The 121,720-nt window shown below is 39.4% G+C and overlaps 2 protein-coding genes and 1 pseudogene across 2 annotated transcripts; 1 reads left to right on the top strand and 2 right to left on the bottom strand.

The window, feature by feature from the left end:
- The first annotated feature begins 1,778 nt into the window (after positions 1 to 1,778).
- LOC149282169 (guanine nucleotide exchange factor DBS-like) lies at positions 1,779 to 94,535 on the top strand. Its single transcript, XM_089498509.1, has 33 exons — positions 1,779 to 1,923; positions 5,110 to 5,193; positions 8,276 to 8,390; positions 9,644 to 9,734; positions 9,956 to 10,075; positions 10,913 to 11,029; positions 11,613 to 11,762; positions 12,535 to 12,659; positions 13,635 to 13,749; positions 15,847 to 15,966; positions 17,129 to 17,320; positions 17,796 to 17,987; positions 18,401 to 18,578; positions 24,511 to 24,617; positions 27,720 to 27,808; positions 61,790 to 61,856; positions 62,569 to 62,684; positions 63,120 to 63,189; positions 64,858 to 64,950; positions 65,417 to 65,509; positions 74,949 to 75,074; positions 77,218 to 77,439; positions 78,007 to 78,099; positions 79,269 to 79,347; positions 79,853 to 79,905; positions 80,789 to 80,915; positions 84,401 to 84,496; positions 86,081 to 86,173; positions 87,660 to 87,731; positions 90,358 to 90,470; positions 91,273 to 91,385; positions 91,684 to 91,790; positions 94,432 to 94,535. The coding sequence occupies exons 1-33, from the start codon at positions 1,779 to 1,781 to the stop codon at positions 94,533 to 94,535; spliced, it is 3,777 nt and encodes a 1,258-aa protein (XP_089354635.1).
- LOC149282171 (lactosylceramide 1,3-N-acetyl-beta-D-glucosaminyltransferase-like) lies at positions 30,413 to 31,549 on the bottom strand. The gene has a single exon (XM_089498542.1). The coding sequence runs from the start codon at positions 31,547 to 31,549 to the stop codon at positions 30,413 to 30,415; it is 1,137 nt and encodes a 378-aa protein (XP_089354668.1).
- LOC149282170 (5S ribosomal RNA) lies at positions 50,775 to 50,893 on the bottom strand (annotated as a pseudogene).
- Positions 94,536 to 121,720: the final 27,185 nt, after the last annotated feature.

The raw sequence follows: 121,720 nt of genomic DNA, 5'->3' as shown, positions 1-121,720 counted from the left end.
TTATAAGACGACCCAAATACATTGTCCCAGGATGAGAAGTCTGAGTAAAGGAGCTCTCAGCCAATCAGGAGAGACTTCTCACCTCTCTTGATTGCCTGAGAATTGAGAATTGTATTGAGAGCAATTCAATAAATTGTCCTGCCTCCATAAATATAATCTACAGGAATTGTGCATTTGGCAAATGAATACAAATGAATGGCAAATGAATACAGTTAATTGCAGGGTGCTTTCGCATGGACAAGGCAGTGCACGATGATTGCAAGATGAGTCAAGCTTTTACAATACCTTGTCTTGTGACCTTCAATTTCGATGTATTTATAGCAGTAGTAATAGTTTCAGTTAAGGTGCAAATCGTAGTTCAATACAGTTCTCTGTAGCAATACATCTGTTTGTTTTGGGTAGATCCCAGCAGATATCTTTGTGGGGTCTGAGCCCTTGAGTATTTACAGTATTTTTGAGATTTGACATATTAAAACCAAAGATGATTTGTTATGAAGCTCAGGACCTGAAGTGTGGCAGTCATCTTGGGTGTTCCTGACACTGCTACTACATAAAATGTGGACCATTATATTTACAGAAGATGTTCACCCTACATCCTTTTCCTAGAGACCCGCTCCTCCTCAACTGCTATTGCAACAAGCAAGACACATCACAAGAAAAAATGAGGTGGCCATTCACCTTATGTACCAGGTGCACAGCTCTAGAACACCTTCCACCACCCATCAGGGCTACAGAAGACCACTCTATATTCATTTGGCTCTTCGGCAAGGCATTCCCAACCATCACCCCCCAATCTCTCTTACCTTTTATAGACACCCCCCATTACTTTCCCTTTTCTGGCATAGAAGCGGGGTTTGCCACGCAAAGTATAGCATTCATTGAGGTCTTCAGACTTACTGTCTAGTAGACTCTGCTTTTGTCAACATTGTTTTGGTATTTGGTGCCTCAGAACCTCGGTTTCATTTTTTAAACTCTCCTTATTCTTGTTCTTATGTCACATGATAATTAAGTGCTCCCGGAAAAAAATCTGAATGAGGCAAAATGTTACATGATAAAAAAGTATAGGTAAAGTATAGGTGTTCACCACAAGTGGTAAATCCAGCAGAGTAAATTGAACAGCACCTGTAAGTCGTACTGGCTTTCCGTAAGGGTCTTAATCGCTTTTCAACCACATGGGGGGAAAACAATAAAACTATTTCCCCCTCCCATAATCTTACCCCGTACAGCAATATTTAAAGGCTAAATAATAATATAAATATAATATAATTGGGTAGTTCCTTAGTAATTAGCATTTTACAGGTTGCTGAACTGTATAGGTGTATTTGCTTGTCACCTTTCATGTGTATATTTGCAAAACACAGGAAGGATCGGCATGATGTCATACACGTGTCTCGTGTATTTACCGGTACTTTTATCCTGTGTTTCCACCAGTCCTAATAGTACAAGTCTGGTTGTATCGATTGTTTCTTTTCTCTTCGGTTTATTCTTAATGTATATATAAATGGCCTGTAATTTTTGATCCCAGGTTATTTCGATGCTAGTTTTTAACCTATCTCAGGGACTTGTTGAGGTTTTACAGCCAGTGACTTCACGTGTGCAGATCAGCCCACCGTTAAAATAAGTAATGGCATCTCAGGAGATCCTGGCACTAATAGGGTATTAACCAATTGCATCAGTGATCTGCCTGTAAAGAAAACATCCTCCAGGAGTCTTAAGAAGGATAAGTGCGTGGCCTGCAAATAAGGCTGTGTGTGTGACAGTGTCTTACTTCTCTACTAATGGCGTCCTGGTGTTCAAGATGTGGTCAGCAGATGCCAAGCGATTTAAAACTATTTACCCTCGTACGAATAACAGAAGGGGAAATGGCATCATATCACCGCTTCCTTGGAAAGTGCCTTAATCTACGGAATGCTGCAAATAAATGTATGTACAGACACACGTATATGCAGGCTTAATATAAAATACATTATTCAGATTTACTGAAATATCAAATATTACAATGGGTGAAGGGCTATTATAAAATGTATAAAATGTATGCGTTACCCTTAAGGGAATAATGATAGATAGATAGATAGATAAATTAGGTTAGGTTTTTTTGTTAATCTTCCCCCTATCTACCACTCTTTTAAGAATAGATGTCTTTGCTGTGAGTGCCCTAAAATCCTTGCCTTTCACTCCCCATGTTTTTCTCTATTCGCCTATTTTAATGAATATTTCACGCATTTTCTGGTGTAGTGTTGAGTCATACATCCACACTCTCCAGGTCTGTGCGAAGCAGAAAGCTGAGACATGATGTCATATCCCACGCTGATGAGGAGCAGGAGCGCTACTTGCCCCTTCCTATTGGAGCCCCACAGGAACCCGACAAATCATGACGGCAGCCCTACATGTCAGCTCCAGACCCTAAAAGCTTACTGAAGACACAATGAGATTGAAGTGAAAACTCTGGGGCTCATGATAAAAACCTGAGAGTTTCCAAGTATGTAAACATAGAGTGAGGACCCAAAACACTTTGTCAACGTATAAAACAAATATTTTGAGGGCCATCCCAGTACAATACCAGTGTATAGGACAGGGAATGCCTGCCACACCAGTTGCAGTAGAATGCAACCCTCATTCCCCAGCTAGCTTACTAGGATTTATAGTTCACAGAGAGACTTTGCCTGTCTCTGCCAACAGGGTTAAACAAGACTTTGACTGCAAAGCTCTTAAAATATTTGTGTCAGCCAAATTCTCTCCATGTTCAGCTACTCGGTGGCAGATGGAAACTGTGGCAGCACACAGCTGGAAATGCAGTGTGTGGCTTGGTCAAAGTTCCAATGCTGCGCCCATCTGCTCTGAATTTTCTTTTGCGTCAGAGTCTGTGCCAAACAAACTTAGGAACTCGGCAAAGAGCCTAACAGAGCTCTCGTCCCTGCTTGCTGTGGTCTTCTGGCCACAAAGTGCCTGAAGGATCCAAGCAGACCCACAGCCATGTGCGAGCATTTCCTGGATAAGCTCATTATTAAAGATGGGATTTCGGGGCAGTAGAAAGCACTTTGCTGTCTGCCATTTGGCTGTTGAGAATCCTGAAGGAGTTTTGGACGTTTCAGATGCAAACAGGTCTGTGATTTTACTTTCCTCCATTCTTCGTTTTACAATCACCAGAAGATGTTGTGCAAATAGAAAGGAGCTTTGGGCAGGGAAAAGGATGGCGAAGGGGATTTTACGTTTTTACAACAACAAAAAACTATTTTGTATCATTGTATCATAATATTGGTTTATGTAGGACTGTAAAAGGTATGATGTTGCCACCTTTAGGTTTAGGGGAATGCTTGTTTAATGAAGCTACACATGCCACAATGTCCACCTATACTGTGAAAAACGCTGGTGCAATAATAAAATTGTGTAACAGGGTAAAGAATTTTCACACGTCATATACACTACGTAGATCATGAGAGAAGTCAGTCGTACGTTAATAGAGATCAGACTGAAAAATAAAAAGCATTTAGAGATTAGGGAAGCGAAATGCTTTTTGAGAATGAAGTAAATGGCTTAAAATGAAAAGCATTGAAATGGAAAAAATGACTTTAAAGCATTCATGTTCCAGCAGTGGAGAGAAGCTATGAGCCAAAGTATTTTTCCAGCTGGTGAAACCAAAAAGCATGAGATGAACTGCAATTATGACAGCAAGCTAGTCTACATGTGTAAGGATTTAGGACTGGCCTGGCTAGCTACTTAGGTGCCAAGTTTGACGGGGCACTGTGTTGAGCTCAGTAATGGCGTATCAATTGGAATAAAAAAATTAAGAACTATTTGGGGAATTTCAGCTGTAGATGTGATAATCATCATTCATGGTCATCTAACCAGTGTCCATTATCTCCATTCCCATTTATTTTTCCAGTACTGGCAGGTAATGTTTTAATGGTTCCTTTGTAGGAATTTGCTTGGTTCTGTGTAGTAGATTTTAGTCTTCTGATACTTAGCATAACTATATGTTAACACAAATCCTGTGTGAGCATATTTAACGGTGTTCCTTACTTTGGGCATAACTAAACCCATTGCTTATATATTGATCTCCCTAAAAGCTCCAAGGACCAAGAGCTGGCCAAGGAAATCTTTACATAGCTGTCTCTGTGTGAGACTAAATGAAGACCATTGCTCTTTGCTTGAGACCTCTGTATGTTATGGCTTTGATACATCCGGTGGCCCCAAATATCTAGTACACAACCATATGCACTGTATATACAGGATTATTTTTTTTTGCATCTGCCCTGAGCTCCTTGGCAAGCAGGAGATACATTGCCTGCTTACCAGTGTGCATGCGCTGTATACTCACCACCAGCCAGGGCCAGCACTGGCTCTTACAAGTATTCCAAGGGGTCTAATAAGACCCTGCATGGCCAGTGAATAGTTGCTTCAAGCAGCCAAATCAGACAGGAGAGGTGATGATAATCTGGAGCTGCATCGTTTTCACCAGGTAGGTCAGACAAGTGTTTTTTTCTTAGAGATAAAGAATTAATTTACAAAGTGCTGTAATATAAATTTTTTTGTTGGTGAGAATAATATTCAGAATAACATGCAGATTCAGAGTTCAATGACTGAAGTGTCTAACAAAGAAACCCCAGTATTACTATAACGGCCTCATGGGGCATGCGGTTCTGCTGATTGCCAGGCAGACAGGGAGCCCATTCACCGGGGAACCTTGCCTTCTGACTCTGCTTTATTTTGGTACTTGAGGGCACATAAAGGTCACAGTGACGTGTCTGCAAATTAAATCCAGATTAACAAAATCTAAAAAACAATATCTATTTTATTAATCTGATCCGATGATATATATATATATATATATATATATCATCGGATATATATATATTTTTATATATATATATATATATATATATATATATACAAACACACATCCATAAAGCTAAATATTTAGTTATATGTTCCCATTTGAAATGTCATCATACATTCATACAAAAGGGGCAGCAGGGAGGCTGTTTTCAGAAGCATATTCAGGGGATTTTGTTCAATGTGGAAGTTATAGAAATCACATGCAGTATCTGTATTTTTTTATTATTATTTGCTAGTGTTTTGACTTGAGTGTTTCTCCCTTTCTTTTTCCAGATGAAATCATGCAGCAGGAGATACGGCCACTTCTTGCTGTAGATATCATAGAACAGCTCCATAGACAGTTTGCAACATTGACAGGTAAGGTTAACATTTATGGATTGTTATCCATTCAGACATAATCATTTCACACTGTAATGTGATAACTACTTATACCTAACTGTGTTTATGTAGTAGTGTTCTAAAGTTTATGATAAGCTGGAGATTATTTACGCATATCAAGAATTCCTTATGGCTCGTGTAATTAGAGGTGCTGTTCTACCTGCTTGCTTTGTAACTGAGTGCATCACATCACTCTAGACAGTTCATTTGAGATAATAAGGCCATAGAAAGGTTGCCATTTAATAATTGTATGGAAATAGAAAGATATAATTTGACGGCAGATAAGAACCACTCAGCCCTTATGTTTTTTTCTAATGTCATGACTCAGCCTATAATCAGTTCTTGATTCAGGATTGTTTAAACCACAATCTCCTCAAACCAGATCAAAATAGTTAAGAAAGGGCCTATCTGACCTGGACTGTGGGCAGGAATGTCTACATATAAGTCTATGTGAGCATGAATGTCTATAAATAAGAGTATTTGAGCATGGACGTCTATGTATAAGTGTATGTGAGCATGGATGTCTATGTATAAGTGTGTGAGAGTGTGCATGCCTATGAATAAGTGTGTGCGAGCATGGGTGTTTATGTATAAGAGTGTTTGAGCATGGATGTCTATATATAAGCGTGTGTGAGCATGTATATGTAAGTGGTGTGGAATGACGTGTGTGTTAGAATGAATGGGTAAATGTGTGTTAGTGAGTATGAGTAAATGTGTGTGTTAGCATGAGTAATCTGCGTGTTTACATATGTGTAAATGTTGGAGAGGGCAAGGGGCAAAGAAGGCACAGACAAGTTGTTTGGGGGAAAAGATGGTACAGACAAGCTGAGGGCAATGATGGCACAGACAAGCAAAGGTGGCACTTACAAGCTGTTTAGAACATAGGTGGCACTGTGGGACATGTTGCTTGGTGACATTGTGGAGCCCCATAGCAATTTCCTCACCAGGGCGGGGTGGTTTCTAGTCACACCCCTGGCCTCTACCACTTCTGCTTGGAGGCAGTTTCACTTATATAGTACCCACTTGGTAAATGAGCTTGAAATGCAGTGTGTTACAGGATCCTATATCGTGCCAGAGGTTATAATTACTCTCAGATTGACTTGCTTTTGACTGTAAGTGGTCATTAGATAATTAGCCACCCATACCAGTCAAGCAATACCAGTTTTTTGTCCTACAGAAACAGGAAGTGTGTAAACATGTAGGGCTGTATAAAATCTACTTTATTTGATCTATTTTCTACTGCTGTTGCTGTTCTCAATGTATTTACTAATAATAATCATTAAAAGTGCATTTACTTGGCAAACTGAAACATACGTTTTAGATGCACTGAAATGCAAGATAATTAACACAGAAGTGAGAATATGAGTCATCAGGTCTTCCAATCTTACCAAACCTAAAACAAACACATATGTCTCAATGTGGCAGAAGGGAGTTGTTAGTTGAACTTGATAGCATTTATATTGTCCCACCAGCGAAAATGATGAAGTTACATAAACATTTGGTACCTCAGAGTAGAGCCCTGTTTTTTTAATCCCGCTGAATTTCTGAACATTCCCACCCGCAACACCTGAAAAAACCGCCCGCACCCGCAAGTTGACGGGCCCCGCGGGACCCGCATCCCAATGCAGTCCTGTACCTCAGAGGTATCTTCTTCAGATGGAATCTAAACCAGCCCGTGGTACCCACTGCTCACAAGACAGTGCCCCAAAATCACGACTGTCCTGTGAAAACAGGGAGGCTACTAAACTTTCAACTTACTAGAAAGTCCAAATTAAATCAGAAGAGACCTGAGGTCTCAAAAAATTAGATAGATATTTTTCTATGTTGGCGCAATAAAAGGTATCATCTTCAGATGAAGAATCTTGTTTTCTCTTGGGCTAACATGGCTATATGCATTTTTCTTATCCTTGCCCTGCAGATTTTATGGTGCACTTGGATTTTAGTACCACTAGGTGGCAGTGTGGACTCATTACTTCATTTCACATACAGATCTCATTCCAGCAATGCAGAGGTCACTAAGTGATGTTCTGTGTTTCAGGTTTTGCCAGATCAAATCCTGACTCTACTCATGGCCTTAGCAACCAGTATTACTTTTAACAGACTGCACATATTGTAAAAAGATATAGAGCCCAACTGTGGTCTTAAAGAGCTACTGAGGTCACAAGACCACAAAGTTTACATGATCATGCATGCTGATACAGGGAAAGTTGTTTACACTACCTCCTTTGTCATTTAGTTTTTAATCCTCAGAAGAACAGGTGACATTTACATTTCCTGATACTTAATATTTACCTGATCACTGTTAGCCGCATTCTATTATATAACATGCCAAAACCAAGCAACGCACTATTGACCTGTCTTACTTCAACTAGCGATGTAACATAAAATAAATTGAAACACAAAAACGACCTGCTTTGATGTTTTGTATTAAAAACAAAAAAAAATCAGGTTTAAATATATATTTTTCCATAATTTTCAACCTACCTGCCATGCATCGTAAATGCAACAATGTATTTTGAGCACATATACAATATAACATCTTAATCTTTCCCGATTTCTAAACGGCTATGCAGCATGTGTAATGGAAATTGGTTTTAAAATGTTAATACATGGATCGAACATCATGCTGTAAGGATTTTCAGGTCACAGGCCAGCTTTTAATATTTAAATGTCATCAGAGCATTCATTTCACTGGAAAGACTCAGGATATTTCTAGTGGGAAAAATATGTTGTGTACATTTAGAAAGATAACTACTTGCAGTTATGTTATTTCAGATAATAGTTTAATCTAAAAAAAACAAACAAGTGTATGGATACTCTCTCCTTCTACTTCACAATCTCTTTATCGGCTCTCCAATCCCATCTGTGATTCTCTTGCACCTTTTCTTTCTCTCTCATTTTCTTCCTTTTATCCCTCATCCATTTTCTCACTCACTTTGTACACATTTTCATATTTTTAATCCAGCTCTACCCCCCACACACATAAAAATAATAAATAATAAAAGTACATACTCTTTGGCCCTGTGAAGATGCCGTTCATCATATTGTCTTGCGCTTTTAGGAGGAAGAGGAAAAGATGGAGCACCAATTATCACCTTCCCGGAGTATCCCAGCTTTACTGAGATTCCCGACGATGATTTTCTGAATGTTGTAACATATTTAACCAGCATCCCCAGGTAAGGACCGGCTCTGCAAAATGTGCAGCAGGTAACCCTTGCAACATAGACACAATACATGCTACTGCACACCATCCATTTGAGTCCAATTAAATCAGGTACGGGGCCAGGTTTACCATTAGGTATATAATGGCTCATTTAGTGGAGATGCAGCAGAAACTAAGGGTCTCTCCACTAAGTAAGGGAATACGTGACTATACATACAGATCAAGCTTGCGTAATAGAACTGTAACGTAAAGGTGCATTGGAAAACTCTCTGTAATGCAGAGAAAAGTGCAAATTGTTATATAGTAGTTTATGTATTATTTTAAAATGCCACTATCCTGGCCATAGTACAGAGAATAGTAAACCTCAAACACTTAAAACAACAACGAAACAGAACGAGAAACATTGTAACAGGAAATACTCCAATACTCATTACAGATTTGGTTTCATAAGCAATGCATATCAGCAGGGAAAAGAGGCTTGCATATGTAGAACCTGTCAGACAAGTCCTGTTTCTCCACTACAGGCAGGGAGGGGTACCTTTATTATATGTCTCCTCCATGAGCCGCATTTTATTGCTAAATGTAACTTTTTAACGTTATTGTATATAAATGAAACATGAAACCAATTTTTTTTTAAAAAGGCTGTTTTTTTCCTGTGTGTCTTTTCCTTAACCCCAGGCCGTTTGGTCTGTGATACTGTTCTGTTTTAATTATTATTTTGGTGGTTATGACACCATATAACTCTGTTTGTCACATAGTGCTGATTTACTGTATTTGATTACCGTATTCGATTATAAGATGACCCTGATTATAAGACGACCCCCCCCAATCTGAATGTTAATTAATAATAAAAGGCATATTATGGGGCAGAGTGGCATATAGGGAGGTATAAGGCATTTCAGGAGGCAGAGTGGCGTATAGAGGGTTAAAAACCTACTTTGCAAAAACAAAAAATATAAATAAATAAAAAATGCAGTTACCTGCAGAGCTACAACACATGCAAATGACTAGGGTGTAGCTGCCTGTAATAAAAATGAAAACATTGCTTACAATCATTTTTGGAATGTTTTTTAAATCTAATTGTAGAAATAAAAACATTTGGTGGGAATTCTTCCTTACGCTGCTCTTGTCTTGGTATTGTTCTGTCTTAAATGCTGTTAGCGTGCTCTGTGATATTTTTCTTTTTTGGGTCTTCTATAAAGGGACATCAGCCAAGGCAACATGTTTATTCCAGTTATTTATAATTGTCTTTGTCCTGTTTTGTAGTCTTGATGCTGCCAGTATCGGGTTCGTCATTGTTATAGACAGACGCAGCGATAAATGGAGCTCAGTGAAGGCATCTCTGACTCGCATTGCAGTAAGTACACAACTCCCACATTTCTAAATGAACCCCCTGAAACACATGTAGACCATCCTGTCACAAGGCTTGTGGAGGTCATTGATGTCATTCAGTCAAATGGCCATCACAAATCCTCAAGATGAGAACCCATGACCAAGAAACAGTCTCCATTAGTCATGGCCATAGGAAACACATTCAGAATTCCTGCTATTAAGACAGTGTTTCTCAATCCTCAATAGGGGGCGTTTCCAGGAAACTTGCAGCTTGTTCTTGTCCTGCGACCATCCCGATTTATACAAAGGGCTATAGCTGATATTGGCATCAAACTATACCGAGATGATTTTAAAATGAAGGTACCGGTAAGCGTGTGCTTTCATCTCACCTTCACACCTGTTACATACTTCATACCATCACATCACAGCTAGGAGGATGTCAGGACATGCGGTTCTATTTGTAATGTCCTATTATTCATTTTTTTTTTTCCAATACAACATGTGGGAAGGGGGGATAAAACATTATTTTATATTACATTGTTGCTAAACAATTACAAAATGTCACTTTTCTAATCTGCTTTTAAAGGGATCTATGATACCATTGTCATGGAAGCATGGATTACACAATCAGGACATCGCTAACAACAAGAAATGTCATAGCAAAGAAAAGAATTGTTAAAGGGAAGGTGTGATGCCCCAGGCAACCTCATCTGACAATGAATGCATATTAAAGTACATGGAAAAGTATTTTTAATATGCATTTTTCTCTGTGGAATCTATCTCCTGATAGCAAATAGCAAGGGTCAAATGAGAGAATTCCGATAATAAGATAATTAACTGGCGAGTAACACTTGGCTACCTAATGCAATAAAATGCTTATAATGGCTGAAGTGTATCTTTAACATTTATCATGCAGAAGTCCAAAGGTCTGACAGTCAGCAATTTCCATAGAATGAATAAAAGTGTCTAATCTCCCTAAATATGAAAATAAATTATAATCATAAAAAATATGAATGAAACATAAATATATATCCCCAGTAATTAATATACCTGATGTACCAGAGGCACAGTATTCATTAGGTGACCATAGTTCACCTTCAGTTTCACAACATTTCCACCTCCATAACCTGTTGCATGTGATTGCATGTGATATCTGTCCGTATGTCTTAAGTATTAGATAACTATCTTGATTATTATTTGCAGATTATAATGCTAAACTCCGTTTCTGATCTTCATGGGTACATTGACAAAAGTCAGTTAACCAATGAGTTGGGAGGCTTCTTGGAATATAATCACGGTCAATGGCTTCACCATCGAACAGTAAGTAAATACTCAGTACAGTATTGGAATTTCCATGTACAGTTTGAAAGCTGGTAATGTAGGACACGTAGAAAGTCCACCCAAAGTGGCCCAGTAATCAGTGACAGCTCAGCCTCCAGCCACACTCCCAACACTGTGTCCCAGTTTGGACACCCGAAATGCCTGGGGGGCAGCAGGAGATGGACGTGTGACAAGGACCCACAATCTATTTTATTTAATATTGCCTAAATATCTGTCTGTAATTTATGTAGGTTCCACTAGTAGGTCTTGCATGATGCTTAATTTGAATAAGCCGTAACTAATAACTAATCAGTAGAAATCTTGATATTATGCTGCGAGCACGCCTCGTGTATTTATTATAGGTTAAATATATTATCACTTAATAGCCACAATAAGAGTCACAATGATTTCCTGTAGGGACTCAGCTGTCACATACTTAGTAGTAAGCAAAACCCTAACGGTAAGGCTCACATATCATCAAATCTGTAAAGAATCTGAATATTCATTTGTCCAAGGATCACCGTAAAAGAAAAATATTTAACCTTTATTATTGTTATAATATATATATATTCTGTTGCTACAGGCCATAGAAAGCTTTGCTCAGGTCGTCAAGACAACAGCTCAGAATCTGCAGACTTTTGGAACGAGCCTCGCTGAAACCGAATTACCCAATGATGTTCTATGCACAGAGGAACTGCTTTTATCTCATACAGAGCAGCAGAACAGGCTCAAAGTAGGTGTCAATACCACAACTGACTGTCCAAACACGCAAGCAGAAGTACTCTTCTATTCCAGCTAAAATAAATCGCTAACATAGAAGCATAGCATTTACCAACAGATTAGAACCGCACGACCTATCTAGTCTGCCTTTTTTTCCTGATGTAAAGGCTTAAACCTGTACTGCTTCTGCTGAGAGGCTGTTCCACGTATCTACCACCCTCTCTGTAAAGTAAAACTTCCTTAGATTACAGCAAAGCCCTCTAGTTTTAGATTATGACTTCTCGTTCAAACATTTCTCCTATATTGTAGAGTCAGCGCTCTTTGGATATATGAAAGTAGCTTAGAACATAGAGCATGAAGAATGCAATGATAATTGGAAGGCCCTCACTTATTATCAAATAGTGGATTTCATTTAAACACCCTTGATATATATTGACTTCAAGGGCCACTTTAATATTCTCTACCCTTTAAATTGAAAAGATATATAAACACAATGATGGTATCAAGCCCTTGTATTACTCTAAAACCAATTTGTGTTTTGTGGACCATCGGTGATCCAAAGACCATGGCTTACTACTACAAAGCGCAGTAGTACTGACTACTAGTTCATTTTAAGAATACTTACAGTAATACTGCGTTATTATTTTAGGAGCACCATAGCTTCTTCCATTACCAAATTAATTATCATTATCAGAAGCACCTCGAACACCCAGTTGTGAATGATTTCACTGGATATTATTTCTTTTTTGCAAATGTCATGTTTGTCTGCTTGTTCTATCACACAGGACGATTTGAAATTAGCATTGCAGCAAGGAGGCACTCTGTTGTCTTGTATTAAAGAGCCTACGACCAAAGATCCAAATTGCAGACTAAACCCTGATGAGGTTGAAAACATGGCTACAGTTGAAAGGTTTGTTAAATATTCACTGTTTAACCATGCACATGATTGAGAACAGTATAACTGTGCCAATACCCAAGGAAGAGTAGCTAAGGAAATAGTTTGCGTCGCTGTCAAAGGAAGAAGGAGGTTCTGTGCAAGGAACCGAAAAAATGACGTTGTCAATGATATTTTCTATCTATACCTCAAATCATGAAACAATGATGATGTGCCCTAGACTATTAGAGAAGTTCTGTATATTACGTATTTATTTGTATGCAGAGTATGCAAAGTAAGTAGAAATGCTGGCCTGTATACCTAAGGCGCTTACTTGGCCAGCACTAAAAAAACCTTTGAGTAATATGCAAAGTATAGGCTTACCATTGTGATAACATTAAGTAAAAGTACTCAAAAAGTCAGTCTACTATGTCGGTGCATTACAGTAATGCAGAGCAATTATTTAACTCTGTGAGGCCTCAGTCTGTCTTCAGTGCAGCTTAACCCAGGCTGCTACTTGAAATTAGGGAGATAAAGAGGTAAGTCCAGTACTTGGGAATTACCTTCTTACCCCTACTCCCAGACAACACAACCTCTTGTTTTCGTGGCACCCGGGTGAAGTGTACCTGTCTTAGTGGTTAGCGCACCCTTGATTATGACGGGCAAACCTTGGTGGGTTTCCGCTGCAAGAATTCAGCCTTGTATAATGCATAGATAAATCTTCAATATCACATTCAAAAAATATCTCAAACTATATTTTTAATCCTGCATAACCCATGTTATCGATAGGTCCTTCATAATACGTAGCTGGTCATTGAAAATCTTCCCTCAACTTCCATAAAGATTTACAGATTAGTGAATAAACCCAAAGCGATCAGGAAACTGTTACCCCTGCAAGTGTATGAAGTTCCATTTCTATATATATATATATATATATATGAAAATCCACTCACTGAACACGAGCATTGGACAAAGCACGAGTACTAAGAAGTTCTCTGCTGTTTCCCGTAGGTTACTCGCTCAGTTGGACGAAACAGAAAAGGCATTTGATCAGTTTTGGAGCCGGCATCATCTCAAGTTGGAACAGTGCTTACAGCTGAGGCATTTTGAACATGACTTCAAGGAGGTATGAACGCAAATATGAGCCTTTCCTTTTTATAGAGAGGGATGGTGCAATCCATCAGAAATTCCGATAGTTTAGACATGTTTACCTGAAATACGGTAAAATTAAAGAACACCTCAGGCTGGCTATTAAATAGCCGTGTGTATTTGTTAACTGTACTTGAAATCTAAATGTAAAGATCTCATGACATGCAAATAGTAGAACATGGGAATAGCATGCAAATTCCCCTAGAAAAATTAAATGACAGTGCGTAAGCTAGAAGCAAACATGTCTCATTTGGGCAGTGCCTTTATTGTAGACATATAATAATGCACCAGGCACTGCCCAGGGAAGCAGCCGATAGTGCTGAAGAAAGACCAGGCAATTACATAGTTTGTAATGCCGTAAACAGTTAAAGGAAGCTATATTATTCTATATTATACCAACAGTATAGGTAAAAATTAACTGATTCACTAAACATGTACTCATCTACTTGGAATCTCTGTGTTACACCCAAGAGAATGGAATTATGTTCAACCAGACAAACAATGATCTTTTTTTGCGAAAGGATAATTGTAATCCAAGAACAGCAGGACTCCAATGGGTGTATGTCTTTATGTTAGACTGTACGCCGTAGATAAATATTTTACAACGCTTCCAAGCTCACCGGTGACAGATGCCTTATGTAAATGTTGACAATACATTAGAAACATAGAAAGTGACGGCAGATAAGAACCATTCGGCCCATCCAGTCTGCCCAAAACAATGATAGATCAGAAACGATAATCAAAAGCAATTTGGAATAACATAATATTTCTGCTCGGGTTTCTTTTGTCTACTTTGTTTATAGTTCACAAGAGCTGCTAATTTTTTGGTCTATAGTCTTAACAACTAATTTAAGCTTCACCTCCATATCCATGTCATCTATTCCCTTTATTAACAGTAATGGGTGTGGAATTACAGGCTGATCTACAAGAAACAACGCAACTCCCTTATTGTGTTTACGTTGATATTCACTTATATATTTCAGAGCAATCGACATTGCTCAATGTAATTTGGAGATGTGAAATAGGAATCCTCAATTAGTGGGGCGAGGGTTAAATTATGCTTTACATTTGATGCTCAGGAGGAGAAGTTCATATAGAAAATAAACAAAATAAAACAGTCCAATCTATTATGTTGGTTGAATTAATGGTTGAATTCTCCTCAGAAAGATTTCTTTATTTAGATCCTTATCTTGATAACTAATGCAGATCTGTTACCAAAACACCTTTTATTATTTAAATGGGGCTGTAGTAGCTTAAGTATTTATCTTTGCACTTCAACCTTTATTCATGTGGAATAACAGTACTGCATTCGCATACCCCTAATATTTCAGGTGTCCAAATTGGGACACTTTTTTTTGGGAGTGGTATTAGGGACATGGTTAGACGTGACCCCCACCTACCTTTATGTCAGGCCACCTTCTGGGGGATCAGCTTCAATGCATTATGATGTGACCATGGGGGAGCTAAGATAGAGGTCTGTGCTGCAGACATGGCATAGTGGGCCAGAGAGTGGAGATCAAAAGATCTCCTGACCCATCCCATGCGCGTAAGACCAGAACAGTGCCCAAAAATTACAGTCTTGTGAAAAACAATACCTTTAGGCGGTATGTACTTGTTCAAAAACAGATTCTGAAGACTTAAATACATATGATAAGAAAGAGACAGCTGCCAAAGTATCTAGCTTTATTTTGGATCTACATCTTCAATGTTCCTTAGCCAGCCCTGTCCAAAATATAGATACAGAGAGGAAGTGCATTGAAAAGGAGCACAGTAAGGATCTAGTCACCACACTACCTAAGTTCCCAGTTACTCTGGTGGCAAAACTTTAGCTAATGGCCTAAAAAGTCTTTAGCTAAAAGGAGCCCCAGCGAGGGAGGGGGGGATTCCTTGCCAGCCTTCCTCTGGTAATGAATAAATGATTGGGAAGTATATATCAGATGTATGTGGGTTCTAAGCACAAAAGATAGGTAAGTGAAAATACTAATTAGTAATCATTGACATTTTAACAGCAAAGTTTTGGGAATTGTATTGATTCTTTGTTGCCTTGCTTGTTGATGATTTGTGTTATTTGTAGCTGAAGTTGGCTCTGGATGCATTAATGGAGATTCAAGCTGCTTTTACTGACATTGGAGACAGCGTCTCACGTGTGGAACAACTGCTGAAGGATCTAAAGCAGCTAGAGGAAAAAGGCCAGGTAATCACACACGGAATTAAACATCCCCTAAACATAACAAGTAATTTTAAGTTGGGGCTATGTAGGTTCACATAATAGAATGAAAATACCATAGGTCATTCATAAGACTCACCACAAAGTTATCTACAGACCACCGCCCTACTGTATTATTCCTGTACTACACGGGATATGGCCAAGTCCAGATGGCTAGGGTAATAAAATAGTAATAGAATAAATGAATACATTTAAAAATGAAACGTTAAATAAAGGTAATAACAACACAAGTGATAGATGGTTTTCAGTACTAGATTTATGGATTTATCTCAGTTGTGGCATCTCACCTTTAAACAAATAAATGTCTAAGCGGTACATTAAACGTATGGTCTACTGCCCCAAACAGCCTCACTAATGACAAGTACCACGTTTTCAACTCTCAGACATGTGTGCAAGTTCGCTGGCAGGAAAGTATTTCATGCATAAAATGTAAATTAATCAGCTATCATATACATTCAAGCGCATTTGGTTGCTGGAACTGTGTATGTTGGCAACAAAAAAGCTTTATTATTGGTGGTTAGAATTGTCTTGCAGGTAGCTAAGATACAGTTTTGTTAATTATACAGTACAATGGCAACAAGGACACTGTTTCCAAACACAAGCCTTGCAATTAGCATACCAGAGTAACCGGTTTGCTTTTTTTTTTCTTTTAGAAGACTAAATGTGGTCTTTAGACACTTAGCCATACAGTGGTTGTTACTCTGCAGAAGAAATAGTGTATATAATTGCATCTATATTAAAAAGTACATTGTCAGATGTACGTACGTTGTATTTATAGTTCAAAGAAACTATTGACACCACACAAACACTGCTATACAAATAATTCTTAGATATGTTAGTTTCCATTTAACTGTAAGGTGAAGCTCAAATGGGTTAGTTGTTTCCCATATTCCTTCATGAACACACGTATATGCCATTATACAATTAAATAACATTGGTAATAGGGACAATGGTCAGGAGAACATGGATATTTGTCATTGGAAACCATGGAGTGTTTTTTTCAAGACTACGCCCTATTATTGTTTTGTATTTGGCGAAACAGCACCACATTGGGGTGTAACTGCATTTATCCAGAGGGATATAAATCTGACAGGGTGGACGTCATGTTCTGCTGTTGCTTATTATCCAGGGATGTTTGGAAAAAGCCCAGCTACATGCCCTCCACGGGGACCAGCTCATCCAAAATAACCACTATGCGGTTGATTCCATCAGACCAAAGTGTGTAGAACTGAGGCGTATTTGTGATGATTTCACCAACGAGACCAAGAAGAAATATGACATCCTGGGCAAGTCACTGGAGCTACACCTGCAACTTGATAAGGTGAATAACCCGAAAAGCAGACAAGACAATTACTCCACGTTAGAAGGAATTATTCTGGAAGGCAAACTAAAGGCGTAGAAACCTGATCTGCAACTATGAGAAACAATAGCCATTTAGGCATACATGTGAAGAAAACACAAACAATTTAGTGCGCTTATTAAGGGATATTCTTTAATGTCTGATTATAAAGAAGCCCTACATTTTTTAACATTTGTTTTTAATATTTGGTGACACATGTGGCCTCTGCAGATATACACATTTGCAATGCCAAACCAACCCTAATTACAGATAGTGGTCACCTTGCTTTTCTGGAAACCTTCTGAACACTTCATTACTGTGATAGCATTGTTTGTACTATTATGAGCCACTTCAATGTCATCTTAAAAAAATAGCCTTTTGCACCAATCTTTTTCCAACTTGACACGTTAAATATCTCATCTACAAACCCAATATTATTGAAATGAATTTGTTTTAGGCTAACCATTGGTGTGAAGATGGAATCTACCTCTTGGCCTCTCAAGCTGTGGACAAGTGTCAGTCCCAGGATGGCGCAGAGTCAGCACTACAGGATATTGAGAAATTTCTTGGAAGCTCAAGAGGACACCAGCTATCCAATCCTACAGACTTTTACAACAAATATGACATGATCCTTTCTCCCGAAATAAAGGTATGAATTAGGATACCACAAAACTTTTGACTTTCATATTAAATTACGAAGGCTCTTTCAGGACTTGACATATGTGAACAATAGACAAACAATATGATAGTATAAGGGTGTTCAAAACAAAGCTAGTTTGATGAAAAGTCTGAAGTCTTAACTCTAAGTGGCATAGGTAAAAAATTGTATTTATTATTTGTCGACGTAGTATTTTTGTATTTATAGAAAAAAGAAACAATGATTTTATTTGTTTTCAGTTGAATTGTTTTTATGTGGGTCCCCTTTTTTTTTTTCTTTTTCAGTTTTCAGTATTTCAACTGGTGATCAACACCAAATTGACTATTTCTATTAGTGCATTATACTGGTACTTTATGTTGTAAATGGTGAATTAATTTCAGAAATGTATTGTTTTCAAATTGCAGTCTGTTGTGCAGAGAGTACTACAAAAGTTGGTTGATGTCCAGGAAATGTTTGACAAAAGACAAGCAAGTTTGAAGAAGCTGGCAGCAAAGCAGACGAGGCCAGTGCAGCCAGTAGCTCCACATCCTGAGTCCTCACCAAAAAGAGCATCGCCAAAGACCGTTAGGCCATCTTCCTTGGGTAAAAGTTCATTCTTGATGCTGCATTCCAGTATTGCACTGCTTAATAAATAAAAGATAATAATAATAGTAATAATAAAATAATCCATGTACACAACATTATCTAGGATAAGTGACCTGATGTGTTATAGAACAATGGGTCATGGTTATCAAACATGAACACATTAGTACTGTCCCAGCTTTAAGATTCCTGTAATTGTCCTAAGGTATACAATATAGTTTCTCTCTACAACCCTCCAACCTTCCCTATTTTCCCCTCAATAACCACTTAAAATACCCAAATAAAGGAAATAAAACATCCTCATGTTATCATGTGATCCCTGTGTCTAGATAATCAGGGAAATTAGTGTCCTCGTGAGAAAACCAACCTTTTGGCTTTGTTTACCTTTCCATAAAAGTGTGTGCCTTTTCTTGTATAACGCTTGAACCACACCTAATGCTGTTTGTTTGACTGGGCAGTTCTAACCTAGCTGTCTGCAAACACTTGCTTTTGTGAAAGATGCAATTTATTATAATGTACAGTTGAATGCACACAGCGTCTCTAAGCAAGGTTTGGGGAATGTCCATGTAACAAAACATAAGATAGTTTGGTTGTTGCAGACAATACAATTCTCAAATTATATAGTACGGAGCAGGTTTATTAAGCTCTGATCATCAGAGTTTGTTCACAGGTCAGGTTTGAGATCATATAACACATAAACAGTTTCTACTGATTCACCTAGCAAATTTCATTGGTCGGTTACAAGTGACTTTTGTCACTGTTTAGTATGTAAATGTGCCCTAATCCTCTCTTGGGCTTGTTTTTTTCCAGTTTATCTGTAAATGAATTAGGTAACTTCTACCTTGTACAAACTGTAGATGCTCAATCATGTAAGCCAACAAAGTACGACAAAGCATATTGGCTTGAATATGATTTTTTTCTGAAAAATATATTAATATTTTGAAATGCCCATCTATGTTGTCAAATGTTAATGGTAACCACATCCTCACAACATACCGTATTTGCTCGATTATAAGACGAGGTTTTTTTCAGAGCAAATGCTCTGAAAAATACCCCTCGTCTTCTAATCGGGGTCGTCTTCTAATCAGACCTCAAATAGAGTCTGATTAGGAGACTAAGATCCAGATCCCCCGCACCGCTGCAGGGGACCTGGATCCTCCTGTCTCACCCCCCCCCCCATCATACACACTTACCGGTGCTTCCTGCTGTATTGCCGGGGCAGCGGGTTGACGTCTACGCGATCCGCGTAGACAACGTCCGCTGCAGCCGGAAGGAGGTGTGGCTAGCAGCGGGGGTTGTCTGCGTCCGTCGCGTAGACCTTCCCCGACTGTCAGAGATCTCTGATCTCTGACAGCCGGGGAAAGTATACGCGACGGACGCATACAAACCCCCGCTGCCAACTCCACCTCCTTCCGGCTGCAGCAGAAGGCGACGTCAACCCGCTGCCCCGGCTGGAAGCACCGGTAAGAGAGGGCTGAGAGGGGAGAGAGGAGAGAGGAGAGGAGAGGGGAGGGGAGGGGGGGGAGAGAGTGTGTGTGTGTGTGTTAGTTAAATGGGGGCATAGGGCATTTCTGGAGTGGCGTTAAGGGGGCATTTAATAGAGCACTCTGCCTCCTGAAATGCCTTATACCTCCCTATATGCCACTCTGCCCCATAATATGCCTTTTAACCCCCTAAATGCCAGAGTGGCATATAGGGGTATAAGGCATTTCTGGAGGCAGAGTGCTCTATACAATGCCTTTTAACTCCCTTAATGCCACTCTGCCTCCTGAAATGCCTTATACCTCCCTATATGCCACTCTGCCCCATAATATGCATTTTAACCCCCTAAATGCCAGAATGGGATATAGGGGTATAAGGCATTTCTGGAGGCAGAGTGGCATATAGGGGGTCAAAAGGCATACCATGGGGCACAGTGGCATATAGAGGGTTAAAAGGCATATCATGGGCCACAGTGCCATATTGGTGTGGCAAGCCTGGGGGCAGATGTGTGTAACTGGGGGACAGGCTGGAAAATACAAGAAATAAAAACAAAAAAAATATTTTTCTCAATCATAGCTTTTATTAAAAAAAATAGTTTACATGAATTAACATTTACTGGTAAAACTTTTTTCCTTTAGGGTCGTCTTATATTCAGGCTTTTTCTTTTTTCCTAAGTTAATATTCAGATTTTGGGGGGTCGTCTTATAATCGAGCAAATACGGTAATTGTAACAACCTTGCGTGTCTGGGCATGGTCATGTGTTGCATTCCCTTGGTTTTTCTTGATTACCCTTGAGAAACCTGCTCTCAAGCCCTATGAACCAGATACATTTTAAGATCTATTTGCTTGAACATAACTTAGGGAATGTTGGACCTGTTAAAATGCTCCTATAAATACATTACTGTAAATTCGCCTGGGCTGGTTTTCAGCAGGGTCATTGTCATACCCAGGCCAGGACTGGGACAAAAAATAGACCCGGGCATTTCAGACTGAGCAACCCATTTTTATTAAAAAACATATATGTACATACATATACATAATACTTGGTCATTCAACATGGGAAGCCTGAAGCCACAATTCAGTGCGACTAATCCTTGAAATAAATATTATAGAGCAAATAACACAATACCTTATCTTTTCCACTAAATGATTTCAGGGCCTTGAATGTTTTGTCCCCTGAAGTCACTACAAATTCAGGAGGGCGTTTTATCTCTGGATAAGTAAAAATGAAATAGTTCCTACTGTAAATTAAGGAAACAGATAACCAAACACACGCACCAGGACAGGTTTTTCCACACCGACACCCAGACACACACACCAGGACAGGCTCTGCCACACCGACACCCAAACACACACCAGGACAGGCTCTGCCACACCGACATCCAAACACACACACACACACACACACACCAGAATAGGCTCTGCCACACCGACACACACCAGGACATTTAAAAAAAGAAGAAATGGTTCAGCACTCAACTCAGGAAGCTGGGAGCTAGCAGGAAAAAAGGGCACACCAAAAAAGAAAGCATAACAAAAATAGCAATGTTTCGGCCAAACAGAGCCTTTTGAGCTTGACAAAGGCCCTGGCCGAAACGTTGCTTTTTTGTTTTGCTTTCTTTGAATAAAGTAATCTAAGGATTGGAAGCTGATTGGAGTGCTGGGTTCTTTTCTGTGTTCGTACGCACACCAGGACAGGCTCTGCCACACCAACACCCAAACACACACCCCAGGACAGGCTCTGCCACACTGACACCCGAACACACACACTAGGACAGGCTCTGCCACACTGACACCCAGACAAACACATCAGGACAGGCTCTGGACAGGCACACCGACACCCAAACACACACACACCAGGACAGGCTCTGTCACACCGACACCCAAACACACACACACACACACACACCAGGACAGGCTCTGTCAAACGAACACCCATACACGCACACCAGGGCAGGGCCTCCATTTGAGCAGGCCTTTAGGCACTAGTCTACATTATCTTAAGGGCAATCATTTGTTTCTCGCCCCAAAAGCCATATATGTCCACAAAGCAGATGTAGTGAGGACATTTATGTCACTCTGTTTATATATAATTAAATCACAAAGCAGTTACACACTGCAGCCAAGTGTCTGGTTATTGTGGAAACAAATAGAAGTAGAGCCGGTACACAGTACAGTCTTCACGTATTTTCACGTATTGCTCCATAAGATGCCCATTAAGATGTTTTCTGTCTGGACCTCAGTACCACATCATGTTAATCTGATGACTCATCTATTTACGGATCAAGTATAGTGAGATACAAAACATAGCCATATTGAAAGGATAAATACCGTATTGGCTCGGATATAGGCCGCACCCGAATATAGGCTGCACCCTAAAGGTTTGGTGCTTTTTTAAAGAAAAAGTTTTGTAATAGATATGCTGCCACTCTGTCCCCCCCGATATGCTGCCACTCGGTCCCCCCCCCCGAGATATGCTGCCACTCTGTCCCCCCCCCGAGATATGCTGCCACTCTGTCCTCCCCCCTCGAGATATGCTGCCACTCTGTCCTCCCCCCCTCGAGATATGCTGCCACTCTGTCCTCCCCCCCCCCCCGACTTACCAGAGCAGACTCCCGGGTGTCTTTCGGGGCCTGAGGGGGACATCTACGCAATACGCGTATACAACTCTCGATGCCGGCACTCAGCGGAAGTGCTGGCACCGGAAGCTGTATACGCGTATTGGGTAGATGTCCCCCGCCGGCCCCGCAAGACACCTGGGAGTCTGCTCTGGTAAGTCTTGGGGGCAGAGGTAAAACGCATCGTGCGGACGTTCACAGGCTGCGGCGATGAGCGTAAACAACCTCCGCTGCCAGCACGTCTGCACGATGTGCTTTAACAATCTCCCTTGCCGGGACTCCCCCCGTGGAAAGTGCCGGCAGGGGAGGCTGTCAGAGCGTATCAGAGAGTAGGATACGGGTCCCCTGTACCGCTGCGGGGAATCTGTATCCTAACCCTGCTGCCTGCCCGGCGCCCGGAACTGCATGTCCCGGGCATTGGGCGCTAGACCCCGAATATAGGCCGCACCCCCACTGGGGGGGGAAAGTGCGGCCTATATTCGGGCCAATACGGTATTAAGTGCTTAACTATGTATTTAACTTAGGGGTGATGAAGCAGTTGATGTGTACTGTGTACTAGACAAGATTAATCCAAGAAAACTAATAAGATACATGTTAAGGGGAGGGGGGAGATGTGTCTTGATTGAGAGCCACTCCCAAAGCAAACTTATTTTTTCCATATTATATGTTATTAAAGTAATTTTGTGCCTGGTGGTTATTCCTCTTTTTTTAGTTAGCAATCCACCCAACAACTCTCTCCACCCTTAAGCCCACAATCGCTAACTTTACCCCAGTCTATGCCCATAAATCTATTTTCTTCTCCCACACACCCTAGATAACGCACCTTTCATTTGTTCTTTTGCCAACCACTCAATCTATCATGCCACCTTATTACATTGCAGGACAGCGAGGGCCTCTTGGAAGCCAGTCCCTTGAAAGCCAGGCACAGCTCTGCAATCGGAGTCAAAATTAGTATGTGTCTAAGGTGACACTTCTTGTATACTATTTTTTAATAAGACACGCTGTCATGATGTTCCTAATTCTGCCCTTACAGTGTGGAGTCTCATTTCCTTATTTGAAACAATTTTCACAATTCACTGCTTTGTTGTGTTCAGAGACACTTTTGCGTGTGGGGAGTATATGTCATGGCAGACCTTGAAGAAGGGCGAAAGGAAGCCCGCCTTATACAATAGTGTAAGCTGACATGAAAATAGCTTTAGTGAACTAGTTTAGATCCCGAAATAACATAACGCCAGACACATTTTCATGCAATTAAAAGTGATTTATTATGCCTAAAGATATTAAAATAACGTACTTAGCTTCAGTTAGCGCAAGAAGCGTTGGGGAAGCCCCTTGTCCTTGTCACCCAACACCCATATGGAGAGTGCAGAATGGCTGGATACTAATATAGAGGCAGACATTCCAGTAGATTTGAATTAATAACTGGGCAATATGTCTTTTTATACATTCTGGATAGGGCGGTGATGGCGCAGCCTTTTCTTTGTGGACAGTGTGTCCAAGATCCAACAAGCGCTGTGCACAAACACTATGCAGATACTATATCCTTGCTAGATTCTAAGCTGGTTTGAGACGTCCTTACCTGTTGTTTCTGTAATGCGGTACTTGTGCAGTACTTGTCAGGTCTTGTTTATCCATTGTGCAGTGCTGTGGAATATGATACTATATAAATCATAATTATAATAATAAATAATATTTATATATTCACGTTAAAATTGTGGTAAAAAATAGTCTGTGAGCTTTTACTTTTGCGTCAATATACAAACAAAGAAGATTGTTTATGTTTTCGATAATGTCTGGAAAAAAACAAAACACATTACTGTTTTTAATTTTAGCCACAACTCGACGTGTACCTGATGTTCCTTCTACACCGCCAAAATCCCTCTCTGAAGCTGATCTGTCTCGAAAAAGAAATACCAAGAAGACAAAAGGAGGAATTAAGGTACTTTCATCCAGCATGCAAATTAAAGGATAATGGAGGTTATGTTGAAAACGTGAGGCTGATGCAAATTTTTTTTTAAATTGTCTTATCACCATAGCAACCAATTAAATGCTCCTGTTGACTGGACTATTCCATTGGTTGCTATGGTGAAAAGATCAGTTTACAAACTTTGCACCAGAATAACCTCTTCAATATAACCTTGTTTAATATTAAAACAAAGTTTGCTATTTCAAACTACATTTGTATTCTCAATACATTGTAAAGGATACATTGTAAAGGATACATTGTAAAGGAAAGCAGTTATCCTTCCCTATGTTATGAATCACTCAAGAGAGTCCAAACAGAAGGGAGTTCATAATTAGCTGGTATAATGTTAGTAAACCCAAACAGACATTTATAAGCATACTTAGAAACCAGTGCTAGATTAAGACCCTCCGGGGCAGAGTGTGAGTGTGATCTGTGCTGGAGATTAAACATACTGACCCGGAGGCTCATGGAAGAAGGCATTTATCTGGAAACATACTAAGTTCCCAGGTATGCTTTGGGGAATAGCCCTACCTCTATGACTAGACCTGGCTTCTTAAAGAGCCACTCCAGACAACATATACATTTTAACGTATATGATAGCCAAGTGTCACCTTTAACTGTGTTGTGTTACTTATGTGCTGCATTTAGGGTCACTCTGGCATACATATGCTGGGATGTGCATGATATCACCCAGGGCTGATACAGGTGATGGATCTGAAGCTCCAGGCCCATGTCTCTTTAGGAGGCCCACCTGCCCAACAGCAGCTACACAAACATTTTTTCCTGAAATAAAAACGAATTAGCAATCGTTCACAGTGGTAGCCTGGTACCTCCTATACACCGCGTACACCAGAGTGCCCATGCTATGAACATAAAACCGGCATGGTGCATAACCATACCTGGGAGCTCTCTGGGTTTTGCCCAGAGACCTTGGGTAAAGTGCCACTTCTCTGGTTCACTAAGGGAAAACTGTAGGTCGCAGGAGCTGCGGGAGTTATCTCCAGGTATGTCTGTAACTCTCGCCTGCACATAACTCACCATTACCATATTTCTACAATGTCCTCCACACATCATTTACTTCACTAGGTTCTAGTTGCTCTCCATTAACTTTTAGTGTTTTCTCTCTGTATAATTCCATGATTAGGCCCCAGCTACAGATGCCCAAATCCCTTTATCCAGCACCGGCCACACCTGTGCAGAGAGGAGCATGACACAAACTAGAAATAGCACAAGAAACCGAGTACATCTTCCTAACAAATCTTATTCGTTCAGCAGAAAAACATTACAGTTCTATGATTCACTGTATTTGCCAGTCTTTTGCTTAGCTCGCTGTATAGAGCGTGTTAGCAGATGCTCAAACTGGCATGACTAGTTAGAGGCAAATTCGATTAGGTAGGCGATAAAGATATATATAAAAAACTAAAAACAAATATTTAGAAAACACTCATAACTCATAAAAATATAGGTAGATTTCCAAATCAGAGCAAGTTTATATTTTTCCCCATTTATACCAGCTGTATAGAATTTAAATTCTGTTTTACCATAAGGCAGTATGATAAGTAAAACTGTTTAGTAGACAAGGCACACATACCGATGACTACTATACAGCTGTATGAAAACTAGAACTGTTGGTGTTTTTATGTATTCATTTAAGAAAGGGCAATCTAATATTAATAATAAAGAAACTGCAGGGGGTTCCTTTTAAGTACATTAGGATTATCTAATTATCATGGAAGTAAGGATAGGACAATGGTAAGCTATAGTAAAGCAGTTGTAACAAGAAGCATTATCCCAGTTAAACCTTAAATGATCGATTAATTGATTGGCACACCTTTAGTTAAGTAGGATTTTTGAATTGTGCACAGATTAACATGGTGTTACACAACACAAAGAAAAAAAAAGATGAACTAAAGTTAATTATTGAAGATGCATATGCCAATGGAAAGTTTCTTATGAAGACATTTTCTGAAAAATATAAATAAAACAATATAGTGTTTCCATTTGGTCACACGGTAAGTCATCCATGGTTTGTCTGTGTTTGGACACACAAAGCCCCTTAGATTTCAGCATTTTTTATTTTGTTTCGCATACAGCTGATGTATTCATTGTGACATTGTGCACATTCTTCCTCTCTTTTTAGAGAAATACATCCTAATGTTTTAAAGAGGGACACATTTACAACGAAAATTTAGGGCTGTTGAACCCTGTGACGCACTCATACCCAGCAAACATTATTACCATTTATTGTATGTTTGTTTACAGTGACATTGTATGGCTATGACAGATCTACAGGGAACACAGGGTAGGGCTATGACCTTGTTAAGCCATATTTTTTTCTTCTTTTATATATCCCTGCTACCTCCTATAAAGGATATAACAAACAATAAAATGACAGGGTACAACAGAAAAGGGCAACTATTACTGCATCCCATATAATGAGGCATACCAAAGGCTGTTTTGGTGCTGGAAATAAGTTGGTACTAGTTATTCATTAACTAGATCGACCAGCATTACCGTCTCTCTCCTGCATGCAGTAGCTTCTGACGTAGGATTTGTCTCTGGTACCCCCACTAGCTCAGGGCCCTAAGCATGGAGGGGCCAACCCTGAGCAGCCAGCATTGGACTCTGACAATGCACATTTGCCATAAATGAACAGAGATCGCCAGTGTGTTTAAGCCAGCTGTGGATACACAATGCAGAGTTTGGCTACTGTATATCTAGTCCAGCCAGAAACGAGGCTTCTGGGAAGCATACAACAAACCCAATATATATGGTTGATAATAATGGTCTGGTTAATCAGAGCTCTAGCTTTTTGTAACAGCATATAATCTTTGATAATTCTAAGCATCTATAAAAAATAGTGTTCCCCTAGTTAGATATATCCATCAGCAGCCCCCAAACCAAGTCTGCATAAGTTAAAAACTGGGCAGACACCATCCTGCCCTAGTGCCACCTCTGAACACATGACCCAGAAAACATATTACGGACTGTGCACAAAGATGCTTAAAACACACAATTATTATTTTTGCATCGTTTTAATTTTTTTATACGTTCTGTTTTCTGTCTTCACCATAGATTGAAGTAATGCATGAAGCTAGCCAAGGTGGAACAAGCCGATCACTAGTGATGAGTGAAAGTGAGGAGAATTTATCTTCACGAAAGAAGTAAGTCATCACAAATTTAAGGAAATTTGTAAATAGGAAGCAGCTGTCTTTTGTCTATTATCACTGGATAGCGGTGAGTCAATAATCGATCATACACTTCAGCATTCTGTACACCGAGTACACTTTTTTTAATTATTATTTTAATGTGCGTTTGATATATGCATTAGGAACCCACTTTATGTGTATATACAGAAGATGGGAATACCCATCTCTCTAAATACTATGTGTCATTCAAGTGTTTGGCTTGAAAATACTGTAGAATGCCATGAGTACAAAAATATAGATTTTATTGTTAAAGAAACATCTTAACATTTTCTTCTTTCCCGTTTACTGAACCCACACACATTAGATATTGTTTTTTTTCAGGACAAGAAGGGCTTTCTTTAGATGACATTGTTTTGATTGTATCATATTATTTACTATTAAAAAAAGTATAAAATATGGTGAAAAATGTAGAAAAAAATGACTGTTTATAACTTTTAGTTGAAAAATCTTTTACTCATCTATAAAAGGTAATGAAAAAACCTGCTAAATAGATTCTACTATTTGTCCTGAGTTTAGAAATACCCAATGTTATTATGTTTTTTTGCTTTTTTCTACACATTATGGGGCAAAACGTACAGGTAGCGTTTTGCTATTTCAAAGCCTTTTTTTCCAAATCTGGTAATTCTTCCCCCCATGTGCCATTTTGGGTATCTTTGAAGCCGGCCAATGCAATTTACCCCATCAAGTCATATATTTTTGAAAACTAGACAGCCCAGGGTATTCCAAGTGCTAGTATTTTAACCCTTTCCAAGCACTAATTCTACCATCAGCCTTTGTCAAACTTTATGTTAGTCATTTTTTTTGCATTTGTTTTTTCACACACATTTTACTTTAGGTATGAATAAACAGGTTCTGGTATATGTCACTATCATAAAACACCCCAATATGTGTTTAGCAACATCTCCTGAGTACAGCGATACCTCACATGAATGATTTTGCCTGGCTGTTTGGGGGCAAAAGGGCCACATTTGGGGCATGCACATTTTTCAATGTTGAACTTTGGCATTTGGGGATCCACTGCCCATGCCCTATTTGGTACATCTTTGAGCCGGGCCATTTCAGTGTGTCCAACAAAACCATATATTTTTGAAAACTAGACACCCCAGGGTATTTTAAATGCTGGTATTTTAACTCTTTACATGCACACATTTTACCACCAGCATTTTTTCAAAGTTTGCAGTAGTATTTTTTGTGTGTGTATTTTTCCCACACACACCTACTTTATGTATGAATTTACAGCTCCTGGTATATGACGCTGTCACACGACACCCCAATATGTGTTCAGCAACATCTCCTGAGTACAGTGATACCCCACATGCATGGGTTTGTCATTTTTGGGGGGAACTAAAAGGCCACATTTGGTACGTGTGCATTTTTCTAATTGGAAATTAGATGTGTGGCCATCCTTCCCCCCCGTGCTAATTGGGACATTGTTGAATCTGGCCAATTGCAATCACTGCAATATATTCTAGAACCCGTAATCTAAGCAAATAACTTAAATACTGCCCATTTAGCTGAATGAAGGACATTAGTGAATCCAACACTATTTGCCTCAATGGTGCACAGGGATGTATGGGAATTATTTTGTTATTTTAGAGATATCCAAGCTCAAGAAGATGTCACTTTTTGTAGAATATTTATTTAAAAGGAGAAAACAAAAAACACACTTCCATGGTGTAGGAAATGCATTGTATTAAAACAACTCGTTTATTGCAATAATAATAATTAAAAAAAATTAAATAAACCATTCACTACATGCTCAAGGTCAGCTCTTTTCTACAGTGTTAAGCCTTCATTCCTTTCATAATATTAAAAAAAGCCATAAAGAATCTACATTTAAAAAAACAGACCTGCTGTAGTTCAAACATTTTTACAATGGGGGAAAAAATAAAATTACACATTTCTAACTGCTGTAGATATTAGTAAACTGCAATACTAACAAACAAAAATAAACCACACATATATATTAAGGCTTCCAAAGACATTTCTCATAAGACTACCTTGGCAATTTAGCTTCAAAGATTAAATCTGTAGTCCCATGAATAAAAGCCCCCCCCCCCAAGTTTTCAGGATGTATTTTAAAAAAACAAAACAAAAAACGCATGACTTTAGTGTAAGGTAGGTAATTATAATTTTTGGCATGGCCTGCTGAAACATTGTAAGACTTTTTCTATACTAATACAGTAATCCATTATAAAAATAAAAAGGTTTATATTTCCCAATGGAAAGTGTAATCTTGTTCAAGGAACTACTAAACTACAAAAAACATGAAACTGCTTGAATCATATTGCAGAAACAGCAATGGAAAAGAATGCATGGAGCAATTTTTTTTTAAATTGAATACATTAACATTAAAGAAAAAAAACAAAAACAAAAAAATAAAAAATAATTGACTGAATAACGTTTAACGTGTTACTACACCAAGGAATCTTTTCACTTTTAAAAAGTTAAAATTTTTCCAGCATTCCATTTGAATGCTACATCAACAATGGGAGTTACTCTGTTTAATATAGAGTACCGGAAAAAATATCTTTAATCAAATATTTATTAATTCAAGTACTAGGACCACGCAGCTGAACATGGATAGGTTTCCACATAATGAATCCTGCAGAGAAGCATTATTTTAACAAATTTGCAATACATGTCTCCCAAAAACCCGGTTGTTAGAGAGTATACTTTGGGGTCTGTAGCTTGTCTCCACAGATAATCAATGTCATCCAAGTGTCCATGGGATGTGATCATTTTGCTGTAGATGCATGGGTGATAAGGGGCTTTTCCTTCTCCTGAGAAAAATACGTGATATTGAGGCACAACACCCACTTTATTAGCACAGATACCCATGAAAACATCATCTATGTATAAATTTGTACTTAATGTTTGTGATGCTTCATATACTTTTGCAGCCACATCTCTGGACACTACATATGCAGCCCCAGCAGTATAATCAGGATAAGAGGCCCACGGATACATTTCATACGAAACATAATACTTGCTCTTTTTGTTCCGTACGGGTGGGGATCCACGGTGAACCCTGCCTATCCAAAAGTCTTGCACCCCAATCAGATCCAAAATTTTCAAGTACGAGACTAGATTAGGGGTATGGATAAAGATGTCATCGTCGGCAGACATAACAAATTTGGCGTTGGAACAGTAAGAGTTCACCCACCCAAACTGTAATAGTAACTTCAGAGTAAGGTTGTGGAAAGTATCAAGGAAATCTTGTTGAACTAGATCATTGTATCTGGTATTTTCAGCGACCAGCTCCCTCTGGACAATCTGACTTTTGACTGGGTCACTGTCAATGCCCAGGGCAAACACAACCTTTATATTAGCTGCATGTTGCGATCGGATGTACAACTCATTACCCCAGGTTCTTCTAATTGCATCACGACGTTTCCGATTTTTAGGGGAAGTCTTTACAAACAGTAGAAGAAGCACATCTTCATTTTGGCATTTATCTTGGTTAGTCATCAAATATTTGTAGTTTCTTGTTCCATCAGAATTGCCATGAGTAATTGACAAGCTCTCGTTTATAAAATCATAGCTATTTATGAGGTATCTGTAGGAATACGATTTTATATGATTCACGAAATCGTTATCATCCTGAACCCACATAAGCATCAGGGACAAAACAAAGCATGTTGTAAGTATCTGCAGGAATTGGCACCGTTTTAACCTTCTAGCAGAGATGAGCATTATGACAGATTGAGGTGGTTTGATTACATATTCATATAGTTCTTCTCTTAGGAAGGCAAATCCAATGTGTTAGGGAATTCATTTTTAATTTCTCTAAGCAGCAATTAACAGGCGATTATGTTCATAGGAGCTTTTTAAAATATGAAATACCATGCAGGTGGCATTGTCTGTGGCAGAGGCTAAATATTCAAAATGTACTTTGGCATTGCAGCTCCTTACTTCAGAGAAGCCACCAGGACCTGTATAAAAGTTAAAAGGAAACAAAAAATAAATAAATCTCAGAGTCATCTTCAAGAGTCAATAGACTTTACGTGATAGATTCTTATCTGCATTCATTCGCAAATCATACTGTACTTCCTTAACACACAGTATAGTTAATTGACACTGCCTGCAACTGATGCAAATTGATTCTTCCCCACCACACACACACGAAAGATTCTCTTCAGGCGTTTTATCTGTTTACAGACATGTCTCAGAAGACGCAGGACCTATACATAAATGGACATAAAAAATAAAAAGTTCACAAATCAAACCCACAGGACAGGGATAATGCGGATACACATTGAATAAAGTGGGGAGGCAGAGAAAGCAATTAAAGTTGCAAACCTGTATAGCCTGTTATGGCTAAACCCGGCTTGAACTCATGGCCCACTGGAGCAAATACTTGGCAGGGGCAATCAAAGGGGCAGAAGTCTCCCTCTCGCTACTGAGATTTTATCCTGTTGGTAAGACAGCCCTCATAGCTGTTCTCCCTCCCAGTGTCACAAGCGTCTGTTTCCTTCTCTACCATTATCGTTCTTTATCTTTCAATCAAACTTAAACCGCCTCACATTTGCCTTTCTTACCTGGCATCGAAAGAGACCTTATCCAATGTACACATGTGATGGGAGCGGAGGGGGTATGTCAAGGGGTGCTTCATGTCGTGAAGCCTTTCAACTGCACACGGTCTACATCTAAGCCCAGGGATATAACATTACATTTTACCGTTCAGCCACTCTCAGACTATACCCATGCCAGTTTATGCAAGAAGGAAGCATAAGAGGTCATAGTCCAAAATTAATAGGATAAAGCTTATCAGAAAAGATACCTGAACACAGCTAGGAAGGAAGGTAGGGTAGGGTAGGATTTTAAATTTAAAAACCAAAACAACGAAGTGCAGGAGGCACTGGAGTGGAAATGCTAGGAGAGGTCATTGTCTAAAATTAGAAGATTTGAGACACCTGCTTTAATGAGCAGAGGGAAAGATAGAATAACCTAGGCACAGCCATAACTGCTGATACAGTGCAAGGTATGAAAGCCATGAAATGTTTCAGGATTTATAGCAGGTGGAATAATGGGTAGCCTAGAAGGGCCAAATGTCCCTTATCTAGTGTGCAGTTAATAGGATTCTTTAGCTCACTTGTGCCAGCAGGCGTCACAGGGGTGAGATCTTGAAGTCACCTTACGCAACCCCAAGCACTGGCAGCTACAGAACAGTCCCCTATGCAGACAGCATTAAACATCCATTTTATTATTACTGGTGTCCGATTAAAAATAAATTTTCAGTGTTTAGATAATACAGTATTTTCCGGCCTCTGTACATCTTAGCCGTTTTATCCCAGTCTATTAGACAAACACCCTGAAACCTTATTCTCCGTGTGGTAAACAATACAAAAAGCCCAGTCTTAACCATCTAGACCCTCTCACTAATAAATGGGGAACAAGCCCCATTAGCATTGCCATTTAGAATCAGCTCTGTATGGTGTTTGAGCAGGGGAAGTCTTCCCAAAATTTCACATGACCAACAATGGCAGCCTTCAGATGAAGGAAGTTTATTCAAACACAATCAGATAGAAAAACTTGGTTTTAAGTGGTAACCTACATTACTGTATACAGCACTGTATTATGATAAAGGAGATTCCCCCCCCACCCTTGGATTTACCCTTTAGGATCTTAAAATTTAATAGCGCAAAATTAAACAGTAACATGTTTCTAAAAATAGTCCCTCACCAAGTTAGCACCTTAAAACCTTCATGAGGGTTCTACGTCATCATGAAAAGAAGAAAAAAAACCCTTTATTGACAGCATACAACGTCAAGAATAAGATAGCGGTGGGTGCCCCAATACCCAACGATGCAGCTGTGTAATAGAATTGCAAAAAGGATTTTCTAATGATCAATGAGACTTTTAAACTTAAACTTGGACTACTACTTTGTCTTTTCCCAATTTCAGTACAGGTATGACACATTTTACCCTGGGTTGCGTTTCTGGTGTAAAACGAAGTAAATATATAACGGGAACATACATGCTTTCTCGTTCTCTCAGTGCCTCTCTAACCTTTTCCACAGAACACAATCACAGTTGCTTGGTCATTAGATATATCATAAAAAAAGCACAATGCATAGGGTCACAGCTTTAATCTGTAAAATCCACGGTATGCCAACTGCTTACACCAGGGGTAGGCAACCTTCGGCTCTTCAGATGTTGTGAACTACATTTCCCTTGATGCTTTGTCAGCAGTATGACTAAGAGCATTATGGGAGATGTAGTCCACAACATCAGGGACAGGCGCGGACTGGCCATGGGGCACACCGGGCATTTGCCCGGTGGGCCGGATTGACTTAGGGGCTGATGGAGCTGCAGCTCCAGGCCCCTAACTTAAAATAGGCCCAGTCAGGACCGGACTGACTGGGCCTATGCGGCCGTCTATAACGCAGGGCAAAAGGGGCACCTGCCCCTTAACCCTGCAGCAACTGCGACCGGGCCCGCCACTCTAGGGGGGCCGGGCAACCCCCACGATTAATTCGGCGGGTGCCCGCTACTTACTGGCAGACGCGCGCGAGCCGAGGATGCTGGGGACGCAGGAATCCAACAGAATCACGTGACGTACGCGAGGTCACATGACCCTGCTGCGCATCTGCTTCCTCCTGTGCATTAGAACAGGTTGATCTGCGAGCGCCGAGCGGCACATACTTTTTACCTCTTCAGTTGTTCAGGTAAGGGGAGGCTGCATGATGGAGTATTTGAGATTGAGTGAGTGAATTAATGAGTATCTGTGAAGGAGTGGGTGAATGAATGTGAATGAGTATATGTAAATGAGCGTCTGAATGAGGGAATTAATGAGTATCAATGTATGAATATCTGAATGAGTGAATGGATTATCTGAATTAGTGAGTAAATATTTGTGAATTAATATGTGTGTGTGTGATAGCATGGATGTGTAAGGGGTGGGGCAAAGATGCCACAGGCGGGCTGTTTTGGTGGCAAAGATGCCACAGGCGGGCTGTTTTGGTGGCAAAGATGCCACAGGCGGGCTGTTTTGGTGGCAAAGATGCCACAGGCGGGCTGTTTTGGTGGCAAAGATGCCACAGGCGGGCTGTTTTGGGGGCAAAGATGCCACAGGCGGGCTGTTTTGGGAGCAAAGATGGCAAGTCCTATTCTTCCAATCTGGGTCCTAGGCAGGTCTGGGTGCCAGGTCTGATTTGATACTAAAGGGGGGTGGCTGGCATAAATCCACAATGTAGGGCTGGCTGACCGGGCAATACGCAAGGGTGTGGGGGCATTAATTCACAAGCGGGTGCTGGCTGGGGCATCAGTGCATCACATAAATCAATACTAAAGTGGGGCTGGCTGGGGGCATAAATACACAATGGGGGGCTCTCTTGAGTGCATAAATACACGTCGGGGCTGGCAGCATCAATACACAAGAGAGCCAGCTGCGGCCATCACCTAAATCAAAGGGAAAGCGTCTGTGGAAACCCTCCGGATGCGCGTGTCAGTGTGGCAGAGCCTGTCCTGGTGTTTGTGTTTAGGTGTCAGTGTGGCAGAGCCTGTCCTGGTGTTTGTGTTTAGGTGTCAGTGTGGCAGAGCCTGTCCTGGTGTTTGTGACTGACTGGGTGGCAGAGCCTGTCCTGATGTGTATTTAGTCATCTGTTTTCTGGCCCTTTACTTTCTGTAGGATTAAATTGAACTATTTAATTTTTACTTATCCAGAGATAAAACGCCCTCCTGAATTTGTCACTTCAGAGGTCAAAACATTCTAGGCCCAGCAAAAGTAAAAGGTATTGTGTTATTTACTCTTATTTCAACCTGCGTATCTTATTAAAAAGGATTTGTGGCACTAGATTGTGGCTTCAGGGGTCCCGTGTATGCTGACTTTTGTTAGTCACATTGCTCAGCCTAGAGGATTGGCTGAGCGCCGCAATTCAGTTGGCGTTGTCTGAGTTTCTTAGTTTGTGACTGGCTGCGAGAGAGGATCCAGGTCCCCTGCAGTGCTGCGGGGAATTTGGATTTTAGTGTGCAACTTCCACTACTTCACTTCCATCTGCCCCAACAGGGGTTAATATATCAACAGAAGAAAAACAGGGCAAATAAGCACCACTGGGTAAGCTTAGCCTGGAGTATTATCTTTATTTTTTTGCTTATTTGCCCCATGTTTCTTCTGTTGATATATTAACCCCTGGTGGGCAGATAGAATTTTTTCGGGATCTATTAATTATGTGCATTCTTGAATTTTTTTTTAATTGCTGTAATATTTGATTTATTGCTTGTATTGTCCATATTTATATATATTGATATTGTATTATGTATTATCTATTTTTTTTGTCTATTTATTAAAGCATATATTTTCATACCTATTTTAGCGCTGTCAGTTTTTCTTATATCTGGGGGGCATAAGACATATCTGGGGGTATAAGGCATATCGGGGGTAAAAGGCATATCACGAGACAGAGTGTCATATAGGAGGTATAAGGGATATCAGGGGGCACAGTGGCATCTCTGGCATATAGGAGGGTATAAGGCATTCCAGGGGCAGTGTGGCAAGCTGGGGGCAGATTTGCATAACTGGGGGGCTGGTTGTCAAATAAAAAAAAAATATAAACAAGAGGCATTTTTCTCATAGTTTTTACATTAACTAATATTTACTAGTAAAGCTTTTTTTTTGGTATTTTGGTAAAAAAAACAAAAAACTTAGTTTGAGAAATGCGTTTTGGGTTCTTGTACCTTATAAATATACCTTTAATTATTATGTCAGTAAAATAAGAAGGCGAATAGAGAAATGTGATTGTGATAAAGAGATAAAAGTGTTAATGACACATCTTATAAGTTTTTATTTTAAATAAACGAAAAATTTGAATTTTTTTTTTTTTATCTGATTAATCGATTAATCAAAAAAATCATTGGCCAACTAATCGATTATTAAAATAATCGTTAGTTGCAGCCCTAGTTCAGAGGCCTATTCAAGCCCTCCATTTTTATGGGGCATTTCAGCTTTAAAGATTGTTTCCGTGTAGTGCTGTGAGTTTGTGACTGATATTTAATGTGAGATATATATATATATATATATATATATATATATATATATATATATATATATACACACACACACACACGTTTGAAAAATCAGTGGCAGGTTGTTTTTGTTTGTCTGTTTTTCATATATATATAGATTCATTAGATAATAGGATGTCTTCCAAAAGGTACTCTAAACTTTGCTGCCTTGATTGCAAATTCTGTCTAATTTAGAATCTCTTATCTCCTGCTCTAATAGCTTGTAGTTAATAGTTGTAGCTAATAGTTAATAGCTTGTTATACCCAGACAGTTTGTTTTGTTGTTTTGTTTTTTTTTTTCTACAAAGTTTCTACCTCTTTCTAAGTACCAACTAAATGGTCAAAGATTTGTTTTGATACTATTTTGAATCTTTCATTAAAGATATAGCACTTTATAAATTGCATGACGTTATGATTCATTTATTATATATTTATGTAATGCTAATTGATTACAGTGACAAAAGCATGCTGAAATATAACAAGAAATGGTATATTATATTTGTCAGAATTTGGTTTAACAAAAAATAAATAAATAAATAAAAATGGGCTGCTCAGTCTTAAATGCCCGAGCCTATTTTTTGTCCCAGTCCGGGCCTGATCAGGGAGCCTCAGTTTGCCTACCCCTGGCTTACACAACACAAAACACAAGTGTCTTTGGGGTCACTTCAAGCAACTGTGATTAGGTTGGGGAACCCAAATGTGCTCAGAGCAGAGCATGGTGGTGGAGTTGGATTAAGAGTGCAGCTTTCCTTCTATCAGTTGTTCCCTTTTGTACTTTAACTCCACTTTTTCTCCTTCGTGCACTCTGTGTCTTCGTTCATATAAGAGTTACTAAAATTATCATGGCCCAGGTTCTACACAAAGTGTAAGACAAACGAGATGACTTGCTTTAGCACTAATAGAATCTATAACAAAACAAGGCTCAACCCCCCCCAAAAGGAATATCCAGGCTCCAATGCACTCAAAACGTCATCTCTTGCGGTTCTTCGTCTTCTTATGGTCATACTTTGTGTTACTATCTTCTTGCACCCATTGGACTTGTGTATCAACACCTCACCCTGGGTAATGTCACATATGTCAGGTCTTTCTTTTAACTATCTACAAATTTAACACTTTTGGAACTACATGCTGGACTAGAAACATTCTTGCTGCCGTTGGATATCCAAGCCCTTTCAAGAAATAATTCCTGCAAAGTTTGGCGATTAACAATCACTTGTCCCTAATAGCACTAATAGGTTGCCGACATAACCATGGAAAGCGATTCTCAAAGTCTATATTGTTTTTATTTGATTAACCTTCAGATAAAAATAACAAATCCATCTAGGTTTAAGGCATACTAAATATACAGCACCTTTATATAGGTAGTATCAAGGGACCAACTAAGTCACCTTCTCAGCGCATGCTTTTCCACTTATGGAAACTCTAAAAAGTTTCACACCAGTAAGGTATTTCCCCAAAGAAAAGCTAAGCCTGGCCTTTGACATACATCAGCTACCCATATATATATAGGCTACTTTCTGGGCCAAAATATTTAGGCGTTCTTTTTCACGTAGTCACACACTCAAACATAGCACCCACACAAACCAAGTCATCTTTGTGGCATCATAAAACGTACTAGCAAGTCAATCCTCTATCAGTAAGATCTTAAACTGCACCACTTGGAGGTCAGATAAACTTCATGAATTCCAGTAGAACCTTGATCTTTTCAGAATTCCCTGTTCTATGTTTTGGTATAGACAGCCGACTCTCACTAACAAGTTGTTTTAAGTTAATCAATGATGGGTAGAGGAAAGAAAACCATTCACACACACACTTTATACTTCTGCCCAGCTTTGTATGTACTTTAGGCTACTTATGCCTTCAAACTTTAAGGTAAAGAGCTGCTAGCTTCAGGCTTACAAGGAAGTAGGGACAATCTCAGAATCCTCATTAGATGTACTCGTATTTAAAAATTCTAGTCCCACAAAAAGATGCTTGTACACAGATGCTTGTTCGCAGTTTCAGTACTGGCAGGGAACATAGAATTGGATAAAACTTGGCAGGGGGAGACGCACTGAATACTCTAGCTACTCAGCAACATGCTGATTATTGTTTTAAACTGTACTCAGCATTTTGGTTTTTTTATTATCATTGTCCAATAACCCCTCACCCCCTTTTTCCAGACACCCCTTTGGGAATGCTGCACTAGCATTTGTATTGTTTGAGGAGTTCTGACAGGCTTAGTTTTTTAATCCAAGCTATTTTCATTCAGCAAGTTAACAGATAGTCGAAATACACTGCGCTGCCTCAACCGAGTAAAAGTTCTGGCCATCTAAAACATTCACCAAAATATTGTTATTAGTGTTATTTGTATATAATGTTCTATTGTTACCATAACCAAAGAGATGTGAGCGACTGTTTCTTTGCTGGTGTCAAAAGAACATCTTCTATTCACCAAGATCCAAAGTAGAAACCTGTAACACACTTGCTGGACTACCTTGGGAAAATGCTGTAGCCTAACTAACCCTACTTTCTCTGCAAGTCCTACCAGAACCTGACCCCATTTTAATCCATGGCAGCCCCAAAATTCAAATTCACAGGTGGCCACGGAGAATCTGGTAGAAGGAGAATACCTCCCATGTGTCCGATGTTGAGCTGGATATGAATATATCCTTACTGATGGCATTCAAATGCACCATGCACAGGAACTACACTTAAGTATGCCTCCTGCTGATACAATTCTATGCAGCGTAAAATGCAGGGGTGCATGGACTAACATACATTTTATATATATATTTATAAAATATTAACTATTTTGGGGACTAGACTGCCTCTTAAATTGAGAAAGCACAGTGAACACATCCCCATTGCATATGAATGCAATGCAACATCATGCATGCACATTGTGTAGGTACAGCGTGCCGCCTGCCATAAAGCAAGTATCAGCTATTAGCATCGTGAACAAGTAGCTTTCCCTAAGTGGGGGTGGGGAATGCTGCTTACAGGTATAAGACATAGGTTTTGGGACAATCTGGAATGTGACCATTCTGGTTCGGAAGGTTTGATCAAAGGAAATCTGCACAACTCTTTCTATAATGTGCTGGCTTCCAGAAGTACACAAGAATATACCAGTCAATATCCTGCCCTCATGTACCTAACTATCTGGTAAAAAAAAAAACGTAAGTGATGTGCAAGACGTAACCTAAAATTTGCAGCTCTGCTCAATGTACATCATAAAGGAGGAGAAGTCAGAAATACTACCATAATTTAATTTTTTTATTGATATGATGGTAGAATGTGAAACAAATGCCAATTGGTTCCATTTAACCAGAGAAAGGGTATCAAAGGAAGCATTTACAATTTGCATGAAATAGTTTGACAAGAATAGGTTTTGACAATGACTCAAGGATTTTCTTGACTCTGTAACTAAAACATGAAGGAGGAGAGTAGATATCGCTTATCTACATTTTAGTATGAAGTTTGATATTTAGAAGTCTTATACGAGGGTGTCAGTCTTTTGGATGTCAAAATAGGTGAATGGATAAGTTAATGGATGAGTGACCGGAGGCAGAAGATTAATGGCATGTATTTAGAGAAGACTTGCGGGGTACCTCAGGGATCAGTATTGTCAGATATGTACTTTTTAGTATTTTTATTAGTGATGTTACAGAAGGTTTTAATGGTAAGGTATGTAATTTTGCAGATGATACATAGGTCTGCAACAAGGTAGACTTTATGGGTAGAACAAGTCAAATGGTGAAGGATTTAAGTAAATTAGAAGAATGGTGGAGTGTGGCAGCTGCAGCTTAATGTTGATATAAAATAGTACACTTCGGATGTAAAAATTTGAAGGCAGATAATAGCATTGAGAACAATGTTCGGCAAGAGAGGGATTTAGGAGTCATTATTTCTGGTAATTTAAAAAGGAAAGCAGGCAAAGCAATAAACCATTGCAAAAAGCTAGCAGAGTGCTGGGTTGTATAGAGAGGCATAAGTAGCAGGAAGAGAGAGGTTCTTCTGGTCAGACCTCACCTAGAGTACTGCGTACGGCCCTGAAGACCCAAACTCCAGAAGGATAGTGACAAACTGAAGAGAGTACGGAAGAGAGCGATGAAATGCTAAGTGCTTTGCAGGATGGATTAAATAATCTCGATATGTATAACTTGGATGAGGGGAGATGTCATAGAAACATTTACATACCTAATGGGATTTAACAAAGTATAGCTTTGTTGAAAGGAGGAGAAATGTTAGAACAAGGAAATAATTGCACACCATAGGGTCAGGGGCTTAGATGTAATGTGAGAAAGTTCTACTTTACTGAGAGTGGTAGTTAAATAGATAGAACAGCCTCCCAGCACAAGGGATGAAGGGTAATACAGTAAGTGAATTTGAACGGAATGGATGACTATGGGACCGGACCAAGGACTGACTGAGGCTTGAGTCCTTGCATCAGGAAATGCTGAATGTTTCTATTCGGTGCATCTAGACTGCCCTTAATCAGTCATTGAACACATAAATTCTTAGTAGCTGTAAACACGAGACAAACAAAATGCATGACAGTTTCCCTTTAATTAACTTCTGGTTATTTGTTCTACACTAACCCGTTTAAGATTACGAGGAGAATGTTGACCAGTTTTTTGCCTACAGAACCAGAATAAATGCTTATCAGACTACCTATTAAAATGTAACAGTGAAGCAACTCCTGTTTATGTGTTGGCATTCTGATGGCATCATATTTTAGCTGTCAGAAACAACTATTGCCTCACTGTTCTGTGCCGATGCATCAGGCATTCGCTCCAACGCCTTGGCTGCAGGAGCACAACACAAGCAATGTCACAGAAAATGAATAGACTTATTTATTTAACTTAACACTCGGCTTACCTCACCTGTACCCTGCAAAAGGCAAGACGGCTACCAGGCAACATCATGTTTTTCTAAGATGGGGCACATTATGAGGTATAAAAAAAAAATTAATTATAAAATATATATATAAAAATTACACACTTTTGTATTCATTTTAAATGCATCAAACCTATTAAAACAATTTAACAGGTTTAATGAATTTAAAATGAATACAGAAGAGTACATATTTTTTTGTTTTTAAACCTCATGATTGGGGTTTATTTTTTATTTTTTTTATTATACATAAATGGGGGTCTGTCTTCATGCATTGTGGCACATTTAAAGCACGCTGCTTCGATCTGTCTACGGAAAAGTACTGATTCAGGACTACATTTGTTAGTCTTTGTAATCAAAAGGAACGGGGGGGGGGAGTTTTGATCTTAGGGTAATATTTTATGACCAACTGCACATTGTATTATATTTTTTTACTATGACATTGGTAGAGGGAATCAGGATACTGACCCCCCCCCCCCGCCCGTCCACACCGAACATATGTAGTGACATTTGCTGCATATTCCAAAAGTTGGCAATGGCCCTGAAAAAGTATAATGGACACCGTAACAACAAAATTTTTTTAATAAATGATAAAAAATGGAGATGGGTCCTTAAAATAAACCATGCATTCAGCCTACATTCTGGATACTTTTGAGTAAATCCAAAATACTTTTTGCCTCATGGTATAATATTTTGGGAGGGGGCAGATTGCCCCTGGGAGGTCCTGCTATGAAGGTTGAAGATAACTACTAAACGTTTCTGGCTAACAGGGACACGTGATTTCAGGGTGTATGGTTAAAGGTGTAGCCATAATTTCATATACAGGATTTGGGGGCTCCGAGTTGGACTGTTCTTCCTGAGAAGGTGTATTGGCTGGGTCCATATTCTTGGAAACAAGGCCAGTCCAACTTATGTGCTTTTGGCCAGAAGGAGCCAGCCCTTTCCTGTGTGCTTAATATATAAAATGAATCTGGGTGGAATAAAACCGTCCATTTTTTTTGTACTAGCAAGTAAGGAAAACGGTAGTTTGAGTTAGTGATGTCCGGATCATGAACGAATCGTTCATTTGATCCGGTTCTTTTTAGTGATCCGGATGAGTCGGTTCACTAGACTGAACGATTCGTTTGTAGCGGTTCAGTCTGTGAATCATGCAGCTGTAACCTGATCCTAGAGCTGTGAGTCATCTGCAGAGCACTCTGGGGTCAGGTTACAGCTCATTAATTCACACAGGAACGATGACTCATAGAGTCGTTCAAAGAGTCGAATGAACCGAAGAGTCGAATGAACCGAAGAGTCGAATGATCCGAAGAGTCGAATGATCCGAAGAGTCGAATGATTCGAATCTTACAGGGATCCGGATCTTACAAGGATCCGAATCTTACAGAGATTCGAATCATTCAGAGAATATCACTGATACCATACTTTTATAAATAAATACATTAATAATGTTCACACTGCCCCCAGGATTTAGATTCCCCTGAGTTTGCCCCCCTTTACCTATAACTGCACCGACAGTTAACTTTATTAAATTAATGAAATTAACCCTCAGTCATCAGCATAAAATTAACCCTTATACCCCATCAACCATAACTACCCCTGAAATTAACCGTAAAGATCCCATTAACCATAACGGCCCCTGAAATTAACCCTAAAGACCCCATTAACCATAACGGCCCCTGAAATTAACCCTAAATACTCCATTAACCATAACTGCCCCTAAATTAATTGCATGTACTCCAGATAAATTACCTAATAAATTGGTATGGTTGATGGGGTCTTTAGTGTTAATTTGGGGGCAGTTATGCTTAATGGGGTGTTTAGGGATAATTTAGGGGCAGTTATGCTTAATGGGGTCTTTAGTGTTAATTTAGGGGCAGTTATGCTTAATGAGGTGTTTAGGGTTAATTTGGGGGCAGTTATGCTTAATGGGTCTTTAGTGTTAATTTAGGGGCAGTTATGCTTAATGAGGTGTTTAGGGTTAATTTGGGGGTAGTTATGCTTAATGGGGTCTTTAGTGTTAATTTAGGGGCAGTTATGCTTAATGAGGTGTTTAGGGTTAATTTAGGGGCATTTATGCTTAATGAGGTGTTTAGGGTTAATTTGGGGGCAGTTATGCTTAATGGGGTGTTTAGGGTTAATTTGGGGGAAGTTATGCTTAATGGGGTCTTTAGTGTTAATTTGGGGGCAGTTATGCTTAATGGGGTTTTAGTGTTAATTTGGGGGCAGTTATGCTTAATGGGGTCTTTAGTGTTAATTTGGGGGCAGTTATGCTTAATGGGGTGTTTAGGGTTAATTTGGGGGCAGTTATGGTTAATGGGGTGTTAAGGGTTAATTTTAGGGGCAGTCATGGTTGATGGGGTGTTAAGGGTTAATTTTAGGGCAGTCATGGTTGATGGGGTGTTTAGGGTTAATTTAATGGTGAGGGTTAATTTAATTAATTTAATAAAGTTAGCTTAAGGTGCAGTTGCAGGTAAAGGGGGATGTAAATCCTGGGGGCAGTGATTATTAATGTATTATTTATAACAGTATGGTACATTCTCTGAATGATTAGAATGCCAATGAAGGCAGAGAGTCGTTCAAAGATCCGGATCTTACAATGATCCGGATCTTACAATGATCCGGATCTTACAATGATCCGGATCTTACAATGATCCGGATCTTACAATGATCCGGATCTTACAGTGATCCGGATCACTGTAAGATTCGGATCCCTGTAAGATCCGAATCTTTGAACGACTCTCTGCCTTCATTGACATCACTGGAGGCAGGGGGGAGGATTCATAATGAAAGGGGCGGGGCCAATCGTTAGTGTGCCTGCACGGAGTTACTGGAAAACAGTAACTCCGTGCAGACACACTGAGTGATCCGAAGATCCGGATCATGAATCGGATCATTTCAGTGAACGAATCGAAATGATCCGATTCACTTTAATGATCCGAACTTCCCATCACTAGTTTGAGTATCACCACATGTGAAAGTACTTTATATACCATGTAAGGCCATGAATAAAAGAAAACTGCTTAGTAGCTCCAATGTTTGCGGTATAGGAAATACCGGAGTTGTCAGTCATTTAACCCCATGAGTACACTTTTTTCCATCGCCAGCAGAAAACTCAAGAATAAACAGCGGAAAGTCATCCCCTACCAGCGACATGCAGTACGAGGCCACAAGTCTCCTTGTTATGAAACCATCAGTAGGTCTGGACATAGGGCAGTCATCAGTAGCTTTCCATACGATGCAATATAAGGAATATCTTGGGCAAATCAGTGTTGAATAAACTTTACACCAGTAAAGGGTTAAATGTTTCTAACAACTGGAGAGGAACAACATTGGAATACTGCTGATTGCATTTAAAGGGCTTCATGCACTAAATAGAGTTGTAGGCGCAGCACCTTCCTTTCACTATACATTATGAAGGGCTGGCAGTGGCAGGTTTCTCCAGCAGGAAGGGCGCGGCTGACCCTGTACAATGTATAATTCAGTGTGTGAAGAGACTAAAATCCCATGGATATAACTAAATATCATACATGACCAGCCAAGACATCTCTGGGTTAGGAGCTCAGAGGGGATGGACCTTCATAAAGAGCTGAAGCCATAAACCCTGGAAACTCGCCCCCAAAACAATACCCTTATATTTTAAGTGGTGGCAATAAATAAAAATATATATCTATAATGTGATCATTTTCGATCTTTCAGCATTAGATAGGAGCCCAATGAGGAAGCAGGGAACTGCTGGTGGTGGATCTTCTATGCTTCTACAGCTAAACCCTTGTCAATATTTTAAAAACACAGCTTCCATTGGAACAAAAAAGGCATTTATTTGTGTAATGGGGGAAAGTTTAAGTGATCGCCTATCTCGCATAACATCTCATCGTTATTATTCGATATCACACCAATTACAGCTCATCAAACATGGCACGGACTCTTAGTACCGTCCAAAGCATACAAAAAAACCCCTTTCCTTAAAATAAAAGAACACATTTGGAACGAAAAGAACCCCTCGCTAAAATAAGGCTGTGCTTTTTAAAGAGGTTAAGACACTCACCGCCACGACTAAGCCACTTCTGTCTCCAGCTAGGCAGCTACCCTCTGAGCTGCAGAAGGGCGTGTTATACAAAGAGAGGTGCACTTATGAGCCGAGCCCCTCAGCCAATCAAAAGAGGCGACCAAAAATAAATAAATTGGGAAAGCGTCAGGGGTACCACAGTCCGTTACAACCGAGCAGGCGGATGTACGCGGAGCTGTGGTCAAATGCAAAATAAAGTTGTTTTTTTAAATAACAAAAAAAGTACTTTCGTGGGCCGATGTCAGGAGTAGAGCGGCGGCGCACATACGTGCCCGTGGTAACCGGACACATGGGCGGATATTCAGGGCACTCGGGAGGGACTGGCAAACCCGGGATTACGGAGTGACCTGTTACTGTCCAGTTTCACTCCGGGGCTTTGCCTTATTTACAAGCATTCAGGATTTGATGGGAGGAAAATCAAGATAATTGCGGGAAATGATAAAGAAGCGCCTTCTAATAACCGCGATCCAGCTTCAAACGCCCGGATAAATTATATTTTGTGTATTTAAATAAGGAGGCCTCACTGAATAAGTTAACAACCAAGTTTAGCAACGCAATACATTTAACGATACCTGTTAAATCAAAAACATAGCTGTATAATTGATGAAAGCATGGACGTATGGCATTTATCTCATTATTTAACTCGGTATAATATACGATTATCTGTTTAGAATTTAATTTATTAAGATAAAACTAAGGGCAAATTACAGATAATTCGAGTTATAAACACAACATAATGACATAATAAATGCTAAGCAGCACTAGTTGGTTTATATTATATTTGTCTGATTGTCCTTATTGGTATGTGCTGCTGTATATGTTAGTATGATGTATGTAAAAATTGATTATAAACAACACTGTACATAGAACAAGGTAGACAGCTAACAAATCAATTGTTACGTTTATACATGTCTGTTTTTGTATGTTTTAAATGTACTTTTTTGATTATAAATAATAAATAAATAAGGAGGCCTCCGTATCAGTAGGATGCTGCGGAGAATATTTTAGAATATCCTAAAATCCTTTCTTTTAGATGAATATTTAGAATATTAATATTTAAAATAGTATAATGCTCTTAACTGTAGTATTCTTAACAGAATTCTGCCTTAAAATGTTCCCAGAGCTTTCCTTGTGTGGAATTTAAGTATTTCCATTTTGTGTTACACAGAATGTTGCTGCAAATGGTTTTCATCTCCTATTTTAGATATAAAAATAGATTGTGAGCTTCTTAATGCATTGGTGGGTCTCGGTCTGTCAGTTCTAGTCTTGTCAGGCCCCTTGAATATATGTATTGCACTATATAAATAAAAAAAAATAATAAGCAAATAAACAAGAGAAATTTATAACCACATACTATAAGGGTGTGTGAAAATAATTTATAATGTAATATTTTTTCATAACAATTCCTTAAAAAGAAAATTTGGACAATCTATATTATTGTAATGCACTAATGGTAAACACTTAATGGCTTTCCCAATTTAAAAAATTAAATATGGGATCTTCTTGTGGAAGATCCGCTGTGGAGAGCCATGTATCACACTCTGCTATGTCTAGGAACCCACCGAGCCCCTTCCCCGTCTGTGGAAAGGCTGCTGGACCCCTAGTAGGCCACCAGTGTGGCGGTAAGAAGTTGGCCTATCAGCATCATGTAACTGGGGAGATGAGGCTGTAGCCTGGGCAGTAAGTAAGTGGGCGTGGCTGGCGTTATATAAGCAGGGGCACCTCAAATAGTGCTTAATAACTGGGCGCTAGAAATGCCCAATGCTTCTGGTGGATGGGTATCTCCCAAAGAAAATGGAGAATGAACGGCTTTCTTACTAGGCAAGGAGGGAGGTATATGTGTGCTATAAAGGCCCCTTGGGAGCTAACGTCAAACACGAAACAAGGGAAGAAATATGGAAGGGAGAATACATAACATTATGACCACTGACAGGTGACGTGAATTTGAGCACCCCCTGGTGGTGACAGAACACGTTAGCAAGGAGGTAGAATTGGGCAGATTAGTGGGCCTTTTTTGTAAATTATCAATGCCAGATTTAGTGGTATCTCCTTTGGGTGTAGGGCTTAAAAAGAACTAGGAAATTACAGCGTTATACACCACTTATCCTTTCCTAAAGGCAGATCATAATTGACGGGATAGATAGGGAGTTGTGTAAGGTGAGCTATATCTCGTTCAATAGAGCAATTTGCCTAATTAGGAAACCAGGGCCAGGGCATTGATGCATAAAACAGATATTGAGGCAGCCTTTCATTTTTTACTGGTCTACCCGGATAGCTTTACGTCATTAAGCTGCCATTGGGAGAGGGGCTTTTTACGTGGACCGTTTGTCAATTGGTTGTTCAACTTCATGTTCAGTACCTTTTTTGAGTGTGTTGTTCGTGAGGTTGCTAGTGATGCAACTAGAATTGTATTTATGTGGTTGGCCTGCTGGTTCTCAGGGGTGTTTGTTGTTGTTACAGACATTAAGGGCTCCTGGGTTTGACTAAGGTTATTGGGGCAAAGATTATGTTAGTTCACCTTCAGTCGTTGTTGGAGAAATTGCATTTTGGCAATGGGCCTGATATTCTGCAGGAGGTTATCACTGGCAACAGCTGGGGTCAGTGCATCGTTTTATTAGGGTGACAGCAGAACATAAGGCAGATTGTTTATCCAGTTACAACAGTGGGAGACCATTATGGTTGGCGGATGTGGTTTTTAATGACGATTTATACCTTGTGTCAAGTTCCATGGTAATTGGTGATTATTTTAAAGGGGCTTGGCTTGCAGGAGTTTGGGTGGAGTCGAAGTATGTGGGGGGGGGCAATTCAGGAATAAAGGATTACATTTAGTAGCATAGTTCAAGCTGTCAATATGTTATCATCATTTTTTTTTTTTACCAGTCATTTGTTTGTTACATCATTTGGTTTTAGAACATTTGCTGTATAATGCGGGGTGAGGGCAGTGCATGTTCCAGCTGTCGATAATCAGTTGGCTGACACTTTGTCCCAGCAAAATTTATAGCTTTTTCAGGGCATGGCTCCAGAGGCAGACCCAGGAGTAACTGTGTGGATTTAGAGCGTGGTCACCAGTGGGTCTTTAGGCAGATATATTGATCATTGGCTGAAAACGACACTGTTGACCTATGAGAAGGTTTGGAACGAGTGGCAATCCCTATAGGAGGAAGTAGGCAATCAAGTTTTACAGGAGGATCAGTTATCTTTGGGGGCTGGATATGGATTTTGCCAGAGGGATTTCAGTGTCTTCTGTTGAGAAGTGGTTAGCCGCTGTGGCCCCTCCTTACAAGTTGAGGGGTGCTTATGATCTGACAAAACATTCTTGGTTCTCGCAAGCAACAAAAGGCTATAGGAAAGGGTGCAGGGCAGTGGATTCAAGATGCCCTGTCACGCTTATACTATTGGAACAGATTTGTCGTCAGCTAAAGCAGATATGTTTTTCTATATATGAGGAGGTGTAATTTAGATTGGCTCTGCCCTAGCACTTTTTGGGTGTTCCATATTTATGAATTGGTGGGTGACAATGTATAATAAAGCAGGAGGTTGCAATTACAGGATGTTTTATTGACATCTCAGGCTATCTGAATTATGGTTCGTGGTTCAAAAACAGGTAAAGGGTGCAAGGGTTCTGAGTTATGTCTCGGTAGAGGCATGAGGGATTATATGACCTGTAGGCCACAAGTTACTTGCCCACTTTTAATACACAAGAAGTACAGCTCACTCTCCAGATTCTAATCTACAGCTGTTTTTTGAAAATGTCTGCAATGGATTGGGAAGAATCCTTATGATTTTGGAATGCACTCATTCAGAATTGGGGTGGCTACTCGGGCATCCAGATGGGGTTTAAGCAAGGACATAATACAAAGGATTGGTGGGTGGGAAACTGGGCGAGTTAAGGGGTATGTCCATACACATCTATTATGAAAGCTTGCTGTTAGTTGTAGGAAATGTGCTGTCTATTGTTTGCTTTACCTCTTTAGGTTTCACAAAGTGCCTTATTTTGATCTTTGGGCACTCTACTTTTTTTAGGCAACGAAAAGAGCAGGTATTTGACCTTGGGGGTGCCGGTTGGTTTTGGACACGCGGAGGCTCAAGTTAAATGGTTAGGTTCTGGGGGTTTACGTTGGAAAAGTGTATTTCGAGGCATCCTGGCATTTTGCTTATTCATGCAGGAGGTAATGATTTGTGTGTTGGACCAGTGCATAAGCTAATAAAGCATATTAAATGTGAAAACTTCAAATGTTGTTATCCTGGTGAGGTCCAAAATCACGCCCTGTTAGTTTTGGTGGAGCGTCCACTCTGCGGCGGGAGTTAACAAACCAAGGAGGAGAGTGAATAGAACAGGGGCTAGATTTGTGACGTATCATTGTCGTTTGGTGGTTAAACACGTGGACATTGAAGGTGAAACTGGTGGTTTGTTCAGCCATGATGCGGTTCACCTTAAGACTGGACATGGATTTGTGGGCTCTAGAAATTCGGTCTTAATTGGAAAGGACTACTAAAATGTGGAGGAGGCAACATGTTGAGTTCAGACACGTTGCCTATGGTGGATGAGTCCCTGTGATGTATATGGGTGGTTGGAGTTGGAAGGGGCAGGTGGTACTGTTAACTTATAGAGGTTAGAGTATGCCCCTTTGGTAGTTAAGGCGTACTACAAATACAGACACTATATGATCTAGAAATATTACTGTAACAAAATTGTAACATGATAATATACAATATTAAAGATCGGTCTGTCAACGCAGCTGCACCAGTCAAATATTTCATAATCTCAAAATCTACAAAGAAGCATTAAATAAACCTACAGGACCAGCTGTGTCCCGGAATAACCATCAGCCGAGCTAAAATAAACAATCTAAAAGAGATAAAGGATAATGTTAAAGTTAATAAATATATATAAAAATATATTTTCCCAAAATAATTAAATTCACAATAATCCTAAATATCACATATTTGGGTATGGCTTTCACACAAATTAACAGCCTATGACACTTGGTATTTCCAAGTAGTCTCCCATCCACATACTAACCAGGCCCAGCCTCGCTTAGCTCCCAAGATCAGTCAAGATCGGGTGTATTCAGGATGGTATGGCCGTAGGCTCACAAAAATGGCATTCAATGTAACAGCTTCCGGCATGAAAGCCGGAATGCTGTTACATTTCAAACTGCCCGATCGCGTGATCGGGCATACCCTTCCGGGTTGCGTCACTGCTGACTTAACCAGGAAGTTCATCGGAGGACAGGATAAGTGCACCTTATAGTATGATCCCTGGTGCTGGGAAAGTATGGAAAATCTATATAAATTAGGTATTTCTGAAATCAGGACACCTGAATTGATAAACTTGGAGGGGATTTTCCATCACTTTACCTAATTTTGTGAGGATTCAGAGGGAAAATTAAAAAAAAAATTAGGTGTTTTTTTCTAATTTTCGCTAGTTTTTACTAAATTTCTCATTCTAAATTTTCAGCTAATCATCCAACTATGGTATCAAAAGAAAGCTCTATCTCTCCTTGAAAAAAACAATATATAGTTTACATAGGTACACTATTCACAGGAAAAGATAATAATCGCTGAACCGACATAGCGCAAAAATGGCAAAATTGCTCTGGGACTTGAGGTACCAAAAACCCCTGGGATTGGAGGGGTTAATATAATGATATTTATTTATATATACACATTGACCCACTCTCTTTGCACTGTCACTTTATATATAGACTGGTCAGTTTGCACTGTCACTTTAAATTGTTATGTAGGATCGGGTGGGTCCGACCCCATAATCACTTGTTTTGCATAAATATTTGAGCGTGTGCACTTATGTTTCTAAGGCTTGAGAAAGACCTGTGTATCGAAACTAGACTTGTGCATTCGTCTTCGGGCGTCAATTGGTTGATGCCAGAGGAAGACCCTGCAGGTGACCAATAGGCTTAGTCGCACGGCCTTTGTAACCCCTGTCGCTCGTATGGACATTTAACTGATAGAACAGGGAGGCCAGTGGGATCTGCAGGGTAAGTTGCAGCATTGGGGTTTTAAAAGTCTGTACGAGCGACCAACAGAGTCGCTCGTACAGACTTTTAAAACCCCAATGCTGCAACTTACCCGGCAGATCCCACTGGTCTCCCGGTTCTATCAGTTAAATGTCCGTACGAACGACCAATAAAGTCGCTTGTACGGACATTTAACTGATAAAACAGGGAGACCAGTGGGATCTGCAGGATAAGTCACGGCACCAGGAGTTTAACAGTCTGTACGAGCGACCCTATTGGTCGCCAGCAGGGGGCTCGTCTGCCATCAACCATTGGCAGACGAGCCCCCTGCTGACGACCAATAGAGTTGCTCATACGGACATTTAAACTCCTGGCGCCAGAGCTACTGCGGTACGCGTTAACCCCGTATTAAGCGGAAAAAACTAAGAAAAACCGAACACGAAGAATGTCCACAAATATTCGCCCGAAGAGAAGACAGGAACAGGCGAATATTCGCGGAATACGAAGATTTTTTTCCCCCCGAAGACGAGCACGAAGACGAACACGAAGAGCCCCCTGATGCCCAAGTCTAGTTGAAACGTCGCCTGCGTGAAATAAACTCACCTTATCATTTGAGTGCTGAGCCTCTGCTTCTTTATTTTGGATTTATTGAAGGACTTGGTGGTACCCTGGCTCGTGCACCATCTCACTATTGAGTGCTGTATTCCAACCTTTTTTTTCTGTGTATGCTACACCTCCTACATAGTTGGCACACAAAGCAGTTTATACTGCAACTAATGTGTTGGGAGAGGTGCAATTAAACCTCCTCCCAGTTAACCCTTGGAGAGCAAGCTGCAACCAGACAAATAAGGAGCCAACAACCTCATAAATGTGTTCCTCCACCAAACCATTGGAGCGCATGTACATAAGAGAAAAAATAAAAAAACAATAATAGTGCAATATGTTGAAACCAAATGTGTCATATGAAATTCACTCATAAATAAACTTGGTGAATCAGACCCATCAGATAATTCAGATAAAAATTCTGTTTAATGGCTTCTTAAAAATCTGCAAAAACAATAAACTACAATGGTGTAGTATCTTTGGATACAATGCTTTAAGAAATCAGGATGCACTTACAGTTGGTAGTGGCACACCATAAAAGTTCAATGACCATCAGGAAAAAAAGAGAAGAAAGGTCTTCAAATCTAGTGTCCTTCTCGTCGCCAATTTCCTATGGCTTCCTCAGGAGAATTGTCACTTGGTAATTGAAGATCTATATGTGTGTATACAGCCTCGTTGGTCCTTATGTGCTGAATATCTCCGGGTTTCAACGTAATCGTCAATTTTAATTAATTTTTTTAATTAATTTTTTGAAATTGATTTTTTAAATCGATTTTTCATTAATTCAATTAATTGATTTATTATATTTATTTCATTGTAGAAATGAAAGATTTTTCAGAACTCGCTTTAAGAATAAACTACTTACCTATGAGAGGAGTTTCTTCCTTAACCCCTTAAGGACCGGGCTCATTTTTCGTTTTGTACCCTGTGGGACCGAGGCTGTTTTAATACTTTTGTGGTGCTTGTGTTCAGCTGTAATTTTCTCCTCACCCATTTAGTGTACCCACATAAGTTATATATTGTTTTTTTCAGGACAAGATGGGCTTTCTTCAGATACCATTATTTTGATCGTATCATCTTATTTACTATAAAAAAAATAAAAAAAACATGGTGAAAAATTGAAAAAAAACACATTTTATGACTTTTATTTGAAAAATATTTTACTCACCTAAAAAAGCAAGTAAAAAAACTAGCTAAATAGATTCTACTACTTGTCCTGAGTTTAGAAATACCCAATGTTTTTATGTTTTTTTGCTGTTTTTTGTAAGTTATAGGGCAATAAGTACAAGCAGCGTTTTATGATTTCCAAATCTTTTTTAACAAATCTGGTCATTCTGCCTCCATCTCCTCTTTGGAACATCTTTGAAGCCGGTTAACTCAATTTAACCCCGTCAAACCATATATTTTTTAAAACTAGACACCCCAGGGTATTCCAAATGCTGTTATTTTAACCCTTTCCATGCACCAATTATACAACTACACTTTCACACAAATTGTACTTTAGTTACAGATATACAGGTTCTGGTATATGCCACTGTCAAACAACACCCCAATTTGTGTTCAGGAACATCTCCTGAGTGCAGTGATACCCGACATGCATGGATTTGTCGTGTTGTTTGAGATTTAAAATGCCACATTTGGGAAGTGCGCTTTTTTTGTCCATTTTGGAAAGTCTGTACCTATGCCCTATCTTTGAGCTCAGCCACTCCAATTTACCCCATCAGCCATTTTTTTTTATATTAGACACCCCTTGGGTTTTTTAAGTGCTTTTATTTTAACTCTTTGTTGAGATTTTTGAGAAATTTTAGCACTTGCTCAAAATAATAAACTTTATTTTTTTATTTTATTTTTTTAATACTTTTTTTTTTTATATTTTTTTTACACATTTTGCTGGATGGTTCATCTAGTGACATCACTGCATAATTATTTTTAAATGTTAGCACTTTTAATTTTTTCCATATTTTTTTTTTTCCATATTTTTTTTTTTTTTTTAATATTTTACTAATCACATTGTGATTAGAAAGCTGGGCTCCATTGACTTGCATGGTTGAATGCAGTACCTGTATTCAACCTGCAAGTGGAGCCAGAGTTCTCTAGACCATCTAGCGAACTTTAAAAACTTGTTTGTTTCTTTTACAGGGCGGCCGCCATCTTGTTGATGGCGAAGAACACCGGCAGCGGCGGCTGTGACCGCTCTCCGGAGCGGTCACAGCCCACCCAGAGGTAAGTGTTTGGTGTCGCTGGATGCCTCCTGATCGAGGCATTCCAGCGACACCATTTAAGTTTAGGAGGCGATCGTTGATCGCCTCCTAAACGCTTTTAAAACGGGCGTCCGCCGCCATACAATGTATGGCGGCTGTTGACGCCTCGGGGAGGGGCCAGACATGGCGCCCGATGCCGATCTCGGCGTTACTGAATGCCTCGACATCGAGGCATTACAGTAACGCCGTTTAAGCGAAGAAAGTGATCGTTGATCACTTTCTAAGCTTATTTTACTTTTTGACGGTTCAGGACCGTCAAAGGTCATTTAGTGACCTTCATGTCATGACGGTCCTGAACCGGCAAAGGTTGCGAAGGGGTTAAAATATCTATTATATATATAGTCGTCTATAACATATGCATTTAAATTCAATAAGATTTGTTAATAGTCCTTTATTGACAAACAAACAAATAATATATTTTTTACATATGAAATTCTCCTTTCAATCGATGATCAGTTCCGTTGTATCAGTTCTTCTGACCTGATACAAGAAGATACATTTGTTTTTCGTGTCCCCTTCTCGGTTGGCATTTGTGCCCTTGATCCGGATGGAGCCTCTTTGAAACGCAGAGTTTCTATCCTATGTTTGCCGTTGAAACGAAGTTCCGGCAAACAACGGAACAGAAAGAGAAAAGAAAAAAGTCAAAAGGGGCCGTTACGTCACCAGGCGTGAATGCGTTAATGACAGCTGTCTGACTCCTCTTCTCGTCTGACGCGATTACGTTGAAACCCGAAAAATACTGAGCACATAAGTACCCACGGGGCCGTGGACACACACATAGATCTTCAATTACCAAGTGACAATTCTCCTGAGTAAGCCATAGGAAACTGGCGAAACGGGTAGAGAAGGACACTAGATTTGAAGACCTTTCTTCTCTTTCTTTCCGGATGGTCATTGAACTTTTAAAGATTCAAAACTTTGATGCACATCCTTTTATGGTGTGCCACTACCAACTGTAAGTGCATCCTGATTTCTTAAACCCATCAGGACTGGGTTTTTATTACTAAGGTTGCGCTAAAAGATCGGAGCTATGTCTTTCTTCAACTGTAAATTCTCTCTTCTCATTTAGTGCACCCACACAAATCATATATTGTTTTTTTCAGCACAAGTAGGGCTTTCTATTGAAATAATAATTATATATATAAACCATCATTAAGTATGAAAAATATCTAAAAATGTGGGTGAAATTAGGGAAAAAAGGAAATATTTTCACAGTTTTACCTATAAAAACTTTATATAACCAGTGCAAATGGGAAAAAACTCCAAAAGTGTATTTGGGTATTTGTCCTGTTTTTGGAAACACCTCATATGCCTGGTATTTTCATTTATTCTTGCACTTACGGGGTTAAATATGAATGACGCGCATCGCTGTTTCTAAACAAGATTTTTTTAAATGTGGTATCCTGGGAGTTGTGCCCCAATAGCGACAGAACAAGAAAAACGGCTCAACAAAAGTAGATATTTTTTGGCATCCCTAAGTATTTTACTTGGGACATTTTTTAATTTAGCCAACGGTTGAGGGAAGCAAATTTTTGAAATCCTGATGAACTGCAAATATTATTAAAATCAGCCATTTAGCCTGTGTAGTACGTGAGTAACCATCTTATCCCTGGAGCGCCTTGCATTTTTACTGCAAAACTTATTTTTGCTGTAAAAGTGATTTCACCATCATTTACCATCATTTCTTTGGGATTGTAAGGGGAAAGAATGGTGTGTGCTTCTGTGAGTGAATGTATGGAAAGTATGGTGTGTGCTTCTGCGAGTGAATGGAGATATGAAAGGCGTGTGAATGATCAGTAATTAGGGTTGAAGCCTTGACGTGGCATTACTGCTCACGTAGGAAGTTAAATTATGGCACAAAAAGTACACATTTGCAAGAACTACACCCCTTGGCGCATCAAATGAGGGGCTGTATGTGTTTCTAGTACAAACCTGGAGTGCGCAAGACACAAATGAACATGTCGCTATGGTTAGAAAAAACATATTTTCTAGCAAAAGCGACATATTCCATCATTATTTGTGCACTCAACTTTTGTCCTAGAAATACATGTAGCCCCTCATTTGAAGCTCCAAGGGGCGTAGTTTCTTAAAGTGGATGAATTGTCTGAATGAGGGAGAGCATGAGTTAATATGTGGATGAATTGTCTGAATGAGGGAGAGCATGCGTTAATATGTGGATGAATTGTCTGAATGAGGGAGAGCATGAGTTAATATGTGGATGAGTTGTCTGAATGAGGGAGAGCATGAGTTAATATGTGGATGAACTGTCTGAATGAGGGAGAGCATGAGTTAATATGTGGATGAACTGTCTGAATGAGGGAGAGCATGAGTTAATATGTGGATGAACTGTCTGAATGAGGGAGAGCATGAGTTAATGTGTTTGTGTGTATCATAGATGTATAATTGTGGAAGGGCAAAGATGGCACTAGCAGGATGTTTGAGCCTTGGGGACCAAGATGGCACAGGCAGGGTGTATATGGGACAAAGATGGCAAATCTTATGTGTGTTATCTGGGTGCTGGCCAGGTTCTATATGGGCAGTGTGGACGCCAGGGCTTGCTTTGGGGTGTGCAACCTGTGATCTATGCCTGTAATTTAGGGGGTTTTAAATATACTTTTAATGCTGTGTTTTTATGTGAATTCCAATTGATCTACACCTGCAAAGCTGGGTTTGTGTGTTATTCTGTAGATCGATATCTGGTATGCTATTTTTCCATATATTATTTATGTATACCTGCAAATACAGGGTTTGTATGTCTTGTTCAGTTGATTAATACCTGCAATGCTGCTTCCATGTATTTATTTGATCTATACCTGCGATGCTACGTTTCATATATTATTATTGTATACCTGCAAATACAGGATTTGTATGTCTGATTCTGTTGATTTGATATATACCTTCAGTGCTGAGATCACAAGTGAATTTCAATTGATCTATACATGCAAAGCTGGGTTTGTGTGTTAATGTGTTGATCTATACCTGCTATCGGCAGCAGGGTCTAATATTTATATATATATTTATATATATACCGTATTTGCTCGATTATAAGACGACCCTGATTATAAGACGACCCCCCAAAATCTGAATATTAACTTAGGAAAAAAAGAAAAAGCCTGAATATAAGACGACCCTAAAGGAAAAAAGTTTTACCAGTAAATGTTAATTCATGTAAACTATTTTTTTTAAATAAAAGCTATGATTGAGAAAAATATTTTTTTTTTGTTTTTATTTCCTTGTATTTTCCAACCTGTCCCCCAGTTACGCACATCTGCCCCAAGGCTTGCCACACCAATATGGCACTGTGGCCCATGATATGCCTTTTAACCCTCTATATGCCACTGTGCCCCATGGTATGCCTTTTGACCTCCTATGTGCCACTCTGCCTCCAGAAATGCCTTATACCCCTATTTCCCATTCTGGCATTTAGGGGGTTAAAATGCATATTATGGGGCAGAGTGGCATATAGGGAGGTATAAGGCATTCCAGGAGGCAGAGTGGCATTAAGGGAGTTAAAAGGCATTGTATAGAGCACTCTGCCTCCAGAAATGCCTTATACCCCTATATGCCACTCTGGCATTTAGGGGGTTAAAAGGCATATTATGGGGCAGAGTGGCATATAGGGAGGTATAAGGCATTTCAGGAGGCAGAGTGCTCTATTAAATGCCCCCTTAATGCCACTATGCCTCCTGAAATGCCTTATACCTCCCTATATGCCACTCTGCCCCATAATATGCATTTTAACCCCCTAAGTGCCAGAGTGGCATATAGGGGTATAAGGCATTCCAGAAATGCCCTATGCCCCCATTTAACACACACACACACACACTTACCGGGCTTCCAATTTCCTGCTGTATTGCCGGGGCAGCGGGTTGACGTCTCCTTCCACTGCAGCCGGAAGGAGGTGGAGTTGGCAGCGGGGGTTTGTCTGCGTCCGTCGCGGATACCTTCCCCGGCTGTCAGAGATCAGAGTTCCCCTGATCTCTGACAGTCGGGGAAGGTATCCGCGACGGACGCAGACAACCCCTGCTGCTAGCCACACCTCCTTCCGGCTGCAGCGGACGTTGTCTACGCGAATCGCTTAGACGTCAACCCGCTGCCCCGGCAATACAGCAGGAAGCACCGGTAAGTGCGTGTGTGGGGGGTGTGGGGTGTGTGTGGGGTGGGAGACAGGAGGATCCAGGTCCCCTGCAGCGGTGCGGGGGATCTGGATCTTGGTCTCATAATCAGACCTCTATTTGAGGTCTGATTAGAAGACGACCCCGATTAGAAGACGAGGGGTATTTTTCAGAGCATTTGCTCTGAAAAAAACCTCGTCTTATAATCGAGCAAATACGGTATATCGGCAGCAGGATCTAATATTAGGCCCTGAAATCATTTAGTGGAAAAGTTAAGGTATTGTGTTTAAAGGATTTCAAGGATTAGTCGTACTAAATTGTGGCTTCAGGCTTCCCATGTTGAATGATCAAGTATTGTATTGTCCAATAACAAAAGTATCATTCCATAGCACATTACTTTTGGCAATATATATATATATATATATATATATGTGTGTTTTTTCAGTGGTATGATTTAATGGTGGAAATTATTAATGCCCCCCCAGTTTGACTGTGGTATCTTGTGTGCCCCCCCTATATATTGTTTCTAGAGTCGCCACTGGTCGCAAGCATCCTTAAAGTGAATGTCCTTAAAGCAGGGTATGCCAGAATGCCTGCTTCTGAGTGGCCCCGACTTAACCCAGCATGGTGCTAAGTTTTTTTGAGAAGATCATGGTAGACATATATCTTATGTAGAGAACCTACGCCCAGGCATTAATAATAAAGTAACGTATGACGGGCAGGTATGGATTTACCTTTTAGGCTGCCCTAGACCCAACTTAGGGCAGCGTCCCTCCCTTCACTGTTGGCATCTTCACTGCATCAAAAGGCGCACCATGCCTTTAAGACATATTGCACCAAGATATGATGTCATATCCTGGCGCTCCTTGTCTTAAAGGTGCACAGTCTATGGTAGCTGTGCTGAGTGTAAATAGGCAGGTTAAGGAGATCAAAGATCTCCCCCTTTAACGGCCCATTGAACAGCAGGACATCAAGGCGTGATCTGCCTCACAGTTTTGCAGGAGGTGGACTGCCAGCACCCAGACCTGCCGCCCTAGGCCTAGTCAGCCTAGGTCAGGATGCGTCACTGATGATGGGACATATTGGACCAAAATATTTATCTTGGGCTGGAAATTACAATATTTGAGCAGAAAGCTGCATAGGAAGAGATGACTCATAAGCGTACCTGCTGGAGAAGAGACAATTTTTGCAAAAGTAATTAGAATTCTTAAAAAGGAAGTGGTCAAATTTAACATGAAATCGTTTATTTTCTATGAAGGAATGTGTAGTCCTACAGGTTAATATCTTTCATCCATCTAGACCTCCTTTGCCATTGGCCCAAAACATAAATTTATGCTAGTAACACATTCAAAAAACCGTTTTAAAAATATTACCTTTTTGTTTTAAAATGGCTGCATATTTGTCAACTATATGTATTGTACCTCTGCAATCTTTGCCGGGTCTTATCTAATTCTTTATCATATTGCCCTGAGGTCAACAATAAAACGTCTCAGGCATAATCATCCAGGGGGACCCTATGACTCTTCAAAATTTATGGAGGAAAGGACTTCATTATTTATATAGTGCTATCATATCCCGATAACGACTTCATTAGTATTGCCATAAAGAATTTGCTCAGTATGGTGTTTGGGCAGTCACCATAAATATCACATAACTGCTTGCAATAGAGACCAAGAAGTTTGTAGATAAGGTGTTTTAGGTTGTGCGCTCCCCTTTCTGTATATTTTTCTTTGCTGTGCGTATTTTCAGGTTCTGACCAAACCTTAAGGTTGCGCAGCCCCTCCTGCCACCCAGGCGCCTCAGTAATGGCGACCAGAGAAGGCTTTAAATTGAGTCTCTTTTGGGTTAAAAGGCACAGCAGTCCTATTGGTTTAGCTGCTTATTAAGCAATATAGCTGTGAAAAAGTAGACAGGACTCGCCAAACTTGGGATTCTTTGACATAGTGGAGGGCTAAGCAATATATGGCTATCTAGTTGTCAGGGTCCACAGCTAAGACCCCGACGAAGTAACTCACCTGAATACCCGGCACCCGCGAGTGCCGGGCACAATGCCGCTCCTGCTTACTCTCCGGCCCAGTCTGGAGTCTGTTCTAGGCGCGCGCGCCCCCACCTCAACTTAACCCTTCCAGTCCTGGAATGGCGGGGAGCACGTTCTGATGACGCTGTACACGGAGACGGGGCAACATCTAGTGGTGGATCTATAAACCGGCACTGAGTATTACTCAGTGCTCAGATATTGTGCCTTATTGAGCTTCCCTCTGCGTTTTGCTGTTTTTGATTAATCTTGTTGCTGACCTCGGATTCCCTTTGGACTTTGCTGACTTCTATTATCCTGACCCTGGCTATTGTTATACGGATTTCGTATACTGGACTGTGTTTCCTTACCCTGACTCGGCTACGTTTCTGGACCTCGCTGTACGTGGCGCATCTGTCCCTACTACTTCTACTTGGCTGTAATATTCCTGCATACTAGGTTTCTCATCCCTAACCCTCACAATAGTGTGACGGAATCCTCAATATTTAGAGTCATTATTAGACTCTTCGTGTTCGTCTTCGTGGGGGGAAAAAATCTTCTTATTCCGCGAATATTCTCCTGTTCCTGTGTTCAGTTCGGTACAGTATTCGTGTACATTTTTTCTTCTGTTTTTGTAGAAGGGGTTAATACGAGGTTAACGCGGTATGGACTACGCAGCAGCTTTGGCGCCAGGATTTAAATGTCCGTACGAGCAACTCCATTGGTCAACCAATTGGTTGATGCCAGACGAGCCCCCTGCTGGCAGCCAATAGAGTCGCTCGTACAGAGTTTTAAAATCCTGGTGCCGTAACTTGGTTGGGAGAGACAAACCCTTCGTGTTCGTTTTCATGTTCGCCCAAATATGAATGCACAAGTATGGCCATTATTATTCTAACAGCAACCTGGGAATCTGAATGTGTATGCTATTTATGCTTTTTAGGTTGTGTGCTCCTCTATTTTGTATATTTTTATGCTGTGCTTTGCTGGCCTTATGTTTTTGTTGTTCTTGTCTTTACAGCCATATAATCAATGAGTTGATAGAAACAGAACGGGTTTATGTGGAAGAGCTGCGAAGTATTATTGAGGTAAGGTATTTCACTAACTCCAATAGAGGATAAGAAAATAGCCATCATTTGTGTCAGCCTTTTAAAACACATCATATGCAAACCTGGAACTCTCTGGGTTTTGCCCAGAAACTTCAGGCCGTGGGAGCTGCGCACTCCACTGCCGGACCACTTGCCATCCAAAAACTGTGTGTGTCCCACAACGTCTTCGGAACCCCCCTACCCACTTCCCACAAGCGTCCTTCAAAATAAATGAGTGACCTTTACACCAAACGGGTGTAGAAGGCACTGAGGGGTCTCATGCAGTAAACTAGGAAAAAGGATTGAATCATAGCTGAATATTTGGTTTTACCCACTCTATTTGCAATTAAAAGCAAATGAAAAACTAAAGGGACTTACATGAAAGATTCTCACCATAATTTATTAATCACTTTCAGCTTCTAACTTCACTTGCTGAGTCTTAATTTTTTTAAATGAACCTACAAAGAAAAAAATTGTTGACATTTATGAAACGTTTAAATCTCAAGATGTAAAGTAAACTACACACATTGTGTTTTGATGATATATTGAAGGTTAAGTAAAACTCCCGCATGATTGTGAATGCCAAGATGGGGTTGATTGATGTCTGTGAAATAATTACTTATCAATTATTTTTAAAATACCCAATACCATAAATTATTATGCTAGTATAATAACTTACATGATATTAATGCATGTCTCTCCTCGGCATCAGGGGTACGCATCATCGCTGGACAACCCTGAAATGATTTCTGTAGTTCCGCCAGCATTGCAAAACAATAAAGATATTCTTTTTGGAAATCTTCCAGAAATATACGAATTCCACAAAAGGTATATTTTTTCAACTAGCATTTTCCAACCAAGAAGTGGTAAAGTTACACCATTATTGCTTTTGTTATATGGGGAGAAATATTGAACTAACAAGTGATAATTTTAAGCCCATTGACATGCATGAAAACAACAGAAACTGTTTCTAAATTACAATTGTGTAAATGGAATGCATTATTTATCTATACATCCTTCTCAGTTAATTAAATAGTTCTCAGTAGATCACAAAGTCACACATAGTCTTGCTAAACCTTACCCCTGTCCATACCCTAAAATAAAACTGCCCTTCTTTGGCCCTTTGTGTAGCTAATACATATACGAAGGATTTAACCTTTTAATTGTCTATTTTTATTTAGAAATAGCATTAGTAGTTGTTGGTGCGAAACGTGTAAAAAGTCAGGCTTATCGTTTATCAATGTGATTTTGGTTTTCTTTTAGAATTTTTCTAAAAGAGTTGGAAAATTGTACAGAAAATACAGATTCACTTGGAAGATGCTTTCTGAAAAGGGTAAGGGGGATTTTGGGAATCTTGTTCTCAATGAAATGTTATCAATACAAATCTTGGCTGCGGTGGGATGAGGAGATGGCCCGGGGACTGAATGAAATAAGGGCAGCTGGATATGAGAGGTTTTTATTGCTTATGCAGTGTGCGGCTGGTCATGTCCAGCCATTGACCGCACGCTGCAGCCCAATGCAAATGTATCGATGAATCCACTTTCTTCATTTTTGGGGCTATTATATTACATTCTATTACATTATAGACTACAATGGACACAATTAGAGAAAAAAAACCCAGCAATTAATTGCATCTCAGTTAATAAATCTGGGCCAATATATTTTTAGGAATAACAATATCCTTTCAATGGGCTGCATGCCAGCAATGTGTTAATGTTTCCCATCGGCAATCACACACACACATATATCCACCCAGGGAACGGGTGCTGAAGACCCTCAGCACATCCACGAAGTGCCCCCAACTCGAACAAATACATTTTCAGGCTTCGCACTTCAAAGCTTTGTGCTTTTCTCTCACACCTATATATACCGCCACTTTATCACACATTAACACACTTTATATTAATTCTTGGAGTACAATTATATTTCTAGCCTGTATTATTCCATTGCAATCTATGGTAGGGTTGCTGTGGAACTACTTGTAAAATATGTATTTTTAGCACTAAATCCAGGTCACATGTCTAAAATAAAATAAAACATTTTTAGATCATAGGAACCTGTGGTTTTCTACATTACAAAAGATATAATGAAAACTTTGAAAAACGAAATACATACATACATACATGTTCTTAATTAACAAATGCAAAAATATTATTCCACTGACTTTTTTGCTGCATTAATGCGTATTTTTAGAAATGTTTGTTTCCAGTTTTGGCCCTTATTATGTGTAATTAACTATTAAATTAAATATCAATGTTTAAACTATGCATTATTCAAGGCTAGACTAGCCCTTACAACATACCAATATTCGTGAGATACAATTTACATAGTATTATTATTATTTATTGCTTTATATAGCGCCATGGAATTCTGTAGCGCTGTACAATGGGTAGACAGGACATAACAAGTAGCATGTAACATAACAAATTGACTAACAGAGACAACAGGTGAGGAGGTAGTGAATAAACTTCTTCTCTCACTCACTTATGCAAGTATCTCCATTCATCTTGGAAACGTTGCTAAAATTCTATAAGTTCTAGACTTGGTACATATTAAAATATTTTGAAAGCAAGAGATTTTCATTTTTTTTGTTATCGCACTCTAAGCTGAATGTCTGTAAAATGACTTCCTGTTCATATATACAGTATATATGTGCATATAATGTATGTATATATGTATGTATATATATATATATATATATAAAATTAGCATGTATTCTACTTTTATAAAACACCTTTTTAGCTATACCATGTGGAAATCTTCTTTGTGCTTGCCTTAGGATGTCAAACCACACTGTTTTAAAACAAAAAGCAGTAGAACTGCGTGTCCCTTTTTCTGATGGTTAGAGAAAATGTTGTAATGAGAGAAACAGCTAACTTTGATTGTATGGTTTTAAGATTTATACCAATTTGCCAACTGAGTTTGTGTAAATTCCTTAAAATTTATTTTTTATGTCAAAATGATATAAATTCCAATTTTCTAAAATATTTTTCTCTTGCAGAAAGAGGACCTCCAAATTTATGAAAAATATTGCCAAAATAAACCAAGGTCTGAAGCACTTTGGAGACAGTGTGGTGAAAGCATATTTTTCCAGGTAAAGCAACATTTGTAGAATTAAAATAAAAACCATTGTGTGTGGCAAGATCTTTTACCAGTACCAATTTTGGTAGTACCGCCCATAATCTTTTAAAAGAATACACACTCATGATCGATCCTGAAACTTTAATATTGCCTGTTTAAATTCTGCACATAATTCCGATATGTTTCTGAATTGAACATCCATATAAAATGTTTCATAGCACATTACTATCAGTTTCCTGAACTAGTATGTCAATTTTACTTTGTAACGGACTTTTAGAGATACTAGTAAACCAGGTACCATTAATAGCACAGAATACACCTACAGTCAGTTGATGCTATATAAGTTACTATTGTCTACAGTGACCTTGACCACCCCAGCTTTCGAAAGCTTGTTTAACATAAAGAGTAACCAATGTAAGTCCAATTTTCTTTTGCATGATCTGTGGTTATTTTTCATGTCTGCTCTTTGCTTTTTACAGGAATGCCAGCGCAAATTGGATCACAAACTCTCTTTAGATGCTTACCTTCTGAAGCCTGTTCAGAGGATCACTAAGTATCAATTACTTTTAAAGGTATTCTTTTTTATAAACTCCCTATACGTGATAATAGAACACTTTATAATATAATGTCAAAATAGGATGGTAATCTATTTTTAAAGTGTTCCAATGATTGAATACCTACTAACTTTTCAAGCTGTTGCATTTTTTTAATCGAGGATTAAAAGTTATGTCTATTTACAAAAGGCCGGACTGGTGAAAGTCTACCAACTAAGGTGTCTTTCCTGATAGTTTTTATCATTTTATCATTTTTGTAGCCCTCCTCTGACAGAACAGTGTCCCCAATGCTATATGATGCTCTAGGAATTTTATGTCCCAAGTGCATAATTTTACATTTATGAACATTAAACTGCAGCTGCCACACTCCTTAACCCCTTAAGGGCCAGGCTGTTTTTTATTTTTTGTACCCTTTGGGACCAAGGCTGTTTTAACACTTTTGCAGTGCTCGTGTTTAGATGTAATTTTCTCCTCACCCATTTAGTGTACCCACACAAGTTATATATTATTTTTTCAGGACAAGAAGGGCTTTCTTCAGATACCATTTTGATCATATCATCTAATTGCCAAAAAAAAAAAATAATGATGAAAAAAATATTTTATTAATTCAAAACAGCGAATGAAAAAAAAATGCTAAGTAGATTCTACTATTTGTTTTTGTTTTTTTGCTTTTTTCTGCAAGTTATTGGGCAATAAGTACAAGTAGCGTTTTGCTATTTCAAAACCAATTCTTTTTCCAAATCCGGTCATTTTGCCCCATGTGCTATTTCAGGTAACTTTAAAGCTGGCCAATGCAATTTACCCCATCAAACCATATATTTTTGAAAACTAGACACCCCAGGGTATCAAACCATTTTTTTTTTTTAATTAGACAGTCCTTGGATATAAATTTTTTTATTTTCTTTATTTTATTCTTTTTGGACCTTTTTTTTACATTTTGCTGGAACTGGATGGTTCCTCTGATGATGACATAATTATTTTTAAATGTTACCACATGTTAATTTTTATTTTTTTTTAGCTATTTTTATTTGTTCCATATTTTTTATTTTATTTTTTAAATATTTTACTAATCACACTGTGATTAGGAAGCTGGGCTGCATTGACTTGCATGAAGAGACCCTCTAGCGAACTTTCCCAAGTTTGTTATTTTTTTTCTTAAAGGACGCGCCCCCATCTTGCGAGTGGCACTTGTAACTGCTCTCCGGTAAATAATGATGGGAGTTATACTGTACCACCCTCGGTGACTGGCTCACTGTTTATTGAAGGAAGTTATGCTGTACCATGATCAGTGTCTGGCTTGCTAAATATTGATGAGAGTACCATGCTGTACCACTGTCATTAGCTGGCTCAATATATAATGATGAGGGTTGTGCAGGACAACCAACAGTATCTGGATCATTATACAATCGTAGGAGTCAAGCTATACCATGTCTGGCTAACTGTATACTAATGGCGGCTATTCTATGACACCTGCAAGTGCATAATGGGAATTATGGTACACAACCTCTAGAGTGCCCAAGGTTACTTTACTGTCTCATTGTCCCTAATATCCCATTAAGCACTTGCTCTGGCCCCGACTAGCTGGGTTTGAGGAAATTTGTTTGACTATTTATTTTTAATTATCTGCAGCTCTAATATCATATAATCATCTAATATATATGTGTATATATATATATGTGTGTATATATATATATATATAATTTCCTTAAATATAACCTCTGTAAAGGTGATAAAATTCACCTGTCTGATATAGATACTTAGCAAATGTATTTAGCCCATACCATTGATGTATGGTAATGTTAATGATCAGTGCCATAATAACTAGGCGGAACTAAGTTATGCTAATTATGTGGATTGTGGAGAGTGGGCGGAAAGGCTTTTGAATCCTGCAAGAGACTGTAACCAGAGCTTAACTCTGGACAAAAATATACACAGGCATTACCAGCAGACATTGCATGAGTTCTTCAATTTAAAAATAACCTTACTAGTCTGCTAGACATTTTCATTCTTATAAGCCCTGTAACCATACCGGTAAATGTAAAACACTAGTTCACTTCATCATCGTCTAATAAGATGATAAAAAAGAAAAAAAAACAACATTTTATTTTTCAAGAGATTTTTGGCGGGGTAAAGGTGCTTGTTTGACTTAATTTGAGTAAAGCATAAAATGTTTTTTTCTTTTCTTTCACCTTATTAGATGATGATCAAGTTAACTAGTTTTATCAGCAGTCAGTCTCATAAGTGATTTCTAGTTTGGAGCACATATGTACTCCTTAGACATAATATTATTAAGGTTGGTATATTTATATGTTAATTGATTATTATGGTTACTTTAAAGCTACTTTTTATCAATATTCTCTCTCTATGTATTTTATGTATTTGTTTATATAATTGTTTATACAGCTTATGATCATTCATTCATGCATTGTGCTATTTAATGTTTATCGCTACCTAATAAAGTCCGCTTAAATATGGATTTTGATGGACTTATTTGAAGTTGAGTTCGGTTTGTCTTGTTTTGAGGCATTGGATTATTTTCTCTCCCCAAGTCCATCACACTATCATCACAGTGTGTGACTGTTGGTATGATGTACTTATTGTGGAATCTGGTTTTAGCTTTATGCCAGATGTAACAGTATCCACGTCTTCCAAAAAGTTAAACTTTTGACTCATCAGTCCTCCGAATATGCTGACGAGCCTTTGTGTTTTTTGGACAGCAGTCCAAAGTTAATTGCTTGATTTAGTAACTAAGGTGGCAATTACTTTTTCACATAGAGCCAGGTAGGGTTAGATAGCTGTTTTCTTTCGATACATGGGGGAAAAAAAACATATTTTATTTTTACTTGGGTTTTCTTTGTCTTATTGATTTAATTTAGATTTTTTTTTTAAAAAATAGCATTTTGTTAAATGATACAAATAAGTTATTCGCATGTGTATTTTTTAAAGCATTCTTACTTTACGTAATGTTTTCACACTTGCCAAAAACTCTTGCACAGTACTGTGTTTTCAAAAAATAATTTTGATGTAAAAAGGAAATATCTTTAACGCCAAGTCTCTTCCTTATTGAAGTGTATGAAGTATAAACTGTACGTTCAGTTGCCAGGGGATTCCTATCCACCCACCACAATGGAAAATATGCTTGAGGGGTTTTCTTTTTTTTTACGGTAATTTAACCCCTTAATGACAATTGCCGGTTCTGGCACGGCACGGAAAAACAAGTCGATTGTACTCCTGTACTCAGGAGATGTTGCTAAACACATATCGGGGTGTTTTATGATAGTGACATATACCAGAACCTGTTTATTCATACCTGAAGTAAAATGTGTGTGAAAAAACAAATGCAAAAAAAATTACTACCATAAAGTTTGACAAAAACTGGTGGTAGAATTAGTGCTTGAAAAGGGTTAAAATACCAGCATTTGGAATACCCTGGGCTGTCTAGTTTTCAAAAATATATGACTTGATGGGGTAAATTGCATTGGCCGGCTTCAAAGATACCCGAAATGGCACATGGGGGGAAGAATTACCAGATTTGGAAAAAATGGCTTTGAAATAGCAAAACGTTACCTGTACTTTTTGCCCCATAATGTGTAGAAAAAAGCAAAAAAACATAAAAACATTGGGTATTTCTAAACTCAGGACAAATAGTAGAATCTATTTAGCAGGTTTTTTCATTACCTTTTATAGATGAGTAAAAGATTTTTCAACTAAAAGTTAGAAACAGTCATTTTTTTCTAAATTTTTCACCATATTTTATACTTTTTTAAATAGTAAATAATATGATACAATCAAAACAATGTCATCTAAAGAAAGCCCTTCTTGTCCTGAAAAAAACAATATATAATGTGTGTGGGTTCAGTAAACGGGAAAGAAGAAAATTACAGCTAAACACGAGCAGCGCAGAAATCTTAAAACGGCCATTGTCACGAAGGGTACAAAAAGTAAAATCAGCCTTTGTCACGAAGGGGTTAAAAACAAATGACAAATAATGTTGCAAGAAAAAAAACAAAAAAACCCACAAAGGGTGGGTTAGTTTGCAAAAGAGTTACCGCTGCTTCATTTCACGATATATTATGAAGGTCCAGCCTCAATGAGCTTCTGCTGCAGGAAGAGTTGTTAGCCATGTATAATGTATACTTCAAACGGTGAGATTTCTCCGGTCTTCTTACACGTTGAATTATACATTGTACAAGGCCAACTTAGCCCCTTTGTGTTGGAGAAACCTTCCAGTGATGGCCCTTCCTAATGAATAAATCACATCCCGCTCCCTCTCTTTAGTGAATAAATTCCACCAGTATACCTTCAGCTTGTTTAATCCATTCACATTTGAATCCGTCAGTTGACATGTGGGCGCTGAAGCTTTTAATGAAGCAGTAACTTTTAGACTATTTGGTTACTATACAATATATTAACTGTTAAGGCACAGTTTAAAAGTTTGCATCAATATGATATATATGACACACAGGAATATTAATATTTTATCCACATGATTAATAACACATCAGTTTAATAAATACAGTCAGTATTAATAAAACAATACTGTTTCTCTGCTTCTTTTAGCACTGATGGGATTGCTGGTAATTATTTCCTTCCATTTCTGTAAGAAGCTATGAACATTCTTAGTAATGATTTAATCAGAACGTGATAAGTAGTAAACACTTCTATGCATTGATATAAACACTTTGAAGAATGCAGGAGTAGTTAGTGGGTTATGCTCCGTGCTTTACTATGCTTAGACAAACACTTTGGGTATGTTAACGTCTCCCATTCGAGATCTATAAGCCGTGATATATTGCTTATGTGTTTGCAGGCTTGCTACATAGAGACCGGTAGTTTGTACGTTTGTAGGTAACCAAGACACCAATTGTTTCGCTTCCAATAGTGTGGAGGAAAAACAAAGGCATGTTTTTCCTTACATGAATGTCATTTAGATGGATCACCTGTGTGTGATCTCTCTGTGTTGCCCATTAAGTTGAACAGGTAGCCATGTGTAACAACTTTGTAGAATGTGTATTAGATCATGTCTTTTTGAATCTGCCAACCTCCTCAGTTGCTTGGGAAGTCAGGTGTGAGATCAGATATGTAGTTAGATTATTTAGCAGGTGCTTTTATACTTCAGCTGTGGTATGCTTTTGTCCACAATGTAATCAGGAATGAGCCGAGCACCACTGATGCATGGCTGCACCTTTTGGGAAGGTGGTCCCTCCATGGGGAAACATTATGCATACCTAACATTTACGCCTACAGCATAGATACAAAAAAGTAAGGGTGACTTCTTCTAAACCTTAATTCACGTTAGTGTCTGGAGAGGGGAGGAAAAGCTGTTTTGGACACACTATTCTTGTTTCGATGCCCTAGACTTCTAACCATGCGCTGTTGGCTCTCCATCTTCCTTGTGGTGTGCCTGCTGAATGTTGGGATATGACATCATATGCTGGTATTTAGCCCCACAAGGTAGCAAGCAGAGATATGTTGAATGTAAGTCTGGGCTTCCACATTCTTTCCATCTGACCACTTTGTTTTTAAATTATATGTATATTTTGTTATATACCAGTATTAGCACAACATTTTATTACAATTCTTATATATTAATATACCAGTCCCATTAGCTGTCCACTTTGTTTTTAAACGCAATACCCATTTATACAAGTGACCCCATTCTCAAAATGACCAGATTTGGGGCACTTATTGACTAAACAATGTGTTTGCATATTTCAGCTGCGTAACGTCACTATGCATTGTAAGAGGTCACTCAAGATGCAAGAAGGACTTTGCCCGGAATAATAAATGGATAATGATGACAGAGTCATCATAAAAATAATCTCACAGATTTAACTGTGAAATCAGAAAAGGCTGATTTTAGAAAATATGTAATTGTAATGTAATTTATATAAATATTTTACATATATAATATATATCCTTCTGTTTACTGATACTTAACCTTTAGATTTTACTGAAGCCATTTGTAGTTTCACAAAACATGTCTGTTTTGGCTCCTACTTATTTTCATTTTTTTTTTTTTTAATAAATCATGAATTGTCTTAATGAGTGATTTAAAATACACAAGTATAATATAGCCTAACTTTTGACGTGACATTGAGCTGGCCTCTGGATAGCAGAACTGTGGGCTCATTGCATTAATTACAAAAAAACTGTGTACTTAGCAATAGGATAAATAGTATTTTAGAGGGCAGGCAGCACACCCTGTCACACCCATTCAACTTGTTTCCTTTGTACAGTCAAGAAAGGGAATTTGTGTTGCACTTTTGTTTCCAAAAATGTTGGTGTTGTATTTATTAAAAGGAGAACTCCCAAAATGTTTTATTACCAGTATTATATTAAAAGGAGTTTCCAACAATATTACGCTGATTTCTTTTTTCAACATGTTGTTGGTTAAAAACATTGTGTGTGTGTATATACCGTATTGGCTCGAATATAGGCCGCACTTTTAACCCCCACTTTAAGTCTTTAAAGTGGGGGTGCGGCCTATATTCGGGGTATAGCGCCCGACGCCCGGGACATGCAGTCCAGGGTGCCGGGCAGGCAGCGGGGTTAGGATACAGATCCCCCGCAGCGGGGATACGCTCTGACAGCCTCCCCTGCCAGCACTTCCCACTGGGGGAGGTTGTCTAAGCGCATCGTCACCGGCTGCGGCGATGCGGGTAAACAGCCTCCGCTGCCGGCACGTCTGCACGATGTGCTTTAACAATCTCCTTTGCCAAGAATTCCCACGGGGGAGTCCCGGCAAGGGAGATTGTTAAAGCACATCGTGCAGATGTCCCAGCAGCGGAGGTTGTTTACCCGCATCGCCGCAGCCGGTGACCGTCCGCACGATGTGTTTTACCTCTGCCCCCAAGACTTACCACATCCGCTGAGTGCCGGCACTGGAAGTTGTATACGCGTATTGCGTAGATGTCCCCCGCCGGCCCCGCAAGACACCCGGGAGTCTGCTCTGGTAAATCGGGGGGGGGCAGAGTGGCAGCATATCTCGGGGGTGGGGGGGGAGGAGGACAGGGGCAGCATATCTCGGGGGGGGAGAGGACAGTGGCAGCATATCTCGGGGGAGAGGAGGACAGTGGCAGCATATCTCGGGGGGGGAGGAGGACAGTGGCAGCATATCTCGGGGGGGAGGACAGTGGCAGCATATCTCGGGGGGGGAGTGGCAGCATATCTCGGGGGGGGGAGACAGAGTGGCAGCATGTTTTTTTGGTGCTTTTTTAAAGAAAAAAACTTTTTCTTTAAAAAAGCACCAAACTTTTAGGGTGCAGCCTATATACGGGGGCGGCCTATATCCGAACCAATACGGTATATATATATATATATATATATATAAATTATTATTTTTACTAATAGCATTGTGATTAGAAAGCTGGGCTCCATTGACTTGCATGGTTGAGTTCTCAGAGGTGTCTGACGAGACACGGGCTCCTGCTGTATTACTAAATGTCTCGATGTGCCAGGCACATCATTGGTTGTTAACAGACTGTTTACCATGACGTGCCGGGCAAGCACTGGTCGTCAGTGGCGACTCTAGAAACAATATATAGGGGGGCACACAAGATACCACAGTCAAACTGGGGGGGCATTAATAATTTCCACCATTAAATCATACCACTGAAAAAACACACACACACATATATATATATATATATATATATATATATATATATATATATATATATTGCCAAAAGTAATGTGCTATGGACTGATACTTTTGTTATTGGACAATACAATACTTGATCATTCAACATGGGAAGCCTGAAGCCACATAGCCAAATATTAGACCCTGCTGCTGATAGCAGGTATAGATCAACACATTAACACACAAACCCAGCTTTGCATGTATAGATCAATTGAAATTCACTTGTGATCTCAGCACTGAAGGTATATATCAAATAAACAGAATCAGACATACAAATCCTGTATTTGCAGGTATACAATAATAATATATGAAATGTAGCATTGCAGGTATAGATCAAATCAATACATGGAAACAGCATTGCAGGTATTAATCAACTGAACAAGACATACAAACCCTGTATACATAAATAATGTATGGAAACATAGCATAGCAGATATGGATCTACAGAATACACAAACCAAGCTTTGCAGGTACAGATCAATTGGAATTCACATAAAAACACTTAAAGCATTAAAACGGCATTAAAGGTATATTTAAAACCCCCTAAATTACAGGGATAGATCACAGGTTGCACACCCCAACCACGCTGCCCACATAGAACCTGGCCAGCACCCAGATAACACACATAAGATTTGCCATCTTTGTCCCATATACACCCTGCCTGTGCCATCCTGTTCCCCAAGGCTCAAACATCCTGCTAGTGCCATCTTTGCCCTTCCACAATTATACATCTATGATACACACAAACACATTAACTCATGCTCTCCCTCATTCAGACAATTCATCCATTTTAAGAAACTACACCCCTTGGAGCTTCAAATGAGGGGCTACATGTATTTCTAGGACAAAAGTTGAGTGCACAAATAATGATGGAATATGTCGCTTTGGCTTGAAAATATGTTTTTTCTAACCATAACGACATGTTCATTTGTGTCTTGCGCACTCCAGGTTTGCACTAGAAACACATGCAGCCCCTCATTTGATGCGCCAAGGGATGTCGTTTTTACAAATGTGTACTTTTTGTGCCATAATTTAACTTCCTACGTGAGCAGTAATGCGACGTCAAGGCTTCAACCCTAATTACTGATCATTCACACGCCTTTCATATGTCCATTCACTCACAGAAGCACATGCCATTCTTTCCATACATTTACTCACAGTAGCACACACCATTCTTTCCCCTTACAATCCCAAAGAAATGATGGTAAAGGGAGAAAAAAAAATCACTTTTATAGCAAAAATAAGTTTTGCCGTAAAAATGCAAGGCACTCCAGGGATGAGATGGTTACTCACGTACCGCACAGGCTAAATGGCTGATTTTAATAATATTTGCAGTTCATCAGGATTTCAAAAATTGCCTCCCTCTACCGTTGGCTAAATTTAACCCCATGATCAAAGGGATCATAGGATTAAAAATTAGTATCGGCCATTTTTAAAAAGGGAATGTGACTTTTTATAGCTATATGATCGCTGTGGTAACATTGGCTACCACAGTGATCATTTAGCTAGAATACTTAAACTTTTTTTTTTTTTTAAAGTTAAACTACTTTATGTTTAAATAATTTAATTTGGGGTCTCTAGGCAATTTTGATCTTTTTTTTATCTGCCTTAAGAGACCCCCAAATCATTTTGTTTACATTTTTATTTTTTTAACTTAATATTGGGTATATGTTGGGGGTATGTAGCTGCGTAGATGCCTGAGATACAGGCATCTAAGCAGCATGCCCCCAGTAGTGATTACACCTTCTTATGGTCACTGACAACATCTGGTTATTATTATTTTTATTAGCTAACATTTTCTTTCTATCTATTCAGGAAATGCTTAAGTGCAGTAAGAATTCGGAAGGGACAGCAGAATTAGAAGAAGCCCTTGCCACAGTATTGGATATTATTAAGTCTGTGAATGATTCTATGCACCAAATAGCTATTACAGGATATGAGGTATGTATCTGAAGAAAGAAAAAAATGAAATGCTAATCCTCAGGAGTAGGACAATTCTCTAATGCACTGATTAATATGAAATACATTGAAATATAGAATTGTCATGGCATTTATATGCAGTGGAGTCTGCATTTATAGTGTGAGAAATGGCTGGTGAGCTGCTGTTCTACCTAGTTATATTGAAAACAAGAAAATCGGCTGCTGATCATGTATTTTACCATGTTCTTCATATATGTTAATGACATAAACTGATTAGTATTACGTAATATTGGTCTTCCAGTTGTAGCAAGGGACTAGGAGTCATGTGTATAAATATGTATTGTCAGAGCTTACAGTGTAGGTAAGTGTAAGTATAAAATACTTACATAAAGTGTTAGTATGAGAATGATTAGGTAGAATATGGAGTATTGGATAATATGATATATTGATGAAAGATTAATGTGTTGCGTTGTTGCACAAATCTAGGCGCAGATGAAACTAGGTTGGTGAAGCTGGCGACTGGGTGAGGTGGCAGATCTGTTTAGAGAGCTCACTGGTTGGGGTGATAAAGGTAAAGGAGAGTAGAAGGAGGATTTCTTGCAGCATGATTTTTTCTAAACAGAAAATGTTCCAATAGGAACAAACAAAGCAGAAATGCTTTCTCCTAGTGCTATGTGTTTTTGATTGTTTCACAACCTGTTCTGTGATAGAATCAATTACACCGCCTCTCTTTGGTCATGTTGTGGCTTACAGTTTCATAAAAAGTAAACAAAAGTTTAGCATAGAACCATGTTGACTTCTACTAATGATTTTGTTGTGTAGAACACCTTTCTGGATTGCATCTCTTAGCAGACCTCGAAATAGCCTCTATGGGCATGCTGTATAATTTCCATATGTAGTCACTGTAAGACATTTCAAGAATCCAATGATAAACCTCTCGTCATGTTTCTGAAAAGCTGCCAGTCTTCTCGCTTAACTGTCCATACCACATGTAATCTCCAGTACACATCCATAAATGTACATACCATCCTTGTTTGCAAAACGAAAGCAGACTACTCTGCATTGTCCCTACATGAAAAATATTCAAGTCGGCTTCTTTGGATCATGAAGCTGTGTTTAAATTCTTACTTATTTAGGCTCTTGGCCTTGTATAAATTAACAATTGATCTTGTATATATGTGTCAAAAAGCAATTAACACAGCCAGTTTAGATTTTAGATAATTATTTAGAATATTCAGTAGGAAAAGACTCTGCTCAAGACAGATGGTTGGTGCTATGTCCAGTTGCAGACGGCCTAAGCCTTTGGCTTTCTCTTTGGCGCCATCTGTAGACAGTAGCTTTGAGGCACTGGAGATGATCCAGAAGAGAAGTCAAAGTCCACACCAAATAGGTCAAAATCCCAGGGAAAATCAAACTCAATACGAAGGGGCAAAGCTAGTTCAGAGTCCATGTCAAAAGGTCAAATCCAAAATAATGAGCAGAAATATCAAAAGCGTCCGGATGCAAGTAGGGACAGAAACAAATGCACTAGCCAGCAGCTAGGAGCATGCCCACGAAGATATAGGGCCATGATCACCTAGAAAGCCCCAGGTGAGGCAGAGGCAGGCATGCAACCAATGTGGCTCAGGTGTGGCAAATGCAAGCCTGAAGCCAATGTCAATAGGAAGGCAAAGACAAGCACTCCAAAGGCCACCGGCTGGCCTAGTGTTTAGGTACCTTTTATACAAGGTATCCTTATTGTCCTGGATGGATATATCTCATCGCCCATACTTAACATAGCATGGTAGCAGCACACATATTGTACCATATCATACCATATAGTGTTCACCACCTATATAACATATATGTGTCTCACACACACATACCAGTGTCCCATCCATCTTAAAAAGTCAGGATCATGCTCTTAGCAGTAGCTTGTACAGTCTTAATTTTAATTCATTTGGATTTGTTGAGAACTTGTTCAGATAGTTAGTGTAGTTTAAATAAAGCAGGAAATGGGATACCAATCAATGAAATGTATGCCACAGGAACATTTTGCAACCAAAGGCATGGATGTCTGAGTTTTACAATTACAATGCCGTAAAATGTTTTTATCGTTTCAAAAAGTAATTGTTTAAAATACACATACAAATGTTTGTTGTGTTTATGTTCATGTACTTCTTAGGGTGATTTAAATGATCTTGGTAAGCTGCTAATGCAAGGATCCTTTAACGTGTGGACAGACCACAAAAGGGGCCATAACAAAGTGAAGGACCTGGCAAGGTTTAAGCCCATGCAGAGACACCTGTTTCTGTATGCCAAGACGTTACTCTTCTGCAAGAAAAGGGAAGAAACCACAGAGGGACATGAAAAATCTCCTTTGTACAGTTTTAAAAATTCTCTGAAGGTAAAGAATTATGGCCATTTATGAAAAATACAAATTTGCAGTGAAAATGACTTTTTTTTATCAATTTGAGAGTTAAGGAATAGTATGAGGGTAATATGAAATGGACAATTGATACATCTTTTTTATAAACTGCAGGGATCAAAATAATTAACAAGTAATGTTTGAGAATTGAGGCCACAAGCATATTTCCGGTTTCTTTTGTGGTTCTATCACAAAAAAGCGTAGCTTTGATCACCACAGAATTTTTTCTCAACTCGACAAGTTTAAATATTTAATATTTGTGCTCTCTACCTGCCATAAAGTGCTTTGTGCAGGGGGGGGGGGGTTCTATACAACTTCTAAAACAAATTAGAAGAAAAAAATCAGGTACAGGAAGATAAATATTGTGCTCTAAGTACAAATATTCCGTTAAATATATCATGAAAAATGTTACAATGAAATACAGAGAGATTTGTTTAGATGTAGTCTTAGTTACAGTTTTCTGTATGTTTTGAGCTTTATAGCTTTGTGCAGTATGAGTTTTATAATACATTTAATAAATATATGTGCTCTATTTGGTAACACTAGATGAGCTCTGTTGGTATCACAGAGAATGTAAAAGGCGATAACAAGAAGTTTGAAGTATGGTACAATGGCAGAGAGGAAGTATACATCATACAGGTGAGGATCAACCCATTCACTTCCTACTTTTTAAGTATTTCCCCATTTTGCATTATTTTTGTGTTAACAAGAGTCTGTTTTCATTGATGTCCTACACAGCATCTTGTAATTATTATTTAGTGATTTGTAAAGTGCCATCATATTCTGCATCACTGTACAATAGTGTAAAGTCTGTGTATAATGGCCCTCGTCATGTCACGGCACTCATCACATATAGTGATACAGACGCTTAGCACCTGGTAATACCTGGTAATAAAGCAGGTGTTCTTGGTGCCATCTTCAAAGGGCCCAGTTTTATCAGCACCGCTGCCGCCTCCTTTCCCCCTCTGGTTGTGTGCATGCTGATATCACATGGATAGTTTGCAGTCCTGGCGCTGACATCAGACTTCTCTAACACCCCATAGCCTATGGCCAGGCTATAGTGTCAGCACACATGTATAATTTTATTTAGCTGACACCGTGACCTGTTCAAGAAACGCAATTGCGCAGAGTACTTGCTGGGAGATATATGCAATGGCTGTAAGGGGACTGTCAATGGCTGGCTGCACTACCGTTCTACTTGGGGGTACAAGGTGGTAGTGATTCTGCAACAATTGCAAGCTTCTGAGAGTCTTTCATAAGTTTAGACCAAACCTGGAGGTTAGTTAAGTGGATTCAGGACCAGTCATTCCCTACCATCACACATTCCATTCACACCTCAAATTAAATAATTATCTTTTCACTAACATAATGGTGGGGTAGCCATCTGGTAGTGGTCCAAGAGTCAGTGAGTCCTTGGAATGTCCATTTCCCAGTTAAATCACAAATATTTTTTATAGTCTACTGACTTCTTTGACTCTTCCTTCCCAGCTCCTGTTATTCATCTGTCCACATTCTTAAGCTACTTTTTGTTGGTCCCTCTGGGCAGATGTCCATTTTGCCATGCACTGCCATCTTTAGAACTTTTTAGAACAATTATTGTGCACATTGGAAGTCATTCTATTTCAACAGATCTTTCTTCATTTTCTCCTTCACCTACTGCTGTCATCACTTCCCCACACTCCACCCATTCTCCATATTGGCCATACCTATGCTGTGTCCTATTCCATGTATTTCAGGTGCATCTGTTGTTTCTTGTTGTGTATAGATATTGAGGGACAAATGCCCATTTTGTACATATCTTTTTGCAGGCATCAACAGTAGAGTTGAAAAACCTCTGGGTTTCTGAAATCAGAAAAGTCCTTACAGGACAACTTGAAGCATGCCGAGGTAGAACTATTTTGAGGAGTCTATGTTAAAAACATTTGAAAATGTGAAAATCTAAAACTTTGAGAGGTGGCTTTGACCTATTTCAGCTTATTTTTTTAGTATAGTGTATTCTAAAATGTCTTCACTTCACTTCACTTGATATTTTAGCAGACTTTCATTGAGTCATACAAATGTTATTGTGAAAGGCTATAGCTAATCCAACATTGTCTATATCACCATAAGCCAAGAAAAATGGTCAGAAGTAGGTTTTAAAGCAGATTTGTCACATTCCAAAAATCTTGCATTTCACATCTAGTAGATGTGATAGCAACCATCATAACTTCATTTTGTAGGGATCTACGTGATCTACTGTTACACTAATTAAAAAAGGGCATAGGAGGTTGTTTCATTTAATGAATTTAGTTAGGCCAGAAGCTGTGATTTTGACAATGTGGTCCATTTTTAAAGCTGCGTTTATAGATCTACTTTATGTATACTGTCTTGTTTATGGTCATTTGTTTTACAGAAGCAAGCCAGTTACATCAGAGAATTACAGAGAGCGTATATCATGCTCCCATGATTCCTTCTTTTACAAGGTAACTGGCAACAACGTGATTGGTTTATCTGTGACTTCTCTCTGTTAAAGAGACGCATAGAATTGCTTCCTGCATTCCAACGTGATACATTTACAGCCACAATAAAAATTGTTTGTTGAGACAAATATCATTGAGAGATTTTACAACAAATGTGCCTCTCCTCTCAGGGCTCCTTATCACCGTTGATAACAGCACAGCGGAAGTGCACAGTAAAGACTCTAATCAATGGTTTAGCTTTTCATTTATTAACTTTTTATGACCAGGACAAATATAGTTCTGCTTAAGAAATGCAGCTCAGTGCAATTTCCTAGTTACCAATCTGAAAAAAAATGTATGATGTTTATAGAGTATAACAGGTATTTTTATTTTTTAAATTATAATAATAATAAAATTCCCAAGGACTGGCAATTTGACAAACGTTGAATACCACCACCTAAAATGTGGTGCATGTAGGAAACTTGCATTTAAAGAGTGGTATTTGCTTTTCCCTGATACAGTATATATATATATATATATATATATATATTCAACTATCTGCTGCAAAATACTGTTGTTATCTAGAACTGCAGAACATGGTTATAGAATTATTATGCTTATACATGTTTGAGTGTAAGATCATTCTGATTAGCAATGTCTTCTTTAAGGCCGAAACTATTGTTTACCAAAAGTAATAGTCATTGGGTAATAACCAAATAATAATCACAATGATATGGACAGAGACACTGGCATTTAGATGCACTACAGGATACGTACATAGATAAGATTTTAAAGTTATTCCACCAGTCCCACTTATCTCATAATGGTATTAGCGTTGGTTAAAATACATAGTTTGTAAATGTTTAATTGGAACTATAGTAACTCATAACCTTTTCATTCACTCGAACAGGTCAAACAAAAAATCCCTGAATAGCCAGAATAAGGCCGAATCCACAAGTCAAAATGCGCCTAATAACAAGAACAGAACCTGTAGTCCATCTGACAGACAAAAGAAAGGTATGAAAGTCTGATGTCTTTATAGTGCATGGTTATCTAAAAAAGCCGCAGGTGAGTATTAAAATGAAGTGTATTTGTGGAGTCGTGAACTGATCATGACATTGGAGAGTTTGGTATAAACCAATATTTGGGAAAAGAAAAAATGTCGGTGCGCTAAGCTAGTCTCAGGCTCAAATAATACAAATGTATAATATGAGGCCTACCAAACAGTGTGAGCATGCTGCAAATACAGTGTTGGCTGTACAATGTATACAAAAAACAAAATACTGTCTGCGCTTCTCACCCTAATAAAGTTGGCAACAAATATATAAACATAATATAAATGAGAGGTTTTGGTTATATGGATTGGCCAAAGCATAATTAAGCTCACCCGCCACGTCAAGGCACACTCTCAATAGGGTGAGAACCTACTCTCACCTCCTACATAGTGGGCACACAAAGCAGTTTATACTGCTACCAAAACCAAATTAATGTGTTGGGGGAGGTGCAATTAAACTTTTTTTTATAAACCAATATTTGCACATACATTATTATTAACCATTTCAAATTAAATTATAGTACATTTTTGCACGTATTTCCTTTGCATTCACTAGGAATTATTTTCCGTCCTGTGGCATTTCTACTCATTTTCGGCTAGGGGCCCCTGATGGCCCCACGTACACCCTGATTTCACCCCACACCATAAACCCTAGTTTCCAGTGTAAGGGATCTATCATCCCTGTTGCTTGTGTTTCACTCTATACTAGCCAGTGGTAACAGGCAGGGCCGGCCCGACAATGGAGCCAAGTGGGGCAACCGCTCCAGGCGGCACTTTGCCGCCCCAAGCCCTTTTTTTTTAAAAAAAAAAGCGAAAGAGAGAAAGGGGCTCTCTCTCCTCTGCAGCGAGTCTCCCTGTTCGGTCTCGGTGCCGGCTTGTAATGCTGAGTGCCGGAAGATTTCCGGCGCTCAGCATTACAAGCCGGCACCGAGACCGAACAGGGAGACTCGCCGCAGGACTGCTGAAAGGTAAGTACAAGGGGGGGGGGAACGGAGGGAGAGGAAGGGTAGATAATGGGGGGGGCGGCAGGGACGGAGAGAGAGGAAGGGTAGATAATCGGGGGGGGGGCGGCAGGGACGGAGGGAGAGGAAGGGTAGATAAGGGGGGGGGCGGCATTTTAAAATTCTCCCCAGGCGGCATTTTGCCTTGGGCCGGCCCTGGTAACAGGTATCTTCATGCTCTCTTTGTCATTGTTCCAAGCTACACTTGTTGACATATTTTGGCTTTTATAGGAACTGTTCCATCTATTGCACTATTATTCATGTTAAGAAAATAAACTATACCAGATCTGTAATTTCATTATTCCCCCTTTGGGGAAAAAAGCAACATAAATTTAACAAAAACATTCTCAGTTTCTACGCCAACAATCTGTCTGCTTTTGTGTCATCTGACAAGTATATGATCTGGGGGAAAATACATTCATTGTAGCTTTACCCCTGCTTTGTGTAATGCCCCATATCCCTGGTGTACCACAACTGAGGATTTTTCAAATAGACACAAGGCTTCAGCCCCCTTTACCACCATCTGGCTATTACCCTTCTGTACCTTGTCCTGTAGCCTATGCCTTGTCTACTAAATAATTTTATTTTAAATGAGTTTTTAGCGTAAGGGGGGGTAGTTAAGTTGTGTTTGTACATTGTGATTCATGGAAAGAATGTCTAGATTTTCATGGATAGTGTGGATAAATGGTACTTCTTCACATTCTAACATTACAAACAGACATGGTAGTAGCCGTGTACATGAGTATGGTGACAGTTTATATACAAAAAAACCTATATTTGATGATAAAATTTTTCAATATAAAATATACCGGTATAAAGGAAAAGCAGAATGCAATTTGTTAAAAATGTTCTAGCATGATAAAGTAAAGAAAAAAAGAAACAAAAAAAATATGATACGGCACGGCACAGCTAGTGTTCACAAATCAGTATTTTGTTGCTCAATGTTATTTTTTTAATGTATTTAAAAGAAACTTAGTGACTTCTGACCATTACTCTTCACTATACTTCTATTCAATTTCCATGATTTAAAACATATTCCAAAAACATATTAAACTGTGATCAAGCTTAGGAACTGTACCATGATGATGGGATTCACCCACATCCAGAGATAAGTTTTTACTACCCTTGATTTGCTGTCTCTTCCTTTAATCACTTCATAACAAAATGTTCCGCTGCATGCTGGTTAACATCGGGTTCAGATATAAAGTACAAGAATGAAACTTTTAATACCCATTACTGTGATGCAGTGCACATATTATTAAAAAGAAACAAGCAAGTGAATTCCCAAGGAGAGATCTGACTGCCATTCTGGGTCAAGAAGGATTTTTTCCCCTAGTTTGTGCAAAATTGGAAAGAGCAACAAATGGGTTTTTTGCCTTCTTTTGGATCAACAGCAAGAAATAAACAGATATGGGAAAGGCGGAACTTGATGGACACATGCCTTTTTCAGCCTATCTAACTATGTAGCTATGTAATTCCCTGATGTAAACTACACACATTCTGCAAAAAACCAATGTGGGATTGCGTATGACTGTAGGTTATGTGGTTAGTGGTGTGATGAATGGTGGGAACTGTAAATAGCCAACTATAGTTTACACGCGATTTTGTGTAAGCAAATGAGGCAGCCCCATGGAGCATTCTTTATTCCTGTAGTGGTTATATGGTTAGTCACTTTATTACCCGGCATTTCTCTACAACCACAACAGCGCTTCCTTCTACAGTATTTAGGTCAGCTTTTTATGTGCGTTTGACCTGCTAAATGGCTCTTTCGATGCAGTGGTTTTATTTACATTGTATACCTCCTTGTTACGAGAATAAACATGCAAAATCCTGTTCTGAGATCATAATACCACACGCATAGAAATATATAGATATTAATATCTAACAACGAGAGACCTCTTGGTGTTGGGGGGCTATGGCATCTACAGCCACGAATCAGATTGTACTAAAGATGCCTTCATCAGGACTAACCACTTGCCAGCACTTTGTTTAGTTGGCGGTTATGTTATGTAAATATATTTATACTTTTTTAGGAAATTCATATAGGATTGTATGTAGTATTCATTTAACTCTTAGAATCACTAAGCACTGGTTTATGTAACTGAAAATCAAGAACTGGATCCAGATTCCTCTGCAACCAATAACGACTTACTTACAGGACGGCATACGATTAACTTTTTGTCAAAGCTCGATGTTAACTGTTTAATATAAAGATACTGATGCAAATTTATGTTATTTGCAAACTGTGTACGTGAATTACTTTCTCTGCATATATATATATATGTCAAGCAAGCATTTTTTAGATCCCTCCTCCTGTTTTTTTGTTTTTTTAATTAACACCAATGATTTAATAGATTCTGCATGTTGTCTTTCCTTTTGCTTGCCAGCTAACCCAGCTAACCTCACTACCTTCCAGCCTTACTACTTTACCTCTCCCTCTTTCCTAGCTGATACCCCTGCCAGTCATAACCTAGAGCGCTCAGCGCTTGCTAGAAAGCGATTCACTTTGCAGGGTCTTTCGAATCGCAGGACACCGCTCAAAGGTAAAAGCCGCGTGAGCACGTTGTGACGTCTTGTGCTGGCCTTGTCTTCCAACCACGTCCATTGAGCATCATTCATTGAGCATTCTCTTATCCTACCTCACCTCAACGTGTCTCAGTGTTGCATGTGTACCAATGTTTATTGGCTTACTATATATATATCGTGTGTGCATGGCAAATGAGTATTTATGTGACATTATCAGGAATAAAAATTAATTAAAGGAAATAGTGCTTGAGAAGGCTATTTCAAATATCTGAAATTATTTTATATTAAATACTCTATATTTTTTTCTTTCAAAATTTTATAACATTGTATTGTGATCTTTCATGGTTTGAGTTTGAAATGCGAACTATAATACTCTTGTGCCATACTGTGTGCATGGTAGTTTTATTATAACGAGAAACATTTGTTGGCACATTTACCTTGGCAAATATTTTGTAAGTGGCAATATAATCACCAAAATTTAGAAACATCTCAAAACTGTTCTCAAATTAACATTTAGTAAAGTAAATATTAGCATATGGCATTTCCCTGTAGTCCCTCATAGCCGCATCATTTTGTTACATCATATTATTAGGTATTAATTATGTTGATAAAAATAATGCAGAGCACTAAAGTATTTAACAAAGCGACCTTCTCTACAAGCAGATTATCCCACATTGATCTGCAAAATAGGTCATTTGTTTAAGCGATAGTACTATTTTCGATACTGCTGATTAAAACCAGTCATAGGGGTTTTTTGCTGGTCATCTTATAGGTTTTACATGACTAGCATTGTACAAGAGCTAGGGGTCCTTTAATCGACACATTTAGTTATCTCATATAAAATTGTAAAATTGTTTGCTATATTTAATCATTTAACTTCTGCTGAATAATTGTGCAGAATAATTGTATTAAAGTAATGTAAATTTATATCAGATAACTGATTCTGTTTAATGATTTCAAATACCATGCCCGTGTCTTTAAATATTCACATATTCAATTTTGAATACACATTCTAAATGTATGTATGTATGCATGTTCACTCATTTAGAACAGTTTGGAATCTGTAAAACTTAAATCATTACAAACATATCCTTTGTTACATTGGGGTTATCAGATGGACCATTTAACCAGGGTGCAAAATGGGATTGCTTTCTGTAAATATGTATGTGTCCTATATATACAGAGCAATGGCTCCTAAATCCCACGCTTTAATAAGGGAAATAATGAGGAACCACACCAAGACTTGATTTAATGTATTGTTTTATCAGCTGTACGAGATAATTTCATCAGGCGTAAGATAAAATTGTATCAGGTGTCAGAAGAAAATTAGCTTCTTCTTTTATTCGATGTCATTAAAATCACAAAGTGTAAGGTTGCCGGGGCAGCTGGATTTCTGGCTTACTGGTATACTTGGAATGGCTAGAATGGTTTAGCATAGAGGGATTCACTGCATCATTGGTTTTAACTTGTGAAGGGACTTTGTGGACCTTAATTTGTCCCTTAGTGATGAAACTGTCAGTCTTTGACTTGTGTTGGAAATATCCTTCTTTATACGCAACTGTTAACCAGACCTTGCTTTCCACCATCTATTTTCCCCTTAGAACCAGAATCTAAGGAAAAGGAAGTTACTCGACGCTTTTCTTTAGCCTCCTCAATGAGTACAACAGCTATTAAAGTTTCAGCTCGAACAAAAGGTACCTTGACGCATTGGCTTCATTCTAGCGACTAAATTGATTTGTTGTGCTTTCAGGTTCAAATACTACATTTGGTTCCTGAATGTGGCAGCACATTGTTAGATTAGTAACAAGGTTTACTGTACAAAGTTAGCTTTCAAATTGAAAACATATTTTTCCATGTGTTGCGGAACCAATTGTTCCATTTAGTAATCGATTTTCTCACTACATACAGAGACAAAAATATACAATGTGGTCATAGTTGTATATAACATTGTTTTTACTGGACACTGACATTTAATTATTATTCTCATTTATATACCATATTTTGCAAAGTACTACAAAGGGTAATATTCTTTTTAGATACCAACCCCAATACGTTAAAGTCAAAAGCAATACTCTTAAAAACAGCTTAGCTGAAAAATACATTTCTTCAGTTGCATAAACAGAATACCCTGCAGATCACCAGCTAGTAGTTACCATTCTTTTGCTCGGGGATTCAAGTTTGTTTTTTTTACTTTCAAGACTCTGTGAATAATAACAAGAACTCACTTGCCAGATGTAATTTCAGGACATTCTAGTGTCCCCCAATTTATTAATAAGAACAAAATATCAGCAATGGATGTGCCAGGCCTAGTATACATCTTGCACTGTCTGAATAGGTCCCTGTTAGGATTATTGTAACATCGGCAAGCTTGCTTGTGCTTTTAACTGCTGACTCCGAGTGCTCCATTTATTTTCAAGCGTTAAATATTCTTCTGCTTTATAAATCACACCTTGTTAAAAAAAATAATAGTAATTTTATAAAATGAAGCACATATGTTACATTTTCCATTAGGTTTATCCAGGGGATGTCAGTATTTCAGTGAGCTCATTATGATCAACTTCTAGGAAATGTAACATTGGCGTCTTCAAAGACAATCAAAGCCAGATTTGGAATGTTTGAGCACCCATTGAATATAGAGATATACGGTATATTGGCCCTTTTCTGAATGTGTGCTTGTGTTACGTAGACAAACACATTAGGGGATTTTCATCTCTGAAGTATAAGATAACCTTTTCAGAAGGTTTAACTAAAAGTGTTGGTATGTATTTGAGTTTAAATGATTTACTTAATGCCCCCTCACCTTATAAATCGTTATCTTGATATGTCTTCTGCATTAAAATATTGGTTACTCACATATTTCTGGCTTCCCATATGAGAGTTTCTTAGACAACATTTTTATTTGTTGTAGGTAGCCTTGGGTATTCTACCTATATGCTGACTGCATGTTACTCATTTAGACTCTGTCTAAAATATACAATTGAATACTTTTTGTATATATTTTTTCTTACTAAATACTGAATATTACTGATCGGAATTCCTAAAAAAGCAACGCCCATCATCAAAAGTAATACTGATGCTAAAACATGAGAGCTTAAATCATATTTTTTATATTTTATATGTAATGCTTGCATAATTTATTCTGTGGTTTTATATTGTTATCACATTTGTAAACTTTAATAGGTCCACTTGGCCCTGATGTGAAAGTTAAGAGACATGAAATAAAGAGTGACCCAACCCCCCTTGGTTTTGAAGGTATTGAAGATGTTGTCCTGCATGAATGTCTTAGTTCCTTGTTAAATCCTTTGATGCGGTTATTGTTAATTGTGGAATGATTTTTCTTGGTAGTTGTGAATCATTTTCTTATATTTGTTTGACCATTTCATGAAGCTGGGCTTTTGTGGCATAATAACCTTTTTAATGTTCCATTTAAGTAGTGATTGTTTAGGTATTGATCATCAACAAATGTAAAACATTCTCATTACATACAGTAACGTGTACCACACTCTGTCCATGTTTCCTAAAATTAATTGACTGTATTTTTGTCCATAGAATGCATTATCTGAGTGAATTAATTATCTGAGTGTTGTGTAATGGGACCCATGTGCAGAGGGCATACCTGGTAACTCTCCTGTTTGACCAGGAGCCTCTGGGCAAAGCTCTGCGTCTCTGACTTAATGTTTTTATTCTTTGGGTGGGGAATGGCGTTGGGCTGTGGCTAGCCCCAGCCCTATGCACAGCTACCCCATGAAGCCACTATCCAAAAGAGGAGTAGCTTCCATCGGGCTACCTTGAGAAATTTATGGTAGAGTAGCCATGTGGGGTTGGAACCTTATATCTGCTGGTCGAGTTTTTAGGCAACAATATTTTGTAAGCATAATTGCAATAGAATAAAACTTTTAAGTTAACTTCCGACTGTTATATGCAACACTTATACCCCATTGTAGTTGTTGTAAGAATTGTTGAATCATGCAGAGTCATTTTTTTCTTTAGCTAAGAAACACGTTCAAATGCAAGGAAAGCAAATATTAGTTTGCTTGCATAGCTATAGGCATTGAGTGCATTAGTAGGCTGGTGAACTGTATTATGGGCACCAGTAAACCAAGATTTGGATCACTAAGGCAAGGAAAGACTTAACTAATGAGTAGACTTGTGCATTCGTCTTCGGGCGAACATGAAAACGAACACGAAGAGTGCGTTTTCGTGTTCGTTCCGAAGACACGCCGAAGAGAAGACAACGTAGGCGAAGACGAAGACACATACCACGAAGATCTTCGTGATCGTCTTCGTCTACCAGTCCCCCCCCCCCCCCTTGTAACTTACCTTGGCATCGCGGCAGTTCACGGAAGTGGAAATCCGCAGGTTCGCCGTCACCGGTTACAGGGCAGTGAGAATGAGCCTATTGGTCACCTACAGGGACCTCCTCTGGCATCAACCAATTGGTTGATGCCAGAGGAAGACCCTGCAGGTGACCAATAGGCTCACTCGCACGGCCTTTGTAACCCCTGACAGCGAACCTATGGATTTCCGCTCCCTTTTAACCCCTTCGATGCTGCGTTAGATAACGGGAGCCGAAATCTCTAGGTTAAAGGGCCGTGCAAGCGACCAATAGGCTCACTCGCACGGCCCCTTAACCCCTTAAGGTGCAACAAGTGCACCAGGAGCCTAAAAGTCTGTACGAGCAACCAATAGGGTCGCTCGTACAGACTTTTAAAACCCCAATGCTGCAACTTACCCGGCAGATCCCACTGGTCTCCCTGTTCTATCAGTTAATAAATGATAGAACAGGGAGACCGATGGCATCTGCCGGACAAGTTACGGCACCAGGAGTTTAACAGTCTGTACGAGCGACCCTATTGGTCGCCAGCAGGGGGCTCGTCTGCCATCAACCACTGGCAGACGATCCCCCTGCTGACGACCAATAGAGTTGCTCATACGGACATTTAAACTCCTGGCGCCAGAGCTCCTGCGGTACGCATTAACCCCGTATTATCCCCTTAACCGGAAAAAACTAAGAAAAAACGAACACGAAGAATGTCCACGAATATTGACAGGAACAGGCGAATATTCGCGGAATATGGAGATTTTTTTTCTCCCGAAGACGAGCACGAAGAGCCCCCTGGTGCCCAAGTCTACTAATGAGTGTGTATCTAAGTCCAAGTTGTGATTGGTTAATGCATCCAATGCAATTTGTGTGCAAAGTTGTAAAATTAGTCTTAGTAATCATTAGAAACAATGAAATGATTCTGCACATTGCACTATTGTATTAGTTGTGGAGATAAGTCACAGAATCACTTCCTATGTACTACCCTTAAAGGGTAAATTGGCCCTTGTCTTTTTTTACTTTTTGAACTGGGCTATAATTTTTGATTTTCCCATCTTCATGGTGTAAGGTAAGTTTGATTAAGATTTTAGTGTTGCTCTGACTTTCTCCTCCACAAATATGTTTGGAAATGGGGGGGGCAGGCAATGCATAGAGGGGTTGTGATGCATGCCTTACAAAAAGTATGTGCCTCCATAAATGAATAGGGCGTGGAAGGGGAGAGAAGAAGAAAAGGGGAAGTTGTAATATGGCAAAAAGGCTGTATGGAAAAATAAAATGAGATGATAGAAAGCACTACTACAGATGTAGGCATATCTGCAAGATGCCCCAGTTGCCTTGGTGGGTGTTTTTGCTGGAGTTAATTCATATTCTGTTTATACATTATTATATGGTTATTGTATGGTTCAGTATATCCATGTGAGTAAAATTCCTGCATGTTTTGTACTGCAATCATTGATTGTGAAGTATATTGATGGGATTCTGCGTGTCAGCAGAGTAGTCTGGAGGTTGCTAATGAATTTAACCGAGAAACATTGTTTTTTCTTTTTGATCTTAAAGGTTGGCCAAGACATATGAATTCTCTTGAAACATATGAAGATTTTTCCACAATTCCATCAAGTAATGACGAACTTTCTAATTCCGATGCTGAAGAGGACAGCACTACCACCAAAGTAAAATATTTATTTCTTGTATGTTCTTCCATTATGCAAGCCTGAATTTTCTGATGCAGTATCTATGTAAAAATAGCCTTTAGGTATACTTGTGAAGGCATTTCAAAGTTGTTTATCCTCAGCTGAACTGCGAAAGTCATTTTATTGCACAATAACATTTAACAAGGTCCCATGCAAAATATGAATTTTTGTTTGAGCATAAAAATCAGAGCTGTATACAGTAATGTAGGCTGGCATTGAAGAAAGCCATTGTTGTCAGCCATGGGTGACTTCCCTTGATCAAACAACATGCTAAGCTGACTGGTTATGACAATGCTAATGAAGTCCTGCTTGTACACTAAAAAATCAATTTTCTCGATCATTTAGTCATTGTCTGGCTGGGTAATTAAGACTATTGTAGAACCCATACACAAATATCAGCTGTCTGAAAACATTTCATTATGTTAAAACCAAAATTGTTTAAAAGAGAAAACAGTACAATACCTTTTTAATCTGATCCTAGTAATAAAAAAAAAGAGATGGTTGTTCCCCTCTAACATCGTTTGCTTGATTTTGAGTCGCATACTGATCCCTGAAACAAATACTGCCCATAATAACATTCTCAAGTGTACAGACAATCAGTCAATATGTTAAAAACGTCAGTTTTTAGAAACCTCTGTACACTGTGATGACTTAAATAGCTTGTGAAAGTAATCTTTGATTAGGCTCCTTCCTTGGCAGTGGTCAAAATCATGTCCTTTTATTTGGAATTAATATTGTATGGTTAATAAAATGTATCTGTCTTGTTTGTGATTTTTTGCAGGAATCCCAGTTGTTTAGTGTGGAAGGTTCTTTTGAAACATGTTCTCCGACTAACTTTGTTCTGCAGCATGGAGATATAGTACAGCTTCAACGATGCGGACAGAATGGACAATGGTAAAGCTGCTAGAAGATCCATCCCTCTTGTTGGCCTTTTTGGCTTAGCGGGGAAGGAAGGGGTTGCATATCTCTTAGCATAATGTGGCCCCTTGGAACATGAATATGGGGGACCTGGTGGTCTATGGTGGCCTTACAATGGCACACAATTACCTTTAAGTCTTTACCATTTTGTTATTGAAGCGCGATACAGCAGACTTTAAATTTAAAAAGTAATGACGTTTTCATAGGTGATCATTTCATTTGAACCATCCATATATTGTCTTAAACCAAAGAATAGCTCTTGCTTTTCTTCCAGGTTGGTGAAAGAACTTGTTTCGAAGAGGAAAGCATGGGTTCCTTCAAGCATATTAATTCCTGCAAAGACCACTCTGGAAAACATCTGTCAAATGGATAACAGCGCAGGTAAACAGCGAGTGGAGAGAATTATTACACATTCATAGTTAGACTTGTCTGCCTGCGTTTCAAAACAATAGAGTGTATCCAAAAATATATACCATACATGCTTGTAGGCTTAAAGAATATTTGTATAAGCTAAAAAAAAAAATCAGACATGGACATAGTCCTTTCCTTTATGGCTTTTTATATCTAGTCTTTTTACAGCTACGTCATACAAATGATCAATACTTGGGATAGGCAGGGATAGGCAGAGAGAGGCTTTGTGGTGGACATTTAATTCAATGACCTATATGCACCAGTAACACCCGCAAGCCTTGAAGCGGACAGTAGTGTCCTTGCACTGGAACTCTGCGTACCTCTGAACACAGGAGAATTGTTACATTGGCCTTGTTTACTGCTCAGCTGGTATATATATATATATATATATATATATTTATATATATATATGCACACGTTAACACACGCACATTATTGTTCGAAACTTTGGAGTCAGTTTTTCCATGGAAAATAAATGCTAGAATTTCATAGGGGTTTTCTAACGATCAACTGGCCTTTCAAACTTAAATGTGGGTTAGCAAACACAACGTGCCATTGGAACACTGGAGTGCTGGGAGTGATAAAGGACCTCTGTACACCTATTAAGATATTCCAATAAAATCAGCCTTTTGTAAGAAATTTTGACCCTCTTACAAGGTTATTCTTTTAGGGAATGTGTGACGAATAAAGCACAAATACAAACGTATAGAAAAATGTATATTGATATTGAACTAGGCTACTGTTACCGGTTATAAAACATATAACATACAGAAAACGTTTGATAATAATACAAAACAAAAGGGATACTTAAGCACATTCTTGGGAAACCTCTCTCAGCTCACAGGCTTCTCCCGAACGCCATCTTGCGCAGCTTTGTTCTGAGTCTCCTGACCCAGGACACTTCTGTTCACTGCGCTCTCCTTTCTCAGACTCCTCTTTCTCAGACTGCTCCTTTCTCTCTTACTCAGACTCTTCTTTCTCCTGCAGCCCCTAACTAGTCATCCCAGAATTCCTTGTACCTCCCAGAAAGTGGTTCACCCAACCCCTCTTTTCAGACATTTCCTGTATGACCCAATTATGGAGGAGACAGGTAGTCTATGCAAACATGCACACAGTTATGTTAATATACATCGGCTTCAGTTGTCTGACCCCCTGTGGGGTATCCCACCTCTGTTGGAGCCTTTGTTCCAAACCCTTTGTAATGCATTACTATGCAAATTACCTTACATTGTAAAACCAGATATCTCACCTTATAGAAACCCAAATCGTCCCCAAAACATTATGCAATAAATGTAATGTCCCATTTTAAAGGCACCCTTAATTTCTTACACTTTTCCAGTCATTTACAACATTAACGTCTACTCTGTGTGTCTGATCCATTTCATGTTATTTCAATGGACAAAATAATTCTTTCAAAAACAAGGAAAAGTGACTTTAGTAGGGTGTTTGTGCATGTGTATATATATATATATATATATATATATATATATATATATATATATATATACAAACCAAAGGGAGCGGCTGCACACTCAGAAATATTGTAAATATACACAGGCTTTTATTTGCCCGGGTACTCCAAAAATAGCCAGATATACGTAACCAAAGAAAAATGGGCACTCACGGGTCTTTGTAGTAAAGTGCATTAAACACTAGTTTATTTCAATCAGCACGGCCTGATTGAAATAAACTAGTGTTTAATGCACTTTACTACAAAGACCCGTGAGTGCCCATTTTTCTTTGGTTACGTATATATATATATATATATATATATATATATATATATATTACACACACACACACCTATACATATAATAAATATATATATATGCTGTACCCATGGTGTGGATAGTCTATCAATTTACTTCACAACATCCCTTTTGCTTCACATTTCTTGCAACCAGCTTTTCAAACCAAATGTTTGGAATGCCTGAAACTGAAAAAACACCATATACAACAAAATGTAACGTGAGAAAGCTTGTAGCCTTAAGGAGCTTCTGCTATGAATTAGTGTTTTAGGTGAGCATCAATACGTTTAAAACATGTACTGGTTACACTGAGACACCTCGTGGCTTACTTGAAATAAGCTATTCTATAGCAAGCCATTAAAAGGGGGCATATCACTTTACAAATTAAAATTAACCATTTTCATGCTGCATGTGGAAATGAATGCATATGCAAAACTATGTATTTCTAGAAGATTCAGAATGTGGGTTTTTTTTGTGACGAAGAAGAAACTCTGTTTTTTGTTTTGACCCCATTGCATCTGATCAAAGTATCCTATGGTCAATTACAGGTTAAAGAAATAAAGCAAGATGGAGTAATTTTTATGTTGTGATGGGGGTAATGGATATATAGGCTATATATAAGAGCATATTTCATATATATATATATATATATATATATATATATATATATATATATATATATATATATATATATTAAAAAAATCTGCAAACCTCCCTTGTGAAAGCCAGCATTTTATAGACAGACAAGGGGCAGCCATTAGTTAATTTATGTACTTGAAAGGATGAGGGATTAAAATCTGCCCTGGCACTATAAGGCTGCTAATAGATGACATGCTATATAACAATATATTTTTTTTTCTAAGCTTACAATGATAGTTGTCAAATGGCAGAGGAATCTACAAGCATAAAAGAAAAGCAAAATGAAAGGACACGGAACCTTGCTGCAGAACAGAAGGCTGTGGGCTGAATACATCATCTGGAAACCTTTTTTCATCACTCTGTCTGAGCTACCAGTTTTCCCAAGTGGCTTAAGTCATAGGCATTGCCAACCCTGGAAAGTGGATGTCTGAACGTTATCTGCTGCTTCTGGTTATTGGAATTTTGGAGAAGATCTTCAGGTTGCTTTATTACAACTAAATAACTTCATGCAAGTATCCTAAAGCGACCTAAGTGACCTATATTAGGTCTGGAGCAGAACTGGAGTTGATCTATGCACTTAGCCCATACTGCCTGTCCTTTGACTTTGAAGAACATTCCTTCCCTGATGTATTGTGATGTTTTCCTGTTTAATCGATATGTCAATGGCTTGCTTTATATACAGGTCAGAGCTTTACGGCAGGATGATTGCAAAAAAACCATGTTTCAGCTAGTCCAGTGTTAATCTTTTCAAGTTTAGATGACTATGTATATGTCATGAAACTTTTAACTTGCTTAACAAACCAGTACTCCTTATCATTTGAAGTATTGTGTAGTACTTATTTTCATAGTACGTCTGAGCTGGAGATTTAAGTTAAAAGAGCAAAGGAAGACTGAAATGGCCATGGTGTCGGGAAAACTTTTAAGGACAGGGAAAATGTTTACATTTGTATTTGTGAATGTTATAAAGTACTGTTTCCTTTTGCAGAAATGTGTGTTTTTATAGAAATTCCATTTAACATACATTTTCTAGCAGTATTTCATTTCCCTTGAAATGTAAGTCCATATCATCATCACCCGGAGGAGCATATTCCTTGTCGTCATAAGCTTCATGCATCAAGTAGAAGCATGTACATTAGAAAGTAAAAAACTAGCAAGAATTGGTACACTGAAAATATATTTTTGCTGTGTTCCTAACACATGGATCTTAGCAAACATTAAAACCAAAAAAAAAAGACCAACCAACTTTTAATAATATAAGTTGTTGCTTTCATCATCTTCAACAATTGTATTTCCTGTATTGGCCAAGGGATGAATTGTTTCAGGGCACCAAGATCCTATCTATGTTTCACAGGGTCACAGAACGCTACTAGCCCATATTGAGAAATGAAAAATATATGTTACAAAGCTATGCTGTTACTTTAAAAAGTAACCTTCATGAAAGTGTACTTGCCCCCCCCCCTTCCAGGACAACTGGAAAAGCAGCAGGTTGGAGAAACAGTGAGCTAGAGTAGGTTAACAAGATATAGAAAGCAGAAAAACACTTGGTAGTCAGAGGAGTGAAGCAAAACAGCTGTTATTTAATTCTGTACACCCTCTGCTGCCAGAGTGGTATGGTCTGCTGTCTTTCTCTCCTTCCAGCTGGTATCCTCCCCTTCACTCTGGCAGCTGCTCCTTTACAGGCACATAGTCCCTGCCTGTGCTGAGACACAGTTTGCATGTTGCAGACACAAGGTAGTTTATTTGAAAGTATTGCAGCTAGGGTTAGTTAATACTCCAGCTGTTGAGACTACATTTACCATGACTCTCTGCCAGTTTTGCCTGTTAAGCATCATGGGACAGTCAGTACTCAACAACTGGAGCGCCAAAGGCTAGCTTTTATGTCATTATGGATTGGTATTGCAGCTGCTTTGGAAAGCACATCTCATGATTCTCAGCCATCCTTTTGGTTGGCTGGACATCATGAGAAATCTAACAGCACTTGGAGTGCCAAATGTTAGCAACAACTGCTGCAAAACTACCAAGTGTCCTTTTGGTTCTGAGCCTTGATATCTCTTTTTTGTAATGCCTTGGAATGTTTGCTCTGCATATCAGAGCTACACTACATGACATTAACTTTCCTTGACTGCAAATCCCATGAGGTTGAGAAATTGTGGTGGCCTACACTACATACTAACTGCAGCTCCCATGATATACAGTCAGCCATTACTGGCACCATAGGAATTGTAGATTGGGGTAGTTGTGGCTAATCTTTACCACCCAAATATTATAAACTAAAGCTCCGCTCCCATGCAACGTATCATAATGGTTTCTGCCCACTCAGTACCGGCTCTCTAAATGGGCGCGTAAAGAATTAAGATCTGCAGTCATAAGCCAATGCCAGTGAAATATAAATACGTTCTAGAACAAAGAATGCAATTAGCAATCTGCAGGAATTAAACATTGCTCTTCCCACTACATATTTACATATCAAGGTTCTGCAGTTTCCCTTTGTTTTCTTGTCTACGCCTGTTTACAGTGGGACCGACTGACTATACCCTGCTATATGATGTGAAGCCTGCAAAATGTACGTATAGAGCCATCAGCTCGTGCAGGCGGAAATGTGCTCTGGATTCTTGCATATTTATTAGGCGGTTCATATGTAAAGGCAATTGCAGAGATTGTGCTAAACATGTTTGAACAGCTATGTATTGTCAGTTGTTTTTTTTAATTGCAAGCCTGATAAAACTTGTGTTTTATGACTATTCTTCAGAAGATGAATTGACAAGCACACCATGTTGATTTATAAGCGTGTAAATAGTTAATTGACTTGCGTTAATTAAACTTTTTCATATTGTTAAATTATAAATACTTCAAATGTTTCAAATTTGTGTTTTTATACACATATGTTTTTGTATACATAAGAAGATATTTGATATCTGAACAGCTGGGAGGTGAACCGGTTATTATAAAATAAGTAAGAGAAAAGATCAAAAGTACAGACCCAAATTATATTTATATAATAAAAATATATTATTTATATTGTTCCTAAGAATGCATACCCCTTTACCTGATTTAGACCCTGCCATTTTTGGCTTTATGCTGACAATCCAATTTTGGCACCTAAAGAAAAAAAAACTTAGTAGAAGTGCAATATTCAAATGGTCAAAATCTATTAGGATTTTATATTATTATAAAAGAATACAGGAAGAAAAAAGACTTGCATGAGTACTTGCATGAGTATCTCATGCCGGGCGGGAGGTTCCTAGTCTCTTCAATGTTTGCCTATTGTAATTTTAGTTGCTAACGAACATAATTCCGATCTGTCTTTTAACCACTTGATGACAATTGCCGGTCCGGGCACGTCACCGAAAATCGTGACGATTATGACAATTGACGTGCCAGGACCGGCACGTCTTTAAACGGGTGAAAAAATCGATCCGTGATCGATTTTTTCACTCAAACGGTGTTGCTCTAATGCCTCGACATCGAGGCATTGAGCAACACCAAAAAAAACATTCCCGGCCCCCCCCCGATCGCTCCTAGGAGCAAATAAAAAAACATGTTTGAAAGACTGCACGTCTTTCAAACATGGCGGCGCCCGCCGCCGAAAAACGGGTTTAGGAAGCGATCGCGAGTCGCTTCCTTTGCTTAGCTGGTGTTGCTAAGATGCCTCAGTATCGAGGCATCTTTGCAACACCTGTTTAGCAAAGGAAGCGACTCGCGATCGCTTCCTAAATGCTCAACTTACCTTCCCGGTGCCGGCGTCTTCGAAACACATGCGGTGTTTCAAGATGGCGGCGCCCATCAAGCCGGGGGTGGTGCCTGCTGTCATCATCGGGGGGGGGGTGTTGCTGGATGTCATGGACATCCAGTGAATAACACCCCTAGTGGTCAGATCACTCATAAGAGTGATCATGATTTGCTAAATCAAAGGCAATGTTTTCTAAACATTGCCTTTGATCAGTATTGGATCTGCCTCCCTCCTTCACTTGCTTCTAGTGAGGGAGAGAGACAGATCAGTGTGTTTTCAGGTATTCTCAATAATATATATATATATTGATCCAAAGGCTCTTATGAGAGCCACCCATTTAATATTAACCCCTTCATTGCCATTGATCACTGCATAAACAGTGATCTTGCATAGTGGCAATTGTTTTTGGGGTTCTTTTTTTTTACATTTTTTTTTACTTTTTTTTTTTTTTGTACTTTTTTTTAGGGTTTTTTAAATTTTTTTTATTAGAGCCATTAACCCTTTCCTTCCCCACTATTTTTGCTGCAATTGTTGCCATGCAGCGGTATACGGCTGAGGAGGCATGTTCCAAATTTGGCCCTTTTGCCCCCAAACAATCTGACAAACCCATGCATGTGGGGTATCAATGTACTCAGGAGATGTTGCTGAACACATATCGGGGTGTTGTGTGACAGCAACAACATACTAGGAGCTGTAATTTTACACCTGAAGTACAAAGTATGTTTAAAAAACAGCAAAAACAATTACTATCACAAACTTTGACAAGGGTTGGTGGTAGGATTAGTGCATGGAAAGGGTTAAACTATCAGCATCTAAAATACCCTGGGGTGTCTAGTTTTCAAAAATATATGGTTTGGTGGGGTAAATTTAATTTGCTGGCTTCAAAGATGCCCCAAATACCACATGGAGACAGAATTACCACATTCAGAGAAAAATGGTTTTGAAATAGCAAAACGCTACTTGTACTTATTGCCCCATAACGTGTAGAAGAAAGCAAAAAAACATAAAAACATTGGGTATTTCTAAACTCGGGACAAATAGTAGAATCTATTTAGCAGGTTTTTTCAGTAGTTTTTTATGATGAATAAAAGATTTTTCAAATAAAAGTGAGAAATTTATTTTTTTTTTCAATTTTTCGTCATATTTTATTATTTTTATTATAGAAAATTACATCATATATAAAAAATTATGGTGTCTGAAGAAAGCCCTTCTTGTCCTGAAAAAAACAATATATAACTTGTGTGGGTTTAGTAAATGGGTTAAGAGAAAATTACAGCTAAACACAAACACCGCAGAAACGATAAAACAGCCATTGTCACGAAGGGTACAAAAAATAGAATCAGCCTTTGTCACGAAGGGGTTAAAATAAGAGCAAGAAGAAAAAGACATTTTGAAAAATCTAACAAACATACTTGTTACATTATTCTTAATTTCTTGTCGTTTATTGCACTCCCACCAAATATGGACTATGGAACCTTCGCGTTTATGGCATCTCCAGCAGGACTTAGATACCAGAGGATAAAATGTATTGACCTGAGAGGGGACCATATACCTGCGATTAAGGAGTTTAAAGAAATTTATTTGACACAGTAGATAGCTTTCTTCATATCAGAAAATGACCAAAACCACATATCTAGAGAAAAACGTTTGCCTATATCCTTTTCCCATTTAATCATTGAAATAGTCTTATCATTCTTGCTATTTAAGAGCTTTATTACTTTGGACATCAAGTTAAGGTTAAAATGTTTGCCAATAAATCATCTAATAAAGAAAGGGATACAGGCGGAATAATCTCACAGAACACAAACAGAAAAATGATGGGTGTATGTGCATAAATCACACTTAGTACAACTGTAATATTTAAAGGGTCAAAATCTATCAGGAAATATCCCAACAACATTGTATGAGAACCTAATATTTTTTTAAAAGAACTGGAACAAAGTGAGTTTCAAGTGAGTCTAGCTTTTACTAATACTCTATGTCTAAGCCTAGACTCCATGGGGTTTATTCTCGCAGGAGAGTCATGGTTTAAAATTGCCATCTTTGCTTCTCAATATAAAGGGCTAATCCCAGTGAGCTTCTCCTATAAGAAACCCTGCAAAATGCATTGTTAGCCTGTCCAACTCACTGAAACTATTCTCAATAGACGAACTATGCATTATACAGGGTCAACAATGCCCTTCTTGCAAGAAGACTTGTCTGGTTAGGCCGTTCTTAATGTACAATGATAAGGTGAGTTAGTGAAAGATGAAACATCACATTACATTTATTTACATAGCGCCAGCAGATTCCATAGCGCTAGCAGATTCCATAGCGCTGTTGCAACAGAGTCAGTAGAATATTTTAAAATCGCACACAATAACAAACTGGTACAAAAGAGAAGAGGGCCCTGCCCTTGTCAGCTTACAATCTAGTCGGCGGTTAAAGGGGAAGTGAAACAATAGAGATAACTGCTTGGAGTCAGGATGATTTCCCGTAATACTCTATTTTTTTTAAATATATTTGCAATATTAAAGCTTATAAAGTTTAATGTTGTTATATTTTATGTATATTAAGTTAAAGAAGGGAAAGGTTCTACCTCAAAACAGAGAAGCTTAACGAACTTTAAAACGGCTGGCCAAGTCTAAATTGTAACTACTTTATGCAAATCATGAAATTTGCTGCAGAGGTCGTAAAAACACACAGGTAAGCAATTCAATGACCTGAGGAGATGACGAACTACCGTGGATTTAATGCTACATTCAAACCATTGAAAACCCTGTACTAAATTTAAGACCATCAACATTTTTATCTAACCTTCAGTAGACTTGACTAACAATAGATGCCGTCAAGCAAAAAACAGCTGGGGCGTTTAACCACAACATGCAGTGTGAGAACGACAAAACCACTTAACCGAAAAGATAAAAAGAAAGATACTACAGGTCGAATACAGCAGTTGGCTTATTCTGGAAACTCTGCTAACTCTTTATTTGGCCACTTAGAAGTTATTATAGAGCTGCTACAGAACTTGGCCAACATTTGTGTATCCTTCCTTACATCTCATTGGTAATTAAGTGGTTTTACCGTTTTTATAGCGCATGGCACGTCTTCTCACTTTGTACGTATAGTCGGGAGTATTTAGTAGATCTGCCCATTTCCAACCATGATTACATTTAGTCAATTAACCCTATTGTCTTTACATGCCAAAAGTATAGCTGCTATACATATGATACATGTACTTCCGGGCTGACATAAATATCCTTGGTAAAATAATACCAAGAGGGGAAAAATCACCTTACGTTGATTATATGAATTAAATGCAAATGTTCTTTGTATGAACTCTAGTCTAAAGGCTGTATATATAGTGAGTCTAAAAAGATATTGTGAAGCTTGTCTGCAAATATGAAGGATTCCATATAGATCAGAGGTATTTTATTGCATATTGTAAAGGGTGGCTCATGCCCATGGTACACGAGTGTACTTATAATAAAAGTTTTATATACTGTGGTGGAACAATATGGTTGGCTGGATCAGTAGCTGGCAGTGGGTTCGAAGGCTAGCAGCTGCCTTCACATGGTCCGATTTAGGGGAAAAGCATGATCTACGCCTCCAATGGAAAGAACTGCCTTCATCTGACACATCTTGAGTCACACTGATCACACCCTCAGTCTTAGCAGGAAGCAAAATGTGTTTCCCTATCATGTAGAAACTCATTAAATAATCATGTTTTTTAATGTATGTTACCTAAACTGTATAAGTCACCAGAAATAATTAAAATATTTCAGTAAAATGCAGAATAGAGTTCTAAAGTGATTCAGTAAAAAAATGAAGTTTCTATATTTTTATACACTCTTTATACTGTAGTTTCTAAAGTATTTTGGTCTTTATTGATAAAGCAAAAATAAAAACACTGTGATAATAAATACATGTATGGGCTGTATGGAAACATCATGTAGCAGGTCAACACATTAACACACAAACCCAGCTTTGCATGTATAGATCAATTGAAATTCACATGTGAACAAAGCATTGAAGGCATATAATCAGACAAACAAATGCTGTATTTGCAGGTATACAATAATAATGTATGGAAACATTGCAGGTATAGATCAACAGAACACACAAGCCCAGCATTGCAGGTATAGATCAACTGGAAATCACATGTAAACCCAGCACTGATGGTATAGATCAAAAAACACATGGAAACAGCACTGCAGAACTCAGCAATAAAGGTAAAGATAAAAACCCCTAAATTACAGGCATAGATCACAGGTTGTACACCCCAAAGCCAGCCCTGGTGTCCACACTGCCAACATAGAACCTGACCAGCACCCAGATAATCCACTCACCCTCCCTCTCTTCTCACTATCTACCCCCTTCTCCCTCCCTTCTTATTATCAACCCCCTCTCCCTCCATCCCTTTGATCTACCCTTTCCCCCCTTTGTAGTTCACTTACCTTCCAGAAGTCCCGCGGTGGGAGCCCTGCTCCCTGCTCTGCCACAGTGTGGGGTGCTTCACTGCTGAGCGCCGGGATATGACGTCAAATTCCGGCGCTCAGCATGACATGCCGGCACCGCAAACCGAGCTAGATGCCTCGCGGAGGAGACGGAGGGGCGCCGATCGGTTGCTGAAAACTTCATGAGCAAAAACTACTCGGTGCACCTCTGTCACGACCCTGGTAAGCAGGTCGGGTAGGAGCCCAGTAGCAGGGGATACAAGGGGTTCTGTTTGTACCCCACGATGCATGACGGTAAGTGATGTGGTACGGACAGGCGAAATAACACACAGCACAACAGAATACGAGGAAAGGTACTGTATTGATATAGGATATCACCAGCAAGTAAAGGCAGTAGTCTCTAGGCAGGATGCCCACTGGCAGGGCTGACGGGTACGGAGGCCCACTGGGTAGCCTGAAGGCAGGAAGCCCACTGGCAGGGCTGACGGGTACGGAGGCCCACTGGGTGGGCTGACAGCAGGAAGCCCACTGGGTGGGCTGACAGCAGGAAGCCCACTGGCAGGGCTGACTGGTACGGAGGCCCACTGGGTGGGCTGACGGCAGGAAGCCCACTGGCAGGGCTGACTGGTACGGAGGCCCACTGGGTGGGCTGATGGCAGGAAGCCCACTGGCAGGGCTGACTGGTACGGAGGCCCACTGGGTGGGCTGACGGTTCAGGCAGGTAGCTCACGATATAGGCAGGTAGCTCAGGTACAGGACACGGGTTTAGGTACAAGGCCAAAGCAGAGCGGTCCATGCACTTCAATGCAAAGGCCGTGACTACAGGGCAGGGCAGGTTAATAAAGGCAGGAACCACCCAGGTGATCAGACCCAGCTGACCTGGTAATCTGATCCTGAGCACTGCAGAGAGAGGGAGAGGGTGGCCACTAGTGGTAACAGCCGGACAGAACGCAAAAATCATCATGCATAGTCCAGGCTAGCAGGGTGGAATCCTGACAACCTCTCTCCTCCGCGTCCCCCCCCCAAAAAAAAAGACTGCATTGTCCCAGACTGAGGCCGCGACGTGTGGTCACCCTAGTATAAATGTATCTCAATACATTATTCAAAATTATCATTCATTACAAAGAAACCATCAATAGGCTACAGATTCACAAAACATCACCAAGCAATGCCTCTAATCACACATCCTAAAAAAAAGGATCCATCTTTGGCCACTGGAACTGTTGGGATGTATGCTATCCAGAGTTCTAGATACTACCTCCGCTTATTGTAGTTTAAAGATAGCACCCGATAAAAAAATGCTGACAAAATAACAATTTCAAATAATCAAATGTTTGATTTGAATGTCCTATTTCAGGATAATTAGCACCAATGTATTGCCAACTATCTAATTCAATTGTAGCAAAACTGAAAAAAATGGTCAGTAGATGGCAGTGTATGATATTAATATGATATCAATCGACGTATGCATCGTTAGCAGATAATAGGGACTATGTGTCCTCTATAATTATTATTATTTTATATAGTTATATAGTGCCATCATATTCCGCAGTGCTGAACAATGGGCACACAGGGCATAACAAGTACCGTATTTACTCGATTATAAGACGATCCCCCAAAATCTTAATCTTAATTCCGAAAAAAAGAAAAAGCCTGAATATAAGACTACCCTATAGGAATTTTTTTTAATAGTAAATATTAATTCATGTAAACTATTTTTTCATATTTAATAAAAACTATGACAAAAATGTATTTTTCGTTTTTATTTCCTTTTGTTTGCCAACCTACCCCCCAGTTATGCACATCTGCTCCACGGCTTGCTACCCCCCCAGATATGCCCCAGATTGTCGGTGGAATGAGCATCAGGGTACACTGCAATCCTAAGTAGTTGAGAAATAATTAATACTGGTAGATATACATTGAATTCTCTGTATAGTAATGGTTTTACCCAATCTTCTATGTATATACCATCCAGGAACAAAGATTTATTAAGTAAGCTCTTTCAATGGGCACTGGGAAAGTGGTAAGGGTTTCCTTCCACAGAAATTACAGAAAAGACCCATAAATGTCTAGATCAGCAGTTGTCAAGTGTCATCCCCAGCCCAGTTGCGGACAGCCATTGCAAAAATCACCAGCTGAGTAGACCACGCGTGTAAATGAGCGTGTATCCTCAAATTGGTCATTGTCAGATATGATGTTGGTATGTCCTGAGTGTATATGTGTGTGGTAGTGTGCATGTACAGGATGTGTATAGGATTGTCTCTCTCTGTATATATTGACGTGGAAGACGTGTATTATCTGTGAGAGGTTGTGCTTATACATGTGTCTATAAATTCTGTAATGTCTAAATAACATTTCCTCACAGGAATTTATGGAATAAAATGTACAGCTTGCTGCCACTGACAGCTCCACAAAATAATGCAGATTAAAGTACTCAAAAAAAGAAACAAAATAATAAAACATTCACCTGAGGTAGAAGCTGCAGTCCAACAGTTGCCCTCCTCCTCTGTGGTTGAACAATTCTTGCCACTGATTGGCCAATTGAAGTAGCCAATCAGTGGCAGGAAAGTGCTCCCACTGATATTAATTGGAGCGTTTTCCACCCATATGCCTAGGGCCTGAAAAGCCCCCTGCCTGTAGTGTTTCCCAAGCCAGTGGTAAATCTAATCTCCTGCACAGGAAAAAGCTAGTGGTGGAGAAAATACACATGGAGGGATTCTGCAGGCTCCTCTCACACACATTTTAAGGGATCACACAGCTAGTATTGCCATTAAAGTGCATATCGCAGCAGGAGTGTCCCTTTACTTATGAAATTTAGAAGAACAATTATAAAAATAAATATTGTGCTGCTTATATACATGTTATTATTATAGTTACTTTGATAAACTTATCAGATTTTGATCCAAATAAGCACTATCCCTAGGAAAAAAGGGCCAGCTGGGAAGTTTGCTATAAAAATACACTAACTCTAATATGATAATATCCCCCCTATAACCCTGTTCTCCAAATGTTGGACACTTGGGGATTCTGCCCCCTTAGCAACACCTCAGCAATGCATCTGTTACTGATCTAGAGGCAGAGAAGCCCATGTGTGCTGCACAGAGAGTGAGGGAGGGGAGCACAGAATGGAGAGGTTTCTGCTTCCCTGATTCTAGTGGGTATGATTGCATGTGCAGTAAGTGAAACAGCATTTCCTTGAAATCACGTGATACAGTTGGAGTGTGTACTTGATTCAAAAACCATTTAGTCTTCTGTTTCTGTTTTTCCCTTTAGTTGAAAGGCAGACTTCCCTCCTGTGCATCTAGCTGCAGACATAGAATCATGGGTCGGTTGGCACTTATGGGAGCTGTTCTGCTGTATTCTGGTGAGTATAGAATGCATAATACTTTACAGTTATATTCTATCTCTGTCACAAAATTGCCCCCATAGACTATTGTAACACAATCCTTCTGTACAACTCTAAGCAGTAGTTTATGGAGTTTAACCCTTTCCTTTTTGAGTGTCAGGTTATTGCACATGTTAATATGCTCTATTAACTTTATTATCTTTATTAGGTATGATATGTTTTTATACTTAGTTCACTTAAATTACATTTTCCTGGAATATTATCCCTGTTACCACTTCAAGATAAAAGCAGTTAGCTATAAAATGTTTTTTTTTACATATACAGATTTAAGGGTTGAGTCTCAAATCAGGATAAATAGGCAGACTAGTTGGGGTGAACGGTTTCTATGAGATGGATTAAAATGTCAAAATTTCAAGGCTTTCATTTTAGTGGAATATACCCCAAAGAGTTCCCCCTTTTGACATTGGCATACATATAAACATTACATATGTTTATCTAGTGTATCAAAATGCAAACTAGAGTATCTGGGGGGAAAGTAACAGATCTGCTTTATATTGTATTAAACCAGGGGTGTCCAAGTTTTTTCTGCAGTGGGCCACTTCATCAGAATTGTATAGGTGCGAGGGCTGCACTCATTTTTCACTGCGTGAAAATATGGCCTTTAATAAGATATGCAGATTAAAATAAAGTAAATGACACAAAACCTTTACTTTTCCTCTCACTGATTTCTGGTCCTAGAAAGTTTTGTGACTACAAATTCAGGATTCTGGATAAGTAAGAATGAAATAGTTCTATTTATTTTAGGGATGCACTAAAATGAAAATTCTGGAGCAAAACTGAAAATTCAGGGTTCACTTAGCCAAAACTGAAAATGACCCCCCACACACTTTTAATAAAAGTAAGTTGCACACCACAATTGTACAAAAAAATTATATATTATGATTGTTAACAGCAATCTCAGGCATACCCAGATTCCAGCATGTACTGGTTGGCTGGGCATTGTATCGGTATTTTTTGTCCAATTTTAGCATGTAACCACACTTTTATTAAGTAACACACCACAAAAAAAAATCAACAATATTACTGATTGCTAACAGCAAACACACTCTTTTTATACCCAGGCAACCAGTAAATGCTGGAACCTGATGATGGGACTGTGATTGCTGTTAGCAATCACACTCCCATCATCCCAAGTCAGCCAGTACATGCTGGTACAGGGTGGCTGTAAGTGCAGACCCCATACTGCTGGCAGCATCAATACACAAGGGGGGCAGCTAGCCAGGTTTCAGCATGTACTGGCTGACTTAGCATGATAGGAGTGTGATTGCTAACAGCAATCACAGTCCCATCATGCCTAGGTTCCAGCACTTACACATCCATGCTATCACACACACACATTCATTCATATACTCATTCATTCACATATTCATTCCCTCACAGGCATACTCATTCAAACAATCTCCCCCACCCCCTTACCTACTACAACTCTCGATGCCGCTCACAGACTTCAGCAGGGGGCGTGGCCTCCCTCATTCTCCCCACAGAGGAAGCAGGACTGGAGCAGAGAATAGACCCTCCCACAAGTAAGCAGCAGGGCTTGTGATCCTGGCTGCCGATCTCACGCGGGCCACACCTCGAGGTCACGCGGGCCGCATTTGGCCCTCGGGCCGCATGTTGGACGCCCCTGTATTAAACTATACTTGGCCAATACATCAATTGCTTTTCATTCCTCTTGAACCTGCAAAGATGTACCGTATTGGCTCGGATATAGGCCGCAAAAAAGTTTCTGCCCCCCCGAGAAATGCTGCCACTCTGTCCCGAAGATGTACCCCCCCCGAGATATGCTGCCACTCTGTCCCCCCTCCGAGATATGCTGCCACTTTACCCCCCCCCAAGATATGCTGCCACTCTGTCCGCAAGATGTCCACCCCCACCAGACTTACCAGTGCAGACTCGATGGGGTCTTGCGGGGCCGGCGGGGGACATCTACACATAACGCGTATTCAACTTCCGGTGCCGGCACTTCCACCATGGGAAGTACCGGCAAGGAAGATTGTTCGCGCAGACGTTCACCGGCAGCGGCGATGCGAGCAGAAACAACCTCCGCTGCCAGCACGTCTGCAAGATGTGCTTTAAAATCTCCCTTGCCGGGACTCCCCCCGTGGGAATTCCCGGCAAGGGAGATTGTTAAAGCACATCGTGCAGACGTGCCGGCAGCGGAGGTCGTTCACGCTCATCGCCGCTGCCGGTGAACGTCTGCTCGGTTCGTTTAGACAATCTCCCGTGCCGGCACTCCCCCTGTGGGAAGTGCTGGCAGGGGAGGCTGTCAAAGCGTATCGGAGAGTAGGATACAGGTCCCCTGCACCGCTGCGGGGGATCTGTATCCTAACCCCGCTGCCTGCCTGGCGCTAGACCCCGAATATAGGCCGCACCCCCACTTTAAAGACTTAAAGTGGGGGGAAAAAGTGCGGCCTATATTCGGGCCAATATGGTATTTATACAATGCACCACTAAACTTTTTCTGCAGTATTAGTGGAGGAGGTTACTATAACACAAGTGTATTTATTCACTAAAGGAGTAGTTGTCAGGAGAGTTTGCTGGAAAGTTGAGGTTTTAACTTCTTGACATCATTATTCATTATGAATCCTGTGAGCTTCTGAAGCAGGAAGCACTAGGCTGGCCCTGTGTAACATATAGTTAACCCCTTCAGTCCCTATGGACATACACGTACGTGCTAAAAAGCTTTGCTTAGAAGCCCTGTAAGACGTACAGGTGTGTCCTGACTTTCTTGCAGTGGCGGGGACATCTGTCTTTTGACATCCTGGACTTCTCCCCTATAAGTAGACCTGTCTGCTGACCGATCATTAATGATTAATTTTTAGATTTGTATATAAAGTAATAAAGTAATTGTTGCAGTTATTAAGAACATTATAGTGTTCAGCAGAGAATACTTTTACCTGCACTTTGTTGATTGGTAGCGAAGCAAACTCATTTTCACAAAATTCTACTTTATATGATTTCACTTTGTTGTGAGATCTGAAGAAGTTAGATTGAGAGGAGTTAATAATTCTTGTTATTGAAAGCTGTTATTCATTTTCCTTTTTACCAAAGTTCTATGGTTCCTTATAGTTCATTGAATCAGCAATGCTATGAAAGATACATACTTTATATATTTCAAAGCAGAACATGTCAAACTGGTGGTGAATTAATGTCTGTTTTTAGTGGAGCATATAGGGAAATGAAAGCTTTATGAGGAACCAAACACCCAAATGTATTTTCGGGAACCATTGTATACAGAACGTCTTCTGCAGGTGGCACTTTTTGATATGGGGTAACCTTTGCTCTTAACTACTACATGTTTGTTGTAAATTGTGCTGGTTAAGCTAGTGACAAAGCTCTTTTTTATTGCGGATCATGGAATCATACATACATACTGTATAGAGACTTATGACTACATTAAATGGGGGTATCATGTCAGCATGCCATCTGTATAGCATCATTATTATAATTCCATCATGCACTCATGTCAACAACATGTGCGCCGACATGAGACATGACCACTAGGTAGTCCAGGACTAGAGATCTGCGCCAGTGAAGATAGACTCTAGAGGTCTTTGATTTCATCCACACCAGGAACCATGGATGAATCACATTTTCTCCCCTAACTGAGTGAAGAGGAGGATTCAAATTTTTACTACAGGGAACAAAGGAGCAAAATATCCCAGGGGATGAGACAAAATATGTGTTGGAGGACATAGAAGAGAGAAATGTCTGCTGTTCGGCCAGCCCGTGCTAGAAATGTAACAGAAAGGGTATATATTCCATCAGCCAATACTGTCCTGTGTCTGGGCCATTATAGAGACAAAATAGTAAAACATGAGGACACTAAGCAACAGCATTCTGAAAGTACTAACCATTGCACTGTTTATGAAAGCATACATTTTAGAATTGACTACATTATGCAAAAAGCAAACCAAGTAATATACCAATATTTCCGGGTGCCGTTCCACGCTGATTTTAAACACAGAGAGATTTGACTTGTTTGTGTAGGTTAAAGGAAGGTGTCAATAGGATTTGGATCCTTTCATTAAACATGCTACGGGTAACGATGACTTGGCATTGGCATTTTTGTGGAGAATGTTTTAACTGCCCATGGTGGGTAATTTATTCTAGTAGTGCATATTATTATTATTTGATTATATAGCTCCATTATATATATATATATATTGTGACAGGCCTCCCTTTTCCTTGGGATTTTTGTGAAGGATCTTGGCTGTAACCACAGTCTTCTAGGGTAAATGAAGTCCAGGACACATCCAGCTCAGCTTCAATGTTTATTTAAAAGGAATAAACAGCAGCAGTTGTAAGCAGAATAACAGTCTTTGCTTAGGACAAAACGGGTCACAAGTTACCATCAATATGGCTTTGCAGAGAGAAAACCACCCCTCAGTTCATCAGCTCTCCTAGCTGGCATAACAGTGGCTTCCCCCCCTGAATCAGGCTCAAACCCTTTAACCTTCTGCCTGCTAATTAATCAGCCACAGGTGAGCTGTTACTTAGTCCACACCTGTGGAGCTCCTATCCAGAATGCAGGCTCTGGACTGGATCAAAACAGCAATTAGTGCTGTTGGAGCACTGGCCCACCCTGCTCTTCCAGGTGCTCCGCCCCAGGGACCCTTACCAGGTTTTGCAAACTGACAGTAGTGCAGTTTGTAAACAAACAACATATTTCCCTGGGACATATTTTAAAGCAGGCTACTATTGACCAAGGCTGGTCTAATATACCTGCCATCTATCACTTTACCACACCTTTTGTCACATATCCTCCCCCCCAGCTCAGACCTAGGGGGTTGAGCGACCATGGATATCAGAGCATGTACTCTGGAAAGGCCATCAGCATTTCCCTGTTTGAGGCCTGCCCTGTGTTCCACTGTGAAATTAAAGGATTGCAAACTCAAAAACCACCTGGTAATTCTGGAGTTTTTCTCTTTGTTTTGACACATCCAAGTCAAAGGTGCGTGATCTGTTATTAACCGGAATTTCCGACCCAGCAGGTAGTATTTAAGAGACTCTAATGCCCATTTAATAGCGAGACACTCCTTTTCTACAATAGAGTAGTTTTTCTCTTGTGGGTTTAGTTTCCTGCTCAAAAAGAACACAGGATGTTCTTCACCCTGATATTCCTGGGAAAGGACAGCTCCTAAGCCCACATCAGAAGCATCCGTCTGAACTATGAAGCTTCTGGAGAAGTCCGGAGTTACTAAGACTGGTTGGGCACAGATAGCCTCCTTCAGTCTTTTAAAAGCTTTTTCTGCTTCAGGGCTCCATTTAACCATAACTGGGTACCTTGCCTTAGTGAGGTCAGTTAGAGGAGCAGCAATGGTAGCAAAATCTGGAATAAACCTCCTATAGTAACCAGTCAAACCCAAAAATGCCCTTACTTGTTTTTTCGTAAGTGGCTGTGGCCATTTTTGTATGGCTTCCACTTTTGCAGTTTGTGGTTTAACCAATCCTCTCCCAATTGAATATCCTAAGTACTTAGCCTCTTCCAAGCCAATAGTACATTTGGAAGGATTGGCAGTTAAACCTGCCGAGCGGATAGAATCAAGCACTGCTTGAACTTTTGGAAGATGGGATTCCCAGTCTGTACTGTGGATGACAACATCATCCAAATAAGCAGCGGCATAGCGAGTATGGGGTTTAAGAATTCTGTCCATCATTCGTTGGAATGTGGCAGGTGCACCATGTAACCCAAATGGCAATACAGTGTACTGAAACAGGCCACTGGGTGTTGAAAAGGCTGTTATTTCCTTGGCCTGGTCTGTGAGAGGGACTTGCCAGTAACCTTTTGTCAGGTCTAGAGTTGTCAAATAGCGTGCTTTACCCAGTCTTTCTATCAACTCATCAACTCTTGGCATCGGGTACGCGTCAAATTTTGAGATGCCATTCAACTTCCGATAGTCATTACAGAATCTCCATGTGCCATCCGGTTTTGGCACCAATACAATAGGACTGCTCCAGTCACTCTGGGATTCCTCAATGACTCCAAGTTTTAGCATTTTTTCGACCTCTATGTTAATAGCCTCCCGCCGGGCCTCAGGTATTCTATAGGGTTTGAGATTAACCCTTTTTCCTGGTTCTGTGACTATGTCATGTTTGATAACATTAGTCTTTCCTGGGACTACAGAGAAAACATCCTTATTTCTTCTTATAAAATCCCTGACCTCTTGCTTCTGATGTATAGATAGTGTCTCGGCTATATTTACCTCTGGCTCGGCCTTAGGAGGTTCTGAAGGCTTTAAAGCTACCAAGACCTCTCTGTCTTTCCAAGGTTTCAGCAGATTTACATGATACAACTGCTCAGGCTTTCTTCTACCTGGTTGCCTAACTTTATAATTGACGTCACTCACTTTCTCGATTATCTCGTATGGTCCATGCCAAGTTGCCAGGAACTTATTCTCTACTGTAGGGACCAGTACCAACACCCTGTCTCCAGGCTGAAACACTCTGATTCGGGCATTACGATTATAACTGTTTTTCTGAGCCTGCTGAGCTTTCTGCATGTGTTCCCTGACAATAGGCAAAATAGTAGCCATTCTATCCTGCATTTGAGATATGTGCTCAATTACGCTCCGGTAGGGTGTGCTCTCCTGCTCCCAGGTCTCTTTAGCTATATCCAGCATTCCACGGGGATGCCTCCCATACAACAATTCAAAAGGAGAGAAGCCTGTGGAGGCCTGTGGAACCTCCCTAATGGAGAACATTAGATATGGCAATAAACAATCCCAGTTTTTCCCGTCAGTGTCAATTACTTTCCGTAACATACTCTTAAGGGTTTTATTAAATCTTTCTACTAAACCATCAGTCTGTGGGTGATATACTGAGGTCTTAAGGTGTTTAACCTGCAGGAGTCTGCATAGCTCTTTGGTGACCCTGGACATAAAAGGGGTCCCCTGGTCCGTCAGGATTTCCTTGGGGATACCCACTCTGCTAAACATCAGCATTAGCTCCTTTGCTATTGACTTTGCAGAGGAATTACGTAAGGGTATGGCTTCAGGGTATCGTGTTGCATAGTCCAGAACGACTAGTATATACTGATGCCCTCTAGCGGATTTTATCAGTGGCCCTACTAAGTCCATAGCGATCCTTTCAAAGGGTACATCTATGATAGGTAGGGGAACTAGCGGACTACGGAAAGCCTTGAACGGGGCCCTGTGCTGGCATTCAGGGCATGAAGAGCAATAGTTTGTTATAGCAGCAAGCACTCCAGGCCAGTAAAAACGTTTAAGGACTCTCTCTCTGGTTTTATCAACTCCAAGGTGTCCTCCTAGTATGTGGCTGTGAGCCAACTTCAATACTATATTACGGAAAGCCTGTGGAACCAACAGCTGCTTAATAGTATCTGCAGCTTTCTTTTCTACACGGTAGATTAAGTCATTTAACGTTTCAAAATAAGGGAATGACAGTGCTTCTCCTGGCTGAGCAGCAACCCCATTTACAACCTTTATATTGTTTCGGGCTGCAATTAAAGTGGGATCTTCCCACTGTGCGCTTTTAAAGTTACCAGGACTGATCCCTATGTCCAATAAGTCATCATTCTCTGCAGTATTAGCCGGCTCCTCACTAGTTTGTTCTGGGTTGTCCCCCACTAGTACTGGTTTAGGGTAGTAAGGTTTTCCCGGGTGTCTCTCCCGATGGTCAAAATCCAATTCGGTATTGGCAAAAGGAAACACATAATCCTCATCAGCTTGGTTAATTTCTGACGAGCTTTGGCCTGTCTTTTCTGCAGAGGCCCATAATTCTAGAAAATGGGGAAAATCTCTACCTATTACCACCTGCTGGGATAGTCTAGGTACTACACCCACTCTGTACTTTAGAGAACCATACGGGGTTCCAATATTTACTTCTGCTGTGGGATACTCTCTCTTATCCCCATGAACACAGATAATTCCCACTTTTTGTACATGATCAGACTTCACATAGGGTATTACAGATTCTGCTACTAATGTGACCATACTTCCTGAATCAAGTAATGCTTTAGACATTTTTCCATTCACATTAACATAGCACCAATAAGAGTTATTATCATAGTCATTGTTAATAGACGCAACACAATTAAACAAAAATGAATGCATTCCCTCATTTTCACCCATATTGCACTCCATAGGTTCATCCTTCAAGGGGCATTCTTTAGCCATATGACCAGCCTCATTGCACCTAAAGCACTTCACAGCATAGTCTGACCCCCAATTAGTTCCTCTCCCAGGCCTATTACGTCTGGTTAACCCTGTGAGTCCTGGAGTATTGTCCCTGGTGTCCTGAGAATATAGCTGCAGTTCTTCAGCCCCCCTTAAACCCAGAACAGTCTTACCAAGTCTTGCAGAATCCTTGACCTTAGAATTGCGGGGTTTATCTGGTGAAGCAGGGCTTAACAGTTCTCCTGCAGCCACATATCTTTCCACCAAGGCAATTAGCTGGTCTGCTGTGTGTGGATCACTCTGGCTGACCCATCGACGCAGGGCCGCTGGTAAACCACGCAAAAATCGATCCATCACTAGGATTTCCACAATGTGGCTAGCTGAATTGACTTCAGGTTGTAACCATTTCCGGGCCAGATGTATGAGGTCAAACATTTGGGATCTTGCAGCTTTGTCCTGGGAAAATGCCCATGAGTGGAATCTTTGGGCACGTACCGCAGAGGTTACCCCTAGACGTGCCAGGATCTCAGCTTTCAATTTTCTGTAGTTGCTTGCTTCTGCAGGCTCTAGGTCATAGTACGCCTTCTGCGGCTCTCCGCTCAGGAATGGTGCCAGTACGCTTGCCCACTCGGTAGCCGGCCATTTCTCTCTCTCTGCTGTGCGTTCAAATGCCAGAAGGTAAGCTTCAACATCATCTGATGCAGTCATCTTTTGGAGGTAGTGGCTTGCCCGAATCATCTTTGGTCCTGGGGATCCCGCCTCAGGGTCCAAGTCCAGCTTTTCAGAAATAGCTTGGATCTCCTGCTGTAGCGCACGGGTAGCATTTTGCTGCTCTTCACGGGTTACTTTAAATGCCTCAAGTTGTGCCACTGCAATCTGTTGCACTAAGGTTTCAGTGCTTTCTATTTGTGCTTTGGCCAGGAGTTTAGCATTCTCTGCCTGGGTCAGTACCAATTGCTGCAGAACTGCACTGTTTTCTGTAGCTCTCCTGTTAGCCTCCTGTTGCACAGTGGTGGATTGGATCAAAGCCTTGATAATATCCTCCATGTTGAGCTGTAACTGACTTCTACCCACAGACTTACGTGGATGCCTGCATTCTCCACCATATGTGACAGGCCTCCCTTTTCCTTGGGATTTTTGTGAAGGATCTTGGCTGTAACCACAGTCTTCTAGGGTAAATGAAGTCCAGGACACATCCAGCTCAGCTTCAATGTTTATTTAAAAGGAATAAACAGCAGCAGTTGTAAGCAGAATAACAGTCTTTGCTTAGGACAAAACGGGTCACAAGTTACCATCAATATGGCTTTGCAGAGAGAAAACCACCCCTCAGTTCATCAGCTCTCCTAGCTGGCATAACAGTGGCTTCCCCCCCTGAATCAGGCTCAAACCCTTTAACCTTCTGCCTGCTAATTAATCAGCCACAGGTGAGCTGTTACTTAGTCCACACCTGTGGAGCTCCTATCCAGAATGCAGGCTCTGGACTGGATCAAAACAGCAATTAGTGCTGTTGGAGCACTGGCCCACCCTGCTCTTCCAGGTGCTCCGCCCCAGGGACCCTTACCAGGTTTTGCAAACTGACAGTAGTGCAGTTTGTAAACAAACAACATATTTCCCTGGGACATATTTTAAAGCAGGCTACTATTGACCAAGGCTGGTCTAATATACCTGCCATCTATCACTTTACCACACCTTTTGTCACAATATATATATATATATATATATATATATATATATATATAATAGTTTGTTCCTTTAAGGAACAAATGCAGTTATTATTCCACAGTTACAATGCAGAGGATGGACCCAGTATCTGTGTGTCCTACGAGAAATAGGCTGGAAACAAACAGTTTCACACAAAACAAAGTTCATATTGAATTTTACACCATTTGGAACAAACATGCCATTACAAACAAACCAACGGGATCCTGCCTGCCAAAAGCAACAGCAAACAATTTGCACCATCATTTGGGGCCAATCTTCCTAGAGGAGCAGGCATTCGGAATAAAGCACGCCTTACAAACCACAGAAAAGTGACAAAAGGGTCCGCCGGGGCGAGTTTAAGTAGAACTCTACCAAGTAAATGACATCAGGAGGGGGCAGATACTTGCCATTTATCCTAATGCCTTTTAGCTGGGTGACAATTCTAACGTGTAAAGGCTGGAAAAACTGCCTAAGGTCAAAAAAGCAATTTCCACAGAAGGGCTAAAACGCCAGAAAAAACTCCAGAAAAAAACGCCAAAACGCAGGAGAATGCAGTGGCAGTTTTCTTGGCGTTTTTCATCAAGAAAAAAACGCAGGACAAAAACCCAAGTGGAAACCTAGCCTAATACTCATTTGTAAGGTAAAGATCCAAATGGTGGTCTTTCAAAATTTGGTTTGAAGTATGTCCCAAAGCAGAGGCCTTTAGCAATACGTGCAGATATGATTATTTAGCATTAAAAAGATGTTTATTTAATATAAGAATATCCGTGACCTTGGATATCGTATTTTTACTTCCTCATTCCTAGAACAGTGTTGATGAAAAGTCTTGATACAAAATTAAATGAGAAATGTGCAGCTCAACAATAGACTATAGTTACTTAAATAATAGTTTACCCAAAACCGACAATTAACATATTTACTTTGAGTATCCAAAAAAGGCACACCGGCAATATGAGGTTGAAACTGCTTTTTTATGGACTTATGATTTCTCAACAGTTCAAGGACCTTATATTTGCCCACCTTTTTGTTCAGTGTTTATCCAATTAATATATTTGGATCCAAGACTTGAGAGCATTGAAGTGTATTTGTTTAACTCAGACTCCAAGGCTGGAATGCATTAATTCACTTAAAATGCAGCTTCACATAGTGTTTTGTTAATTGTCTTATTAAACATTAGAGAAATCAAAAAGCTCTGGCAAGAGTCTCAAGAACACTGTTTGAAATCCCTCTGGGAATATATTTCTCCAACATGTTTACCCACAGCCTTGTCCAATACAGGCAAGCAGTTAAGAGAAGAAAGTAATATATGAAGAACACAAACAGCACCGAGCAATGAATAAATTCTTCAAAACCTCCGTTCTGCCAGCTCAAAGAATTCTCTACTATAAATACACTATATGACCAAAAGTATGTGGACACTTGACCATCACACTGTTATGAGCTTGCAGGACATCCCATTCCAAAATCATGGGTAGTAACATGGAGTTAATACTCTGCAGCTGTAGCAGCTTCCCCTCTTCTGGGAAGTCTTTCCACAACATTTTGGAGTTTTTCTGTGGGAATTTTTGCCCATTCATCCAGTAGAGTATTTGTGAGGTCAGGTCAGATGTTGGATGAGAAGGCCTGTCTCGCAATCTCCTTTCCAGTTCATCCTAAAGGTGTTCAATGGGGTTGAGGTCAGGGCTACGTGCGGCCAGTCAAGTTCTTCAACACCAAACTCATCCAACCATGTCTTTACGGACCTTGCTTTGTACATTGGGGGAAGTCATGTTGGAATAGAAAAGGGCCTTCCCAAACTGTTCCCACAAAGCTGGAAGCATAGTATTGTCCAATATGTCTTGGTATACTGAAACTCTAACATTACCCCATACCATTATCCCTTATCCACTACATTTTCTGGTAGTGAGCGTTCTCCTGGAATCCGCCAAACCCAGATTCATCTATCAGATCTAGCAGGGTAGAAATTGTGACTTGTGGCAAATGTCTTATGCCACGTGTAAAGTCACTGAACTCTTCCGCATGGACCCATTCTACTGTCTATGGAGATCCCTGCTTATTTGATTGACTTGTTACACCTAAACACATAAACTCAATAATTAGGAGGGGTGTCCACATACTTTTGGTCATAGATTGTATACTAATGTGATAAAATCCATGGTTCTTTTGATTACTTTCACAAATAGCTTTGTATATAGGGCAGTGACTCAATGCTATTTTAGTGTACAAACACAAATGAAGGTACTTGAAGGGAAATTATTTTTGGAGCCTCTGAAAAGCAACTAAAATTATTATGCTACATATTATGTTCCTGTAGAAGAACAGCAGCCATCAATATATGTGCGAGACATAGCCACAGTGGTGGGTGAGTGTGTGCACATGTGTTTGGCTGTTGGTTGGCATGGGGTTAGGGGAGGTGATGGTATGAGCAGGCAGACAGTGGCCCACTTGTTTCCCATGCCCCCCTGGACAGAAGATGCCAGCCCTCCCCTTAACCAGAATACCAAGTAGCCTTTTAATTTGCAGTGGCATATTCTGACATAGGTTGACCAGGTCTAGGGAGACAGGTCTCAGGGGGCAGCAGCCCCTTCCACTTAACAGGGAACCCTTTCGGGGCGATCAGGATCCCTGTAGCGACACTGCTCAATGGGCCAGTTACAAAGGAGATCACTAATTTTCATACAGTCCTCCATAGTTTCCTTCTGTCAGGCGCCACAGATACTTAAAAAGTGGAGCAGTAAGGATTAGGTTTAGGATAAGGCAGAAATAAATATGCTACAGGTAATATAATAATTCTTGCCCTGGATTTATTTTGTCTGTGGTATTTTTTTCACAAATTACTTTTGTTGCTTTCAATGACTTGAACTGCTTTGTTTCATTGTTCTTTTGCATTTTAAACTCTTTAGTTCTGTAACCACCAAAAAAACTTTTATTTTGTAGTTTTTACCTTTCAAATGGTTGAAGCAGCTCACAGACCCTACTCAGTGCTAAAGACCACAAGTCACACTGTAATTACCCCTACCACAAGTGGCCAGCCTACATCACATGCAGTATCTACCCCTACCACAAGTGGCCAGCCTACATCACATGCAGTATCTACCCATACGACTGCTGCTCCAAACACAACACATGTCGTAACTAACAGTACCACAATGGCACCAAATACCACATCTCATGCAGTAACTAACCATACTACCATAACACCAAACACCACAACTCATGCAACCACTAAACATACTACAGCCTCCCATACAACATCTCCTATCCCAACTTTAGCACCAAAGCCCTCACCCCCAACATCTGGCAACTACACCGTAAAGAATGATAAAGTCACCTGCATATTGGCAATCATCGGTCTTGAGTTGGAGCTGTATAATTCTACAAAGGTAAGATAACTTCCTGATCCCACATCATTTTGAAGTGCTTGATTGTTCTTACATCAAAATGAAAAGGGATCATTGAATGACATTAAGGTGATCCTTTTGTGATCACCTCAGCCTATTAGCTGAGACAAGAGATGCTCATGGCCACAAATTGGTTGCTGAAAGTAGCATAATTCACAGTAACTGACATTGTATGTATGCACACACACAGTGTCGGTTGTCCAAAGAAAGCAGTCTGTAACTTCTAAAGTAAAGGCTGCTTTTTGCCAATTCCCAGAGCACTGGAACTAACTATTTTTGGACATGAAACCAAAGTATTTTTGGAAATATACCAGCACTTTCAACTACTTCTAATTCCTAGCATTGAAATCAATCACCATGCTAACTTCCCATCAATGTGTGTCACACCATACTAAGGATGTTCCATTTAATATGGCTCTTTGTATAATGTCACTTGGAGAGGGTACAGTAAACAAACCAGAAAAAAAAATCGCCAAGCATGGGGATATTTCACCCAGACACTGAAATTTAATTCATTTCTTCAATTATCTACTGCAGCCTACGTAGAACTAGATTAAAATATAATTCCTGTCTCCTCTAAGTCAGTTTCAATGGAATGTGTGCCCTATAACATCCGGAAGGGTTTAAAGCTTTCCAGATTTATCATATGACACGCATATCCCACACTGCTTTTTGGGGGATTTTTAAGGTATTTTGAATGTTTGAACTTATATTTCCTTTGTATTTCTTCCATATCACAGACTCTTGGATACTTTAATATTGCTCCAGAGCATACGAGTGCATCAGGATCGTGTGGCGATAATAAAGCAAATCTCAAGTTGTCATTCCCAGAGGGTTTTATAAATTTCGGTTTTGTTCAGGTAAAGGTGTTTCTGTAGAGTAAATTACTATAGCAAACAGGCAAAATTCTCGTATAAGAGTATCAAATCACTTTAGAGATGTTTAATCCTATTTATTAAATAAACACAATGTGCCAGCTTTGCCTAAATATAAGCCAAAGATAATAAAAGTGTTTTGCACGCCTGGAAATAAATGTTCACAAAAGTCACTAATGGCTGATGTCATTAACACAGCTTTGAAGGCCCAACTTTTGAGCTCTCTCTCTGATCTGTACTCACACAGCACCTATATGAACTTATGTGGTAGATGTGGTGGGTGCTAGCGCTAGAAATGGGTAGGGCTTTACATTAATTAATATAAAAAAAACCATTTAAATCTTAATTAAATAATATGAAGTATACAGTAAATTAAATACAGACAGCTTTTCATAAAAAGGTTCTTTAGCACAAATATGTGACTTCTTATAAAAGGAAACCTGACGCCAAACATCTTCCTTAGAGGTATATGAAGAACAAATAACAGTCCTATCCTATTTGTTCTTAATATATGTCTTAGGAAGCCATTTGGCGAAACGCGTCAGGTTACCTTCAATCAGAATCACATATTAATGCTGGAGAAACTTTTATTGAAAACCAATAAATCTGTATTTGATTAATTGTATACTGTATATTTTAAATTAAGATTAAACTGTATTTTATATTTAATTAATGTAAAGTCCTATCTATTACCAGCGCTAGCACCCACTACATCTACTTGGGAACAGCCCCACTTTGGTGTTTTGGGTTTTTTTTTTTCTCTTTTTGCTCTTTTTTGTAACTCAGCCCACCTCTGGCATTGGCCTATATGCATTTTCTTAGGAACCTTTATGTGAACTTGGTGGTTGGAATACATTTATATAGAAAAGTGTACAAATGATACAAGTATAAAAGGGTGCAATGGTAATTATTATCTTAGATCAATGATGTTCTAAAGCATGGTATATTTTACCACCTTGCACCAAAAAGTGTCTGATTAATAATTCCTTTGGAATGTGGTAAATCACTCATTTTTTTCTGTAAATAACTGGAAGATGGTGATTAAGGTAAGTTTGGTTTTGCATTTTCCTGTCTCATATGACATCTAGCGTAATCTAGCTCTTTGATCCGCAGTCACCAGCTAGATCTTGGCCACTGGTCATTAGAATCCTAATCCAGGTAGCCAAGGGGGTGTTTTAATTATTCACTTAACTAGGAAGGTTTTCTAACATCTAATTACAAAAGAAGACTCAAATGAAGTATTCATTCACTGCATTTCTTTATGTTCCTTCAGGATAAAAGTGGCTACTACATTGAAGATGTAATGGTGTTTTTGAAACTTTCTTCGGGTAAGATAACAAAAATGCAAAATACATATCCATGTTCATTTTACATTATCCTCAAAAACTTTCTCTCTCGTCTACCCCTCTCCTGTAATATCTGATATGATTTCAGGCAAAAGGTTAATGTGTCTAGAGGGAATGAGGACTTGCGTGTTTGTATAAAGATTTCTACATCATGATTTATCTCTGACTGACTTGCTCAAGCTTTTGGTTTACTTAATGTGGAAATTAGTCATACTGTGCATTTCAGCATCTGCATTGTTCAGCAAAACATTTGAAATCCGGAAACATTCTTATAACCCCCCCCCAAAAAAAAACAACTGTTAGGGATTCCCAAGCAGCTTTCAGTCTGAAAAACAGAGTAATAGCTGTCATGTAAAAGAAAAATGGATATGAGTCAGATGTCGGTACATCTGTTCACACACATAAAGATTGTTACTGAATCATCTGACTGTTCTTATGTGTCTATAACGGGTTAATGAATTTGTAGAAAGACTGTGAAGA

Source organism: Sceloporus occidentalis, unplaced genomic scaffold, assembly GCF_023333645.1.
Source record: "Sceloporus occidentalis isolate IW3139 unplaced genomic scaffold, rSceOcc1.0.p SCAF_121, whole genome shotgun sequence".
Taxonomy (NCBI): Eukaryota; Metazoa; Chordata; class Lepidosauria; order Squamata; family Phrynosomatidae; genus Sceloporus; species Sceloporus occidentalis.
Note: the sequence above shows the minus strand (reverse complement) of the source record. Positions and strands in the feature narration are given on the sequence as shown.

Excerpts from the sequence above, each read along its gene's own strand:
- LOC149282169 (XM_089498509.1), top strand. The coding sequence starts at position 1,779 with ATGGCGTCCTGGTGTTCAAGATGTGGTCAGCAGATGCCAAGCGATTTA. Across the intron at positions 11,030-11,612 it reads AATGGCTTCACCATCGAACA|GCCATAGAAAGCTTTGCTCA; the intron begins GTAAGTAAATAC and ends CTGTTGCTACAG. Across the intron at positions 90,471-91,272 it reads AGGACAGCACTACCACCAAA|GAATCCCAGTTGTTTAGTGT; the intron begins GTAAAATATTTA and ends GATTTTTTGCAG.
- LOC149282171 (XM_089498542.1), bottom strand. The coding sequence starts at position 31,549 with ATGCTCATCTCTGCTAGAAGGTTAAAACGGTGCCAATTCCTGCAGATA.